Raw genomic sequence first — 142,175 nt, forward strand, 5'->3', positions numbered from 1 at the left:
GAAATTCTGGCTTAAAATTGGAAGGCATGACCTGAAGACCTGGCTCTTTGAGCTTTCCGGCCAGGACTGAGAACTTTTAATTTTTAACCTATTGTAATTGGGGTTTTTAATTAGAGTTAAGGGTTTTAGATTCAATCAAGGATAATTTAATTTATTTTAATTTGTTATTAACTTTTGTATTGTTATATTGTCTTAATTGCCTTGTGAACCGCCCTGGGTCCTACGGGAGAAGGGCGGTATATAAGTTTAAATAATAAATAAATAAATAAATAAATAAATAAATAAATAAATAAATAAATAAAGATAGTCACCTGTTCTCCCTCTTCATGGAACCTTGGAGTCTCTAGATCGATAACAAAACATGAAGTTCCAGACTGTGTAATACCTTCATTAGACTGCAGTTCCCAAGATACTTTGGGAAAGTCACAACCACAAAAATGCTGTGAAAGAGATGATGAATCATAAAGTTGGTTGACCCTTAAAAGGTCCATAAGGTCCACCCCATCCTGACCCAGGAATCTCCCTTTTTACATATTCCCACAACATACATGAATATCTAATGCTCAAGAGTCTCCACATTTATGGAATCAGTGATCACGTTCTGAAATTATACACACACTAAAAATAAGTAGCTGCAAGGTGAGTCTGGCCAAGTTGCCTTTCAAGGGAGCCTCCATGGAAAAGAAACACAACTAGAAATGAAGATGATACACATGGCTAGCTTTTTTGCTTTGCAAGGTGTGAACTCCCCCCATTTTTAATTAAGAGAATCTAAAATTAATAAAACTAAATCAATTGGAGCATATCTGCCGAATGGCATCACAAGTATTACTTTGGGATGTGAGGGGTCAACATGTACAAGATAAATGAATGACTAAATGGCTGCTTTGAAGGAATTTGGGTTGGAATTTAAAGTTTCTCAGCATCTGTATTTGTTCCCATTCCATAGGCTCAGCCCCAGGGAGCATGTGAAAGATGACTGACCATCCTCAGATGCCTTCAGATCCTTCTGCAGCAAATATTCCTTCCCATTCCTGGGAAGAAACATGCCATCCTTCCCAAAAATTAAGCCACTGCTCAGCTGCTGAGTCTGGAAAAGACATTGTGTGGGAAGATGCATATGGAAACGAGCCGATTTTTGCCTTAGAAGACGAGGAAGCTCCAGCTCCAAACTTAGCCAGCAGGTTTTTCTTTGAGGAAGATGTGCACAAAGAGCCTGCCTTCTGTGGGTCATCCTCTCCTTTGTTTCCTCTTGAATCAGATTTCTCATCCGCGCTCCCCATTTCCCACTCCCCATCTCCAACTCACTCAGCATCTCAGAGAGCAACTAGCCTGGAAAACTCACACAGTCCCAAACCCTTAATCAACTTGGTGAAATCCCTCTCAACTGAAATGGAGTCCCAGGAAGGCTCATCTCTCAAATCCCAACCTTTGTTGAGCTTGGTCAAATCCATTTCCACTGAAATTTCCCGCTTGGAGACCGAGGTGTCGCTGTCCAAATCAGACTCTAAGCTCAACATTCAACTCTGGCGACAAATCACCCAGCCCAAAAACAAAAGTGGCGATTCCAGGACTGCTCCATCATCTCCCAACCGTTCTCCTTCAGAGAGCAAGGGCAGCTTCTTCAAGACTCAGGAAGCCAAGTTTGAGGACACCAAAAGGAGGTTTTCAGAAGCCATGCAGGAGCCACTCAGCAGGCTCAGCAAAATGATTGGGGATGAGAATAATGTGTCCCCCAAGCTCCGATTACCCCTCTCCGGGCACCAGCAGGGTCCTGAGTTCCTTTCTCATCACTTCAGGGAGTCTCCCATCTTGGAGAGCAATTTGGAACAACCCCTCCAAGAGACAGACTGGACTGAGACCATTTCGTCAGGGAGAGGGGAAATGGAAGAGCGGAAGTGGGACTCTTCTCCAAATTGCCAGCGTGAAGAGGGCCCCTGTGGGGATGTTTTCCAGGTGGCTGAGAAAAAAAGCAAGGCCCCAGGCAAAATGCAGACTCTCTCACCTCTTGGGCCAGTCCAGCCCCCCAAGTGTTGCAGTCCAGTGCCATGTAAAGTTCTCGCCTGGATTGCCATCTTGGCCTACAATTACCTGGTCCTCCCTTTGCCTCCTTATATTTCTGGCCTCTGCCTTGGCTTAGCCTGTGGGTTCCTTCTTGGTCTCCTGGTTATTTTGCTGCTGGTGCCAAAGCGTGCCCTGTCCCCACAGAAAAGCCCCCCTCCTCAGGGCAGGCCGCCCTTGCGAGGGATACCTCAGCAGCCGTGGGAGCCCCACGTGCTCAAGGTAGGGTGGGGTCATTGGTGTTTCTTTGCAATCAATGGGAGGAGGCCCAGAGGGTTTGGCTGGCTTCTGAACTTGCTTCTCAGTTCCTTTAGAAAACTGGCTCTTTTGGGTTATGCAGGAAAAGGGATACGATGACAGAAGTCTGAGTTTCTTCAAGAAAGCAAATTCAGGCAGACCATGTTTAACAACTGCTCTGTTTAGTAAACTGCCGAAGTTACAGTGGTGCTGCAAATGCAGTCAGTCCTTGCATTTATGACCATTTATGCAGTGTCACACAGTCACATGATCAGTCACCATTTCTGTGCTTCACAGCTGGGTTACAACAAGTAGACTCAATGGAGAAGTCAGCAATAAAATTGTGAATTGGAGTCACATGATGTCTCCTTAGTGATTGTGTCATTTAGTGACAGTTGCCAATCCCAATTGTGGTCACAAAGTGAAGACTACTTGTATAGCCTGACACACAATAGTTTCCTTCTCCCATAGTCCCCTGAAGTCCAGCATGCCAATACTTGAGCCACAGCCTTCCTCTACACTTGAAATGTTTCATGGAGATAAATTATTGCTAATTATTCAGCTTTAAGGTGGAAAAGAGAAAAGAAAAATGAAAGATGTTGCTATTTTTAAAATTTAGAACATTTAGTTCTAATAGTGCTAGAGATTGAAGCAAGATGGGATGAGCGTTCCCTTGAAAAATTCTGAGAAAATTCTGCATAAATTTTGAATAATAATAACAAGAAGAAGAAGAAGAAGAAGAAGAAGAAGAAGAAGAAGAAGAAGAAGAAGAAGAAGAAGAAGAAGAAGAAGAAGAAGAAGAAGAAGAAGAAGAAGTAGTTGTTGTTGGAAGGGACCTTGGAGGTCATCTAGTCCAACCCCCTGCTCAGGCAGGAAACCCTATACCATTTCAGTCAAGTGGCTGGCCAGTCTCTTCTTAAAAACTTCCGGTGTTGGAGCATTCACCACCTCTGGAGGCAGGTTGTTCCACTGGTTAATTGTTCTAACTGTCAGGAAGTTTCTCCTTAGTTCCAGGTTGCTTCTCTCCTTGACTAGTTTCCATCTGTTGCTTCTTGTCCTGCTTTCAGGTGCTTTGGAGAATAGCTTGACTCCCTCTTCTTTGTGGCAATCCCTGAGATATTGGAACATTGCTATCATGTCACCCCTCACTCTTCTCTTCGTTAAACTACACATACCCAATTCCAGCAACCGTTCCCTATATGTTTTAGCCTCCAGTCCCCCAATCATCTTTGTTGCTCTTCTCTGTACTCTTTCTAGAGTCTCGACATCTTTTTTACATCGTGGTGACCAAAACTGGATGCAGTATTCCAGGTGTGGCCTTACCAAAGCATTGTAAAGTGATATTAGTACTTCACGTGATTTATGCATAGGATTCCATTGGATTTATGCATAGGATTCCATTGAATAGCTTTATTTGTTTATATCAAATAAACACTTTGTTGTTATTTGATAGCCCTCTGTAGGATTTTTTCCTCCATGGCCGGCAGAGATCCTTCAATGGGAAAACTGAAATCCATCAGCCAAAAGAGCAAATTATCTGTTTGATATAATTGACACCAACATTGCTCGTGGTCTCCTCCAAGCCAGCATGCAACCACTGCAGCCACAGGCCTCCTGAGCAAGTGGCCCTCTTTGATGTGTACTTGTAGGTATTTAGGGCGATTGTTGCCAGGACACAGAACCAGGTCTGGCTTGGAGTAATGGGAATTGTCGTCCAGCCTAGCCCAGTGCCCTTGGACTGGTGGTCTCTGCCCCAGGTTATGCCAGGGCTGTAGGGAGGCAGAAGAAACGGGGGAGAGGAAATAACCATAACTTTATTGCAGCTTTAGTGTGTGGTACCTAACTTGCAAAAGCAGCTCTGAGCAGATTGGATAGAAGCATAAAAAGGTAACTAAAAACAACCACAAGAAACGGCGAGAACTAAAGCTAGATTGACTGAATAGCAAAACAGAGGGATAACTCAATAACTGGGGCCAAATCCTACTGTAACTGCTGAAAAGCTTTTCCTTCTGGATGGACTCAGCTTGCTTCCCAACCTAGTACCTGATGGGAAGAATCTGCTTTTCGCAGCTGTACAGAAGGCTCTCAGGATTGGGACCATCCATTTTTTGGGGGGGGTGCATCATTTTTTTTAATAAATGGGAAGGAGGTGGAGGGCCTGTTTTGAAACAGGGAAGAAATTGTTTCATAGAATCATGGGACCGTAGGGGGTGGAAGGGATCTCTGAGGTCTTCCAGTCCATCCCCCTGCCCAAGGCAAGAGATCTTATTGCATCCCATGCAAATGGCCGTCCAGTTTTTTTTTCTTGAAGACCCGTTTTAATTATTTGAACCTGTTTCTACTTTTATACTTTTCCTTCTTGCCAGAGAGCTCTTTGTGCAACCGTGTTGGTTTTGTCTGGTGTCTTTTGTTTTTCTTTCTCTGTGGTATTGTTTTGTTTTCGCCTTTAGTATTTCGTTTTTCAGAGTTTCCCATTCATGCTGAGCCATTTCAGCGACCCAGAGTCGTTTGTGACAAGATGAGTGGAAAATAAATTCAAATAAATAAATCCTGAACTGTTTTTCTTCCTAAGATTTCCATCCACGGAATCCTTCCTATTTTTTCTTTTAGTTTGTTGAAGTCAGTTCTCTTAAACTCTCAAGTGACTTAGTTCAGTCACCTGTGCCTGCATCATGGCAAATTCTAGTATGACATTGTCACTCCTGCAAAGTTCCTACAACTTCCACTCCTTCAGTCATTTCATCCCTATTAGCAGTGCTTTTTTTGTAAAAGAAAAAGGTGCCGGAACTCACACATGTCATACAACCCGCCTTGCCTACCCTACAAGGTTCCATCCAAAAAAGGTGCCGGAACTCCGCTCTGGGCGTTCTACGACGAAAAAAAGCCCTGCCTATTAGTAAGGTTTAAGTCCAGTATAGCTGATTCTCTAGTTCTCACCTCCTTTTGAGTGACAAAGTTGTCAGCCAGGAATACAAGAAACCTGTTCTATTTCCCGCTCACTGCAGAATTTGTTTCCCAGTTGATGTTGGGGTAGTTAAAGTCCCCCATTATTGCAATGGTGTGTTTCCTGCACACATTAGTTAACTATCAAAGAGTTCATCTTTCCTCTTCTTGGCTAAGTGGCCTGTGATAAACACCTGCAGCAATGTCATTTCTTTCTCCTCTAATATTCATCCAAATACTTTCAAGAAGGCTTCCCTTGTATTGTGAGACACCAGCATGGTTGCACAAAGATCTCTCTGATAAACTGAAAGACAAAAAGGATAAGTGCAAAAAATGGAAAGAGGGACACATAACTAAGGCAGAATATCAGCAGATAGCCTGAATCTGCAAAGATGAAGTCAGGGAAGCAAAAGCTCCAAATGAACAAAGACTTGCAACAAAAATCAAAGATAATAGAAACATATTAATAACAAGAAAAAAGTCAAGGAAGTAGTTGGTCCACTAAAGAGAGAAGACGGCAAGGAAGTAACAGGTAACAGAGAGAAAGCAGAGCTGCTTAACTCATTCTTTGCATCAGTCTTCATACAAAAAGAAACTATAGCCCAACCTACCAAAAACGTAACTGTAAAAGACAGAGTAGAAATAAAAATTAAAATAAGCAAGAAAATGGTAAGAGAACACCTGTCTGATCTTGATGAATATGAATCACCAGGACCTGATGGATTACATCCCAGAGTTCTGAAGGAGCTGGCAGATGTTATCTCAGAACCACTGTATCATATCTTTAAAAAAGTTTGGAGCATTGGGAAACTACCAGAGGATTAGAAAAGAGCTGATGTGGTTCCCATTTTCATTAAAGGGGGGGGGGGGGAAACAGACCCAGGAAACTACAGACCAATGAGCCTAACATCAATACTTGGGAAAATAATGGGGGGAAAAGCAGATCTGTGAACATCTAGAAACAAATAAAGTCATAACTAGAAGCCAGCACAGGTTTCTTAGAAACAGATCATGCCAAACCAATTTTATTTCATTCTTTGACAAAATGACTAAATTAGTAGACCAGTGAAATACTATGGACATAGTATATTTAGACTTCAGAAAGGCATTTGACAAAGTAGACCAAAACCTACTTCTTGGTAAGTTAGATAGGTTTGTGGCTGACAAACCACACTCATCAAGTCGTCCTTAATGGTACTACATCTACACGGAGGGAAGTAAGCAGTGGGGTACTACAAGGTTCCATTTCAGGCCCAGTACTCTTCAATATCTTCATAAATGACTTAGATGAGGGAATAGAAGGGGAACTCATCAATGTGCCCTATCCAACAAAATGAAATTTAATCTAGAGAAAAGCAAGATTTTACACCTAGGCAGGAAAAACCAAAGGTTTAAATACAGGCTAGGTGAAACCTGGCTCAAAAACAGTAACTGTGAGAGGGACCTTGGAGTTCTAGTGGACAACTATTCAAACATTAGTCAGCAGCCAAAAAGGCTAAATACAATCCTTGTTGTATAAACAAAGGCACAAAAATCAAAATCATCTGAAGTATTCATACTACTTTATAAATCCTTAGTAAGACCACACCTGGAATACTCCATCCAGTTTTGCTTACCACGTTACAAACAAGATGTTGAGACTTTGGAAAAAGTGCAAAGAGCAACTAAGATGATCCAAGGCCTGGAGACTAAAACATATGAAGAACATTTGCAGGATTTGGGTTTGGCAAGTCTAGAGAAAAGAAGGGTTAGGGGGGGACATGATAGCAGCATTCCAGTATCTGAGGGATTGCCACAAAGAAGAGGGAGTCAAACTATTCTCCAAAGCACCAGAGGGCAGGACAAGAAACAATGGTTGGAAATTGATGAAAGAGAGAAGCAACCTGGAATTTAGGAGAAAGTTCCTAACAGTGAGGACAATTAACAAGTGGAACAGCTTGCCTCCAGAAATCCTGGGTGCTCCATCACTGGAGATTTTTAAGAAGAGACTGGACAGTCACTTGTCTGAAATGGTATAGGTTCTCCTGCTTGAGCAGGGGGTTGGACTAGAAGACCTCCAAAGTCCCTTCCAGCTCTATTCTGATTCTGATTCTGGCCTATGATGAATACCAACAGCAATGTCATTTCTTTTGCCTCTAATATTCACAAGGCTTTTTCCCCTAGTATTGTGTATTTCTGTAGAACTATAGTAATTCTTCACATACAATGCAATTCCTACCCCCCCCCCTTTTTGGTGCATTGGTTCTGTTTCATTTGAACAGGATATAGCCTTCCAGCACTTCCAATCTCTGAGACTGGCCATGAAAAATTACCCAAGCAGTTGCAATAATTTGAGGGTACCTTCATTAAATCCCAAAGAAGACATCAGGTTGGGAAATGTGGATAGCTAAAGTAGATGCAAAGAGAAGGAGAAACAGTGATGAAATGTGAGTCAAGAAAAGTCAGGTCGAAATGTAGGAAGCAGATTCTCTTTCGTTATATTGTTAGGAAAAATATGCAGGCAAATTTCTCTGGGACTTTTCTTTTCATGGAAAACTGATTTTAACGTGGAGGTGGGTAACCATGTGGTGGCTCTGTACATACATACACACACTATAATGTGTTCTTTTACCAATATGGCAGGACCTTGCTCCTGCAGTTGCCAGAAAGAGGAGAGGGAATGGAGAAAAGAACTTTGAGATGTTTTTCAGGAACTGGAATTTCAGGTTGCCCACATCTGTACTTTTGAAGAAATACATTAAAGTGAATGTGAAAGTTGCTTCTTTTATTCCAGCAAATGCAGGTCAATAAATAATATCAAGCAGAATAGTGACAGATAGGTTTTTACTCTTGTTTTAGACATTCCCTGACTAAAATTAATTGTTCTTTTCCAGGGTTGGATGAACAAAATGCATTGTTATGACCCTGAGATTTATCATCCTTCTCTTACCCATTCCATATTTGTGACCTTAGAAAACTCGAACCTGACATTTTCATATCCCCAAACCAGCATCCCTCGGCGGGCCACCTTTGGGGAAGAAAACTTTGAGGTGGCTTTTGTGACCCACCAACTTTATGATATGAGTGGAGCCAAGGTAAGATTCATCAACAACGTAGCTGACAGGGCGGTGGATATGTGTAGTAAGTACAGATTGGGAATTTGGTGGAAAGGCCAGGAGAGCTTTCATCCTTTCATCCCCGCACTGCAGATATGGTTCAGTCTTAGATCAGTTGGGGGCATTTGAGATCCCACGGGAAGATCTCCCATTCCTTCTTCTAGTGCAGACATGTCAAACACAAGGCCCAGGGGCCGGATCCGGCCCACCAAGTGGTTTCATGCGGCCCGCGAAGCCATCCTGGAAACAGTGAGGGAACGGCCCCCACTGCCTTGGCCCTGGCCCAGAGACCCTCCTTCTGCTAGAGACCCTCAGATCTGTCCCACTCCTGCCCAGGCCCCCATAGGCACCCTTGATGCCAACGATGTAGAGCTGGCCACGCCCACCCAGCAGGCCATATGCATTCTAGCCACGCCTACCCAGCAGGCCACGCCCACCCTGGCCACACCCACCCGGCCCCCTGAGGGCAACCGCAATGCTGATGCGGCCCTCAATGAAATTGAGTTTGACACCCCTGTTCTAGTGCAATCCAGAAGGGATTAAAGTCCTTCCCTACCTACTGCACTGATTCAAGCTGGATCCTGGGTTTTTAAAAAGACATTCAGTCAAAAGGAAGATCATTTAATTTAAATGTTTAAGTGTTCCACATTATCAGCATTTATTTTGCCTTTGGCTTTAGTTTCTTAGCTGTCATACCAACTTCTCAAACATATTTTATAAAATACTTATAAAATAGGATGATTGGGCAGCAAGTACCCCCAAAACTGTCTCAAAAGGAAGTTAAAATTGGAATGGCTCAGAACTCATAGAGTGATCCGTTCCTGTGAGATTTGGGAAACTTTAGGGGAGATGTCTTAGGATAAACATTATTATTATGAGATCACAGAATTTGGGCCTTCTAAGGCAAGGTTTCATGGGCTTCAAATGCCAAAGTTCATAAGATAGGACACCCAGGACTCCTCAAGGCGATTGTCAGGTCACGCAATGGCATTTGGGTTGTGAAAAGGTTGCTCTGTAATTCAAGCTGCTTTTCCATGGGGAAGGTGACTTGATTCTCTTGTGACTTCAGATTGTCTGTTACTTTTCAGGTCTTCCTCTTCCCACCTGGGCTGGCTCGCAAAAGGATGTGGAACAAAAAATATCCCATATGCATTCTTTTCCCAGAACAAGTGGATCTGAAAACCAAAGCACTAGCAACAAAAGACCAAGATGTGGATTCTCCAAGAGAGGAGAAGCCAAAGAAGAAAGAAGTAACAGGGCAGTGCCCAGCTGAGGCCCAAGAAAGGACACTTTATCTCTTTGGCAGAACGGGTAGGGATAAGGAGGAGTGGTACCAATATCTCGTAAGAGCCTGCCAAGTTGAACACCATGAGCTACACCACACCAGCCAAGGTGAACTCCTCTCAGGTAAAGCAGGCTGGGAACCATGGGTCCAACCCCCAGGGTTCCTTGATTTGATTGCCTCTTATATTTAGAAACAGAATGAGGAAATCCTGGGATGGCATCATGTTTTGTTTAAATTGAATGGCATTTTGATAAGACAAGGTGAGCTGAGGTGAGGTAAGATAAAATGAAATGAGAGATAAGGTAAGGTAAGGTAAGATACGGTAAGACGAGACGAGACGAGACGAGACGAGACGAGACAAGACAAGACAAGACAAGACAAGATAAGATAAGATAAGATAAGATAAGGGGAAGTTGCCCAAAATGGAGTGGAGGGGTGAGCAGCCAGCCAAAGCTGTGGTATGGGCAACAGAGGGAAGCCAGATTGGAGCCCAGGGGATTCCCGGTGGCCAAGCAGCCTCCATCTGGCCAAAGGTGAAAGCAGAGAAGATGAAGCAGCTGGCATCACTGGAATGGTCAGAGATGGCAGGAGCCTACAGCCAGCTGAGCCTGGAGTATTGGCAAGAAGGGGCACGAAAGGCCTCCAAAGCTAGGTTCCCACTGGATTGCGTAATGTGACGGCTGCAACTGGTGGGGTGGCTAGGGCTCAACTGGCTAACTCCCCTCAGCCTGGTCCCAACCCAGGACGTGGAGCTGCCGGCCAGCAGCCAGCAGCTGCCCCACCACCCTGGAGGCAGTGCAGGTCTGGATGGGAAGGAACAGGCTCAGGCTGAACCCCTCCAAGACCAAGTGGCTGTGGATACCAGCATCTCGTATTGTCCAACATGTTCCACCTCTTTTGATGGGGGGGAGGTATTGCCCCCCTCTGAAAGGGCTCGCAACTTGGGTGTCCTCCTGGATTCATGGCTTAACTTGGAGGATCATCTGGCTGCTGTGATCAGGGGGGCCTTCGCACGGGTTTGCCTGGTGCACCAGTTGTGCCCCTTTTTGGACCGAGTTGCCCTATGCACGGTTACCCATGCCCTCGTCACTTCTCGCCTGGATTACTGCAATGCTCTCTACATGGGGCTGCCCTTGAAGTGCACCCAGAGGCTTCAGCTGGTGCAAAATGCGGCCGCGCGGGTGCTTATGGGAGTTTCTCGATACTCCCATGTTACACCACTCCTGCGCGAGCTGCACTGGCTTCTGGTTGTCCTCTGGGTGTGATTCAAGGTGCTGGTAATCACTTTTAAAGCCCTACATGGCTTAGGCCCGGGGTACTTGCGAGACCACCTGCTGCCATTATCAACCTCCCATCGTCCGGTTTGCTCCTACAGAGTCGGCCTCCTCAGGGTGCCGTCAGCTAAGCAATGCCGGCTGGTGACCCCCAGTGGGAGAGCCTTCTCTGTGGGCGCTCCGACCCTCTGGAATGAACTGCCCCTGGAGCTGAGGATGGCCCCTGACCTTCGGTCCTTCCGCTGTGACCTGAAGACATGGATGTTCCTGTTAGAATATGTTGTTGAAAAAATGGTTTGTTTAACAGAGTATTAGTAATACACAGTGGAAGTTGTACTGGGACTCTTAGGCAAACAGTAATGCACTAACATGAGTTTTATAACTTATTTTTACTCAGACAACAAAAAGAAACACAGTAAGAAATAGTCCAAATATCAATCCAGTATCATGCACATAAAAGTCAGTCCATAAAAACATAGTATCAAAATACAAAAGCTGCTTACCAATATCAAAAACAATATACACTGTAGCAAGCAGTTGATTCTTGAGAGAATAAATATCAGGTTAGCAAACAAGAGAACAAGAGGTATCCAAACACTAACATCAAACACATATACAAGAGCAACTATGTGTAACATCTAACTCTCTTTTATGTGGAATAATTACAGCCACACCCTTAGGCTGTTTAACTCCTTAAAGGTGCTTTTACTCCATTATATAATATTGTCACCCAAATCAAGTTTAATCTCTAACAATCTCCCCTTTTGGGTGGCATATTATACATATATTTTTACAATCTCAAATTACACATATCACAAACAGATTTATGCTTTATAGCACCCTGAGCTTTAGTAAACTGGTCAGCAATATTATCTTCAGTTGCACAATATTCCAGTTTAATCAAATTATCTTTAACACATTGTCTGACATTTAGATACCGTAGATCCGTATGTTTTGATCTAGTTTTCACTGCAGCATTAGTTGCTAATTTTATAGCTGCTTGATTGTCTTCATACACTTTTATTGGTTCATTACAATGTAAACCCATATCAAACAATAATTGTTTCCATACCAATAGCTCAGTACATAATAAAGATAAACAAGAAAATTCAGATTCAGTTGTTGATAAGCTTATATGCTTCTGTCTGTTAGACCTCCATCCTACTAAAGCGTTTCCCAATAATACAACCAATCCTGAAGTGGATTTCCTGGTTACAGTATCAGATGCAAAACTAGCATCTGCAAATGCTTTTAGTTCCAATTCCTTTGTTGGCTCTAGATATAGAGAATAATGTATGGTGTGCTTCAAATATCTTAAAACTCTTTTCGCACCTTGCCAACATCTGGTTGTAGGATTCTCACAATATCTAGCTAAATGATTAACTGTAAATGCTATGTCAGGTCTTGACCAATTACATAAATACATCAAGCTACCTATTAATGATTGATATATCTTTTTATCAAAGACATTGCTGTTATCTGCTGAACTCTCAAAACCTTGAACCATAGGTGTTTTTACTGGTTTACAGTTTTCCATATTATAACGTTTCAGCAAACCATTAATTTTCTTAGCTTGAGACAGTTTAAATCCTTTACTAGTCCTGACAATATCCAGCCCTAGATAATGACTAATAGCTCCTAGATCTTTTACTCTAAATTTTCTTTTTAACCCTGAAATTATTCTTTCAGTTTCTGTTTCATCTTTTGCTATAATAGCAATATCATCAGTGAATAATAATAACAATGATAATTCACTATTTTGCTGTTTTATAAATAAACAAGGATCTGCAATACTAGCTTTAAATCCCAAACTATTTAACTCTTTTACTAAACATCTATTCCACTCATAACCTGACTGTTTTAAACCATACAAACTCTTATTCAGTTTCCAACAGTACCCTACCTTACTTTCTATTCCTGATGGAACTTTCATATATATATCATGGTTTAATGTTGCATGCAAATAAGCAGTTTCAATATCTACATGTTTTATACTATAATTCTTATTTGCTGCCCAAACTAAAGCAGCCCTAAGAGTGGAAGCTCTTAACGTGGGGGAAAATACTACATCATAATCACTATTATTCTGTGCAAATCCTTGAGCAACTAATCTTGCTTTATGTATTACCTCTCCTGTAACACTTTCTTTCAGTTTAAAAACCCATTTACATCCAATTAACTTTTCTGTTTTAGGTATTTTAACCTCTTGATAAACATTAAGATCCTGCAAAGATTTTATTTCTTTATCCATAGCTACTTTCCAATTCTTTCTTTCATTCTCAGGATACATTTTTATTTCTTCAACATTAGAAGGTTCAATGTCTATTTGACAAATTAAACCTGCCTCAAAACGATCAGGCTGTCGTCTTTCCCTGTTAGACCTTCTGAGAATTATTGGACTTATAGGTACATTTACATTATTATCTTCTTCCTCTCCTGTCTCCCCTATCAGTGGTTCTTGTTTGATCTCTCTAGCAAGTTCCTCCTCTTCTTTATCACTTTCATTTGAAGAGTTAGTTAAATCTTGTTGAGGAATATATACAATATCTTCTACCCTTTCCCAGCCTGACTGTTCTTGAAAAACAGCGCTAGAACTACAATAAATGTTTTTAGTACCTTTCTCCCAGAACCGATAAGACTTATGGTTTAACTTATAGCCAACAAAAAATAATTGTTTAGCTCTATGTTCTCCTTTATTTCTTATTGAACTTGGAATATATACCCAAGCAGGTGTCCCAAATGTGTGAATATAACTAAGATTTGGTTTTCTCTTATACCATAAGGTATAAGGAATTTTACCTGTAGCTGAACTAACCACATTGTTTAAAATATGATTAGCACATTTTGCTGCTTCTCCCCATAAGCTATCAGGTAAACCAGAATCTTCAATCATAGATCTAATCATAGCTTGCAATGTTTGGCCCCTCCGTTCAACAAATGCGTTATGCTGAGGTCTATAAGGAGCTGTACGTCTATGCTCTATTCCCTCTGAAACTAACAGCTCATTGAACTGTTTATTAACAAACTCAGTTCCATTGTCTGTTATTATGGTTTTTACATTTAACTGAGTTTTCCTTTGTACAAACTTGAGCCAATTAGATATTGTTTGTATAGTTTCAGTTTTTGACGTAAGGAGATAACAGAACCCATATCTGCTATAATGGTCTAGAATATTTAATATGTAGCAAGCACCCCCTAAACTGGGTTTCATAGGACCTATCAAATCCATAAATACCAGTTCTAATGGAGTTGTGGTTTTAAATCCATCTAACCTATTAGCTGGTGCTGCCCTGCTCTTTTCTCTACCACATACATTACACTGCAGATATTTCTTACAAGCCTTTAACTTCAACCCATTAGACAAAGCTACAGTTCTTTTTAGTGTATTAAAATTCACATGACCCAATCTTCTATGTAATAAATGAATACATTCATCATGTGGTTTTTGATTTGTACAAGTAGTAGCCATTATTATAGGATCATTGTCAATTACAAACAAACCATCTTTCATCTTAGCTATTAAATTCACTTCATTCTTTTGAATAAGACATTCCTCCCCTTGGAAAGTAACTTTAAAACCTGCTTCCAATAATGCCTTAACTGATAATAGATTATAATCACATCTGGGAACATATAGCATTTCCAAATTTTGTTTTAAAAATGAACAGTAAACCTTACCCTCTCCAGAGGCCTTGACTCTCCAGCCATTAGCCATAGAAATATATTTTTTACTAGACCTTATATTCTCAAAATCCCTTTTTATTTTTGAAATACAGTGTGTAGCTCCACTATCTACCACCCACCAATTGTGGTTATTAGTAGTTCTATTAGCTACAGCTACATTAATCAGCTTTTTATTCTTTCTATGGCTTTCCTTTCTCTGACAATTACTATTCTGACAAAACTTAGCAATATGTCCCTTTAACCCACAATTAAAGCATTTCCTTAAAATATAAGCAGATTCAGTCTTCTTTATTTCTTGTTGCAATGGCTCTCTCAACTGTTTTCTCTCCATACGACATCTTGATTCTTCCAACAACCTTCCAGTTATTGAAGAAACAGTTAGGTCTTCTTTGGACAAAACCTCCAAGGACGATACAAAGGCATCGTAGCTCTCATCCAATGATGATAAAATGATGTAAACCTGGTGAAGCTCTGAGAAAATAAGTTCTTTTTCTTGCAGTTCCAACAAAGTTGCTTTTATAAAGTTAAGGTGAGCTAACATATCGCCATTCTTTTCCAGTCTCGCTTTAAATAGCTTTCTGGTAAGATTTATATGAGCACCAACACTGTCCCGAACAAAAATCTTTTTCAACTTAGCCCAACATTTAGCAGCAGATTCTTCTCCACGCACATGGACTAGCTGTTGGTCTCCTAATGTTAGTCCAATGATAGATAAAGCCTTATCATTGTCTTTATTGAAGTCTACAATCTTCTTGTTATCTTCTTCATTAGTTGGATCCCAGGCAGTTACATCAGGAGGATTATGGACTATTTTCCAAAGACCTTGATTTTGTAATAGCAAACTACATTGTGTAGACCAGGATACGTAGTTTGACCCATTAAGCCGGGTAATGCAGAATGGATTGAATAGTCCTTGTGCCATTGTCTGAATTTGAAAACTCAGTTAGGAAATATAAATACAATACTGTGCCTGTCCTCAGCACCACACTGGATCTGGGCCCATAACCATTGTTAGAATATGTTGTTGAAAAAATGGTTTGTTTAACAGAGTATTAGTAATACACAGTGGAAGTTGTACTGGGACTCTTAGGCAAACAGTAATGCACTAACATGAGTTTTATAACTTATTTTTACTCAGACAACAAAAAGAAACACAGTAAGAAATAGTCCAAATATCAATCCAGTATCATGCACATAAAAGTCAGTCCATAAAAACATAGTATCAAAATACAAAAGCTGCTTACCAATATCAAAAACAATATACACTGTAGCAAGCAGTTGATTCTTGAGAGAATAAATATCAGGTTAGCAAACAAGAGAACAAGAGGTATCCAAACACTAACATCAAACACATATACAAGAGCAACTATGTGTAACATCTAACTCTCTTTTATGTGGAATAATTACAGCCACACCCTTAGGCCGTTTAACTCCTTAAAGGTGCTTTTACTCCATTATATAATATTGTCACCCAAATCAAGTTTAATCTCTAACAGTTCCAACAATCGGGCCTGGACTGACTGTAGTTTTAAATTTGGTTTTACTGGGTCTATTGTTATGTATTTACTTCATTGTTTAATTCTTTTTTAAATTTTGTATTTTATGTTTTTAACTTTTTATTGTTGTGAGCCGCCCTGAGTCCTTAGGGAGAAGGGCGGCATATAAATTTAATAAATTCAAATTCAATTCAAATTCACCCAGAGCAGCTGATCAGCAGCAGTCACAGGGGCCGATGTATGGCGCCCAGTGGTGGATGTTCCCTAATGGGATGGGATGGCCACCGGAATATTGGGGTGCCCCAAGGCCTCCACAGCCTCCCCCCGTTGAAGGCCACTTTTTACAGAAACCCAGAGAAACTGGCTAAAAAGCCAAAAAGCCACCAAGCAAAGGGAAGGAGAAGATGCAAGCAGAGTGCCAGGTTGTTGAGGTCTCCCCTCCAAAGAGTGAAGGGGAGGGAACTCCGGCCACAGCGGACCTGCAGCTGAACCTCTATGAGAGCGAGAGTGAGGGAGAGGATGGCCTGATGGTAAGTGGACCCGTCCACTCCCTCACAGCCCAAGTGGATATTGTAGTGATCCACTCGGGTTAAACGGGGTAGTAAAAGCACCAATAGGGTGCATCCAATGCCTGGTCAGCCTACCAACAGCATGGAAGCTGGGGTTGCGAGTGAGGAAACTGCACCAGCCCATGAAATTGGAGCAGGTGATGCCTTTTGGACTAGAAGGGCCCCTGGTCATATTCGTGCAGCTCATAAACAAGGTGCTGCATGAACATTTATACAGTTGGGTTTTGGCGTACCTGGATGACATCCTCATTTACTCTGAGATGATGGACAAACATGTTAAACTCATACAATTGCTGAAAAAACATTTGGACGTTAAGCTATATGCCAAGCTGTCAAAATGCAAGTTCCACAAAAGTAGTCTAGAGTACCTGGGCTACAGAGTGTCATGTAAGGGAGTGGAAATTGAAATCCATCTTGGAATGGCAAGCTCCTCGGACCCACAAGCAGCTACAGAGTTTCTTGGGGTTTGCAAACTTTTATAGGCAATTCACTCCCTCCTTCACAAAGATTGCCTTGCCAATCACAGGACTATTGAAAACTGGGGGAGGTGGAGAAAAGCCTCGGCCAAGCCAGCCCTTGAACTCGACGATGGAATGCCAAGTGGCATTTGGAAAATTAAAGGGGCTGTTTGCAGCTGAGCCAATTTTAAAGCACCTGAACCTGGAGGAGCCATTCATACTGTAATTCAAGCAGATGCCAGCAATGTGGCCGTGGGGACAGTCCTGCTCCAGTGAAACAAAGAGGGGAAGCTGCATCCCTGCACATACATGTCCTGAAAATGAAATGAAATGAAACCGGGCCATGGGGGAAAAAGTAGCCTTGGTGGTGCTGTGGGCGCTTTTGATTTGGAGTCAGCCAGAACCTTGGCAGGATGTAAATGCAGCCAGAGGCCAGTCACTGAGCCCTGTAATTGTAGACATTTTTGGCCCTGGCAATATAATGGCCATCTTGAAAAAATGGGGGGACCACTGCTGGCTGCAGTGAAAGATTGAAAGTATCTGTAAGACCGCAAGCCAACTCATCTGCACATTCCCTAAGAACACACCCAGTGATGTTATCTGGACCTGCTGTTTTCTGTATGTCAACTTTCCACAATGTTCTCTGGACAGAGGTGACATCAAAGCTAAGCACTTGCTCATCAGGGTGGGGCGTAGCCTTCCTGACAGGATGCTATTTGATTCCTCAAACTACCAAAAATGTGTTCAGCTTGTTTAAAAACTCTGTGTCACCTTTACCACACGATGGAGCCACCTTGTAACGGCCTGGATGACTTACTACATGCACCGAGTGTTCGTTGGCTCTGTTTTTGTCTTGACTCAATCCAATTCCAATCCAACCCAATTCTTTGTTGCCACACTTATCCTAGGCACAGGGGACGTCATTCTAAGGCCGAGGGTAATGCAAGGGCATCCACCTGGGTTGGGGTGGAATAAAAAGAGTAATCCATTTAAAAAAGGGTGGGCTTTTGACTTTTTTGACTGCTTCTGCAGACGCTGTCGTCTTTTGCACCCTGTAGATAAAGAAATGGCAAGTTTCATATAGTTTCACTTGAACCAAGCAGCTGTTTCTTCAGTTAACAAGTGTAAGATTGATTTTAGTAAAGTAAAGTAAATAACATTGAGGACCAAGTTGGATTAGAACCCACTGAGGGGTTAACTTTTATTTCCCACTTTGGTCTTAAACCCAATCTGAGTGGTTTTCATCAGAAGCTCCTGTTAAAGGACAGCAAATTCTGGGCATCAGCAACTACCTCTGTTATTTCCACAAACTAACAGCCCCAAATTTCATGACGTTGATATTATTGCACTCCCAGGCCTGGCCATTCTTGTCATTCTCTGTTATAGCCACCTTTCCTTCTCTTGCTCAGGTGTAACCCAGCTCCTTCCTGCAGGAAAGGAGATCCACAATCACGGCACGGAAGACCTGCCCCCTGCAGCTGGGCCCAAGGAGCTGAGCCTCAGCAGTCAAGAAAAACTCTTAGTGGACTACAATGTGTACATGTCCCAAATCATTCCGGCAGCCACTGACTCCGACCCAAAGCCCTGCTCCAATGTAGCAGACAGCCCCGGTTCCAAAAAGGTGAGGAAATCTTGCTGAAATCCCAGGAAAAGTGAAAGTGAAACTGCAACTGTGTGCTTGATCTTACAAAGGATTGGTTGTAAAGTTACTTTTTCATCCCTGTTGCAACTGCGAACAGTCACTGAACAAGGCACTTGTTAAACAAGGACTACCTGTATGTGTATATAAAATTGAATAAGTTAAGCACTGTATTTTTTAAAAAATGTGTCAAATACAATTTTAAGATTAGGAATTGTTTTTCAAAGCTTCTTTTTAAAAAAAATTAAACAAAAAATTATCTGTTGTGATCAATGAGCTCTGATTATTCAGAACTTTTATTGGACATTTTTCAAGACACCTATTATTCTTCGCTATTTAGAAGTTGTTTATACTCTGCTTCAGCCAAAATTGCTCCCTCAAAACTCAGGTCTTCAGTCTTTTAAAATAAAAAAGATCTCTATATTTTGATAAGACAAGAAAAACATGCTGCACTGAGTTTAGGGATGCTGGTAAGATATGTGACATTCCATTCGCTGAAAGATTAAAGCTGATGGTACCATCCCCAAGTATTCAGATATTGCAAAATATTTTGAATTTTCAGACGCATAAGGTAAACATACCATACCAACAAAATAAAACATCACATAATTAAAAGAGCCTTGGTGGAGCAGTGGGCTAATGCCTCCTTAAGTAACACCAGCTGCCTGCAATTAGTGCAGGTTCGCATCCCACCAGGCTCAAGGTTGACTCAGCCTTCCATCCTTCCGAGGTAGGTAAAATGAGGACCCAGATTGTTGGGGGCAATTAAGCTGACTTTGTAATAATGCCGCTTGGTGTGTGTGTGAAAGCCCTAATAAGCAGGCATATACATAGAATGAAGGCTACTGCTAAGCTTGTAAGTCGCCCTGAGTCTTCGGAGAAGGGCGGGATATAAATGGAATTAAAATAAAAAATTAAAAAAATAATCTCAAGGCAATCCGAGACATTTGCAAAAGTGGGGGGGGTGTGTCTGTCATAAAGGTTAAGGTGACGGTGATGGCCACACAATGGAAACTCCACTCTGTTTTTATGTATGTTGTGCTTCCCAGCACTTAAGCACCCCCACTTATTTTTGCCAATTCTCCTGATTTAGCATTGTGACAACTTTAAAGGGCAGTTAGTTCTCCCCAGTGCATGTGGCCATTGCAGTCCAATACGACCACGAGTGATTGCTTTCTCTTTTGTTCTTTTCAGTTCCCTGGGGGTGAGACTCGTATCCCCAACCCCCCTACAGCTTGGGTCAATGCGATGCTTGGCCGAATGTTTTGGGACTTCCTAAGGGAAAAATATTGGGCAGATCAAGTTTCAGACAAAATTCAGAAGAAACTGGGCAGAATCAAGGTGAGAAAAGCTGCTTTCCCCTTGAGCAAACAAACCTCCAGGGGGCAAAGAAGGCCTGCTCAGCTGTCCAGGAAGAAGGCTGAGATACCCAGAAGGCATTGCTTTCTGGCTCCAAAGGCAGATTTGCTCATCCCCCTCTTGTGTGCACGTACCTCACCCTACATTCCCACAGCACACGGAGTCACAAATTCACCAACCACGTTTCAGCCTAGAATGCATCTCAGCACACGTGGTTAGATTGTGGTTTTGTAAATAATAAATCAGTTGAGTGCAAACCCAATACTTTCTTCTAGACATTTATTTTTTGGGTGCTGCAGACTGCCTCACCATATTTAGACCAAGCAATTCACACTGCTTGCCAACCAGAGAGGCTGATGTTGCTGGATGCAGATGGACTGGCTCATATCATTCTCAACTAAAGGAGAGTTGGTATGGTTCCTAGTGGACCACAACAAAGGCACTAGAGACACAGCGCAATTCTCTGATGCTGGTTACATCAGAGAATTAGCTGGCTCTGGGAATGGGACTGGACATTTGTGAAATACTGCAGAAGAATAGGTGGACATTCCTTTTTTAATCTTCTAAATAGTAACTTTCCCACCTCAAGTCAAGAGGCAGTTAGAAACAGAATCAAAGGCATGATGGAGACCTTAATGTTCTCTCCGATAAATGAAGGCAAAGTACACAAATCTGATATCCAAGATTGTGTTACCCAGTCCCTTTTTCTTTGCAAGAAATCCAACACAGGGACACTGTGAATCTTGCTTTCTTGTTTATGTGTGGCTGTTAGGAGCCTGACATTGACTGCTAAAGAATGCCAGCTTGACATCAATTTCCTTCCTCTCTTTGGCTTCCCTGATGTTTGGTTTGTTTCTTCTTCCTTTGCTCTCATGCAGCTGCCATATTTTATGAATGAGCTCATCCTAACTGATCTGGAGATGGGGACCTCCATCCCACACATACTTGGCATTTCTAGCCCCACTGTGGATAACCGAGGTAGGTTTTGGTGACCAGCCAGCCTATGATTCGTATCGCTGTCTTCTTATGGTCCACATGTATTACGTTGGGGTTCCGGAATCAGAGATGACACAGGTTCAGGAGCTAGGTTGCTTTATTGAGGAACATGGCCGAACTGGGGAACAAAGGATTTCAGCTCTCATTTATACCTGGCCAGGTAACTGCCTGGCCAATGGGTTAAAATCCAAGTGTCCTGCCGGCTGGTCAGCCAATCCCTTTAAATCCGGCTCTCCCGCCGAATGCTGTCTCCTTGTTCTGGCTTCCCGCCGAACGCTGTTCCTGCTTGCTGTTCCTGCGCGGAGCTGTCCAGCTCCACGCCTCCTTAATTCACTGACCCTCACGTGTATGCAAAACCTGCATACACTACAACGTGAACCTGGAATGTCTGGAAGCAGAGAAGCCTGGACTAGCAGGTTTCCTCCAGACACCTCCGGAAGGGAGCTTTGCTTTTTCAAGTTGTCTGTTCCATATTTGCATAGCTGGAAATAGTGGGGCCTGGTGTGCATAGGAAAGATGGATGACTGAAAGAAGAAATCCAATTGACAAAACAAAAATTATTCAGACACTAGAAAAGACCAGCCTGGATATATTCCTTTAGCAAGAGCAGCCACTTCTGGATTTGGAACTATTCCTGTGGGAGGATGATTTGCCTCCAAGCAAATGATTCTTGCCTCTCTGGACACAAAGTCAGAGTCGTACCATCTGTATTTCACGATGTCAGTCTGCATAATTTCTCCAAGTATCTCATGTTCCACAAGTTGTCACATGCTCCCTATGAATGCCTCTGTCCATACATTAAGGACCATACCAAAACAAAAACAAAATGCTTGAGTTTACATGAAACATGAGTTAGGGCAATGTTTCACTTAGCCTACCATTAAGTGGGTTTACACACTATTGTTAGCCATGGTTTATTTAGCCATCATTTAAGGGATAAAGGTATAATATACCGAGTCATGATTACAAATCGCAACAGCGGAGTTAAAGTAAAGCAAACATATGGCATAAAGTGCTCTGTGAAGGCAGCCATCTGCTTTGGTGGACAGATGTACCAGCCCTTGGTGACTTTAGATGGTCAACCAGAGAAGGGAGGACAGAACTAAGTAGGGATTTTCTGTGTTCAGAGAGGAGCCATAATCCCTGATGTAATTCATTGGCCTGGAATGGGCATCCTTCTCCTTCCACCCGCCATTGTTCTAGAGCTGTGTTTCTTAAAGTGTGGACCTAGAACTTCTGGGGCTCCCCAAGACCCTCTCAGGTGCCCACAAAATAAAAATTGCCAGCCTGTGTTGAAAAATAAAACAATATTAAAATTCCATTAAACAATTATGAAAAGTGTTTGCAACAAAGAATGTGCCAATTTTAATTTTTAATACAGTAAATATTGATAAATATAACAGACACAAACAAATGTCTTTTGGGGTTCTCCATAATTTTTAAATGTGGGAAGGGGTCCTGAAAAAGAAAAAGTTGAAGGAACGCTGTTCTACAATAAACCATATGCGTTTCAGCTATAACTCAGCCCAGCTGGCACCAGATCAAATCCCAGAAGCCCAGCCGTGACCTCTAACTCTCCTTTGGCCTCCTTTTCTGCTCTGCAGGGCTTTGGGTGGATCTGGAAGTGGCCTATCAAGGATTCCTGAAGATGACCCTGGAGACCAAGATGAACTTGTACAAACTAGGCAAAGAAGAGCTGGAGAAGGGAAACGGGGGAGCAGATAAGGACAGAAAAGGGTGAGACTTCTTGGAAACTTTCTTAGCTGCCAGCTGAGCTCCCAGGACAGATGCTGGCCCGCTTTAAGAAACTCCCCAGGCCTAGACGACAGCAACGGGTGTGCCGTCACCTGCCCTGCGACCGCGGCTTCCTTTATGCTACTACCTGGCTTTGCAGTTTGTCCTGGAACAACCAGCTATAAGAGAAAGTTTGTTTTGCTATTTTTTATTTTTAAATATAAACGTTATTGAAGAATTTGTAACAAAATAAAAGCATTGCAAATGTTAGAAGAAAATAAATAAAATAAAGAATAATAGTGAATAATAAGAAAAAAGAAAAAAAGGAAAATATTATATTACATTAAAAAGGTAAAGGTTCCCCCACACATGCGTGCTAGTCATTTCCAACTCTAAGGGCCGGTGCTCATCTCCGTTTCAAAGCCGAAGAGCCAGCGCTTTGTCCGAGGACGTCTCCGTGGTCATGTGGCCATGACTAGATGCCAAAGGCACATGGAACGCTGTTACCTGTTACCTGTTACCTTAATAGGGACCGTAGTGGTCCCTATTTTTCTACTTGCATTTTTATGTGCTTTCGAACTGCTAGGTTGGCAGAAGCTGGGACGAGTAACAGGCGCTTACTCTGTTACGCGGCACTCGGGATTCGACCCGCCAAACTGCCAACCTTCTGATCGACAAGCTCAGCGTCCTAACCCACTGAGCCACTGCGTCATTAGATCAACTTATAAAAAGACAGCTTTGATTTTTTTGACAGTGGTTGTAAATGCATTATATACCTTCTCTATCTGATGTTACATCATCATTTCCTTCTTTCCATAAGCTCCCTTTTCTAATTTTCAAACCTGTCAATCACAAGTCCATTTTTCTCTTTTTTCAGCAAAAAGTCCACAAGGACTGATAAAGTAGTTGTTGATCTTTCGCCTATCAAAGAACTTAATTTTTCTATCTCTACTAATTCTGTTACCTTCACCAACCTCTGTTGTGGGTATTTAGGAATCTTTCCATTTTGTATATACAGTATAATTGTCTCACAGTACAAATCATATATTAGGATGCTCCTCCGTTACTCTTTTGTCCATTAATCCCAACAAGAGCAGTTCTGATTCAGTTGAATGTTGATCTTCAAAATTCTTTGTAACATTGTCTGTATTTGAACCCAAAATTTCTGGCTTTTTAATTACACCTTGCATGATAAAATGACCCTTCATGTTGTCCACATTTCTAACATAAATTGAAGTATTTTTATATATTCTAGACAATTTTTCTGGAGTTATATGCCAACAGTATATCATTTTACAGAAATTCTCTTTTAAGTTATAATATGTAATTTTCAAATTTTTAAATCACATATTTCCCCTTTGTTCCATCAATATTCCATGTCCAAAGTACTTAGACAATTTTACCACATAGTCTTCTACTTGTTCTTCCATTTCAAATTTCAAAAGTGTCTTGTTGTTGTTGTTGTTGTTAGTTGCGAAGTCGTGTCCAACCCATCGCGACCCTATGGACAATGTTCCTCCAGGCCTTCCTGTCCTCTACCATCTTCTGGAGTCCATCTAAGCTCACGCCTACTGCTTCAGTGACTCCATACAGCCACCTCATTCTCTGTCGTCCCCTTCTTCTATTGCCCTCAATCTTTCCCAGCATTAGGCTCTTCTCCATTGAGTCCTTCCTTCTCATTAGGTGGCCAAAGTATTTGAGTTTTAGCTTCAGGATCTGGCCTTCTAAAGAGCAGTCGGGATTGATCTCCTCTAGGACTGACCGGTTTGATCGCCTTGCAGTCCAAGGGACTCGCAGGAGTCTTCTCCAGCACCATAGTTCAAAGGCTTCAATTCTTTGGCGCTCAGCCTTTCTTATGGTCCAGCTTTCACTACCATACATTGCAACTGGGAAGACCATAGCCTTGACTATACGCACTTTTGTTGACAGGGTGATGTCTCTGCTTTTTAGTGTGCTGTCTAGATTTGCCATGGCTTTCCTCCCGAGGATCAAGCGTCTTTTAATTTCTTGGCTACAGTCTCCATCTGCAGTGATCTTGGAGCCCAGGAAAATAAAATCTGTCACTACCTCCATTTCTTCCCCATCTATTTGCCAGGAATTGAGAGGGCCAGATGCCATGATCTTGGTTTTCTTAATGTTAAGTTTCAACCCAACTTTTGCACCCTCCTTCTTCACCCGCAACAAGAGGCTCTTCAGTTCCTCTTCACTTTCTGCCATTAGAGTGGTATCATCTGCATATCTTAGGTTGTTGATATTTCTTCCGGCAATCTTAATTCCAACTTTTGACTCCTCTAGCCCTGCCTTTCTCATGATGTGCTCTGCATATAAGTTAAATAGGCAAGGCGACAGTATACAGCCTTGCCGGACTCCTTTCCCAATTTTGAACCAACCAGTGGTTCCGTGTCCAGTTCTCACTGTTGCTTCTTGGCACACATATAGGTTTCTCAAGAGACAAATAAGATGGTCTGGTATGCCCATCTCTTTAAGGACTTGCCACAGTTTGTTGTGATCCACACAATCAAAGGCTTTAGCATAGTCAATGAAGCAGAAGTAGATGTTTTTCTGGAACTCCCTAGCTTTCTCCATGATCCAGCGTATGTTGGCAATTTGATCTCTAGTTCCTCTGCCTCTTCGAAATCCTGCCTGTACTTCTGGTAGTTCTCGATCCACATACTGCTGGAGTCTAGCTTGTAGGATTTTAAGCATAACGTGTCTATGTTTTAGCAATTACATGTTCATTATTTAGTTCAACTTCTGTCTTTTGCTGCTCAGTTCCAAATGTCCTATTATCTACTTTAAATCTTTCTCTGGTTAAGACCAGTTTTTAGCACAGCAAGGCCTTTGTACGTACAGTACAATTCTCAAGCTTCAGCTAGGCTGATGAGATTAAAATATATACAGTGTATTTTCTTCACAGGCTAGTGTGTCTTCTTACAGTTCTGTCAAAACAGTAAGCTCTTTTCCCCACAAATCCCCCCTTTTGCTTTTCACAACCAGTATTGATTTTTACATTCATATTTCTCAAATTGTTGCAACATTCTTCCAACCTCTTCACTCTCATATTTCATTTTCTATCCAACCATACAGTCTTTACAACAAATCATCATCATTGGTCCAAGTTGCATACAACAACAAATCATCATTCCAATTATCAATATTAAAATTCCCAACATTACTACCGTAATTGTTTTAGCCATCCGGCCAAGTTAGGGATCCAGTCACTGAGTCTTTTCAAGGGATTTCAACCATCCCTCCCTATCACCCCAGCCTTTTCTTGTAATTTATTTACTTGTTCATGATGTTTTTTAATTAGTTCAGAATAATCAGGTACTTCTTCACTAGTATTATGTATCCAAGTACAACTATAATCAATTTGCTCTGCACATAGTCCATTCACAGCAGCTGCTAAAGTCTCTATTTCTAATTGTTGTCTTATCTAGGTAGTCCTTACTATTTTTAATTCTTCACTTAGCAACATTGTATCATTTTGAGTTATGTTTATTATTTCATCCATAATATTGGTGTAATTATTTATTCTATTCACCATTTCCCATCCCCATCCTGTAAACGAAGGGGCTAAAGTCCACCATCTATCCTCAGCTTCAAACAAGTCTTTTTTCCTCCTATTTAACAAATACCTGGGATGTTCTGGTGTGAATATATGTGTCTCATCCTGCATCTCCATTACCGGCACCAACTTAGCAAGGTAACACCATCCAATTCTTCTCATGTTCATATATTGGAAACATTTGTTTTCACAACGATAATAAATGTTATTTCCAGCACTAGGCATTAGCAACACTGTTGTGCCTTTCTGATCCTGCATCCTGGCATTATTCACAATTTCCAAAGCATTGACATGGTGGATCATCACTAGTCTAATTCACATAAGCACACAAAGGTTTATTTGTGGACAAAACTTCTGGTGACACTTTGAACATTAATCTTATGAAAGGTGTCTGGAGTCATGGGGACATTGACTACAGTATTTCCACACCAGCCATCTCCAGTGGCTAAATTTCCTCTGATGCACCAATCAGGGATGTATAAACTTCCCACTATCTCTTGCATCTGTATTTACGCCAACTGTTTCTCTCTCACAACAAAGTTTACATAATGGATACTTGAAGTATTCATTAAAATCTGTGAAATACTAATAGGAACTGCTACCATGGGAATCTTCGTTGCTTTCTAATTCAAATGAAAACATATCCAATAACTGGAATATCCTGGCTTCCTAACATAAAGATATTTCAAAATAACCAAGCATTGGTTGGTTTGGTATCCATAATTTCCATGTCTACATCATAAAAGTATTCATTATTCTTTATAACATCAGTAGCAGATACAATAGAAGGAGCAATTAGATTAAGCAGCAGCCTCCCCAAAGTTGTCTCATCAGATCCTTGTTTACCAAGATCTGGCTGGCAATTTGTTCAGTCTAAGAAAGACTCCAGAATGTAATCAAATGGAAGGTCAGATTTTGCAGACTGGAGCATTAGTGATAAGCATTAGGAATTCAAGAGCTGGTTTGTGTGACACCCTTTTGTCCAAATGTCTCTGTCTGATATGGAAATGTGAAAAAGATAACTAGGAATGATGGTCCAGATTCAGCTGCTTCAGATGGGGAATGTCATAGAATACCAGAGTTGGAAGGGACCTTGGAGGTCTTCTAGTCCAACCCCCTACTCAAGGAGGAGACCCTAGACCAGAAGTCCCCAACCTTTTGAGCACCATGGACTGGTTCCATGGAGAGAGGTTTTTCTGCAGACCGGAGGGTGTGTGGTTTTGTGTGCTGCCTGCATCTCGCAGATGGGGCTTTGGTTGTTTGTGCGGACTGGTTGCTGGTGTGCCGTGGCCCAATACTGGTCCACGGACTGGGGGTTGGGGACCCCTGCTCTAGACAATTGTAGAGAAATGGTGGTCCATTCTCCTCTTGAAAGCCTCCAGTGACCTCCTGCTGAGCTATTTAAGATGCCGTTCTATTCTCCAGCCATTTCCTGCCACTGCTAACAAATCCTTTCTATTCTCATCCTCTGTGTCGGTCACTGTCCTTAGGATTCACTTCTTAATCTCAGGAAAGGGAATTAAAGCAGCAGAGCAGACTGTAAGCCTGACCCACATGGCTCCGCCAAGGACAGACCTTGGAAAGGCCACCAGCTTCTCACCCTGATCTCCTTCTCCTTGCAGCACGAAACCCCACATAGAACTGTTGGCCGAGAGTGATGCAGAGTCCTCCAGCGCCGGTTCTTCTGAGGAGGAAGACATGCCTGTTGTGGAGCTCTCGGGGATCCCTGGAGAAAGGAAAATCCCTCCTGGTGTTGAAGGGTAACACCCCCCCCAGGCAACCAGGGCTCTGCCCCCACTTTCCCATTTAGCACTCCCCGGTCATGACCTGGTCCCAGCAGGTGGACATTCTTTCCAGCTGAACAGGGGAAGAACTGCACAGAGTTTAGAGTAGCGTTTTCCTCCTCCAGCCAGTCCTTTCCCACCAGAGCGTGTGTGTGGGGGGGGAATTGCCTGGCACACAACACACACACACACACCATTGTCTTGCAGGCAAAATGCTTTGGGTGTGAGCAGAGGGTCATTTTGGAAATGTTGGGAGGCACTGAGTAAGTGAGTGTTCTACTGTGGCTACAGCTCATGGAGCACGTTTGCTGTAGTGTCTAATACACCCAACTAGAAACCAGGAAACTGTGAGTTCTAGTCCCATTTTAGGCATGAAATCCTGCTGGGTGACCTTGGGCCAGTCAATCTCCCAGCCCAACCTACCTCACAGGGTGGTTGTGGGGAAAGTAGGAAGAGGAAGGATTATTAGAAATGTTTGCCACCTTGAGTTATTTATAAAAATAATAAAGGTGGGATTAATAAATAAACATATAGCATCATTCCATAAAATACAATTAAATAACAGTAAAATGATAAACAAAGTGATAAAAAGAGAATTAGACGTAAAGAGTTGCAGCAAAAGAAAGCCATGGCTACAATTAAGAATTTAAGTATTTTTTTCTAAATTTCAATGACAGCAGAGCAAAAGTAGCAACTTGATTGCTGACAGTTGGGAATGCATCTGCAAGAAGAGAATTCAGTTTGTTGAGGCCCTTGAGTTCACTTAACCACTAATAATTTTGTCCTGAGCTCACTGTAAATGGAGTAATGGTGGACATGATGGACAATGTCCCCCACTTGACCAACTACAGAGAAATTGTTAGACAAACTGCTTTCAAAGTCTCCCTTTGAGATATGTGGCAGACATGCAGGTGAAGGGATGCTAAAGCTCTTCTCAGTGAAACACTGGCTATGATCATGAGGTATAGATATATGTTGTATAGTGATGGTACCAAGATGAAAATGTGGATGAAACCTAATATTTTCTGTTCCAAGAGTTAAGTTGAGTTTAGGACTCATCTGAGATGGTATCTAACCTTGGTGATGCCATCAAGATTATGGTATTTCACAGAGGAGGGTCTTGTAAGCCAAAAGGATCAGAGCAAAGGGTAACTGATCGCTCTCTGTTCTGCTGTGGACATTAAAAGAGTCCATAGAAAGGAATACAGGAGAAATCAGTCGATGACACTGGCCCTGAATGAGCTTTGGACTAAATTGCGTCTTCCTAATATAGACGATGATAACTTTGCCACTTCTGATGTTATAGTCACCAGCCCAGAGGAGATTGGTATTTGGTAACAGTTGCTCCACAAGGGTTTGCAGGGAAGACCACAGCTTAAACCACAGATTGGGATTCCATCCTGTTGGAAAATAAATGTTAATACAAATAATTAATCCAAAATATTTGCTCTCTGTCTGGACTACCGGGATATAATCACCACCTGCCCTTTGTTGTATAGTTCCTTTCAGATCAGCTGAGATCAAAATTGAAAGCCCACTTTCTCTTCCATGTAGACACACTTTAGTGACAGGGAAGGTATATGAGAAGAATCCAGGCAAGGAAGAAGAAATATCCAGGCACCAAGTTTCCTGTAATGAAACGATATTAAATTTTTATAGCTGCTGTTCAAAACAGGCATCCGCTAATTTTTTGTGTCACTCAGAAATCCCAAGAGATGCCTTTATGTAACCTGGAGCCCTAGAAGTGGCACTGGCAGCATTTGAAACATTATGTTCTTGTCTAGGTGCAAGAAGACGTATGTATTAAACTGCTGTCATATTGAAGTCGTCAGAACGGAACAGGCAGAAACTTTGGACTAATAGCAATTAATTTGCTATTTCTAGGCCTGACTGGACTTGCAAGCTAGTGGTTTTGATTAGGATATACTCTTCGAATAGCAACTTTTTTGGTCCTCATTTCTGATCAAGGCCCTCAGATAGAACAGAAGGAAGCAGATTGTCATTATATGAAACAGAACTAGATGGAATAGCAATAGCACTTAGACTTATATACGTTTTATAATGCCTTACAGCACTAAGTGGTTTGCGTAGTGTCAGCATATGGCCCCCAGCAGTTTGGCTCCTCGTTTTACTGACCTCAGAAGGATGGAAGCCTGAGTCAACTTTGAGCAGGTCAGGATTGAATTCCTGACGGTGGGCAGAGTCAGCCTGCAATGCTGCATTCTAACCCCTGCGCCCCCCAAGGAATCAGTTTGGGCTGCTTCAGAGTATAAGGGCAGGTGGACTTGCTGGGATGTGGGTTGTTTTCCTTCTTCGATGGAGTTGTTTGATTTCAGGATTCAAGTATTTCTTCTTCTTTGCAATTTGGTAAGGTTTCAAAATAGTTAAATTAATCTTGCTTCTGGAACTTCATCTATGCCAATATTTTCTTGCATAATTTCAGTATGATTATTTGAGCATTGTCTTAGCCAAGGACACTAAAGATGCTGAGTTGCTGTGGTTCTTATCATTTGGCACACTGCCCAAGGCATGAGACAGGGAAGTCTCTGCTTGAGATGTTAGACCACAGAGTGCAGTCCTTTTTCCATCTCAGAAAACATGTAGTGGATATATCTGAAAAGCAAAAAGAAGAGATTTCATCCTGAGGAACACTCAGGGAATGGTGGAAAGACAGGAGTCTATCTGGGTCAGTCACCAGGACCAGAGTTTTGTCTGCTGGAGCCCATCTTCAGGGAAGTCCACCCTGATCCACCATTCATAATCATTTGTTCTCTACGGGGAACAGTGGTCCTGCCTGCAATGGCAATAGCACTTGGACTTATACACCGCTTCACAGTGCTTTACTTTCTAAGTGGTTTGCAGAGTCAGCATGTGGCATATTGCCCCAGTTTGCAACAAATTAAAGATCTTGTAAGTGGGAATTCTCAGGAATTCATTCTTGGCAGAATTCTTACAGGGAAACCATGAAATGGGTGTGAATACAGCAGGCAGATCAATGATCTGTCTCACTTGTCAGATCCTCAATGTGGTTGACTCAGGATTCCACAGTGTTTTTGCCAAGATGCGAATTTGTGGGTGCCAAAGCCAGTGCACATGTTTCTGCATATCCTCCAGCCATTTTGGCCAATCTGAGTTGGTACTACTATAGCTACCACTGAACAGTCAAAGTTGTTTCTGCCTCTCCTGATCAGGTCTCCCATTTAGGAGTGGAAGTCTTTGGATAGCAACTATTGTCACACTAGTCAACTTATCTGGTTAACCTGGGATGATATATAGGGAACGGTTGCTGGAATTGGGTATGTGTAGTTTAACAAAGAGAAGGGTGAGGGGGGACATGATAGCAGTGTTCCAATATCTCAGGGGCTGCCACAAAGAAGAGGGAGTCAAGCTATTCTCCAAACCACCTGAAAACAAGACAAGAAGCAACGGATGGAAACTAGTCAAGGAGAGAAGCAACCTAGAACTAAGGAGAAACTTCCTGACAGTTAGAACAACTAACCAGTGGAACAACCTGCCTCCAGAAGTGGTGAATGCTCCAACACTGGAAGTTTTTAAGAAGAGACTGGCCAGCCATTTGTCTGAAATGGTATAAGGTTTCCTGCCTGAGCAGGGGGTTGGACTAGATGACCTCCAAGGTCCCTTCCAACTTCTTCTTCTTCTTCTTCTTCTTCTTCTTCTTCTTCTTATTATTATTATTATTATTATTATTATTATTATTATTATTATTATTATATTCTCAGATGTCTCATCCTCTTCCATAGGGTTCTTAAGAAGGATCTATGAGAGGGAGTGAAGTTCTTCCTTGAGACTTGCATTTGGGAACTTCCTGATTTGTCTTCACCATCAATCCAGCTGACTTAAATTCAGGGAATATACTTGCAGCACATTCTTAAACTCAGCATAGTTTATGCAATTTTATGTCCCCAAACTAGACTGTGACTCAATTCACCCTTATCATGTCTCACATTTGGCCAATGTCACATAGTGAATTCTGGAGAGTAGCTGATCATAGAAATTGAACAAAGCAATATATCTCCATTTGAATTTATTAATTTCCTAATCCCTGCTATCTGCTTCCACTTTTTTCTTAGCTATATCAGTGGTGGCAGCACCAGTCAGAAGATTTTGCATTTTGTGGACAAGATTGCTAAATCCAAATACTTCCAGAAGGCCACTGAAAATGAATTCATTAAGAAGAAGATGGAAGAGGTTTCCAACACTCCACTGCTTTTGACTGTGGAGGTCCAAGATCTGACAGGCACATTGGCTGTGAACATCCCTCCACCTCCAACGGATCGAATCTGGTAGGTGCAAAGGGAGCAGAAGTGGGGGAAGTGACCTTCTGGTCGGGCCGAGCAAAGATGAGGCTGCATGAGATTTGGGCCTCACGGACTTGGAAAAAGAAATGGAGACTTTTTAGTAAACTGTCCCATCACCGTATCCCTGGCAGCATCCAGGGCAGCAGCAGGCAGAAGGAAAGTTTATAAATGGTTGAGATCATCCTGGTAGCTCTTCTTGTAAATTCTCCTGAATTCTAGGGCATGAATATGGTATCTACGTCAGGATTACGCAAAGTTGAAGCAACAGTTGCTGTCAAAGAACAGAACATTCAATTATATTTTTTCCACATCTACCTTTAATATTCTTTCACAAAATAGAATTTGATTCCAGGAGTCAAGTGTGCTTCAGAGGGAAACGAAGTAAAATCACTTTTGCTTTCCTGCCCCAGGTACAGCTTCCGAATCCCACCACAGCTGGATCTGAAGGTACGGCCACAGCTAGGAGAATGGGAGGTCACCTTCCCCCACATCGCTGAGTGGATTGAGAAGAAGCTCCATCATGAATTCCAGGTGCTTGATTGATGTAGCCAATGATGAAGCATTAGAAGGGATCTTAAGCTGAGCTCAGTTCAGCTCCCTTCAGCGATAAATCTGGGCAGTTCTTGCAGCTGTAAGAGGTGTTGAGAGGCACCTGCTTAAGCGCATTCAAAAGGAATCAAGCTGGGAGCATCTTAATATGTGGTGGTCAAACCTTTTCCCCAGGAGGCTTTTAAAGTGCAAGACCTACTCCTCCCTGTTCAGTTTGGGAAGAGGTTGAGATGGTATGGAAAGGCCCGTGGCTGGTCTTTACCTCCATCTTTTTTAATTGCTGCAGGAAAGAAAAAGCAAATGAGCAGCGGTTTTAAATAGTGCGTGACTGAATCCCAGTGACTGTTCATACAACATACATAATTGGGGTTCTGAATTAACCCATTTTCTGAGTCCACCCAATTTGTTAAACTGCACAATGAGTTGGTTTGCAACATATTAAACCATGCCCAAAGAAACAGGCAAATATAATTCTAATCAAGCTTATGCACTGTGCATATGCAGCATCTATATCTTTAATGGGGGTGGTTAAAAAGTTGCTCGATGTGACCAGTTATTCCCGGTTATTCCTGGGGAAACCAGGCAGTAGCTTCCCTGCTTTTCCTTAGTGCCTGATGTGATGCTTCAGTTCCAAGTCAGTTCACGTTCTGCTCCTTTCTTCTCCCTGATCTTCCTGCTCGTAACTTTACTTGCTTCCCCAGTATGAAGCTATCTCACCACGCACACTTCCCTTAGCCAATTAGTATTAATTATTAATTAACATTGCAATGCATCCATTGAAGGCATTAATTAACACTGAAAGTTGCCATGTTTACTTCTGAATCAAGCTAGGGATGCATTGTGCCTGCCGAGCGTGCAGTTCTCTTCCTCTGCTTAATCTGGATCCTTTCAATTATTTCTCGCAGTAGCTAAACTGAGCTCTCTTGTGCACGCTCAGGAATAGAAAGGTGAGAAAGGAATAATTTAAACCAATAAACCAAGCACAGTTTATTCTACAGTTGAGAGGCCTGGAACTATGTGTCACAATAGCTGTCCTGGTTAACTGTAGTTGTGCATTCTCTGAAATGTCCAGTGGGCTCACCTTCTGCAGCCTCATCCTTGGTCTCACTGTAAGAGGCTACAGGGCTTCACCAAAGCTTCCACTTGCAAACCTCCAGGCAGATTTAATTTTAATTTTACACTCTTGCTTCCCGTCAGAAAATTTTAGTGATGCCCAATATGGATGACATCATCTTGCCTCTGATGCACTCTGGTTTGGAGTCCCATCCTCCCCCAGAAGGACCCCAGGAAGAGCTTCCAGCTGAGGAGGTCAGAAACAGGTGAGGTGATGTCCTCTGCTGGCCTGAGAACAAAGCTTCTCCTCCTCCAAGTCTCCCTGCTGGCTCTCTTCTCTCTGGAAGTGTTTTCAGACGAAGGAGATTTGTCTGGACATCTCTTGCTGCAGAAGGAAATACTCCAGGTGGGAAAGAAAAGGCAGGAGATATGCCAAGACCCCTGGCTGCTTGGAATTTTCTCCATGTGGCATCTCTGCAAATAACTTCAGTTTTAAGCATCAGTGAAATGGCAGAACTATCAATAACACTGAACAGGGTCTGTGTGAAGGAGGAAATAAGAGCGAAAGACCCCTTCAGCTACTACAAAAGGGCTAACGTGGGGGGGGGGAGGGGGAGAAGCCAATTGGAGCCAAGACTCAAAACCAATTTGATCCAAGACTCAAAACTGCTCAGCAATTCCCATTTTAGCCTTGAGGAAAGAAAGATGCCTGACTGACAGTTTTTTGGGGGGAAAAGAAATGATTTGTGTTTCCTACCACACCATCTGGGAACTGAAGCTTTGGTTTTGAACTCACTCTGACCCCAGGAGCAGCTGAAGGCTAAGAATACGGGGCAGGGGAGCCACCAACACTCCACAGTCCCGATCCAAAGGTCTCAAAGGAAACACGACTTAGTCTGCGTTTTGAAATGTGCTTCAGTTCAGAAACTCCTGGGGCCAGGAAGGTGGGGAGTGGACCCCTTCTCTAAGCATTAAGTGAAAGAACCAACTGCTGGCGCCAGTGAGTCAGGGGAGCAGGGTGCTTTTCTACCTGAGTGCATGGATTCTCTAATCGGCTTTATCCCCACCCTCCAGGGGGCCCTCCCGGATGGTCTTCCCATGCACGCCCACAGCCAACTGCCAGAGTCTTGGAGCTGACCAGGGGAGGCACAACAGGACCACGTAGCAGCTCAACCGGGCCAGCTGCCGTGGGACCCTCGTGTCCTCTTTGCAATGCAATGTTTCGAGAAAGCAAACAGCAATGCACACACTGACATTAGTGAGCTGGATACTTCTATAAGGGCTTTGCCAACCTGGGATAATGTGTGTATCTGACGGCTGCAAGAACAAGAGAGAATGTGAAAGAAAATAAAGGCTTGTATCAGTCCTTGAAGTGTTCATTTTTCCTTTCCTGCTGGGCCCAGAATCACTGGGAATTTGACAGTATAAACATTTAATAAATTATTATTACTCATATGGCAGAAATTAAATTAAATATTAAAGCATTCTGGCACCACTTATGTAGTATGGATTTGAATTTAGTCAACAAATCATGATTAAATAAGCCATAGCTAATTCACCCTAATGGTCATGCTGTTTCCAAAATTTTAAAAAATCCTCATGTTTTATGGGCAAAGACTATTTCCTTGAGATCTAAAGCTTTGGCATAAAAATATAATTTCAAAAAATCTTTTGTTGTTCAAAGGCTTTCAACTAGTTGACCTTAGCAGTGACGTAAAACATTTGCAGTAGAAAGAGCGATCCTGTTTTTGAGTTTCACGCAAGTATCTTTCCTGTAACAACTGATCCATTTCGGATGGAAATTTCGGGTTTCTTTTTTAAGCTTTAAGCTTTAAACTCAAGCTAACTTTGAGACAGTATTTTTAACATGGTTATTTTTTGCAAATGTTAATTGATTTTTAGCTGACAGTTTGCACATCTTAAATATTGTTCATAGACATTGGCCACGAGTTGCTGGAATTGGGTATGTGTAGTTTAATGAAGAGAAGGGTGAGGGGTGACATGATAGCAGTGTTCCAATATCTCAGGGGCTGCCACAAAGAAGAGGGAGTCAAGCTATTCTCCAAAGCACCTGAAAGCAGGACAAGAAGCAACGGATGGAAACTAGTCAAGGAGAGAAGCAACCTAGAACTAAGGAGAAACTTCCTGACAGTTAGAACAATTAACCAGTGGAACAACCTGCCTCCAGAGGCGGTGAAGGCTCCAACACTGGAAGTTTTTAAGAAGAGACTGGCCAGCCATTTGTCTGAAATGGTATAGGATTTCCTGCCTGAGCAGGGGGTTGGACTAGATGACCTCCAAGGTCCCTTCCAACTTTATTATTATTATTATTATTATTATTATTATTATTATTATTATTATTATTATTATTATCTTTCTATTTAGGAGTTCATCCATTTTTACTATCCTTCAAAGGCTTCCAAGGTTTGCTGAGTATACACTTTAATACCCAAGACTCGAAAATGAAATTTTCATATCATCTGGTTGGAAGCTACACCAGCAGCATTATCTGCAGGTGTCAGGTACAAGGCAGATCACCTGTGAAATGACCCTTATGATGTCACTTCCCCCTCGGTCCCCCCACAGATGCTCATGAACTTTTCATCTAGTAACCTGAAAAAATAATCTTCACCATCAAAGTGCTTGTTCATTTTTTCAAAAGGTTTAAATAGATGAAGAACCAATGAACCAATTCAATCAAGTATTTGAAATGTGGCAAAAGAAAAATCAAACTTACATAATATGACAATACCTTTATTAGCACCAGCCAAAAGCACTAATATATATGCTAATATCTGGGTTGTCCAGAAATGCCCCCCTGCCAGGGACGTCCACGAGTGAGGTGATCAAAAAAGTCAATATGGCAACTACTTTAATCATGCCATCTCAAGTGCCATTTTGATTTTTTTTATCCTCCCTGTAATTCCTTATCATAAATATTGGGTTTTCTCTTTCAACACAATGATCATTTTTCTTAATATTGGCAAAAACTATTCCATTTCAAAAACAGAGACTATGTTTGCACTCATATCTGATAAAGCCCCAGACACAAACAATTTAGAAGTATTTCCTTCAGAGAAACACCTTTATAATTCCTCTGGAGTTTCTGGCTTCCCTTTCAGCAGGTGTTTCTTCTGAGGGCCCTGAAACCAAAGCAGAAAAAAAGCAGGTGTCAAATTCTCAGACTGCTACAATAAAATGGATAAAACTGTATGTCAAGGGTTCGTGATGGATTTCTGTGGAACAGTCTGCCTTCTGTATATTCCTTCACGTGTTCTCCCCCAACTGGCAGCAAATATTTCATATTTTCCAGATCTCTGCTGCCCTCTGGGGGTGGTCTAACTTTTTGCAGTCCAGGTGTTGCAATTCTATTTCTTGGCCATCTTCAGAGTCAACTTGCAGCAAGGCCCAACCTAAACACTGCTAAACCGCCTTTGAAATTCTAACTGCCAGGAGACGTTCTAACTGGAGAAATTTCCTGACAAAACAATGAATCGATGGAGTGAGAAGAGATTGGACAACCATCTGAAATGGTATAGTTTCCTGTTTGAGCAGGGGGTTGGACTAGAAGACCTCCAAGGTCCCTTCCAACTCTGTCATTCTGAATGCCAGTTAATGTGATGGCTCTGACTGAGCAGTGGGGGCTTTTTAGTCTTCCAGATAGATATGAGAAGAAAGGTTCAACAATATAGTAATGCCTGATTCATTTTTCTATTGTTTCATTCCACATTTCCAGGAAGAAAGAGTAGTTGGGAGATTTTTCTCCATTTCAAAAAAGGAGATTAAATTTCAGTGGTACTTGTGCTCTTCCAAGAACTTCTGCAGTAGCCTGAATGTTCTCCTGCTCAGTTTTTCTTGGTGAACCTGAGCATTAGCCACAGGGAAAACAGTTCTCCTTCTTCATTTGTTTCATATCACACCAGTTTATAAGGATTGTCTTATCACCACTTAGGGCTAAACTGCAGGAACCGTAAATGAGAATTGTGCAGAAGCCCTAGCCGTGGCTTTTGTTTCCCTTTTTAAGAAAAGTGCTGCATGGTGGCCTGTACTGGATTCTGACCAAAATGTCCAAGATGGCTGAAGATCGTGAAAAAACAGCCACCCCCAGAGGGGAGGGCAGGAAGCAAAGACCAGGTCTGAAGCCCACGGGGGGGGGGGATTGGTTGCCTCTCTATGTTCCCCCACACCTGCAGTGTCCAACTGCCGAGTGGGAAGAATCCTAGCCTTTTCAAAATTTAATGTATTTTTACATGCAATTCTCTTCTGTTTTGGATTCCATGTGGCAAAAAAAAATCCCCGGCAGAGGTAAACAAAAAGGTGAAGACGCCATCTGCGACTTGTGTGGTCAAAGCCCCACTGCTTTTTATTTGTCTCACAACTTGAGTGTTTTGACCTGATGCCCCCGCCCGCCCAGCTTCCATAGCCTCTCTCCTGTCCGGCACGACTCCAGGCCTGCTGAAAGGGGAAAAGCAATGGAGGTCCTCCTGGCGACGGATGAGCTGCCGGAGCCCACAAAGACAAAGGCAAACTTGGGCTGGCAGAAGGTTTTCCCCCCCAACGCTGATCTCCCCCAGCGGCTAGGAGGGACCCGTCTGGCAGAGGCCAGTTGCAGTTCAGGCTCCTGCGCCCTGTAAACTGGCACGGGGTTTATATTGCACTTCCTGTCCGAAAACCTTTCTTGGTGGGTTACTCTGATCCAGTTCTGCTGGGGTCAAGAGGGAGGCTCACTTTTGACCGCAAAGGGTTCGCCTCAGAGAAGGAGGGTGGAGATGAGGCCTAAGAGAGATCTTCCGTGTTATTGTTTAGCAACAAAAAAAAGAATCTGATGAGAACATTTCTTAAACCTTCAGAATTTTGATTGAAAACATAATTGTTAGGACTGAACCTCATTGGGAACAGAAAGCAGCACTAGGGCAATCTGTGAATGGAAACAGGTTTCCCTGCTGTCTTTAGAGCAAAAACTGCAAATAGAGGGATATCTATTTCACTCGATAATTCAAGCTTTACTATATAATGAAAATAAAAAAATTGCATTGGTTCCAGAATAATCTCACTCCGAACCTCACCGCTTCCTTTCTTAATTAAAAGGCTGGTTTCCAGCTACCAAAGGAAATAACCCATTTGGATCAAATCCTGAAGCCAATTTGGGAATGCACCAGCAGAACACTTCCCACTGAACTCTTGGATGACCGAAACAAATCATGGTTTCATATACAGAACTCCCCTCCCACAGTTTGTCTGTCCAGCTTGGGAGGGGTATTTCCGAGCACAAACTCACCATGAAGGCCCGCTTCTCCTGGGCAGTCTGGAAGCGACCGTGCCCAAACTTGGAGGTGGTGTCGATGAATTTCAGCTCCACTGCCTCCAGAGCTTTTCGGCTTGTGTGGACCAGAAGAGACTGGGGAGGCAGGAGGAAACGGTCACAACAGAAATCCAGAGGGGGGAGGGGGGGCCAAAGGCTGGCTGGATTGTTTCAAGGGCACAGGTCAAAATGCTGAGCTTGGACTGGGGAGACCCAGACACAGACCCCTCCTTGGCCCTGGAAGCTCAGTCTGGATCTCTGGGCCAGACCCATTTTCTCAGCTCGGGGTGGCAATGAAGTGAAGGGGGATCCCCATTTCTGCTGCCTTGATGTCTCTGAGAAAAGTCAGGATATAAGTGCACATGACCTGGGAGTTCATCGGCAGAGGGCAGATACAAATCTGTGGGAGAAATTTCCATGCCTCTCACTGAAATTTAGTGCTCAGAATGTATTTTAACTAATGCACAACCATTGCACATTGTGGCCAGGTGGGTGGTGAATAAATTAAATAAATAAATAAAGATTGCAAAAGCCTTTCCTAGGCGAAACGTGAGCCCAAAACTAGGTACAGTCTTGTTCTGTTCCAGCCTATGACCGGCCCTGTTTGAACATCAGGGACAACCCCTTTTTATACTCAACAGGGTGGGAAAAACCCAACCAAATTTATTTACAAAGAGTTCAAACAAAAGTTAAATGAAAAGTTCAAACAAAACTTAAACCAAAAAGGTTAAACAAGAGTTAAACAAGAATAACAGACCAGGACTCTAGCAGAAGATCTTCAAATGGTTGCCTTCAGCAACCAGCACCTCCCACACATTCCCCTTTTATCAGCAGTCCCAAGGCGTGGCTTCTCATTGCCTTCTCCTGAGTTGCCTCATTGCTTTCCTCTGTTCTGTTCTGCTAGATTGCCTCCTGCTCCTAGCGTCCCTGAACAGAGCCAGCTGTGGATCGTCTTCTTCCAATCCCTCATGCTCACACAGCTGAGTCTGAGGAGGAACAAGACGGGAGGGACCAGGCTGAGAGTTCTGCAGTACATTCCTCTGACACCAAAGGCTCTCCAAACCCCTCCTCCTCCTCCTCCTCAGAATCATCCGACTCAGCTGCCGAAACCACAGGCTGACGCTGAATCACAAGTGTAGAGGGCCTAGGCACTTGACTTAGATAACAATGAATAAAACTTTTTTTTTAATCCCATTTATATCCCACCCTTCTCCGAAGACTCAGGGCGGCTTACAATCTAAGAAGCACAAATCAATGTGCTTAGCAATAGCCTTCATTCTATGTATGTGCCTGCTTATTAGGGCTTTCGCCCCCCCAGCGGCATTATTACAAAGTCAGCTTATTGCCCCCAACAATCTTGGTCCTCATTTCTACCTACCTCGGAAGGATGGAAGGCTGAGTCAACCTTGAGCCTGGTGGGACTCGAACCTGCACTAATTGCAGGCAGCTGGTGTTACTTAAGGAGGCATTAGCCCACTGCTCCACCAAGGCTCATGATTTCTTAACCTCTTGTGTTTCTCCTGAGAAATTCAGGCAGGGACATTTCTGTAGGGATTTCACTGCATTTCTCATCCCATTTTGTGGTGATACCTGCACAAGACTTCGGCATGCCAGCAACGGTGCTGCTAGCCTCTTGTTGATTGCTTCCAGGCTTTCTGCCCTCCTCCCAAAGCAGCTGAAATGCTCCTTTGCTCAGGCTGACTCCTCCCACCCTCCCCCTCTGGAGAGCAGCAGAAACCCTTGGCACACCACCTTGCATCGGTCAACCCCACAGACCAACCCTCGCCCCAGAGAGCCACACTTGTCTTTCATCCTTGGACTCATCCACTGTCCTTCATGATGCCTCAGTGAGGCCCTCACCTTCCTCAGGGTCAGCACCCGCTTCCTGGTACCCATCACACAGCCCTTCACCATCACAAAGTCATTGTTGACTTCTCCGTACTGAGGAAATCCACCCTGGAAGACAGAAAGGCAGAGAAGACATCAGGTGTGAGGGTGTTATTGATGCATTGATGAATAGCAGTCCACACCAGAAGGCACGTGTGACACTTGGGAAGTATGTCGTGGCATTCAAAAGAAATGGCTGCCACAAAGAAATTCCAGCATGCATAAAATGGCTGTCTTTGCAAGGACGGCCAATTGCAAACATGCCCAATGCCATGAAGGGAATACTCTCCTGTGATGTATATCATGTATCATATATATCATGTCCCCTATTTCACTTTTCACCTATTTCACTTTTTCTAGCTGCAGTCATTTTTCTAAACACACCAATGGAAGCAAATGGTATCCTAAAGCATCATGGTACTTAATTGCAGAAAATTAGAAAGGCAGCAGGCTACTTCATAGCAATAGCACTTAGACTTATACTGTATACTGCTTCACAGTGCTTTACAGCCCTCTCTAAGTGGTTTACAGAGTCAGCCTGTTGCCCCCAACAATCTTGGTCCTCATTTTACCAACCTTGGAAGAATGAAAGACTGAGTCAACTTTGAGCCAGTCAGGATCAAACTCCTGGCTGTGGACAGAGTCAGCCTGCAACGCTGCTTTCTAACCTCTGCACCAGCAGGACTTCTACAATTACAGCATTCCATGTGGATTTTTAAATTTAAAATAAACTTGAAACTTTTTAAAAAGTAGAAGATGGCATGGAATGTCTACAGGCCTGGTGCCCATGGATGCCTGCAGGGTAGTGTCAAGATTTGAAGCCCAGTCTTGCTGGTGCAACAGAAATTGCTTCTCATGTGGAACTGCCTGAGAGTTCCAGGAATACCGTAATCTAGACTGTGATTGACCTGTTTTCGAAGCAAGCACATTTTTGTGGCATGCCCGAAAATCCCATCAGCTCAGACCTTAGCCAAGTTGTTTGCACAGCATATATATAGGCTACGTGGAGTCCCAAGGCATATCATCTCTGACTGGGGGGTGCAGTTTACCACAAAGTTCTGGCAGGAGTTTATCAGATTGATAGGGTCCTCACAGGGGCTTAGTTCTAGGTTCCATCCGAGTACCAACAGGGGGGCAGAAAGAGCTAACACAATGATAGAGCAATACTTGTGCTTCATGAGAAATACCCGCAACGTCCAAGGTGATGATGCTTGAATATGTGTACTTATTGTTTCCTTATGTCTAATTTTTTTCAAGGGGGTTGGCATGTCAAGGCTGAATTGCTAAGATGTCTGCTAACCTCGGTAGCTGCTCAACTTGCCATAGAAACAGGGAGGAGTGGGAGTCTGAGAAAGAAATGGGAGTTTCAAGAAGCCACCCAAGGATCGTGAAACCCAAAGTTATCAAAAGCAGGTGTCTGACAGAGAAGAGGACCATTCACATAACAAATAGAAAGAATGTGATTGGGCAATGTGAACATATGGTGGGTGGGATTATGAAAAGCTATTGTTAATCAGATTTTCACTAGAGTTGATTTTACTTCTTCAGTGCCAGGATGTGTATTCAATAAAGATTATCTCTTGAGGCACCTCAAGGCCATAGAGTTTCTTCAGTGTTGAATTCTCCAGCTGGATGGTTGACACATGCACTTTCACTTCCCGAAAGCTAAACGAAACTCAGAGGCGATGGACAGCGGCGAAGAAAGAAGCCTTCACTGTGCGGTGGGCCCTACTGACATGGAAACAATTCTTAGAGGGGAGTAAGGTCACCTTCGAAGTTTGGACTGATCACAAAAATTTACAGGCACTCATGACTCCCTGCAAACTTCCCCCAAGCAGGTTCAGTCGGCTCAATACTTCAATCAATTTGACTTTACTTTGAAATACATCCTGGAGAGGGGAGAACTTTCTAGCTGATGCACTGTCTCGCTTGCCCCAATCCAAAAGTTCCTGAGAGGAAGTGGTGAACCTTATTATCCCCATGAGGCAGTTGGCAGTACCGGTGACCACTTGACAGCAAGGGAAAAGGAAGACACCCCCCCTTTCTGGTGATGCGTTCACGCAACAGATGAAACAGTGGTTGCGAACTAATGCGTGGTTTGGAGCACACTGGGGAGAACCAACGCTGAGAGAGGACTTGGCCTGGAAGGGGAACGAACTGTAAGTTCCGGACAGCCTAAGGCTACAAGTTCTACAGAGGAGTTACGATGCTAAGCAAGCTGGCCACTTTGAGTTCTCAAAGACTTTGCATTTAACTAAATTGACCATTCTGGTAGCCAGGGATGAAGAAGGACATAGAAAGCTATGTGAAAAGCTGTGCTGTATGTACTGCCATGAAGCGGAGGCCAGGGAAGAAATGGTATACTCAATAAAGCTTTGCATTAAGAGCCTGGAAAGTCTTGAAGGTGTTTGCTTGGTTGGGTTCGTCAATCAGAACCTTGACAGGTAGATTTAAAAGGTCAAGGCAACAGCCTCAATCTTACAGTTGAAGCCTTACCCCTCTTTACCATGTGATGCATGCATGGCATAAGTGAAAACTGGGGTTGGTCTTCGACTGTGTGATCATGACCACTATTTTGACTGTTTTGACCCCTTCCTGGTAGACAATCCTGAATTTCCTTTACACAAAACTGCCTAGAGCTGGGCTGAGTCCTCTGATCCATCTAACCCATCAAATTTGGATAGCTTTTCCCATTTTTTAGCCTTGTCTCCAGCACAGAAGGGACTTTTCCATCTCTGCCCTCTTCAAGTGACCCAAGAAAGGGAAGCCCTGCATCTATACAGGGATCTCACCTGTGCATCTCCTGAGCTGAAATAATGGTCACGATGTGGTCATAGAAAATACCCCGGTGCTTCCAAAAGTTTTCCCACTGTTTTTAGAACAGCACTGGAATTCATTGCAGTGGGGATGGATTTTGAAGACAAGATATTCCTTTAAAACATGGGTTTTTGTCTTGATAAAAAGATGGTACGTGCAGAGAAGGGCTCATGATGAGACACCCAAAGGTTCATTCTCCAGTCAGAAGAACTAACCTTCCTTCTGGCCTCCTTACCAGTGGTGTGATGGTTTTCTCTGTTGGGTCATAACTGGTGGATGCATTGTTTCTGATCACTTTGCCATCTGCTACATGGATTCCACGGCCGATGCGATAAACCTAAAGGAAAGATTTGGCCAAAGTGACTTTCAAGTTATCTAACTGGAGAATGAAGGCTGGCCAAGTCTACCTTGGTCACTGGTGCCTAAGCCCAGCCTGCTTTTGCACACCCAATTCCAGCCTCAATCCTGCTCTTATAGGCCACATCAGCACAAAGGAGGCACCAGATGCTGCATCATCCCTGTCCCCGCCCCCGCCCTGCAAAAATCAGATTTGCTCTGAGCTGCTGAAAGCTGTGGCTTATGGACTCTCAAAGCAAAAGGCTCCTCTGAGTTGACTCCTGGAGACTTCAGGAGATGACCCTGCAGCTTTGTAGGCAACAGAACACAAAAGTGATTTCCAAAGCCACCTATAGCCTTTCCAAGCGCACTTTCAAAATATGGCATAACACAAAGGCTACCACTAATGTTGTTTGTAGAGAGGAAAGCAAGAAAGAAAAAAAGGTAGATTACATGGGACAGATATCTTTGGATTGCAAATATATTTTAGGTTTTATGTAATAATTTATGTAATGGATAATATTAAAAAGGGAGGCTTTAGTTATTACCCGTTTAATCGTTACATATCAGTTTTGTAGTGTTCACCTACGGAAGGCAAAGCAAAAATGACATAAAGAAGCTCTCCTAAAATGTTGGACCTCATTTGTTTTTGCTACTAGTTTCTTGGTAAAAACAGCCCCCCCCCCACTCTCCCATCTTGCAGAAGATGCAGAATTAGAGGCGGGGTTTGCACTGGCTGTCCCAGAATCCTAAAGTGACTTCAGCAAGGAATGGGAAATTGCACTCCTGCCATATCTGTAAAACGGTGAATTCTCTGCTCCCAGACGACCCTTGCCATGCACTTGCTAAGCCTGATAGCTTCACACCTACCAGCCATATCTATCAAACAGCTGGTGGGCGAGGAGGAAAGATGGATCAGTGGGTTGCAGCTGTTGTTCCTAAAACACTCTGATCCCACCAGAGGTGGGTGCAATTGGGGGCTGTTCGTCTGTTTGGGCTTCAAATGAGTTGACAGGGGGAGGAGTCATACCTTCTTGTTGAGTTCTGTGCGGTGGTGGTAGCCCTTCTGGCCAGCTCGGGCAATCGAGTAGCTCACCCGGGCAGGGTGCCAGGCTCCGATGCAGGCGACCTTCCGTAGGCCTTTGTGAGTCTTCCTTGGGAGTTTCTTGGTACGCCACCGACTCGTCACCCCTGCAGAAAGGCAGCCTCGAGGTTACAGGCAGGACCTCTAAATGTCTGAGGCAGGGGTGCATTACTGCATTACTCCAGATGCAGCTGAACTGCCCTCCTTCACCATTAACCATACAACTGGGGCTGCTGGAGTTTAATTATAGCTACCATACAGGTAGTCCTTGACTTACAACTGGGATGGGAACTTCCATCACTGAATGAGTTGTCCCCAATTTGATGACTCTTTTTGCTGCTGGCCTTTAAGCAAATCACCACAGTCATTAAGTGAATTACATGGTTATTAACTGATTCTGGATTCCCCCTATGGGCTTCCTCCATAGATTCTGCTTGATGGAAGCTATCGGGGAAAGTGGCAAATGAGGATCACGTGACCCCAGGACATGCAACTGTCATAATGCCAGTTGCCAAGATCTGAATTTTGATCATGTGGCAGCGGGGATACGCAACTCGTTGTTAAGTCACTTTCTGCAATGCCGTTACTACTTTACACAGTCACTAAACGAACGGTTGTAAGCCAAGGACCACCTGGACTATCTAGAAGGACAAAACGATCTAGTCTTCGGATGGAGAGGGAATGAATGAAGAATTAAAAGGAGAGTTTTAGAAAAGACAACTGAGAAAGTGAAAATCAGGCGAAATTCAAAAGGCTTACAAGATTCCATTACTATGTTCTACCCTGCAATAGTGTCTGACACTCTGTAGTGTCAGACGTTCCTTTCCTGACCCGGCCTTCTTTGACTGACCATCACAGGATCAGCATCCCTTTATTAAAGAAGAAAAGGGGCTGAAAAAGAACAGGAGCAGTTTCACCAGACCCGGAATTAGGCACTCTCACAAAATGGCTGCCCTGATTTTTATTTCCTTTATATCCCTATGCCAACAGTCCTGCCAGCTGCCACAAACATGTTTGTTCCCCGCTTTCCCCAGAGTGCTCTCTACCAACTGCCTTTTAATGGCAAGATGACCACAACATGGGGTGCAACCACTCACTAAAGGGGTCATTGCCTCCTTTGGGGCTTAGAAGTCTCCTGACCCTCTTCTAAAATATTATTCCAGCAGAAAACATGGGATGCTCCAAGCCTAGCTTTAAACCAATGTTTCTCAACTTTGGCAGGTTGAAGACGTGTGGATGTCAACTCTCAGAATTCTCCAGCCAGTCATTTTAAATTCTTAAAAGAATTTGAAGTGAGGTTGAGGAGGGAACCTATCAGGCCACAGGGAAGGTGTGGACATCTCTGGTCAGAAATACAGAAAAATCTACTTTTCCACATATCTTGCATGGCTTCTGGAGTCATTCATCTGGAATGCAGTCTATAGTCAGACCGCTTCCAATCAGCCTCTGATCCAAGATGCCTCAGGGTTCCAGCTCTGCTGCCTCCTACCTTTCATGCCATGCCCTTTGGTGACTCCAATGACATCGATCATCTCATTCTGGCTGAAGACACTCTGCACCGCCACCTGCTTCTCCAGCTTCTCACGAGCCCAGTCAACTTTCTCTGCCACAGAGCCCCCATTGAGCTGGATCTCCATAATATGTGCTTTCTTCTGCCTCATTGGCAGGAGCTTCATCTGCAACCAAAAAAGCTCAAAAATTGTACCATGCAGCAGAGGTGACAAAGGCTCATGGTCAACACTTAACTGGCCACAAAGGGAATGAGCAGGAGATCCAGTCTCTCAGAACCTTCCACCTGTTAGGAAGGAAGGAAGGAAGGAAGGAAGGAAGGAAGGAAGGAAGGAAGGAAGGAAGGAAGGAAGGAGATTGGAAGGAGAGGGAAGGAGGGTCTGAGGGAAGTCCTGCCTTAGTCCTGCCCTGCTGCCCTTTTGCCATCCCCTTGCCCCCCCTCCTGGCCTATCCTGGTGATCTCCCACCCTATCGCTAAGGATGCTTTGGTTATAATCATCATTTTTTCCCAAACTATAGTCCGCCCCCCCCAAACAGTCTGAGAGACAATCAACTGCCCCCATTTAAAAAGTTTGAGGACCCCTGCCCTACATGGTGGAGAGAGAAGGACTCTCAACTCTGCTTTTCTCCGGGGTCTCCCAACCTGGGGCTCTCCTGGATAACCAGTAGGGGCTCTGAGGGGCTTCCTCATGTTCCCCCCGCACCTCCCTCTCCTTTGATGAAGTATGGCAGAGATGAGGGCTCTCTAAGCTGGAACAAGAGAGATCAGGAGGCACAAAAGTGGTCTATGAAATCACACATAGCTCAGAGACGTGGGGAGAGATGCTCTTCTCTGTCTCCTGAAATGCTATAATCACTGTCATCTCATGAACGTCAGGGCAGCAAGATTTAGGACTACAAGAAAATGAGTCCTATTTCTCCATTTCTTCAGGAATCATCCCATTATTGTTGTGCCAGATTAATAGTAATGGGGACAGGCTTGTATCACTTCAGTTATGGGGATAATCAAGCAGTGGGTTTGTGAGGGTATAGAAAAGAGCAAAACTATTGCTAGAAGCCAACATGGGTTTGCTAAAAACAGATCGTGTCAGACAAACCTTTTTTGTTGTTCGTTGCCTTGTTTGATAAAGTAACTAAATTGGTGGACCTGGGAAATACTGTGGACATAGTTTACTTTAGACTTCAGTAAGGCATTATACAAGGTAGACCACAGCCTACCCTTTAGTAAGATTGAACAATGTAGGATAGAGAGCTTCACCACCAGATGGATTCATAACTGGCTGACCAACTGCACTCAGCATGTAGTCCTCAATGGAACCACATCTAAATGGAGAGAAGAATGCAGTGGGGAACCACAAGTTCTGTCTTCGGCCTAGTACTCTTCAGTATCTTCATAAACGATTTGGGTGAGGGAATAGAAGGGGAACTCATCAACACCAAGCTGGTGGGAATAGCCAACAGTTTAGAAGAAAGGCTCAAGATCCAGAAGGATCTTGACAACCTTGAACACTGGAAAAAAAGTAAGGTTTCACACTTAGACAAGAACAACCAAATGCACAGGTATAGAATAGGTGGTATGTGACTCAACAGCATCTAAGTGTCCAAGTGGAAAACCACTTAAGTATGAGCCAGAAGTATTCTGCAGCCGCCAAAAAAGCCAACACAGTCCTAGGCTGCATCAACAGAGGGATAGTATCAAGAGCACACAAAGTGTTAGTATTGCTTTATATTGCGCTGGTAAGGCCACAGTTGTAGTATTGCATCCAGTTCCGGTCACCATGATGTAAAAAAGATCTTGAGACTCTAGAAAGAATGCAGAAAATAGCAACAAAGAAAAACAAACAAACAAAAAGTCTGGAGGCTAAACCATACAATGAATGGTTGCTGAAACTAGATATGTCTAGTCTAGTGAAGAGAAGGACTAGGGATGACAGGATAGCAGTCTTCCAATACTTGAGGGGCTGCCACAGAGACGTGGAAGTCAGCCTATTCTCCAAAACACCTAGAGCTGGACAAGGAGTAATGGATACAAGATTGGGGTTGTAATGGAGTAATGGATACAAGCAACTTCTTCTTCTTCTTCTTCTTCTTATTATTATTATTATTATTATTATTATTATTATTATTATTGTTGTTGTTGTTGTTGTTGTTGTTGTTGTTGTTGTTGTTGTTGTTATAGAGAGATCAAATCTAGAATTAAGGAGAAATTTCCTGTAAGAGAGAACAATTAATCAGTGGAACAGCTTGCCTCCAGAAGTTGTGGGTGCTTCTTCAAGATCTTCAAGAAGAAATTGGACAATCATTTGTCTGGAATGGTATTGGATCTCCTGCTTGAGCAGCAGGTTGGACTGAAAGACCTCCAAGGTCCCTTCCAACCCCATTATCCTATGTTCTGTGTACTATGCGAGGCTGCTATGAAGATGCTGTACTGAGGAAATTGCTTAAATTAGAATGGTGTGATTTCTTGCCATCATTTGCTACCAGGTGGTTTGAAAAGAGGTCTGGGTGAATACCTGGAGGACCAGGCTCCCAAGGCCACTAAAACCGAGGCACTTGTCCCTCCCTCCACCTTGGCATCAGGCCTTCAAGGATGCTGTTGCATAGGGACAGCAAAGAGCGCTCCCACCTCCACTGTTCGCTTGGGGGCTTCCTCAATGCCTTTAGTGGGCCATTGTGTGACCCGGAAGTGGACTAGTGAGGCTGCCATCATTTGAAGGACTCCTGAAAGAAGCAGCAGCTTTTTTCAAACTGAGTCAGAAACCCCTACCCCCAACCCCCAACCCCAAAGATTCATGGGAGGTGTTCATGGGAGGTCTGGAGCTCTTCTTCAGCCAGGACCTTGACTTTGGTGCTAACCACAAATTACTGGATTCTCTCTTTTGGCTTCACTTACACATGCTGTGTTTGTGCTTCTTAATCAAGTGAGAGGGAGGGACTAGCAACCTTATCTGTCCTTCAGGATAAAGAATTCAGTTCCGAAGATGCAACCCAGGTTGCACAACAGACAACATCTGGCAGTGAAGACTTTGTCCAATCAAGCAGAAACAACCAGCAACAAATCACGAGTGAGTTTGACCAGCCAGTGAGCAAGACAACCCTCCTAAGACATGTGGAAAATGTTCACCTGGGTGTGCACAATGACACGGATGACCTTGCAGTACTTCTTCATGGACACAAAGTCCTTCTCCAGCTGCTTCTTCCCAGCCTCATCTTGCCATTTCTTGCAGTACTTGGTGAATGCCTTCTTTTTGCTCTTGTGCCTGAAAAGAAAAGGCATGGAAAATCAGCCAGCAGATACAACATCAACTGGAATTATTTCGAACCAGGCTTTGCCAAGAAAATGGTGGGGGGGAAGGGGGGGGGCTCAACTTCAGGTTCTTCAGGGAAGGGCTGGATCACCTCCGAGAAGGCCACGTCCTATCAAAGCCTCCAGATGTTAATGTCAGGTAATAGCCATAATTCTAAGACTGGTTTATGAAAACATTGAACTGATTTTCTGATTTAACATGGAGGCTTATGATACAGGGGCTGTGTTCAACCAGTTAAACAACAAACCATTTTAGTGAAGTCTCACATGTGAGAATTCAGCTTTATTTTAATCATGCTGAATATACTTAAGAAAGTTACTGTTCCTCCTCCATCACAGTAAAAATTGCAACTTGGAAGCCAATCTTGGCTACCAAAGTCATACCAAAGGCTGAAGGAAAATACCTACAATCCCGCAGAACCCCTGGGTGTGTATTCATAATTGCAGGCTTCGCCCAGAAAGCACTTCCAAAACACATCTGTGAGCCCCTGTTTAAGCAGGGCTTTCCCCTGGCTCACTCACGCTGACCCCCTCCTCACCAGTTTCTGTAGAAGCGTCTTCGGCATTCATCACTTATGTGTTCTGCAAAGATGGTCTTGAAATTTCTCAGCCCCCTCGGTGTCTCGATGTAGCCCACTAGCCCAACGACCACCAATGGCGGAGTCTCAATGATAGTGACAGCTTCCACTTCCTCTCGCTTAGAGATTTCTGGAGATTAAAGGGTGGTGGGGGGAAGACTGAGGATGTGATCCAGGAAGGCTCACATAAGCCATAAGGTGGTTTCTTTTCCAACCATTATTTATAGTTTTTTGGAAGGGGACATATAAAGCCTACCACTGTAAAATATAAATCATGGGTTATGGCTAAATTGTTGCAAAAACCCAGCCAGTTGAGGTTTGTTCAATTAAAAAAAGGAATCACAGACGAGCACAATATTTATGCAGCTCACTGTATTTCCTATTTGATATCCATTGGCGAGGGCCTCTTTCCACACCAGCATTCTCAAACCATGTACCCTCTGGACACGGGTGGCAGTCCCAACACTTTGGGAGAGGCTGGCTTGGATGCAGTTTTCTGACAAAGAAAAGAATTCCACACACTAAGTCACCTGGAAATGTCTACCATGAGTGTTTCCATTTCTCACAAATATCAGAGACTTCCATTCTGTTCTCTATTGGTCAGACCTTACCTCAAATACTCTACCCTAGTCTGAGCACAATATTCTAGGAAGGATTGAAAGTGGAAGAGGTTAAAGGAAGGAATGAGGAAGATTACAGGCCTTAGGAAGAGCTAGATCAAAAGATATGGGTATGTTTGGCCTTGAGAAGAGACCTGTGGTGGAATGCAGTCTGGATTCCCAGTAGGGAAGGGCTGCATTCCAAAGAGGCAGTGGAGCATGGAAAGTTTGGTCGGGGGGGGGAAAGAGGGTTAAAATGGCTCCCCCCTCAACAACTTCCAAAGTATATCCATAGTGATGCAAATAGTTGCTTTATTCTGGCAAGACTTTGTAAATGAAAAGCAATACAGGAAACGTCTCAGAAGTTAACTTCAGATGTCGTTCCTGGTTCTTGGGGGCCTCACAAGAAGGCTGAAACTAAGGATGGAACATGATAGCATTTTTCAAGTCCCCGGAGATTTCAAATAAGCCGAGATCCTGCCAGCACGAGGGCACGGAATAACCTAGGTGCTAGGGCAAAAACAGAGCTCTGAGTCCTGTATGTGGCTAGGGGAGCATCAGGAAACCTGGGTGGTAACTAGACAAAAAGACAAAAGAGAACAACAGCAAATCACTTCCCTAAGTACATGGATGTAACCAGGAGTTGAACTTACCTTGTGGAGGAGGAGGAACAACTTGATATTAAATTTGAAAATGAACTCCTACAAGAAAGAGTAGCTAATACCTAAGGAAATACCTAACAGAGAAACTAATACCTAGGGAAAGAGTGGTCTGCCCTTCTCTGGATGAGTTCAAGTAGAAGCCTGATTGTGGGCCACTTGTCAGGCCTGCTCCTGATTTGCATGGGCTTAGTGGCCACTATAGCCCCTTCCAGTTGCCCAGGTCTATGAAGCTTTCTAAGTGAGGAATAGAATTAAGCAAACCTGGCACATACTTAGTCCTGATCTATGATGTTCCCGCAGGATGTGAGTCATGCCAGCTTTATAGCCCAGGAAGGCGGTCAGGTGGACTGGTTTGCTGGGATCATCCTTGGGCCAACCCTTCACTTTTCCTCGATGTCGGCGGCTCCTCTTATGAGGAAGGAAACCCAAGTGGCCGTGCCTGGGAGCTGAAAACTTCCGATGAGACTGGAAAGGTGGGGGGAGTTGGTGGGAAGAGTGACTAGTTACTTCTGTGATCTTGCAAAGATCATGAAAAGCTTGTCAGACAAGGCAGGAAGTAAAAGTCCCAACACATCTGGAGCAGAATGGCATAAAAAAACTAGAGCGACTTGGATTCTTCCTAACTCAACTCAGCAGACTCAGGCACAAAATGTGCAATGCTAGGCTTGAGGCAACGGATTAAGGGTGATGATATTCAACTAGACAAGGCATCTCTTTCTAAGGATATACATTACCTTTGCCCTCTTTAGACCCACCAAATATGTAAACTAAATTATAATCTCCAAATACAAGAAGGCATTCTGGCTGGATCTATAGAGGTTTGAGAAGAGAGATAAAAGGGTCAAGGTTTTGCCCAGATGACAGATGGGCTACTGAAATCCTAAGCTGCATTTTATTATTTGTTTTTTGTTGCTACACATTTAGTGTTGGTAACCCCGCACTTGAACAAACTCCCGAGTTGTCCCAACTAGTTCTGTTTACAATTTTTACTTTTGGATACATGTGATTCTGTTATTTTCAATATAGTAAAATTTTATATGTAAAATGCATAGCAATATGCCTAATTTATTTTATGATATTTTTTCATATATGTAATCAATTTATACTATCAAATTTTGTTGTGTATTTGTTATTGAATGCAATAGGGATACTATTGCATTCCAGATTGAGGAAAGTCTGCTCCAGATGGGAAATCCTCTATTTTTAACTTTAGTAGTTCTCACAACAAAGAAAGGGGTTTCTCCACCCTGTTCATACTAAGCAAGCAAGCAAGTTCAGCAAAACCTACTGACTCAAAACAGCAAAAAACCCCTCCCCCAGCTCAAGTTACAAATGTCTAAACTCTGCCATCAAATATTACTTTGTTAGTTGCTACTCTAAGAACTGGAACAGCCCAGATCTTAACAGGTTATGCAGCCAATTCTGCCTGTGACTTGCATTCACACCGGAGGCCCTTTTCCTCTCTCCCGATGAGATTGCCACTTGGAGGGGTTTATGAACTACTTTAAGCAAAGATGACCTGATGGCTCCAGAACATTTCAATAATTTTGTATATTATTTCCAAGACGCTGTGTTCCTGCCCCACCTCCCCCTCCTTAAGCCGTGATCAACAGAGCCTTGCAGCACAATAACAGAGTTGGACGGGGCCTTGGAGATCATCTCATACAACCCGCTGCTCAAGCATGAAATTTATGCCATTCTGGATAAATGTTTGTCCAATCTCTTCTTAAAAACCTCCAGTAAATAAAGCACCTATAACTTCTGGAGGGAAGCCATTCCACTGATTGATTGTTCTCACTGCCAGAAAATTTCTTCTTAGTTCTAGGAGTTCTTAGTTTTCCTTTTGGTAACCAATCACATAAGGAGGAAGGTAGAGAAAAAAGAAATAAAAAAGAAAAACATAATGAAATAGAAAGTGATGGAAAGGATAGAAATCCCAGTTACAAAGTAGGAGATACAAGAAACATACTCAAGACCAGTAAAGGACTCAAATGCCTATACACTAATGCTCAAAGTTTAGGGAACAAGCAGGGCGAACTTGAAGTACAAGAAGGCAGATATGATATAGTTGCCATTACTGAAATATGGTGGGATGAAACTCATGACTGGAATGTACTGATGGAAGGATATAAACTATTCAAAAGAAACAGACCCAACAAAAGAGTAGGTGGAGTTGCATTATACATAAAAGATCACTACATCTCTACAGAAATAAACAAAACCAAGGATGAAAACCACCTAGAATCCATATGGGTCAATATAAAAGGGAAAAAGAATGACATTGCTGTAGAGTATACTGCAGGCCACCCAACCAAGCAGAAGAAATAGATGAACTCTGCTAATCAATTAACAAATGTATGTAGGAAACATACCACAGTAGTAATGGGAGACTTTAACTACCCTGATATCAACTGGGAGACAAACTCTGCAGTAAGTGGGAGATCAAACAGATTCCTAACCAACTTAGTTGACAACTTTGTCACCCAAAAGGTAGAAAAGGGAAGTAGAGAAAAAGCTATATTGGACCTAATAGAGAAGAAGCGATAGAGGGAGTTGAAATTGCCGGAACCTTGGGCAAGAATGATCATGTCATACTAGAATTCTATATAATCCAAACACAAGCAATAGAATATAATCCAACCAGTATCCTATACTTTAAAAGAGCTGAGTTTAACAAACTCAGGGAGAGTCTAAGCAAAATTTCATGGATAAAAATCCCAAAGGGGAAAACAACTCAAGAAGCATGGGAAACACTGAAAAATACAATCATAAAAGCCCAGTCCAACATAATACCACTAAAAAGAAAAGCAAGAAATCCAAGAACAAAACCAACATGGTTGCACAAAGATCTCTCTGATAAACTGAAAGACAAAAAGGATAAGTACAAAAAATGGAAAGAGGGACACATAACTAAGGCAGAAATAGCCCAAATCTGCAAAGATGAAGTCAGGAAAGAAAGGCTCAGAATGAACAAAGACTTGCAACAAAAGTCAAAGATAATTTTAAAAAATTCTTTCAACATATTAATAACAAAAAAGTCAAGGAAACAGTTGATCCACTGAAGAGAGAAGACGGCAAGGAAGTAACAGACAACAGAGAGAAAGCAGAGCTGCTCAACTCATTCTATGCATCAGTCTTCACACAAAAAGAAACTATAGCCCAACCTACCAAAAACATAACTGTAAAAGACAGACTAGAAATAAAAATTAAAATAAGCAAGAAGAGAATACCTGTCTGACCTTGATGAATATAAATCACCAGGACCTGATGGATTCCCATCTTCAAAAAAGGGGGGGGAACCATACCCAGGAAACTACAGACCAATTAGCCTAACATCAATATATGGGAAGATACTAGTAAAAATGTTTTTAAAAAACAGATCTGTAAACATCTAGAAACAAATAAAAGTTAGAACTAGTAGCCAGCACGGGTTTCTTAAAAACAGATCATGCCAAACCAATCTTGTCTCATTCTTTGACAAAGTGACTAAATTAATAGAGCAGCGAAATGCTGTGGACATAGTATATTTAAACTTCAGCAAGGCATTTGATAAACTAGACTACAACCTACTTCTTGGTAAGCTAGAAAAATGTGGGATAGACAGCATCACCACCAGATAGATTTGTAGCTGGCTGACAAACCGTACTCAATGAGTAGTCCTTAATGGTACTACATCTAAATGGAGGGAAGTAATCAGTGGGGTGCCACAAGGTTCTGTCTTAGGCCCAGTACTCTTCAACATCTTCGTAAATGACTTAGACGAGGGAACAGAAGGGGAACTCCTGCAAGCCATTGCTTTCAGACACTGACTCCCCCCTACCTCACCCCCCAGCCCCACCGAAGGCCAAGCCCATCGCTTGCCAGTACCATGATCTGACGTCTTCAGCCGAGACTGCCGAGAAAGAAAGAGGCTACCAGCAAGTGCCTGGCTTGCCTAATGCGAAAGATGTTTCTCCCTCCCCAAGACATAAATTTAGCAGCTGGCTTCATTCTGGTGTACTATCCATTTCACCCTCGGGAGGGCTGACGGGGGTCAAGCACGCCTGGAGGGAGGGAGGCAGAGGAAAGGTCACTGTCGACAAATTTATCATTCACCACCAGCCACTGCCTGGCACCAAACGCAATTCTACTTCTTGGTGAAGCCCAGCCCAGAGCCAAGCACGAAGCCCACGGAAAGGGGAGCCACTTCTGCCCCTTTGCTGTTCAGCCCAGAGCCTGGACGAAATGGGCTCCTCTGGGATGGGCATGCAGCCCCCCCCAAATGGCTTTGTCTAAAAAAGTGTCCTGCACAAAGGCTTCTCTTTTACCTACTGAAGAAATACTTCGAGTGTAGCATGCAGCAATTTCTCCCTGTGACAAGTCTTCCTTCCAGTCTAAAAAACCACCCCCTCTGCCCAAAAGGAAGTGTGGTGCTGCTGCCAGGCTGTCAAGATAGAAGAGTTCTGGGGGTTCCCCTCCGTACATTCAGATTTTTCAGATTAAAGGGATTTATAGTCAACTATGCAAGCATCAACAAGGGTTTTTTCTAAAAGTCAAAATGTTTAAATCTTTAATTTCAAAATATTAAGCTCAGCATCAAGGGATAGGATGAGAAACTCATAAAGTAGAGCCAGGAATCTTTAGGGAGACATTTTCTATGGTTTATTAGCTCCAGAATAAATAAAAAATTCAACAAGGTTGCATTCCAATTCTCCCAATTCTTCATCCAAAAACATGTTCGGATACATACTCCATGCGAATAAATCAAAGTACCAGAATTTTGCCTGGAGTGCTATATAAATACATATTAATTGGGTTAGAATGCAGTATTGCAGCTGATTCTGCTGACTGCCAGCAGTTTGAGTCTCACCAAGTCAAGGTTGACTCAGCCTTCCATCCTTCCGAGGTGGGTAAAATGAGGACCCAGATTGTTGGGGGCAACAGGCTGACTCTGTAAACTGCTTAGTTGTTGTTAGCTGTGAAGTCATGTCCGATGCATCGCAACCCCATAGATAACCTTCCTCCAGGCCTTCCTGTCCTCTACCATCTGCTGGAGTCCATTTAAGCTCACGCCTACTGCTTCAGTGACTCCATCCAGCCACCTCATTCTCTGTCGTCCCTTTCTTCTCTTGCCCTCAACCTTTCCCAGTATTAGGCTCTTCTCTAGTGAGTCCTTTCTTCTCATTAGGTGGCCAAAGTATTTGAGTTTCAAAAACCGCTTACAGAGGGCTGTAAAAGGACTGTGAAGCGGTATATAGGTTTTAGTGCAATTGCTATTGCCATTAAAAATTGTTCTCAATGACAGTTCACATTTTTATAAACTAAAAAATATTTCTTAATTTGAAGTATTTAGAATGTGTACAATTTCCAAGCAAGATAGTATTAGTTCTAATGATTTAGAATTTAAGATCTGCAGGGAGTAACAGTTGTCCCTCACCTGAGAGAACAATCAATTAATCAATCCAACAGTGAAGGCATGAGGGCCTTTACGGTAGTCGACTTACAGCCACAACTGAGCCCAAAATTTCTGTTTCTAAGGCAGTTAAGTGAGTTTTGCTCCATTTTATGACCTTTTATGCCACAGTTGTTAAGCGAATCACTGCAGTCGTTTAGTGAATCGTGTGGTCATTAAGAAAATCTGGCTTCCCCCCTCGATCTTTCACGTCGGAAGCTAGCTTGGAAGGTTACAGGCAGTGATCACAGGATCCCAAGACGGGGCAGCTGCCCTCAGTCCGTGCCGGTTGCCAAGTTCCTGGATTTTGATCCCATGACTGTGAGGATGCTGCAGTGGCCGCAAGCAGGGTTTCAAATATGTGAACAACCAGTTCTCTATATTTTTTATTATTTTTATTTTTTTTCAATCCCCCCCTCCCCCCCTACCTATCCCTCCCTACCCCTCCCCCCCTTTCCCCCTCCCCCCCCTACTTCCCAGAGCTAAGTACAGGGTATAAAAACAAAGAACAATCATAAACATCCATATGCTACCAACAATAAATTCTTAAATCTATCACTCTCTAGCTCATATATGATAACTGCAAGCAATACTAATATTTCATATAGAAAAAAAAAGGAAAATAAAAAGGAAGACTTATTCAAATGCTAAATGAAACTTTTTAGTCCCATATTTGTTCTGGATATATTCAATATATTCAATTATCAGCCAAAATGCTGGAGGTGTGGTGGCGAAGATGCAACATATTTTCACATATGGTGGACCTGTAAAAAGGTCAAGGCTTTTTGGATAAAAATTTGGTGGAATATGCAGAAGATCTTCAAGCAAAGGATAAAGTTTTGTCCGCAATTCTTTTTGCTGGGTATAATTACAGATGCTACTGTTGTGGACACTAAGTTGATGTTGAATTTAATTACGGCAGCAAGACTTTTAATAGGTCAATATTGGAAGAAGGAGGAACTGCCGACTATAGAAGAATGGACTTTAAAGGTTTCTGACCTGGCAGAAATGGCAAAGATCTCGGCTTATTTGAAAGATCATTCGCAAGAACGTTATATTATGGAGTGGAAAAAATGGAGTGAACAACCAGTTCTCTGTGTAGATGCCACTTCCGGAATTCTGTTCTGGGCCTGGGCAACAAAAAATTAGCTTCCAGTTCTGCCAAAGTGGTGCAAACTGTCTGAATCCCACTACCAGTCGCAAGTGTGGAAAATGGGTCAGAGGTCACTTTTTTCACTTCTGTTATAACTTTAGACGGTCACTACAGAAATGGTTGTAATTCGAGGACCTTTTGCACTTATTCAATCAGACCTGTAAAAGGGAGGTGGGGAAAGCTGTAACACTGGGGAAATAATGGCCACCTGTATTAAAAGATTAGCGTTGATCAAAAGGAGGAACAGGAGAGGTTTATTGGCAGGCGAAGCCAAGTACTGCATCTTCGATACAGATGGGGGGGGGGGAGAGAGAGAGAAACGCCTCCCTGACCGATTGGCCGGCGGAAAGAGAAAGCAGTTTCGCTAGCGTGCGCATGCGTACTCGTCGCCCGCCGCCATTTTGTCCGGTCAGGCGTTCCGGAGGCTGCGACGATGTCGAAGGACTCGGAGCGGGCCGCGTATAATTTGCCCCCGATCGACGTTCCAAAGCCTGAGCCCCCCGTGCCCCCTTCCGGCCCGACCCTCTTCTTCGAGAAGCTCTTTTACTACACGGTAGACAGACCGGTCAGCCTGTACAGAGGTGAGGAGGAGGGGCAGGAGCTCCAGGGAGGGCGGGGCGGTGCTTTCGCGACTACAACTCCCGTCATCCTCAGCCATAGCGGTCGGAAGGCGGGGCGGGGCTTCTTTCAGCTCCCGCAATTCCGCAGCCTGCGTGGCTATCGGTGAGGATTCCGGGAGCCGAAGTCCACGTACCCTGCAGTTGCCAAGGTCGGAGGGCGGGGCGCCCCTGGCAACGGGGACGCGGCTTTGGAGGAGGAGGCGGAGACCTCGCGGGCCTGGCGCGGGCGGGCGCTTGGCGCTTCCTAGAAACACAGCCCGCTGAGGGCATTTAGGATTGAGTTGCCTTCTTGCTTGCGCGGGAGGTGAGGAATATCGGAAGCCACTTCCTTCGTTTCTATCAGTCTTCAACTTTCTTTTCTTGCACCTTTTTATTTATTTCTTCCTTACTACCGTATATATTATTTTCTTTTACCTTCTTGTTAATAAAGTGCTAATACAAATCGTACACAAAAAAGGCAAGCTGTCTTAAGGGCCTAGAGGTCACCTTAGAAGACAGACAAACAGACAGACAGAGACATAGACAGACATTGTCATTTTTTTCCTGTGGGCACAATGGCACACATTCTGAGAGTTGAAGTGCACAAGTCATAAAAGGGCCAAGTTTGAGGACCCCTGGTATAGATCTACACCCTTACATATAAGTAACATATATTCACTGTCCATAATGGAAGGAGGAGATCTCTCTAGCTCAGGGGTGTTAAACTGCCGGCCCGCAGGCCAGAGCATCACGGAGAAACCGCGCCCATCCCATTTTCGGCAATGGGAAAAAGTTCCGATACGTTGCGCGACGTCGCGAGTTTGACATGCCTGCTCTAGCTCCTGTCTTAAGGTTATTTTTTCTTTCAACAGAATGGATTGAACGCCAGCGTGCAAATAGTAAGATTTATTATTATCATCGGGAGTTCCGTCGTGTGCCAGACATTACAGAATGCTTGGAGGATGACTACCTGTGCATCTACGAAGCTGAGATGCAGTGGAAAAGAGATTTGTATGTCTGTATCTTTTCACAGTTCCAGTCTCTTGCCAAATGATCTGTTACGCAGGCCACCGTTAACTACAGCCTTAGGTGCTTAGCCTGCTAAGGCAGCAGTTAAAATATGGCAAGCTTGGAAATATAGGTAGGGCTACAGATACTCCAAGAGAAGAGTCCAAAATGTCCTAGGATCAGCCTTTTTCCTGGGCTTATAAATTACAGTGGTGGAACAAATAAGAAAGGAGAGGAGCAGAAAGCTCATCTTCCAAAGGGGGTCCTCTTCAGTCACAAAGGTGTGTACAGGACAATGAGAACTAGTTCATTTTCTACCAGGTTGGTCCAATCTTCAGTATTTTATCTAATGAAAACATATAATAGGCTGGACCTGCTTTGATAAAGATTTGTTAGTGGTTCAAACCTGACATGAGCAATCTTTTCAGTGGGCATAAGCCTAAAAAGAGGCTGCTTTAAGTTGCAGTAAAGGGGCAGTGAGTTTGCAGGGCTAACTGGAGGAGTAAATATGTTTGTTACAGCATTCTCCAAATCTGTTTCATAGGCAAGTTGACCAGGAAATTGTGAAAATCATACGGGAAAGACTAGGGGCTTGCAGAGTCCGGGAAGGCGTGAATGCCCCTGAAAATTGTGCAAAGGACCTACAGCTATTTAAAGATGTGGCCAAAGCTTATAGGGATCGATGTAAGTCAACCACTGTGACATTTTTTACATTAAACTATGTAAAACCAAATCCCATGTTGTAGGCCAGTGGTTCTCGCAACTTTTTGGTGTAAGGATCCTATTTATATATGTCAAAGTGAGTGAGAATGTTAAAGACCCTTGGTTTGTGTGTGTTATTTTACCTCACACTTGGTTAAAAGCTACTGTTCTAACTACACTGACTTCTTTATAGAGAAGACTTGGAACTTAGGCTGCTTTATTTTCCCATGGATGGATGTTTTTAAATTTTAATTTTTACTTGGGTTCAACTTGCTCTGAAATTCATTTAAATGTACTTCATGAAATATTTTTAATGAAGAAAAATAATTTCTTCATACTATCCTCTTTGGCTATCAACTTGTTTTCTTTTCAAGTTGCTTTACATTGTAAGGATTAAAAAGCAGCTTTTCTAATCAGTGTTCAATCTCAGGGATTGAACTGGCCTTCAAGAAATAGTACCTTGCTTGGCAGTCTCACTGCGCAATAACTTTTTTGGCAGATAACTTTTTCTTTTGTTTTTATTACCTCAGATGATGAGCTAGGTGCTTATGGATCTGCTCGCAGGTGTTTAATGAAGCAGAAGCATCGGATGATTGCAGAAAGGAAAGCCCAAACAGAGGCAAAGGCATAGCAGAAAAGGAATGAGCTTGGTGGGAAATCAGGGGGCCGTCCTGGTACAATTCCTCGGCGGATGAGGCTGAAGTGCAATTCAGCTAGAAAATGAATAAATATGTAACCTTACCAATTCCTTAATGTTCTTTGTATAAAATAAAGATGTTTCAGCATAGCAGAATTTTGTCTTGCTCATTAATGGCTCACGGAGCCAAATGCAAAGAAAACGCAGCTGTGGAACTGGGCTAGAAAATTGCCTGGAACTTGAGCCATTCCCATTTTCAGCCAAGAGAGAATCTGGGAGGGGGTCCCGGGTTGAGTTATGGATGGTGCGTCTGGCCCTCTTCCTTGCTGCTGCCGCCCTTGAATTCCAGCAGGATGGAATTGTAGGGCTCAAAGAGACCTTGGACCTTCTGCCCCCTGCCCAGGACAGGAGTCCCTAGTCTATCCTGGACACCCAGAGAAAATACGCGGACTACCCGCAAACATCTCAGCGTTCTCAAAATGTTTGGGTAGTTCCGTTTGGTTGGAAACAGACCGGTCACCGGGGGGGGGGGGGGGGGGGGGGAAAGATGGGTTACAGGTGAACCTTTCCAGATCTTACGAGCACGGGAAAATTCAGAGCAACCCGAATTTACTGCAGCCAACCCCTTTAGTAAAAGGAGCCTTTGCTTTAACCAAATGGGAGTCGAGGGTCTTTCTTTCCTAAGGGATCAGATTGGGGCAGGTCTGCCACTTTTGTATAATAGTTTCCATTTCCTCCTTTTACAGCCCATCCCCAAGCCTGCCTTCCCCTGCTATTGCCTCTGTAATGCAGTCTGCCCCTGGCTGAATCTTCTGAAGAAAAACGGGATTTCTTCAAAGAGCAAGACGGCCCAACTCCTACCTGCCGTGAGAGAAGATATATTTCAAATTTGTAGCTAGGTGAGCATCCAGTAAAAAGTGGCCAGTAAAGTTCAATTCCTGTCCCCTATGGTAACCTAGAACATTCTGAGACAAGGGCAGAGAATATTCAGAGAAGGATCTGATGATGGAAAGCGGTGACAGTGCAGAAGGCAAAGAGCACATCAGTGATGGCTATCAAGAACTAAGCTTGGGAGGAATGAACATCCTAGTCCCGTGGTGGCAAACCTATGGCACGGGTGCCTTAGGTGGCACGCAGAGCCCTCTCTATGGGCACGCGCACCATTGCCCCAGTCCTAGGCCTTCAGCTGGGTTTTATAAAACCTTTTCGCTTTAGGCCTCTGCTGTGTACAAAAAAAAGATTCAATCAATTTCAGCTTCTCACGGAAAAAAAAATCTTGCAAAGTTGGGATTGACTGATTGAACTTTTTAGTCCCACCTAGTCTGTTGTTACCACCCAATTGGACACACCCACCCGGCACCCGATGATACGTAAGTGGGTTTTGGGTTGCAGTTTGGGCACTCGGTCTCTAAAAGGTTCGCCATCTTTCTCTTGGCCTCTCACATTGCTGATACCCAATCTTCAATTTCAGATAACCAGGAAAAGGATTTCCTTGGGCAGTAGATCACTTCTTTATTCCTTCACCTTTCCTGGGTGGTCAAAGGTCCTCGCTCTGCTCCAGTTGTGCAGGAACAAGGAATTGTAACCACTTAATTGTCAACATCTGCCCGGGAACCTTTTACAAAGGGGCAGATTTGGATTTATTTTGAAATGCGAAGCTCTGCCCAGGCCTGGAGCATCTGACAAAGTGGTTGCTTTACCCATCTATTTATCAATATAAGAGAATATTTGTAGCTCAAGGCTGAATGAGGGCTTGGTGCTCTCTGAGCTTGGCTGTTGCTCTTACAGAAGTTTCATTGGCCAACTAGATAACATTTGTTTGTAAAAATTGTTAAAAGGAATGCACCTCATCTGTAATCCACTGAAATCAAGGAAGCCAAGTGTTCACTTAAATTTGTCATCTGTATCACAGTGAATATGAAAAATCCAGGTTTAAGAAACATCCAACATGGGCCACGAATTCCAAATATTAAATTTGGCAAGAAGCAAGAGCGACTACCAAACAGACCAACATTAGAAGGGGAAGTTTCCTTTCAGTCACATTTTTTAGGCAACTGACTGGAGTCGACCTTACAATTTTCTTGCAAGTTTTCAGAAATGATCTGCCATTTGTTCATCCCAGGGCTAAGAGGAAGTAACTGAACTAAGGTCACCCGGCTGGCTTCATGCTAAGGTAGGATTAGAACTGTTGCCTTAACCATGACACAAAACTAGCTATCATTAGACTTTTTAGTGCCTTTTAAAAAGAAACATATCATCCGCAAGAGCTTATTGAATTTGGCCTTTTCAGGTTTTCCTTGTATTATATAAACCTTACGAAAGTGTTGTATTCCAATTTTGGTCGCAAATAGCAGTACCTCAAATTAGCTGTCAGAACCCCTCAATCTTTTCATTTCTCCCTTTCCTGCTTTTGCCTATGTATTTATGAGGCCTTCCATACTGTTGGGAGGGGGCTTGTATGGGGGATATTATTTGCTTTGCTCTGCTCGAGGTGGCCTCCCTCTGGGCGAGAGGAATGTGACCTAAAAACATCTGCCTTATCTCCAGACAGTGGAGCCTGGGACCGTTGGGAAACAAAGCGAGAGACTTTGAGATGGGCGCTAAATCTCCAGGCTCTTATAACACTCTGGCACCTGTGGATTGGCTGGATTTCAACCAGATGGTGGGACATTGGGGGGGAGGAGTTTTGAATTGCCTTTTGATGTACACTTTTGCACGCAAAATCTTCAGACCTCGCTTTGCTCTCTTGCCATCACTCTCAATAAAAGTTCCTTTTCAAATGATGCCTGTTTCAAGAGTTCTGCTTTCTTGGGAGATCTGGTTGAGGCAGGTCCTTAACACTAGCTGTCAGGCCTGCCATCTTCAGCTTCTACGCTTCGCTGGCATCCTGCCATAAAACACAAGGGAGGAGAGAAAGGTAAAGTTTGGGCACTGTGGGAGAGAGAACCAAGAACCACAGGTGTCGAACTGGAATAAACCAGCTGCCAAGGACACATGGCCTGGGAACAGAATGCAAAGCTACGTTGAGGGGCGCCAAACCTCAAAAATAGTTCCCAAAACATCAAAAAGGAATACTATTGGACACTGATGACCTGGTCGGGGGGCGGGGCGGGGGAGAATGGGGACAAATGAAAAAAAGTGTAACCTTTGCGTGGGAATACTCGGATCTAGCTTTACTTTTGCTGCAACCGCTTAATTTTAGTAAAAGCTATCACTTCAGATAAATGGAGTTGAGGGCCTTTCTTTCCTAAATGCTAAGCCAGGGCAGGTCTGGCACTAGTTGTCATTGTGCATTAGAATACAATTATGTATTCTAATGTGGCTTTAGATTAAGCCACACTGGAAAATGGGAACACCAAGAGTCCCTGCAACTAACTAACCCTAACGCAACCAAAAAGACACACTGGACCAAACATGTAAACTCAGAATCTGTTGGAAGCCCACTGGATAATACTGCCTTATGTGGCAGCCTGCTGTTAACTTTTTGAGAGGAACTCTGATTTTCAACCAGAGCCCATCTTGCTTTAGCTTTCTTCTTTCCTACCAGAAAACAGCTGACCAGTTAATAGGTTATGCGGGTTAAGGTTAAGGTTTATTAAATTTATATGCCGCCCTTCTCCCTGAGGACTCAGGGCGGCTCACAACAATAAAAAGTTAAAAGATATAAATACAAAAATTAAAAGAGGATTAAACAATATAAGAAATAAGAGCAATTTAAACCAATAAAAAAACAAATTTAAAAACCATGATCGGTCCAGGCCCGCTTATTGGAATAACCAGGTCTTTAGGTCACAGCGGAAGGACCGAAGGTCAGGGGCCATCCGCAGCTCCGGGGGCAGTTCGTTCCAGAGGGTTGGTGCACCCACAGAGAAGGCTCTCCCCCTGGGGGTCGCCAGCCGGCATTGCCTGGCCGACAGCACCCTGAGGAGGCTGACTCTGTGGGAGCGAACTGGCCAATGGGAGGTTGACATTGGCAGCAGGTGGTCTCGCAAGTACCCCGGGCCTAAGCCATGTAGGGCTTTAAAGGTGATTATCAGCACCTTGAATCACACCAGGAGGGCAACCGGAAGCCAACGCAGCTCGTGCAGGAGTGGTGTAATATGCGAGTATTGAGATACTCCCATAAGCACCCGCGCGGCTGCATTTTGCACCAGTTGAAGCCTCCAGGCGCACTTCAAGGGCAGCCCCATGTAGAGAGCATTGCAGTAATCCAGGCGAGAGGTGACAAGGGCATGGGTGACCATGCATAGGGCATCTCGGTCCAAAAAGGGGCACAACTGGCGTACCAGGCGAACCTGTGCAAAAGCCCCCCTGGTCACGGCAGTTAGATGATCTTCCAAATTAAGCTCCTTAACTACAGGGAATAACACCTGAAACATAATACCTTACAAACTTCCTGGGAACAGATTGCTGCCAACCACTGAAATAATACAAGCAAAAGAGTTAAGATCCTCAAAACTTCCTTACTCTATAACCTTTGATTTCAAGGATATTCAAAATGCATTTTTGGACCATTAGCATTTCTTCCAATGAAGGAACCTGCACAAGGAATAAATACAGCGGGTGCTAAGATTTGTTTAAAATTTAAGGGTTACTTTATTGATGATGTACAGGATCTTTTAGGTGGTTGCCACAGCAGCTGCCTGAGTTCTTTGCACAGACACTCTGGTGGCGTGGGTCTTTGCCAGATGATCAGTGAACTCCTGTAGGAAAGGGGGAAAGATGCATCAGATATTTTTTTTTCTTTTTGGCATAAAATACAGCCTAGAAGGTGTGTGTGGGAATTCTGTTCAGTCACTTCACTATCTCACAGGGTTAGTAGGATAAAATGAGAGGAGCCTCTGAGTCTGTCCTCATTGAGCTCCACCAAGGAAAGGCACAATCTGTGAGAGGCAGGGGTGGGGGAGGAGTACTCCCTAATCCCCACGCCAAGTTCTTCTTACCTGATAAGGAGATTTAGTGAAAACAGTTTCTTTCCAGAGATCAGGGGTCAGATAACTGTAGGTCTTGGAGATAGCATCAAAGGTGGCTTTAGCTGAAATAAAAACAGAAGTCTCCTCAGCACCCACCGTGTTTTTTATAAGGCACACTCATATATTCAAGCCTGTCGAGTTTGATAAGGAACAGAGAGACCACTGCAGCCGGACTCACTGCCGTGCAAATTTGAACTCATTTGCTTTCCCTCTCGAAAACTCAGCTGCACCACTGGAATCAGGCGCAACTGAGCAGAGCTGAGGGTGTTCTGAAATTGAGCATTCCCAAAGAACAAAAACACCAGCGCATAATGATGCTGGGTTGGGATTTTGCAAATTTATTTAACAAGTCCATAGAGCAGCCACTTAATACTCAGTAGTTCAAATAACAGATGCCAGCACTAAATGTCACCTTAGTCAGCTATACGTTAGATCCTGGCCACCCCCAGTATCTCAAGGCAGCACGAGAGATGCCCAAAGGGTGAATCCATGCAGTGGTGTAGTCTCCCTTTGCGTGACGGGGAGGTCCCCATCGCTGAACTCCTCCATTTTCTAATCTTCCCATTATGGAAAAAAGGTTGGATGGAAGCTACAGATCATCTTGGAGGAAGCAAATTATCTGGATCAGCTTTAGATCAGGGTATATTGTGGAGACAGAATTGGTTGAACTTGACCTTTGGTGGAACCAAGATTAGAGGAGGTACATCTATCCTTGAGCTCTCAGCAGCTCTTGGGATCAACCCTGATCTCTCTGGACTGACTGCAGGGGTTGGGAGAGCAGCAATGATTTGCCTCCTTCCTCAACTATCATTCCCAATCAGTGTTAACGAGAGGGACAGTGCCCACAGCCCCTTTTGTATGGCATGAGCATCTAGTCATGTTTTTCAATTCTTATGGCTGATTTTAGTTCAGGCTGTTACATTGTGTCATGTTACATCATCAAATATACTGATTTATCTTAACCTCCTCCTGATCTTTAGAAAATAATAAGTTTTAAAAGAAATCATCTGAAAGCAATGCAAGCTCCTCAATTCCAAATCTTTGCCCTTCCCCTCTAAGCCACTGTTTCCCACCTAGATTTATAGTTGGTGGGTTTTAAGATTCTTGCTCAATAAAAAACTAACCTGTAACATTCAAAATCTACCTACTCTCCCTGCTTTAGAGAGGCCGGGGCCATTAAGCCTGCAAACATGCAAGAGATTATCTTTATTTCTGCTCAGTCGGCATTCAGTGATATGCCAGGGCTGGTTTATCAAAAGCCAGAATAAAAATGAGATTTCACTTGTTCATGTACACTTAATACAATTCCTGAATTTAAGACTTTCTCCACACATAATACGAATAATTACTATTTGGAAGCCAACTTCAAGATGTTTGGGGGCATTCTAGAGCAGGGTTTCAAACCATCTTCCAAGGACTCTATTGTAAGTTGAATACAGCCAATTTTTCCCAGTCCTGTTTATCAGAGAATTTTAAAGCAAGTTTCACGGTCTGAAAAGAATCTTGTTCTAGAGCAGGGGTGTCAAACTGCCAGCCCACGGGCCGGTTTCAACAACTTTGCATGTCCTATGACAAACCTGCAAAATTGTTAATTGCACTTTAAAATTGTTTTCAATGGCTGTCATATTTGCTTTGCTTGATTGTACCTAACCCAGAGCCACACTTACTGAGATCAGCAGCTCTATAAATTAAATAAGCTACTGGTAAGCTAAGAATTCTGTGGCACAAAGTTGCCACTTCCCAAATTACAACCATTTACTTCAGATACCCAAAGACATACCAAAATTGCCCAAGGTAGCAGTGCAGCCCCTGGCCGAGGTGTAGCAGTCATCAATTCCCGCCATCATCAGCAGCTTCTTTGGAACGGGCGCAGACACAATTCCCGTGCCACGTGGGGCAGGAATGAGGCGAACCAGGACAGACCCGCACCGGCCTGTCACCTACAAATGCAAGCCAAACAGAGGTTCAGATAGTAAAGTAGTTCATGAGGACCCGGGTTGTTGAGGGCAGGATGCCGACTCTGTCAACCGCTTAGAGAGGGCTGTGAAGCACTGTGAAGCGGTATACAAGTCTAAGCGCTATCGCTGTTCAAAACCAAAAGTGTTACCTTGCACGGCACAGTATGAGGTTTGCCAATCTTGTTCCCCCAATAGCCTCGCCTTACTGGCACGATGGAGAGTTTCGCCAGGATGATGGCCCCACGAATGGCAGTGGCAACTTCTTTAGAGCACTTGACCCCAAGACCAACATGACCATTGTAATCCCCAATGGCAACAAAGGCCTAAGGAGAAAAGAGATAACCTGCAATTCCACAGCGGAAATGCAACCATCCTGACAGCCAGCCCAACTTTAACTCTGCAAACACGTGGCCTCTGATACTGAGCACAGCTTACTATAGGTAGTCCTCAAGTTATGACCATTCAGCAACCATCTGAAATTACAGCAGCATGAAAGAATAATGCTTACACCTGGCCCCAAATTATGGCCACTGGAGTGCCCTTGTGGTCAGGGGGTCAAAGTTCAGGTACTTGACAGCCCACCCACGTTTGCAGCCAACTCCCCCCCTCTGTCTATCTCCTTCCTCCTCGCTGCCTTTTTGGTCACCTTGCACAATGGCCTGGGCTTTTAGCAATATCAGCTGGCCACTGTTGCCCCTGCGCCTCTACGCCAGCCCAGTGGCACCCCAAGCTGTGGCCAGCCACCTCAACTCCACAGCAGAAAACATCCTGCAGGTCCTGCCGTTCCCCTGACTAGTCTCACTGAAAGGAAATTCTGCCTTAATTCTAGGTTGGATCTCCATTAAGTTTCCATCCATTACTTCTTGTTCTACCCTCGCGTGCTTTGGAGAATAGGTTAACCCTCTCTTCTGTGACAGCCCCTCAAGTACTAGAAGACTTACCACGTTATCCCTAGTCCTTCTCTTTGTTGGCAGGGTAGATAATAATGTTTTTTAAAAAAATAAAAAAAAATTAAATTGGATTTTTTTAAATTTATCAAATTTATTTTAATAAAATGCTTTTGGAGTAAAAATCCATCTAAAGATAGTTTTCTATTTAAGATACATTAATAATGTAGTTTATTCAGCATGAAATGGAGCTTAGTTATGTAGTATGAGGCTGTACATTCTGCAATATTTACATTTTTGGTAAACTCATTCAATGAATCCAAGCTCTGTAAGCTGAGATAACACGCAGCGTTATCACACAATTTCACAGTAACCATGAGATAAATCATAAAACAATTATTTTGCAAATCTATGTACACTGCAAACTGTATAATTTTTTGAAGAGAAATGCATCTGTACCAGGCTCTAAGAGTTTTAGTTTGAGTTGTTCTCCAACTATGTGTCATTAACCTATTAACCTAAAATCGGTTCTGATGTCGCTGTTTTACTAACCTGACAGCTTATTATTCTAAATAGGAAACCTTCCATTTTGTTTGCAAGTAATATTAAAGATTCTAACTACCAGCAAGAGTGAGTCCTTACATTTAAAGAGCACCTGTCATTTCAGATCCATCGTGGCAGCGCCCGCATCACCAGCCACCCCGTTAAAGGGAATGGGACTGTCGGTGAGTCAACGGTGGGTCAGAGGAGCTGCCGCTGCAGGGCAGCAATGACAGCTGCTCTTTAAAAATTATGATTAGCCTTTTTACCAGTGATTTAAATTGACTTGGTTTAAATCAAATCTACTATATCCACAGCAAGAATGCAATAAGGATCATCAGGCATGATGTTTCTGAAATCCTGGAGGACTTTTCTGTTGTTGTCATCCAGTCGTTCCCCAGCGCTTTCGGGATTTTTAAAAGACACAGTTCAGTGGTTCTAAGATCACGTCCACTCCTTAGAATATCCTTCAGATATTCAGCTTCATCAGGAAAAGTTCATTCTTTATTATCGAACAAGCTCACTTTCCCAACTCGATGCTCACTAAATGAAGCAAATGAATCCCAGATTGGGAAGTCTGCTTTAGTAACAAAGTAAACATACCAAGAAAAAAGGAGGAATTTCTGCTGCCTACACATCCTACACAGCTACACATCCCAAGCACAGGATACACAAAATGCAGTTGGTTACCTTGAACCTGGTGCGCTGGCCTGCCCGTGTCTGCTTCTGCACTGGCATGATTTTCAAAACCTCATCCTTCAGTGAGGAACCCAGGAAGAAGTCAATGATTTCAGACTCCTGAAAAGTCAATATAGGATAAGCCACCTCTCTCCACTGCAGGAAATTTCACAATAGCATCCATCATTGGCTTGGGTCAACGAGCCATGCCTGGTTTCTGCAGACTCCCAGAACAAGTCAGTACCATTTCCTTTGCAACGTTTTTGGAAGTGGCCTGCCAGCACCTTCTCCCCAGGGCTGAAAGTAACTGGCCAAGTCATCCAGCTTTCTTTCATCTGCAGCTTTTAATTGAGTGCCTTTGTGCCAAATGAGTTCTCAATGGATTTTCTCTGACTCCTTTGAAAACCCAAAAGTATTAACACACCGTATAACAATAACTTAAAAGAGAACAAATTCTTTCCAATTTTGTCTGGATCGCCTCACCAATTTTATTGGGTGACTAATACACGGGTGCACAAATGTGCTTACCCTGTCCCCATCCCTGCAACTATATATGTTATTCTCTGAGAAAGTAATGAGTTCTCCATGTTTTTAAGAGTAATACCTTGATTGGAAGAGAGAAAAGGTAGATCTCTTCCAGAGATTTGATCTTCATGTCCTTTACCAGTCGGCCAAGTTTGGTCACAGGCATCCACTGCAAAAATAGAAATGAACCTATTAATTCAGCAATAACATACGTTTCGCATATAAAAAAGCAATCAGTTGGACCACAGTTATAACTTTAACAAGATAGTACATGGAGGACAGTATGCATTTTAACAATCCATCCCCTTCTTTATTATTTTGCAAGTTTTATTTGTTATGCAGGTGACATCCAATTATACGTTCAACCTGACCCCAGAGAGCCAAGTCCAGTCTGCTCTACAGGAACCAACCAGAACGTTTAATTTCTGTCACATCAAAAATGGAGTAAAAATGTATTAACATAACCAAAAGTTCTCTAACTATAGTGGCTTCTGCTGAATTCTGTCTGGCTTGAAACAGACCAGTGATACATCCAGAGGGCTGGCTTGTTGGTTGCCAATTTCAGTTAAGTATTCTGACTTTGATTTATTCAATCCTAATACAATGAAAACATAATCAGCATTCCTAAAGTCCTTTATTTATTACCAGAGGATGACAAGCCTAAAACGTCATCTAGAAAAGCCATTTCCATTTGCTGCAATAAAATTACAGGACACTTTCTCAAGACTTCAAAAGAATAGACTATCACAAGATCAAGTGCTGTCCACAGTGCACACTACACACAAGTAAAAACCACAAATAAGTCCTTTATATATACACATCCTTTGCATTCTCTTCACCACTGCACGGCCCCCAATATTGCACTTCAATGTTGCACTACTATACGGTAGTATTTAATATGGTTACAGCTCTGGGATAAAAACTATTTTTCAGCCTATTTGTCTTGGTTTTTATTATTCTGTACTGTCTGCCCAATGTTAATAGTTCAAAAAAAGAATGTCCTGGATGAGAATGTTTTGAGCTTCCCTAAGACAGCGGGAACTGTACAGTTCATCCAGGGGGGGAGGGGAGGGCAGCCAATAATCCTCAGGGCGATGGTAACAACCCTCTGGAGCACTTTCCTATCTGCTACTGTGCAGTAAGCAAACCACACACGAATGCAGCAAGTTAGAATGCTCTCTATGGAGCAACAGTAGAAGGTTACCAGCAGTTTTTCATGCAGTCGTTGTTTGCTGAGAAGTCTCAAGAAATATAATCTCTGCTGGACCTTCTTAACCAACGCTGTAAAATGAGCACTCCAAGTCAGGTTCTCCTTGGAGATAAGCCCCAACCACTGTTGTATCATCTACAAATTTAACAATAATATTGCTGGGATAAGCGGGATAAGTGGGGGTGCAGTCATAGGTCTAGAGCAGGGGTCTTCAAACTTGGCCCTTTTATGACTTGTGGACTTCAACTCCCAGAATTCCTCAGCCAGCGTGCCTGGCTGAGAAATTCCGGGAGTTGAAGTCCACAAGTCATGAAAGGGCCAAGTTTGAAGACCCCTGGTATAGAGGCTGTAAAGTAGGGAACTCAACACACAGCCCTGGGGGGGGGGGGGAGCCTGTATTAAGAAATATAGTTGCCTAATCTAACCCTCTGAGAGTGGCCAGACAGGAAGTTCACAATCCAAAGGCAGATTGAATGTGAAAGACCAAGGTTGACAAGTTTAGGCACCAGTGTGTATGGAAGAATTGTGTTGAATGCAGAGCTAAAATCCACAAAAAGCATCCTTACATAGGTCCCCTGCTGCTCCAGATGAGCCATAGCAGTATGGAGAGGATGGCCTCCCGTGGATCTTTTTGCTCTGTATGCAAACTGGTGACTGTCAAATGTGTATGGGAGGGAAGACACGATGTACCTGCGGGCCAGTTTTTCAAAACACTTCCTGATAATATGGCTGCTGGTCTATAATCACTGAAACTGCTAATAAAGGACTCCTTTGGTAATGGAACAATGACGGAGGCCTTCAGACAGCAGGGAATAGTGGACTGGGATAGAGACCGATTAAAAGCCTTGGTAAAGAACCCAGCCAGCTGGTCTGCGCAGTCTTTAAGCACCTGGCCAGAAATGCTGTCGGGTCCAGCAGCCTTCCTTGAGTTCACACCTCTCAAGGTACTCCTCCATGGTGAGGAGAGGGCTGCAGTGGACTAGTGGCTGTGGTACAGCTGCCTCTGAAGGCTTCACTTTGAAGTGGGCAAAGAAATGATTCAGCTCCTCTGCCAATGAAGCCCGTCAGCAGGAGTGGTTTTATTTAGTCTATGGTTGATAGTTTGTTGGATCACCTGCCACACATCACTGTTATGAAAATGGTCTTTAATCTTTCTCTTACAATCTGCCTTGGCCTGCCAAATGCCTCTGTTCAGACTAGCTCTGGCAGCGCTCCATTTTGCCCCATCACCAGACCTGTTTCTTTCATGCAGGAGACCAGGCTGGACTTCCTTACTCGTCCAAGACTTCTGGTTGGAATAAAAAAAGACTAAAACAGGGTAATTCTACTCACTTCTTTGTCCTCAGCTTTGCCTCGAGCTCCGCGACCACGGCCGCGACCACGGCCACGGCCTCTTCCACGGCCCCGGCCTCCACTGCCAAAGCCTCCTCGGAAGCCTCCCCTGGCAGCTGGTCCTCCTGCTCCTGCCCCTCCCGCGGCACCGGCGTCATCCGCCATTTGCTGGGGAAAAAGTTACATTTGGAACTGTAAAGTGTTGAATTATTTCAGGACACCTGCTGCACAACACAAAAATGACCAAGCAAAAACACAGGACTGAAACATAATCAATTTTCAGTCTGTACAGAGCTGTGTTCAAAATCATACTTCCATCTGGAACTGACCCTAAAAGAAGCTCAGAATAAAGTAATTCCTCTACCGCAAGCCAGCCAGCCTCCTAGAAACAGGCTCCAAGACCAGCAAAAAGAGGGAATTGGAACCAGTCGGTCCCTCCTCTTTTGCAAGAGGCCAACGTGCCTAGTCCTTCCATTCTCTGCATGTCAGATTAGATGTCTGAACTAGTTTACGTGACTCAGATGGTTTCTGCATTTGAACTGAGAGACACATTTCACGTGCTCGGGGCTGCGGGACCGATGAAACGAGCCCACTTTATTCTGTGCAGAAACGGCGGGAGAAGGCAGACGGGGAGGGCGAGGGAGCTTTGAGGGAGGCGGCCAGGCAGGAGGCAACATTCGCCAGCCTTGCTCCGCTCACCTCTTCCAACTTTCAGTTCCGCAAACCGGGCCCCAAGCGGACGGGAGGCCCACCGGACGCCGAGCGAGGCCAGCTCCAATCCAGCCGATTAGCTGCGGGGTTCCACTCGAAGCAACGGGGCCGACGGCATCGCCACCGCGGGCTCCCCGGCTCTTGCGAGCAAAAGGCCTCCTCGGCTCCGGACCCGCTTGGCGTACCTACCGCCCGAGAAGCCTCTGCCTCCTTACGAAGCCCGTCCGAACCCCCCCCCCCCCGCCTCCGCCGGCTGCTTCGGCCACGAGCGCTCCCATCTCCCTGCCGGGTTCATCGTCCCCGAGGGCGGCACCCCTCCCAGACCTCCCCTCCGGAGGGCGCGGAGCCGGCCTGGCTGCTCGCCCCACGACCGGGCCCAGCGCCGGGCCTCCCCGAAAGCGATGGCGGCGGATGGCGCCGCCGAGAGAGCCGACCGCTACTTACGTGCGATAGAATAGAAGGCCGGCCACGCGCAGGGAGGGGTATTTAAGGTCAGCTCCTCTCGCGAGTTCCGTTACCTCTCGAGGCGCGTGCGCGAGGTTCTATTTCCCTACCTCCTAAGCCAATTGCGCAGGCGCATTGGCCGGATCGAGCATGAATTAAAACGCCCGGGATCGAGCATGGATTACAAGGACGAGGCTATAAAAGGCAGCGCCGGCGCGCGGGCTTCGCGTGCGCTTTCCGGGAAGGTGAGGGGCGCGGCTGTCGCGGCCGGGCTCGTCGGTGGTCTCAGCCTGGGCCTGTAGCGGGTGGCGTTGCCGTTTCTCTCACTGTTCGTGGAAGTCTGGGGTTTCGACTGCCGTCGCCCGAAGCCCCGAGGAAGCCCAGATAACGTACAGTGAGACTTTATTCGAGCGGGGCGCTTTGGTCCCGTTGTGAATGAATTGCTTAAAGCCTGTGTTTGCTGCCGCTTTAGACCCAGGAGTGTTAGAACTCAGGTCAGCGTTCAGACGTAGCTTCTCTTTTGGTGCCGCTGGGTTTGTCTGTTCCACGTGGCGACTAATTGTGGCGCTGATGTTTCTCCCGGATGCCTTATTCTGCACATCGCTTTTGCTTTTTTTAAAAAAAAAGCATCTCTGAAATGCTGTCCGTTTAAAAATAAGTTGTGTGATGTTAACTTTTTTGCAAATGATATAGGTGGGGAATGCAGTTGAAACTACCTTTAGCATTATGGAGTATGTTGTCCTTCAACTATAAAAAAAGCTGCATTTTTTGGTACTTTGAAAAAGAACCCTTCATTTCAATTTTATCTAACAGGTTCCTGAAATGGATAGCAAGCCTACTATATAATCGAGAAGTCTGGTTGCTGTCGCTAAGGCTGATGGCTGTTATTGTGTTGGGTACCACGAGGGTGGAATGAACAGAATCACCAACTGCTGCCAGTCCTGGATTAGAAGCCCTGATATGTTCTTTAGCATCTCCTCTTTCACCTCTGCTGGTGGCAAGTTGTTGTGAGAAAAGGTTGTGTTGCTGTTGTTTGTGAAATGGAAGCCTTTGCTGAATATTCATCGGTACGCTTTAAACAACGTGCCGTGATAGAATTTTTGACCGCTGAAGGAGTTCCTCCAATTGAAATTCATCGCCAAATGCTTGCCGTTTATGGTGAGGATTGTGTGGATGTGAGTACTGTGCGTCGCTGGGCCAAAAAATGTAAAGGTGGTAAACCAGGAAGAACTGATTTATGTGATCAAGAACGCAGCGGAAGACCAGTGACGGCCACAGATCAGTTCCATGTGGGGAAAGTGGATGAACTGATTAAGGACAATCGGCAGATCACTCAAAGGGAAATTGCCGCCAAGCTTGGCATTTCACAGGAACGTGTGGGACACATTATTGATATTCTTCAGTATCGGAAGGTTTGTGCAAGATGGGTTCCTCGCCTGCTGATGCCAGAGATGTATGCAACCTATACAGATGGCAAGTGCAATTAAAGTTGCCTTTTGAATTTATGGACTATATTATCCTTCATCCCTATAAAGGAATTGTAACTTGAAAGGGAACACTTTTAAAATTATGTGACAAACAGATCTGTGGAATACAGGGTAGGTGACAGGCCTACATCCTGTTCAATGGGTGTGGTTGCGTTACCATGATTTCCATGCCTTGATTCCACCACTTTGCTAGCTGTTGGCTAGCAGGTGCTGGACATCATAGGGTATTTTCCACTTATATACAAGTTTCTAATGTATGGTTTTCTCTATATGTTGGTTTGTTCAAGAGATAACCTTTGACTTGATTTTGGTAGTATGTTAGAAACTTTTCAGCTGCTGATAGAAATTGCTTTCCATTGTTATACTATGACATGGGGTTTTAGGGCACTGTCTGAAAATAATCCTTGGCTTCCTTTGTGGCCTTGGATGAGGTAACTGTGCCCATAGCAAAAAGGAGCATTAAGCTTATTGCCTTAAGCGCAATCTTTGAGCAATAAAACCCAGGCTCCTATATCTCGTAAAAATACACCATGGTTGTAATAAATGCTAATAGCTATTTTTCCCAACAGATGCTGCAGAGGAAGATAAAGCTTTGAAGACTAATATGCTGCAGGATCTTAACTTTCCACATACCGGAGAGGAATTCCCCACAGCTATTAGAAGAGACAACATTTAGATGTCACAAGCTGTTGTGTATATTGATTGGTTGGCAGAGGAATATATATATATATATATATATATGCTTTTTATATTAACTATAACCTCCTTTCATCCAAAGGAATGAAAATGTTAGTTGTGGGGAGACTAACATTTGCAAAGTTTTTTGAATTATAAAATAAATACTTTTGTGATGTACACATGTCTTTTTTGTGAATTATTTTCCTAGTTCCTGAGCTTATGTGATACCCCAATTTATGTAATAATAAAGTTGGAAGGGACCCTGGAGATCATCTAGTCCAGCTGCCGTATCCCAATTTACCATAAAGGTTAAGAACAATAAGCCCTAACACTGATGCAAAGCTCCCATTTCCATTAATTTTCAATTACAAAAATGGGTGGGCCAAAACATTTCTGCCTCGAGGTTGGGTGGGGATTGATGTGACCTCATGGAAGACATCAGCAAAAGATATACACAGTTCTCCCCCAATTAACGTGTGTACTCACTATTGATTTGAAGGACATCTTGGTGATTACCTAGATGTATGGGAGGCATATTCAGCTGTATTTGTGAAGTTTACAAAGTTTAGCCTTTGGGTGGGAGACCAGTCTGACAAGCCATTGAGAATATTGTAGTTCAAGGTTGAATTGGTTGTTTCCTTGCAGAGATTTTATTACCCAGCGAAGCAACATCAGTGCTAGAAGGGATCAAGCAGTAAACAACACCCCAATCCAAGAACTACCAACTCAAAGAACAGTCCAGTCAAAGAACCACCAGCATTCTCACCGACACTGGCAAAGCAAGCCAATGGTGTATATATAAAATGAGAACAAACTACTACTTTCTGGCACTGATGGTGTTACCTACGTGGGTAATGATGCACAAGTCAAACCCCGGAAGAAGCCATTTGTTGTTAGCTGCAAAGTCGTGTCCGACCCATCACAACCCTATAGACAACGTTCTTCCAGGCCTTCCTGTCCTCTACCATCTTCTGGAATCCATTTAAGCTCACGCCTACTGCTTCAGTGACTTCATCCAGCCACCTCATTCTCTGTCGTCCCCTTCTTCTATTGCCCTCAATCTTTCCCAGCATTAGGCTCTTCTCCAGTGAGTCCTTCCTTCTCACTAGGTGGGCAAAGTTTTAGTTTAATTTAGTTTAGTTTAATTTATTAGATTTATATACCGCCCTTCTCCCATAGAGCTGCAGGATCTGGCCTTCTAAAGAGCAGTCAGGGTTGATCTCCTCTAGGACTGACCAGTTTGATCGCCTTGCAGTCCAAGGGACTCGCAGGAGTCTTCTCCAGCACCATAGTTCAAAGGCCTCAATTCTTTGGCGCTCAGCCTTTCTTATGGTCCAACTTTCACTGCCATACATTGCAACTGGGAAGACCATGGCCTTGACTATATGCACTTTTGTTGACAGGGTGATGTCTCTGCTTTTTAGTGTGCTGTCTAGATTTGCCATGGCTTTCCTCCCCAGGAGCAAGTGTCTTTTAATTTCTTGGCTACAGTCCCCATCTGCAGTGATCTTGGAGCCCAGGAAAATAAAATTGTCACTACCTCCATTTCTTCCCCATCTATTTGCCAGGAATTGAGAGGGCCAGATGCCATGATCTTGGTTTTCTTAATGTTAAGTTTCAACCCAACTTTTGCACTCTCCTTCTTCACCCACAAGAGGCTCTTTAGTTCTTCTTCACTTTCTGCCATTAGAGTGGTATCATCTGCATATCTTAGGTTGTTGATATTTCTTCCGGCAATCTTAATTCCAACTTTTGATTCATCTAGCTCTGCCTTTCTCATGATGTGCTCTGCATATAAGTTAAATAGGCAGGGCGACAGTATACAGCCTTGCAGGACTCCTTTCCCAATTTTGAACCAATCAGTGGTTCCGTGTCCAGTTCTCACTGTTGCTTCTTGGCCCACATATAGGTTTCTCAAGAGACAAATAAGATGGTCTGGTATGCCAATCTCTTTAAGGACTTGCCACAGTTTGTTATGATCCACACAATCAAAGGCTTTGGCATAGTCAATGAAGCAGTAGATGTTTTTTCTGGAACTCCCTAGCTTTCTCCATGATCCAGCGTATGTTGGCAATTTGATCTCTAGTTCCTCTGCCTCTTCGAAATCCTGCCTGTACTTCTGGTAGTTCTCGATCCACATACTGCTGGAGTCTAGCTTGTAGGATTTTAAGCATAACTTTACTAGCATGAGAAATGAGTGCAATGGTGCGATAGTTTGAACATTCTTTGGCAGTGCCTTTCCTTGGAATTGGAATGTAAACTGATCTTTTCCAATCCTGTGGCCACTGTTGAGTTTTCCAAATTTGCTGGCAAATTGAGTGTAGCACTTTTACTGCATCGTCTTTTAAGATTTTGAATAGCTCAGCTGGAATACTGTCACCTCCACTAGCTTTGTTGCTGCTCAGCTTTTCTAAGGCCCACTTCACTTCACATTCTAGGATGTCTGGCTCGAGGTCAGTGACCACCTCATTGTGATTATCAGGGATGTTAAGCTCATTCTTGTATAGTTCTTCTGTGTAATTTTGCCACCTCTTCTTAATCTCTTCTGCCTCTGTTAGGTCCCTGCCGTTTTGGTCCTTTATCATGCCCATTTTTGCATTAAACGTTCCCTTCATCTCTCCAATTTTCTTGAAAAGATCTCTGGTCCTCCCTATTCTATTGTTTTCTTCTATTTCTTTGCATTGTTCATTTAAGAAGGCATTCTTATCTCTTCTAGCTATTCTTTGGAATTCTGCATTTAATTGGGCATATCTTTCTTTTTCTCCCTTGCCTTTCGCTTCCCTCCTTTCCTCAGCTATTTGCAAAGCTTCCTCAGACAGCCATTTTGCTTTCTTGCATTTCTTTTTCTTTCAGATGGTTTTGGTTGCTACCTGTTGTACAATGTTGCGAACCTCCGTCCATAGTTCTTCAGGCACTCCATCAGATCTAATTCCTTAAATCTATTTGTCACCTCTACTGTATATTGAACAGGGATATGATTTAATTCATAGCTGAGTGGCCTAGTGCTTTTCCCTACTTTCTTCAATTTAAGCCTAAACTTTGCAATGAGAAGCTCATGGTCTGAGCCACAGTCAGCTCCTGGTCTTGTTTTTACTGACTGTATAGAGCTTCTCCATCTTTGCCTGCAGAGCACATAGTCAATCTGATTTCTGATGTCCATGTGTACAGCCGTCTCTTGGGTTGTTGGAAAAGAGTGTTTGCTATGACCATCGTATTCTGTTGAAAAAATTCTATCAGCCTGTGCCCTGCTTCATTTTGTACTCCAAGGCCAAATATGCCTGTTATTCCGGTTATCTTTTGGCTTCCTACTTTAGCATTCCAATCCCCCATGATGATAAGGACATCATTTCTGGGTGTTTGTTTGTTTGTTTGTTTGTTTATTTATTTATTTGATTTATATACCGCCCTTCTCCCGAAGGACTCAGGGCGGTGTACAGGGCAATAAAAATAAGAATACAGGATACAAGATTTAAAGTTAAATGATTGTGCCCAATGTGGTAAGTTAGTTAAAATAATGTTAAAACCCCAAACCCATCAGGCCAGGCTGGCTTGTTCGAATAGATAATTTTTTAGATCACGCCGGAAGGAGCGAAGGTCGGGGGCCATCCGTAGTTCAGCCGGTAAGCGGTTCCAAAGGATTGGTGTGCCCACCGAGAATGCTCTCCCCCTGGGGGTCACCAGCCGACATTCTCTGACCAGTGGTACTCTGAGGAGGCCCTCTCTGTGGGAGCGTACAGGACGGAGGGAAGTTGACGCCGGCAGCAGGTGCTCCCGTAGATAATCCGGATCCATGCCATGTAGTTCTATAAGGTGCTGTAGGGCTTCATAGAACCAGTCAATTTCATCCTCTTCAGCACCGGTGGTTGGGGCATAAACTTGGACTACTGTGATATTGAATGGTTTGCCTTGGATTCAAACTGAGATCATTCTGTCATTTTGGGGATTGTTTCCCAGTATTGCTTTTCCTACTCTTTTATTGACTATGAAGGCTACTCCATTTCTTCTGAGGGATTCTTGCCTGATGGTCATCTGAATTAAGTTCACCCATTCCTGTCCATTTTAGTTCGCTGATACCTAAGATGTCGATGTTCAGTCTTGTCATCTCTTGTTTGACCACGTCCAGCTTGCCTTGATTCACGGATCTTACATTCCAGGTTCCTATGGAGAAAAATCTTTACAGCATCGGACTTTCCTTTCACCACCAGACACATCCGCAGCTGAGCGTCCTTTCGACTTTGGCCCAGTCGCTTCATTCTTTCTGGCACTACTAGTACTAGCCCTCTGCTCTTCCCCGGTAGCATATTGGACGCCTTCCGACCTGAGGGGCTCATCTTCCAGCGTCATATCTTTTTGCCTTTTGGTACTGTCCATAGGGTTTTCATGGCAAAGATACTGGAGTGGGTTGCCATTTCCTTCTCCAGTGGATCACGTTTTGTCAGAACTCTCTGCTATGACCTGTCCGTCTTGGGTGGCCCTGCACGGCATAGCTCATAGCTTCATTGAATTACGCAAGCCCCTTCGCCACGACAAGGCAGTAATCCATGAAGCGGGGAAGAAGCCATAGCAAATCACAAACTATCTATCTGCATGAGAAGATGGACGGAGGATTATCAGCCTGCCGGGCACCGCTCCTCTGAAGGAAAGGGTAGCTGGTCTCCCGGGGCCGCTGGAAAGTTGCGCTCCTCGACGCTGCTTGCGTCGGCTCTACCAAGGGCGACACGCGCGCGGGACCAGGAAGCTGCCCCTTCGAACGCCCGTTCGCTCCTCTTGACGTTTTCATCCATCTATACTTGCTTGCGCCACGGCGACGCGCCGGAAGTAAACGCATTTTCCCGGAAGCACGTGTAGGTTGTCCGGGTGTCCCAGGCGAGGGGACCGGAGCCCAGCCGGGGTTGGAGGATGGCGGTCACGAGCTCTTCGGCGAGCCTGAAAAGCAAGTGAGGAAAGGGAGGCGCCGCGGGGGGAGGGGGAGGGGAGGGGAGGGGGCCACGGGAGCCGCGACTGCTGTGGATGGAGTGGGGAGGAGAGTGTGCGCCGTCGCCATAGAGACCGCATTGGCTGGCTTCGCGCGCTCGGCGTGGGCGCACGCTGTACTTAGTTGAACCGTGTTTCTGAGCATACGCAGAGGGTTTCTCTCGCCAGAGCTGCCTTGCGAGAAGGGAGCGGGGTTCCCTGTTCCGGCAGAGCCCTTACCTTTGCGCTCGGGCTTCAGAACTTTTGTAGGGAGCCCAAGTCGAGTGGTGGCGCCCCGGGCCCAGCTCAGAAAGCGAGCCAGAACCCGGGTTGCTTAGTGCTTGGATGGGAGACCTCTGGGCGATCCCAGGACTGTAGAGCGTAGCAAGAGAAAGCGAAGCCTGAAGAAGTGTGAGGCCGATAATAAATAATAAACCTTTATTGTCAAAGTACAACACGTGTACATTGAGATTAGCTGAGCCTCCCCCTGTGCTCTCTCCCCCCAACACACAGTGACAACAAACCCTCCATCCCACCACACTATGTGAACCAACTACACCACACACCGGCCTCCCAAGTCAATTCTGCATAGGATTATGTCCCATTTAAAAGCCTAACAGCCCACGGATAAAAGATATTTTTCAGCCTGTTGGTACGGCTGGCTATGTTCCTATATCTCCTACCGGATGGTAGGAGAGTAAAGAGATACCGTCCAGGGTGGGAGTCATCCCTGAGAATCTTCCTCACTCTTCCAAGGCAACAAGCCCTGGCGATCACTCTAACGTGGCCACGAAGGGCCCCCCAGGAATCGCCCTGAGTTGGGGGCCTTCATTTGTAGCTCGGACCAGTTGGCCAAACAATATTGGAAACCTTCCCGGGCTGCTAAAGGAGCAACGGGTTGAAACTGAACCCTGGCAAGACCAAGTGGCTCTGGGTTTGGAGTTCTTTGGTCCATACACCTGAGCCACTAGAGGGGGGAGGCAAGAAATGTTGCGGGTCCCGTCCCCTAAGAAGATACGTCTGGCGGGACCCAGAAGAAAGGCTTTCTCCATGGTGGCCCCCTACCTCCCTCTGGAACATCATCCCTCCGGAAACTAGACCGGCCCCCACTCTGACACTCTTTCGGAAGTCCCTGAAGACCTGGTCCTGCCAGCGGGCCAGGAGAGCCCATAGTGGGATGGAGCCCATTAAATGGCTGGTATGAGTGTGTGTTGACCCCTGGGGGGGTTATTTTATTTTTTATTTCTTTTATATTGTGTTTTTATTATTTCCTGTAAGCTACCGAGTCGCCGTGAGCGAGTAGACAGCAATATAAAATTTCCAAATAAATATATTTAAGGTTATTTCTGACAAAGAAGGCTATGGAGGACCTGCAAGTCAATCTCTGTGTCACTTGTAGTGAATCACTAAAAGTTCCTGAATCCTAATGGTTTGCCTACTTATTGTTTTTTTTAATTAAAGTATTTGTTAAAAGGGGAGGGGAAATATATGGGTTCTGCTGTTGAGAATTGCCACTTTTCTTTCTCTCTTTCTCTCTCACACACTAGCATATATCACTAAATACCACCATCCCATTGCAGCAATATACACATTTCAGGCATTTTGCTGGTAAGAAAAAGAGAAGCCATAAATTCTCCCTCTTGGCTTTATCACTTCACCATAAAGCAGCTGAATGCTGCTACAATCTCATGGTTTTTAGCCATTTTTCAGAAACAGATGGCAAAGGCAGAGGCAATCTGACATATCCAACTGATGAGGTAAGGTCACACATGGGGAAGGAAAGTGCAGGACCCAGGGTGGGTTGTGTTGATACTACATGTGGGTAGTACGATTGTTTGTGTTTTAGCTTTATAAATCATTTACAGCTCAAATTAAAAGAACAGACCTTTCACTGCTACTTGATTCTGCTTCTGTGTAACTGTGCTGTAATAGTTAACACGACACAGTAAAATCTGAATTGTCTCTGGTAATCTTTCAGTTATGCCGTGTTCAGGAAAATTGAGTCTTTTTACACAGGAGGACCCATTCAGGTAATAATCAATCCAAATTTACCTTTACTACTACTTGCATTTATTACGTATGACCATCGTTTGCTGAAAAACCTACTGTGCTCTCTTTTTCTGGCCTAGGTTACTCAAGCTGGGGATTACATGTTTTGTGCTTGCGGGAGCAAGGTCAATGTAGTGGATATTGAAACAGGAGACATCATACACAGTATTGAACAGGTACTAAGACAGGCCTTCCCCTAACAAGCTTCTGTCCAGCCAAGATGTATATTGCAGGAATGCTGAAAATGCACTCAAGCCTCCAATTCCAGCCTTTCTTTTGTCCTGAATTCAGAAGGCCCCTTCGCGGGAGTATCTTTTCTTTTCAGCTTCACCACTCCGTTTACATTATGGAAGTGATAGTCCAGTTTTGGAAGCTGTAATTACTGAGAAAATGCTACTACTATTATGCAGTTAGACAGTTGAACAATCCAGTTAAAGAAATGTGACACTGGAACGGAATCATCAAACGGGGGGAAGGAAGGTGGTGGTGGTGAGGTATGATGGCTTAAGTAGATTATAGAATAACTAGAACAATTTATGCTACATAATGATCAAAAGCAATTACTTTTATACATTCTGCTTGAAGAGATATTCGCCGTAGGTAGCACAAGTATACAAAACAAGCCAATTAAAAAGATAAATTATCAATTACTTTAATAGGCGTAATACTTGAAAATACAGTTACTGTTTAATTAGAACAATGATGCAGATAAGTCATCTGACGGTTCTTCCTCTCTCTGCTTCAGGATGATGAAACGGAGATTACAGTATTTGCCCTCAGCAACGACGATGAGGTAGGTGGTCGCAGGACTGCAGGGGACACTTCTAGCAGCCGGGCAAGAAGCTGCTCCCACCATACGAACGGGAGCCTGCAAAGCCAGCCGGCTTCCCAAGAGAGATCCCTCAGCAGCACTGGAACTTATTTTACGTTCTGTCTACCCCGAGGGACGACAGCCCGGGCTCTCCCTTCCTGATTTACGCGTCCTTCTCCACATATACTGAGGGGGGAAAATCAAGAGAAATTAAGCGTCTCATCAGTTGATAGTTCTGTACTGCATTATACATACACCTTTCATTACTTGAATTGCTGTTACCAAGAATGCATTTTTCGTAGCATACAGGCGTTTTGGTTTTGGTTTTTTTATTAACAAAGCTGAAACTCATTTCAAATTTCATTTGAGAAATGAAAATGTATTTTTCTATTTTCCTTCTGTTGGATTAGATCTTGGTAACAGGAAGCCAAGCGCTACTGCTGAAGCAATGGGACTGGCTAGGAAATAAGTGCATCCGCACATGGAAGGCTGTGCATACAGCTCCTGTGGCCAGCATGACCTTTGACCTCTCGTCCACTTTGTTAGCCACAGGTATGGTCTGAGCCTGAGCAGACAGCTGGAATCGGAGCAAGCCTTTCTGGGAAGTTTAGCCCCTGAGCGCTTACTTTCCTTGCAGGCTGCTCAGTGCTTGCCTGACTTTTTTTGCCACATCTCTTCCTCTCTCCCTCCAGGTGGCTGTGATAGCACCATCAAGGTCTGGGACATTCCCCGGCAGTACTGCACACACAACCTGAAAGGCTCCTCTGGGGTTGTTCAGTAAGGAAGCCTCCTTTCCATTCCCTCTTTGCAGTGGGGAAGTTTAGTCTGGGGAATTTGGGAATTCTTAATAAATGGGTGGGAAATGATTTTTTTTCTCAGCGTCATCTGGCTACTTGCAGTAAATGTAATGCCACTTCTGTACTGCTGTTGTAATTATTTTACAAACACATTTCCTGTCACTCACAAACACAGATATCCGTGATGCCCGCTGCTCTCTGTCTCTCCTCCTGGGTGAGAATGTAAACCCACTCTGCGATGCAGGGTGATGCTGTCGTTGCTCTGGGTGCTTTGTAAGGTTGTTCATGCAGGGCATCAGGTTTCTTCTGGGAACTTGGTGTGTTGTGAGGAAAAGGAAGCTGAGAGGAAAGCAGAGAGCAGTGAGGGGAGACAATTCGTCTTGGCTTCGTGTCTTTCTTACTTCTAAGTGAAGACCTAGCTCCATCCACAGAGTAGCCCTCCTCCTCCCAGCCATCCCATGAGGGCAGCTTAAATACAAGATAGAATGTCCCGAATGTGATGCATAGCAGAATCTCCGTTTTTCCATTTATTTATTTGCTGGATATTCTGCCTTTCATTTTAAAGCACAAGGTGATGTACTAGATTCTTCTTTCTCTCTCCCTCCGATTTCCCCCACAACAACAACCCTGTGCGATGGGTTGGGTTGAGAAAGAGGGACTGACGCAAAGTCACCCCTTCCGTTCCCAGCCCAAGGGAGGAGTAGAGCTCACAGTAACCCAGTTTCTGGTCTGGCACCCTAACCACTGAGCAAACTGGCTCTTTTCCACACGAGAAGCCATTTTAGACCTTGTGCAGGTGGCTAGGAGGAAGAGTTGTGTTGCTGACCTTGAAGAGAAAGAACTTTCCTGGTTTGTCTCTCTGCCAGCCTCGTCAAGTTCCACCCGGACAGCTCTCAGCCTCAGCTCTTCTCCTCCTCCATGGACAACAGCATCCGGCTTTGGGACCTGAAGTCCAGCCGGTGTGTCAGCCAGCTGGACAACCACTACAGCTTAGTCACCTCTCTCTCCTTCTGCCCAGAGAGCGAGACCCTCATCAGGTGAGAATCCTTCCTTGAAAGGGACCGGTTGGGTTGTCTTTCGGCCTTTGAGCAGCCTAGCTGATGGCCTTGTAACGTGGCCTGGGGCCTGGTGGTTCCCATTTCACAGTCAGGGTCTGAGTAATATGCTGTGATACAAAATCAGTTAAATGGTTTCGCACAGGAAATGCCGTCGTTGAAGGCCAGAGGAGGTGAAATGCAACTGCTAAAATCAAGCGAAAGCAAATGTAGAGCAAATGGAATTAAAAGAGAACAAAAGTGAAGAATGAAAGTGTTTGCCACTGCATGCTGTTATGGGAACAGAACACACAGAGGATTTCAGTTCTGATTTATGCTCAGGCAACAATATAAGATGTCTGATTGATGCCTCCGAGTCTCTTGTCCTATAGTACAGTACGGGCATTGTGACAGTTCTATACTCTCAGACTTTCAAAGCGCAACATAGACACTATTTTGTTATATTTATAACTGCACTTGCACATGTTTGGTAGTGATCTTGTGGCTGGTTTTGTACAGCTCACAGACTAGATTGATTACTTATGGCTCAGCACTTGTGGAAAGCCAGCTCTTATCTCAGAATTGTGTGTACCACCTTATCGTGCAAACCAGAATATGATTTCTTGCTTGCTTGGACAGAAGGTGTTAGGTTCATTCAGCAGTGTTGACTTTACAATCTGTTTGATTGCAGTTCTGGCCGTGATAAGATCTGCACCGTGTGGGATCTAAAAGCCAAAAAGGTCAAAAGCACCATCCCGGTTTACGAGGTGAAGCACCTTCTAGTTTTTGCCTGATTCAGTTATATTGAGCTTCCATAGAAACAGTTTGTCCATCAGTCCCCCCCCCCCAAAAAAAACCCCTGGTCTCAATTCTATATTAACCTTTAAAATGCTCTGAATCCAAAATTTTCTAGCTTTTTCGCAAACCTGCCAAGCAAGCCCTTTTTTGTTTCTATTTCCAACATTCACGAGGAGCAGCTTTCTGGAGTACCAGTGGGCATCTCACGGTCTCTCATTTATCTAGAAAGACAGCACAGGCCAGAATTTGCCCCTCTGGCTGCTGGCTGCTGCTGCAGTGCCACCTCAGCTCCTTCAGGGACATCCTCGCCCGATCTGTAAATCAATAGACTTGGGTTTCCTGGCTTCACCCTTTCCAGGAGTCCTCTGTCCCACTTTTTGCCCAGAAAGGTTGAGCGGAGGAGAGTTTTGGCATCCAGTGGGAGTTCTTCTTTGTGGGACCATAGATCAGTGGGTGAGCTCTGATGGATAGACTTCTTTCTTCTCTTGGTCCCACCCAAAGGGCCTTGCTCTGAATCTGAGTGGATTATTTGTTCCCAGTTTATGTAGGGTTTCAGATTCCCAAGCAAACTTTCACACTAGTAACCAAGAGTCAACATTTGCACACTCTGTTAGCAGTTTATATTCTCTTGCAACTTTGCTGATCACTATTCCTCAGGCTGACTTCTTCTTCCATCTTAGACTATTGAATCTGTGGTCTTATTACCACAAGAAATGGATTTATCAAACTTGGGTGTGACTAAATCAAGCACTCACTTTCTCACTGCCGGTAGCAAAGGTGAGTCGAGCTTTTATGATGGACTCCTCATGCAAGTAGTGGAGAAGGAGCCGCTGCCTTCTGTCTCTGCTGGCTTTTGCACTGGGACGGTGTTCAGTGCCCCATCCAAGTGTGGCTCAGTGGGGGTGGGCAGCCAGTGGTCTGAAGCAGGCCCCCAATATCCCATTTTCAGGATAGAGGGACATGTACTTCCTGGGATTTTGTTACTCGGGGGGGGGGGGGTATAAGAAGTGAAGTGCTTTGGGGGAGACTTTAAGAGGTTCGAGGCAGCCATTGCACCCCTCACAAATTCTGAAACCCTAGAAAAAGAAGTGATTTTTATAGGACAAAATGGGAGTCTGAAACTCAGAATTATAAGACCCTTAACGTCTCCAAATCCAACCCCCTGCAGTCTCCTTAACAGTCATTTGGGGTTTGTTTAAATGCACACCGTTTCCGGGGGCCTGGGTTTCCAATTTTGCCAACTCTAGGATTTATTCAGTGACATGTGATTTGTGTGCTGCCCTTTAGGGATCCTCCGGGTGTGGGACGCATCCACAGCTACCTGCGTGCATAGCCAGTCTCTGCCTCACCTGCCAGTAGAGTCCAAAGTGGACGTGATTGGACAGCACAGCCTCCTGCATTGCAGTCTAGTGCCAACCAAAAGTGAATTGGTGTCTGTGAACGTTGACCGCAATATCTGCTTGTACGATGCACAGACGCTTGAGCTCAAGAAACAGGTATCCAATTTTATCACTTTCCAAGGAAAAAAAGACACAGACAACATTGGGGAAGGGAAAGGCATGCAGCTACATATTGGCCGTAGAAGTATTATTTTTATGTGGGCCACTACGTTATCACCAAAAGCTTTTGTGAACGTAACAGATATTATGACGTTCAAGACCTTCATCTCCCAGATTGTCCCAGAGGAGCTTTTTCATGAGTACTTGTTTTGTTTCCCCCAATGTACAGATTTGAACGTGGCTCACTGCATTGTACTGTATATACCACAGTTTGCTCAGTTTGCATTTGGGTGTTTTACCCTTGGGGTGGACGGTCTTCTGCCTTAGTATTTTGTTGGGCTTGAAGTGTGCACGTATGTTGTGTTGGCTGAAGCTCCCGCTGAGCTTTTCCGATATTCTTGCAACATATGGAACGACTACATTGCTTCGTTTATTGTTTTCTTCTTTGTCTGTCATGGAGGAGTTCCTGCTGGGTCATTTTTGGAATTTGATGAAGGCCCACTTGGGATAGCCACAGGTTCTGAGGGCTTCCTTGATGTGTTTAGTTCTTTTCCTTTTCCATCTTTGCTGGAAAACACCCAGACACAAACAGAGCAACATGGTATATGCAGTACAATGCAGTGAGCCATGGGCAGATCTGTACATTGGGGAGACAAAACAACCATTTCATAAACACATGGCACAACATAGGAGAACAAGCCCATCAGGACAAGATTTAGCAGTCCATCTGGATTTAAAAGACAAAGGCCACTCTTTCGAAGACAGCAAAGTTCACATTTTGGACAGAGAGGACCGCTGGTTTGAAAGAGGCCATCTGTGTCAAAATTGAACAGCCCTCTCTCAACAGAGGGGGAAGGATACGACATCTATCTTCAGTCTACAACACAGTCCCTTCCGCAGTTCCAAGAAGTCTCCACACCCATTTGCCCTACTCAGGTGATAAGTCTCCAGGTGGCATCAGTACAGGTGTCAAACTCGCCATGCCACGTGACGTGTCGCAATGTATCGCAACTTTTTTTGCATTGCCGGAGCTGGGGGGGCGTGGCCTCTGCATGATGCAACCAGCCCACGGGCCAGCAGTTGACAACCCTACTCTAAAAGAATGCAAATGACCAGCTGTCTGCAAGGACTATAAACCCTTCCATTCCCCACAATCCAGTCAGAACTGAAGAGGTTTCTTGGATGAAAAGCAAAATGTCTTCAAAGAGAGGGGGGGAAAGTCCAGTTGCCTTGTGAAAAAGCACCTTTGGGGCAACCATGACTTGGGTGACTGAGCATCTCCATAGACATCTCCCAGATTGCACTCAAAGGACCCCGAAGTTAAATAGAAAGTTTTTTTAAAAATAAAATAAAATAAAAAGGTAAACATTTCCAGCAATCATCCGTTCTTGCAAGGAATTGTATTTGATTTTGAGCAATGATGAGATGTCAAGATTTCAAAACGAATTAAAAAAATTATTATGCCCATGTCTTACAAGTTTGGCGGAGTTCACGGAATTTCATCCAGGTCATCCATCCATACCTGCCTGAGATCCTTGCTTTACTCTGGCAGACCACCGGTGCTGCAGACGGCAGACACGGAGTGTGGTACCAAGCTGATGAACAGGATTCCCACTGATTTCAGCAGTCCGGCCTAGGCCAGCCCAGGGCTCTCTTATCCACGCGTGTCCTCGGGTTTCTTTTCTTTCTTCTTGCATCCGGGTGTTCTGAACCAGCCCTCTTCTGGCCTTGTAGTAAGGCAAACCCCTATTCAGAAAGAAGAGACTGGAGAGCGTCCAAGGCTAAAAGGCATCTGCCAAGATTTAATTACGCAGTTAACAAAAACACTAGAGCTTGTCTTCTCAAGCGGAAAAGTTGCTTTCAGCAACCAGCCCCTCCCCAAACACTCCTTTTATAGAGAGCTCAGGGCGTGGTCTCCCTGTGCCTCCTCCCGAGGAGTCCCACAGCCTTTCTTTGTTTGTTCCTGCTCGACTGCCTCCTGCGTCGGGCGTCCTTGAACAGGGCCAGCTGTGGGTCATCTTCCTCCGCACTCTCGGGCTCACGCAGCTGAGAAGAGGTCCCCGGCTGAGGGCTCTGCAAAGTCTCCAAACCATCATCAGCCGGTTCGTTTCCCTCCTCCCCCTCATCTGAGTCATCCGATACATCGGACCCGGCTGTCGGACCCACAGGCTGGCCCTGAGTCACAACACCGGGCTTCTCGCGCTTGGCAGATTCTTTCGTTTCTGTTTCTTATTTATTTACTTGTTTATTAAATTTATATGCTGCTCATGTCCCCAATAAGGTGACACTCTGGTTCTTACATTTCTCCCTTAGTTTTCAGGTTATAACGGAGAAGTTCTGGATGTCCGGTTTCTGGGTCCAAAGGACTCGCACATAGTTGTGGCGACCAATAGCCCCCAACTGAAAGTATTTGAGTTGTCCTCTTCAAACTGCCAGATTCTGCCAGGTCATTCAGGTGAGCGATGGGAAACAGCGGCCGTTTCCACCTTTGACCTTTACAGTGTGATTAGTGTGCAAGTCCACTCTTGGGCTGATGGAGAAAGAAATCAGCTTGACTCTCCTGCGTCCCACAAGATGTCTACCTCCTTAGGAGATGGGGCCTGCAGTGTTCCCCGCCTCCTTTAGATAACCTGGTCTCAAGCCACGTAGGGCTTTAAAGGTGACCACCGGCCCCTTGGCAGCCAATGCAGCTCCCGCGTTGGGAGCGACACACAATGCGTCCAAATGCAATGCGGAGAGATTCTCGAGTGGGAACTCTGGTTTGCTCTAAGGTTCATTTCTTTGTTTCCTTGGCTGTCTGTGGTGTTCTCAGGAGGCTTCTCCAACATCAGAATTCACCTGGGCTGAGCAGTTCTTCAAGGTAAGCAAGTGAAACCTCAGAGGAACAGTCATCATTTATTTTACAAAAAAGGCCAAAATGGAGAAGCCATGTGTAAAGAACTACGTACACCTCATACTGCATTTCATAGCTTGTAGAACCACCTTTAGCAGCAATAACTTAATCACTTTCTGTATGAGTTTATCAACCTCTCACATCATTGTGGAGGAATGTTGGCCCCCTCTGCTTCAGTCCATGGAGGTTTCTGGGCTTTGGTTTCTGCACAGCTCTCTTGAGCTCCCACCACAGCATTTCAGTCGGGCTGATGTCTGGACTTTCACTGGGCCACTGCAGTTCCTTGGTTCTTTTCTTTCTCAGCCATTCTGTTGCAGATTTGCCGGTGGGCTGGGGATCATGGTCCTGTCTCGTGACCCGGTGTGTCTCAGGCTTTAGCTGCCAAATAGATGGCCTCACCTTTGACTCTGGAATACTTCGGTATACAGAGAAGTTCATGGTTGCCTCAATGACTACAAGGTGCCCCAGGTCCTGTGGCTGCAAAACAAGCCCAAATCATGACTCCTCAGCCACCGTGCTTGGTGGTTGGTATGAGATGTTTGTGCTGCTAGGCTGTGTTTGGTTTTTGGCAAACCGTGATACTGTGCATTATGGTCAGAAGTCTTGCCTGTCTGAAGGACAGGGTTCCAGAGGCCCTGTGATTTGTTCAGATGCAGCCCTGCAAACTGAAGCCCTGCTCTCAGGCTCTTTGGAAAGAGAAGTAGCTTCTTCCCAGCAACCCTTCCAAACAAACCCTATTTGTAATTGTACAGTCATGGACTTTAGCGTTTAACATGCTAACAGAGGCCTGTAGAGTCCAAGATGTAACTCTTGGGTTTTTTGCAATTTCTTGGCTTGGTTTCGTGTCTTTCTTACTTCTAATTGAAGACCTAGCTCCATCCACAGAGTAGCCCTCCTCCTGCTCCTCCCCAGCAATTGCAATTTTTGCAATTTCTCTGAGCATTGCACAGTCTGACCTCGAGGTTTGCTGGGACATCCACTCCTGGAAGACTGGCACTGTCGTGAATGCTTTCCATTTGTGAATAATCTTCCTCACTGTAGAAAGATGAACTTTAAATTGCTTGGAAATGGCCTTATAACCAGATGGATGGGTGGCAACAATTGCTGATCATGTTTGATGTCTCTCTTTGGCATTGTGCTAACACACACCTCAATGCTGGAGACCAGCAAACTCCTAAAGCTTTGGCTTTTATAGAGGTAGCCACACTTGCTGATGATGCCTTGGTCAAGGGCACTCGATTAGCAGCACCTGGCTGCTACTTAGCCTCGTCATACCTATGGAAGCAGCAAGGGTGTGCTTTGGTTTTTCACACATGGCTTCTCCATTTTTGGACGACTTTTTGTAAAATAAAAGATGGCATGGTACAATATGCCATGTGTTCATCTGAGGTTGTGTTTCCCTACTATAAAGAACTGCTGAGGACCAGATGATTTTTACTATGTCCTGATAGGTGAAACCATATAACCATATACGTACGTACATACATACATACATACATACATACATACATACATACATACATACACCAATGCTTTATTTAAGCTTATATTTCTGTTTGTATGTATTACGTTTCTTATTAGTGTTGTATATCAGTGGCCTCTGTAGATGCCATACGATAAATAAAAAACCCTATCCTTTCAGATTTGTTTCCATTTCATAAATTACAGTATTTGCTGCCAAATACTTCCAAACTAGTGGAGAAATATTTGCAAGCATTCCATGACTTCTTAAAAACTTGACAAATAACTAGAACTCAGGAAGTTGTTAGTTCAATTACAACAATTCTTTGAATGTTTGCTGGGTACCAGATATTGATATGAAATGATTGCTCAAAAACTATGTCTTTTCCTGTGTTTATTCATGCGATTTAATCATCCTCTGCAACTTTCACGCAGATATTGTTCTTGCCTTGGACGTCTTCCGAAAGGGGAGGTTATTTGCTAGCTGTTCAAAGGTATCGAGCATTTTAATTTTTAATTCATTTCAGAAGTAACAGGAATGTTAGAGTTTGAATGAGGAACTTCATGCATGGTAGCAGTTGGGATGTAAGCAAATTTAGCACCTGGAAGACATTTCACATCTCTTGTTGAGCTGGAAGTCGTCAAACTGTTCTTTATGACCTCTTGGGAAACCATGAACAAATTTCAGAGAGTTGCAGAGTTGCCAATTCAAAACCCGTTGGAAAACCCATCCTGTGTGTCATTCCCCTTTCGGAAGGAGAGCAGACACAGCAACAGGAGGGTTCCTGAGCACAGCACTTTTTTTTCAGGGGTGGGGAGGAGGCTGGCCCTTGTTGCTCTGTAGTTGCCGTGTAAGTCAGTTTTCCCCTTCTTGGCATCCTCCAGGACAAGCAGTGGACCTCGATAGCTGGCAATGGATGATGGCAGTTGTAATAAAATACTATTGGAGGTACCAGGTCAGAAAAGCTTAAATTTAGAATGCAGATAGTCCTCGACTTATGACCGATTTTTAGTGACCGTTCAAAGTTATAGAGGACCTCCACATAGCTACTTATGACCTGGTTTCAAGATTCAAATGCCCTCACCCACCCACCCACCCACCCAATGCAGTCTTAGGATCGCAGTTTGGGCACTTGGCAACCAACCTGCATTTCTGGCTGTTTATGGCATCCTGTGGTCACACGACTGATTTTCAGTGATTTTCTTGCTGGAAATCATCGTTTATGTCTGGTTTCCAGCAAAAAAAATGCCTCTTGGATACCATAGGTTTGTTTAATAATCGAGGGTGCGGTCAAGAAGCTTAAGCATTGTGCCAGTCATTTAGCCAGGTTGTAGAAAAGCCCAAAGCAAGTATTCCAGTAGAGAAATTCCCCAAGGATGGGCTCCAGCATGACTCCAAAAGCTCGGAAGAGTACATCTGTGGTCCTGGTGACCGACCCAAATATGATTTTGAAACTATTTCCTGTGTATTGTCGATTGAGACTAAGGGCAACATGCATACAGAGAACTATGGCAACAAAGTCATTTGGAAAGTTGCACCGCAAAACTTTGCCACCCTCCGGCCAAGGATTTGAACATCCTGGCGCCCGGGCAGAGCTCTGCCTTCCACTGCCGAAACTGGCCCTTACAAGGAATAAATCCCTTCGTTTTTTCCAAGGGGCTCCTGTGCGTTTGTTAGTTCACTTAGGACTTACTGATTTATGGGTGGTTATAAGTAACAAAAGATTCCCTTGGCATTGAACAGTAATATAAACAGATCAGAGAGCAAAGAAAAATGTCGATATGATGAAACAAATGAACATTAAAGGCTGATGTTAATGGTCTGTGTAAAGGGAAGGTAACCCCTGAGCCACGTGTAAAAGCCCAACTCTGGTAGAGGCAGGCTGGAGGAAGGGGTGTGTTTTCAGACTCCCCCCCCCTCATTTCAGCAGGGCCCGGCTGAACAGGGGAGCAATTTCTACAGGTGCCCCAAAGGAAAAGGGGCTGGGAATTAAGGGAGCAGAGCAGCGCCACTGATTTTGAGGGTGCAGTGGGAAAAGGCTGGCAGCGATAAGCTTCTTTGCAGGTTGCAGAGCCAAAGCAGCGTATCGGGTAGAGAGGCCAGCTAAAAAGAGCTGGGGAATTGGGGCCTAAAGCTTGAGGTCACTGAGGAGGAGGAGGAGATGTGGTGGCATTTATCGTAATAAACTGTGATAACGTCAGAGTAACAAGAATGCCAACATCCCACAAAGGACTCAGTTTAGGACTTCCATTGTAATGGCTGCTGAAGGTACATAAGCTATGTTTTTTGCATTGTGCTGTTATGAGACCCATGCTGCCATTCACCCCTCCCTCGCAAACACTCCTGAGGTGTTGGTGTGGGCTGTGGAGACTTGTTTGCATGCTGCCAAGCTGCAAGCAACTTCTTCCATAACCTGTTAGGATCTTTTCAAGCCTTCTTTGACATTCAGAACAAAACAAAAGACCTCTTCTGCTTTCAGGATAAGACCTTCCGGATTTGGCTAATGACGGAAGACGGCCAGGTCTCTTGTGTGGCTGAAGGGCTGGGCCACACCCACCAAGTGGGCGCCCTTGCCTGCTCCAAGTAAGAGAAGCCTTCCCTCCCTCTCGTCTGCTTTGGAGAACAGTCCCTTGAGGCTGGGATCCCTTCTAGCCTTGCCTGTCCTCAGGATGGGGGAGGCCATGCTTTATTAACTCAGGGAAGTTGCTTCGCACTGTAAGGAGGGTTGGGACACAACCATTCAGCCACACTTAGGATCCCAAACTGTCAAGGGTTCAGTAGCCTGGAAAGGCCAGTAAAGTGGCAGTAGCTTCTCCTTTGGCACTTCTGTCTTTGCTCCCGCTGAGTCTTCCACCAGAACAGGACCTTGCAGACTTGGCTTTTTCATCCAGGCCTTTTGGAGAAGACAGTTGATGCTACGTTCTTCCTTTCTGCTCCCCTTCTTTGCTATCTATGTTTCTTTCGTGCTGTGTTGATTTTTTTTTATATTCTATTTTTTAAACATTTTATCAATTGTAAACTGTCTAGGCTAGTTGGGAGTTGGGCAGCAGCTGCAGCACATAAATTTAATAAATTACAATTGGTTCCATAGTCAGCCAGATGTTTAAACTGCATTTGGCATTTTTATCCACCTGTCAATCCTTCCGAAAGACCTGGGAATTGGCAGATAATGTTTGATGGTTTTAAAGGTATTGTTTCAGGATGATGATGATTATGGTTGGTGGTACTCTCAGAGAGTTGTTTATATTTTAAAAAATGTTTTAAAAAACAACCCAAAATTTGTTTAAAATTTTCCCCCACTTCTAATTTCTATTATAGTCATAGAATACAATCAGTATAACACACAAACACCTATTTGCAGTCTTTAATTATTTTCAAGAGTATAAAGGGAGACCTGAGACCACAATGTTTGAGAACTGATGCACTAGAAGTTTAACATAAGGAGTCTCTGTGAATAGAAAAAGGAATAGTTATTAATGTAAAAAAAACTCAGTTAAACTATGGAATTGTTGCCATAAGGTAATACTGATACCTACTGGCTTAAATAATATTAAATTCAGGAAGGAATGTATTATCTCCAGGAGTGACATTGCATGCCTTAGAATAGAATAGAGCTGGAAGGGACCTTGGAGGTCTTCTAGTCCAGCCCCCCCCCAACCCTAACCCCAACCCCGCTCAAGCAGGAGAACCTATACCATCTCAGACAAGTGACTGAGCACCCACGATTTCTGGGGGCAAGCTGTTCCGCTGGTTGATTGTCCTCACTGTCAGAAAGTTTCTCCTTAATTCCAGGTTGCTTCTCTCTTTGGTCGGTTTCCAACCATTGTTTCTTGTCCTGCCCTCTGGTGCTTTGGAGAATACTTTGACCACCTCTTCCTTGTGGCAGCCCCTTAAACACTGGAACGCTGCTATCGTGTCGCCCCTGTGTCTTCTTTCCTTTAGACTAGCCAAACCCTTTTAGTACCAATTGCTGGGCAAGTGTTGGCACTGATGATCAACCTCCCACTTTTGGGGAGCCCAGAAGAGCCTCTCTGGCCCCATCGGGAGCAAACACTTGAAGCCCGCTCGGCTTCAAATTACGGAAGCCCTTCTCCTCGTGACTCCTTTTCAACTGCCGCACTGCAAGTGATCCAGCAGCTTCTCTGAGCTGGCTTCAGGCCCAGGAAAGCAGCCTTGAAAGCTGTGAGATTATTGGCAGAAAACAGCCACACGGTGGAGGCTGCTGCAAGTTAATCCTAAAGGTGTGTGCTATGCACCTGAAACCGTCTTGTGGGCATATATCACAATCTAGGGATTTTTCAAGACAGGAATAGATCAAGTTTCTTCATTTTGAGCTGATGCCAGGACAAAGAGAATGCATGAGGCTGGAACATTTTTGAAATTCTTTGTGTGGCTTCCTTTTAAAGTCTGAAATGTGTCTGTTTATAAAAGCTTTGACAAGTCAGGTGGAGGAAATTTCAATTATCAATACTTAGGAATGCTTTCAAAGGTATTTTTAAAAAATCTGGAGGGACAAAATTTCTTGTTAGTGACAATACGTTGCACCATGGGATGCACTTATTCGGCCAGGGTTCCAGGCAGGCAGGCATGTTAATTCACATTAGCCTTTCATGCCGAGGTCAGAAAAACTACCTGAACTCTGTTGTAGTCCAGTGGCTGTGTGTGTGCTTGTTATTTGGAAAGCCCCATCTCCGAGTGACTCCGGGCAGTGTGCATTTAAAACACAAAACCATATCAGTGATATCTCCCCTCAAGACGGGATATAAAGTCAGACTGGAATGAAGTTGGGAGTGGGGGGGGGGCTGCCAGGTGCCTCCGGTCGCTCCTCCGGGAGTGCCAAGCGGGTGGGCAGAGTCAGGTCTTCTGGCCCTTCTGAAAGGCCGGGGGGGGGGCAGAATATTGGCAGGAGAGCCTTCCTTCCTAGACCCTGCCAGTCGGAGTGTGGCAACCTTCAACGTGCGATATAGTTTCCCTCTGCCCCTTATACCACAAGAGGGTCAGGCTGTTGTGAGGGGGTTTTTTTTTGTCTCCTGCTCTTCTTCAGGTCCGGGTGAGTGTTTAGTTCATCGGTTTTGCATTTTCTCTTCACAGCCGATGGGGGGAGTTTAGCTTGTGGCATTTTCTTCTGAGGTTTTTCACCCACAGGGCAGGTGGTCCTCGACTTACAGCCACAATTCAGCCCAAAATTTTTTCACTTCCATTATAACTTTAGATGGTCACTACGCAAATGGTTGTGATTCGAGGACTACCTGTAAAAACGTGTTTCTACTGAAAGTCTCTCTTTCTCTTGCTGGAACGACCCTGTGGATGAGGGGTTGGTTTGGGGCCATATTTAGAATTTAAAAAGCACATGTGTGTGAAATAGGGCACACTCTCAAAATTGCTGCCACAAGAGCCTGTTCACAAAACAGCCACTGTATGGCACCCGGCGTCCATTGACTAAAAGACAAATTAACGCACAGGCATGTCAATAAAAGTCTCCACTGCTCCAGGGAAGAGCAGAAGGAGGCAGTAACGAGCAACCTTCCAGATATGACCCTTCTTTCATTATTGGAATAAACAAAGGCAGGGTATAAATTGGACTGTAAAATAAAATAGCTGTTATTTTCTGAGACAGCTTGCAGTGTGCTCCCTAAATTCCACTGTGGCCCTAAACAACTTCCCTGCTCTGGCTTCTCACTTCAGTGTAGGGCGCTGATCCTGTGACCCTCTAGAGCAGTGTTTGTCAACCTTGGCAATTGGAAGATGCGTGGACTTCAACTCCCAGAAGTCTCCACCCAGCAAATTGTCCAGAAAGCTGGCAGCAGAATTCTCAGAGTTGGAGTCCACACATCTTCAAGTTGGCAAGGTTGAGAAACACCACTCTGGAGATTATTCCCAGCAGCTTCAACCAAATGGTTAAATGGAACCATTTTTTATTTGGAACTGTAGTTCAGGAACATTAGATAGTTAGGTAGCTCACCTAGATGATGAGATGGGTGGTGCCTACATTTCAAGAACCATCCCATCCCATCCCGGTTTCGGAGGCTCAAGAATTACGGAGAGGGATTATCTCTCTCTCCATAATCCCAAGGCTTGCTTTCTGTAGGTGCAGGGAGTGTGAAGAGGCATCGCCTTCCCTGGTTTTAGAGGAAGTTGGAACAATTAAAGGGCTTTTTGTGTTTTTATACTTGTTTTAGGCAGAGGAGTATGCAGCCGTGGGGCTGCTTAATGCCCTGAAATCCCACCCCTATTTTTTAATTTTTAATGTTAAAGTTTAACTATCTTTGCTCTGTTTTAAATTTCCATATTCAATTTTCATGTTTTTATGATTTGATATGTACGTGAGGCAAATGGGTAGTTTGCGATAAACAAACTTCACACCAATTCTTTGGATCTTTGCCCATTATGGCTCTTTTCATTATTAAAGGGATTTATTGAAATTTATTTATTTATTTATTTAATAATATTTCTATACCGCCCTTCTCCCGAAGGACTCAGGGCGGTGAACAGGGCAAGAATAAAAATACAAACTACAAAAGTTAAAAATAGATTAAATAAATGCCCACATACTAAAATACATCCATAAAACCAAGTAAAATAAAAATAACAACCCCCCCCCCCAATCCCCTCATCAGGCCAGGCCAGCTTGTTCAAAAAAGTATGTTTTTAGCTCGCGGCGAAAGGAGCGAAGATCGGGCGCCATCCAGAGCTCAACCGGTAACTGATTCCATAGCTCCGGAGTGCCCACAGAGAAGGATCTCCCCCTGGGGGCCACCAGTCGACATTCTCTGACCGGTGGCACCCTGAGGAGGCCCTCTCTGTGGGAACGCACAGGGCGGAGGGAAGTCGATGCCGGCAGCAGGTGTTCCCTCAGGTACTCCGGACCCCTGCCATGTAGGGCTTTGAATACCATTACTAGTACCTTGAATCTCACCCGGAAGGCAACTGGTAACCAATGCAGCTCACGGAGCAGAGGTGTAACGTGGGAGTATCGGGAGACTCCCAACACAACTCTCGCAGCTGCATTCTGTACCAGTTGGAGCTTCCGGGTGGTCCTCAAGGGCAGCCCCATGTAGAGAGCGTTGCAGTAGTCTAGTCGAGAGGTCACGAGCGCATGAGTGACCGTGCATAGATCATCCCGGCTTAGATAGGGCCGCAACTGGCGCACCAGGCGAACCTGGGCGAAAGCCCCCCTAGTCACAGCTCCTATATGGTCTTCCAGGGTGAGCCGTGAATCTAGGAGGACTCCCAAGTTGCGAGCCCTATCTACGGGGGGTAATAATTCACCCCCCATAGTGAGAGGTGGAATGTCCGAATAAACCCGGGATGAAGGTATGCAAAGCCACTCGGTCTTGTCGGGGTTGAGTTGAAGTCTGTTCCTCCCCATCCAGACCCGAACCGCCTCCAGGCAACGGGACATCACGTTGAGGGCATCACTGGGGTGGTTTGGAGTCGAAAGGAAAAGCTGGGTATCATCAGCATACTGATGATACCCAACTCCAAAGCCACGAATGATCTCACCCAGCGGTTTCATATAGATGGCTTCCTGAAAGAGGGCAAGATTCCCCTTTTTAAAAAGAGGTAAAGGTTAGTCTTCTTATGAAATCTAGCTGCACCCTTTTGCTGAGGGAGAATGACAACCAGCTTCGGTTGAATAAGATGATAAGGTCTGGGACCTTGGAGGAATTTTGACAACCTTCAGAGTGGCAAATTTTAGAAAGTGGACTTATTGCTGAGAATTCTGGCAGTTGGTCATCATGGGAAGCTCTAAACCTGGGTTTCGCCTTACAGCGTGGGCAGTGCTGCCACTAAATGTTTTCTTTAGAGGGCTTCAGGAGAGCCATATACCCACCATTCAATTTGGCACTTAATCATTGTAGCAATATTCAGTCCTAATCATATGATTGTCGGGTGCTTTAATGTATTTACCCTGCCTTCTTTGTAACATAAACTTCCCAGAGAGTTTTAAGGAAAAGCAGTATGAAAACAACAAAAATAATGATGACTACCATCTATATCGCTCTTTTTCTACTTGGTTTGTCTTTTTTCCAGAACAAAAGAGAACTTTCTGGTCACAGCCAGCCAAGATCGCACAATCAAAGTGTGGCTTCTTCCTAAATTTCCTACCATTAATGAAAAAGAGAACCAGATCGTGCCATTACAAGCCACCAGAACAGAAGTGGCACATGATAAGGTAATACATTCAGAGGATGAGGATTGGATGGGGATGCTGACTGGTCCAAGGTCCCTTAGCTGGCTTTGTGCCTAAGGCAGGATTAGAACTCACAGACTCCTGGTTTCTAGTCTGGTGCCTTAACAATTACACCAAACTGTCTCTCAAATGCAGATGCTGATTACAAAACCAAATAGAGTGGGATCTGCAGAATCCAATCAGAGAGCCTCACCAACTTGTTGATTCCCTGGGTGTTTCTGGATCTGGAGAATGTCAATAAACAAATCTCTGTATAGATTACTCTGTGTTTAATTTCCTGACCATAATTGGCAGATCAAGAGCATGCCAAAATTGTCACCTCTACCCTTTTCCACTCATCCCTTTTCCATCTCTAACTTTAATCTGGTATTATGCATGCATGCATCTTAACTCTGACCGTGCTTGTTTTCAGATCAGAATTTCTGTATTTTGGCAATAGATCTGTATTTTTTAATAAAAGTAAATCTGTTGATGAAGTGAAGACACCACCCTTACGGTTTAAGTGTAGGAGATGGAATTTCAAATCTTTTTTAAAACTGGTGGGAATAAATATCGATATCGTGCTTACCACAGTTACATCTCTAAAATGAACAGCAGGAGCAAAAGGCAGCTGATTTTGTAATGGCTGTTTAAAAGTTTAGATTGTTCCTTTCAGAGAGAGAGAGAGAGAGAGAGAGGGAGGGAGGGAGGGAGGGAGGGAGAGGGGTCAGCTTTCACGTCTAGGAACTTGTAGTTTCCCAGTTCTAGCCTGGTGCCTTAACCACTAGGAGCTTCAGTTATCGAGGTTCAGCGGATCTTCCATGTTGCAGGGCAGAATGTAGCAGTGTGTGCTATAGTAAAGGTTCCTATAACTTGTAGGTACACACTGTTCTCTCTTCATTTTTAGGACATTAATAGTGTGGCAGTGTCTCCAAATGACAAGCTAATCGCCACAGGTTCCCAGGACAAGACAGCTAAGCTGTGGAACTGTGAAAATTGTGTGCTACTCGGAGTCTTCTCCGGACACAAACGCGGCATCTGGTGCGTGCAGTTCTCTCCAGCAGACCAGGTCTTGGCCACCTCTTCAGCAGACGGGACTGTGAAAATCTGGGATCTGCAGGACTTTAGTTGTCTGAAGGTATTGTGGTGGACAAAAAACTTAGCAGCCTACATTAATGCATTTTCCATCTAGTACAGAAATAAAAATTGCACTTGACCAGGGTGGGTGGAATAATCTACAAGAAGCTGTTTCTCTGAGAGAAGCTGGAAATTTATCTATTACAGGAGCAAGCAAGAAAAAAATACTCTGCAGAAAAAATAATATTCAAAATTATGGAAGGCTAAATAGTTCCCTTCATTATTGAATAAAACTAAATGTTTAAAAATGAACAAGGCACCACTTTTATTAAATGGCTGTGTCTAAATAACAGCTGAGGTAGATATTTTAAAAGAAAAAAATAGCACTAGAAAACTCCTAACTTGGCATTACAGGTCATTAAAAATGACATCATATGACTGTGGTTTGCAATTTTACTGCTAAGACAGCATTGATTCTGCTTATCAGAAGCCAGTGGTAAAGTGCGTAAATGATCATATGATAATGCAACAGTTTTAAGTGCAAGGACTGGTAATCAAGTTACTTTTTCAGTGTTAGCATAATTTTGAAAGGTTGCTAAACAGGGCAGGTGTTAAGCGAAGTCTACCTGTACACATATTTTGGTTATGAAAGCTAACAGCCTTGTTTGGAAAGAGTAACCCTTATGGTTCTGAGCTTCCTTTGATTGGAATAACAGAATTTGTTTTGGGTATGGAAGCAAATAAGTATTTTTAAGATATCTTTCCTTACAATTTCTCTGACCTGGGCAGCCATTTATGTGCCTGAAGTAATTAGACTGTCCTGAATATTCATGCTCATCTCTCACCTTTCCTTCCCTCACCAGACGTTTGAAGGTCACGATGCCTCTGTCTTGAAGGTCATCTTTGTGAGCGAAGGAGGACAGGTGCTTAGCAGGTGCGGCCACCATACAAAGAGACTGTTTGCTGAGGCCAATGGCAAAATAGCTCCGTGGCAGAACTTGCAACATCTCCAAGGAGAGCTAGTAAAACTGGCTTGGAGAGCTGGTGCTGGCCAGAGTGCTTAATCTGTGTTGTCAAAGGACCTGGTCTTATTTATTTATTTTTTTGCCTCCAAAAGAGGCACTAGGTCTTATTTTCAGGGGATGTCTTACCTTAGGACTGCCACAGCTAAAACTCCCACACCTCGACACCTGTCACACCACTGCTCGACTTCTTCAGCAGCCGCTTGCCACCACTTGCAGCTGGACGCCACATGGCACATTGCACCGTTTCTGTTGCTCACAGCAGGAACAACTTCAGGCCATTTCCACTACTTGCGACAGGAGGCCGCATGGCGCTTCAGGCCGTTGCTGCAGCTTACGACAAGGGGCCGTGTGGTACTTCAGGCTGGTGGCAACAGCCTCAAGTACCAGCGACGGCAATGGCGTGAAGCACCATGCGGCCTCCTGCCGCAAGCAGCAGAAACAGCCCGAAGCGCTGGATGGCCTGCAAGCAGTGGCAACGTTGTGACAAGCCACGTGGAGCGAGACTTGTCGGGGCGTGGGAGGCCTGGCTTACCGGTAAGGTAAGCGGGTGTGGGGCAGCTCCACACCCCCCACACCCCCCACACCCCCTAGCTTGATTGTTAGGCATGTGTCTTGCCCCAAAACTAAGGCTTATTTGGCGGTAGGGCTTATATAAGACCCACCCCCCAAAATCAAGCTAGGTCTTACTTTCAGGGAAACACGGTATTTCCTTTCTTGTGATAAGAAAAATAAAATAATGTTATCTGTAGGTGAAGGTAGGCAAAAGATTTTTTTCATCTCTTGGCAAGTAAAAAAAATATTAAATTCCTTATTCCATCAGGCATACGAATCTTATTCCCTGTTTCTGCCCCTGTGTAAACATAGCTATTGAAGAGAAGCAGCACTTCTAAACTATTATTTGCAGAACAAGTCAAAGTCAGATAAACAGAAGAAGGGCAATCTTCCAAATCCATGTTATTTGGGAACAAGGTTCTTCATGGTTTCTTACGCGTCCTGACCGTGCAGGCAGTTTCACTTCCCGTATTCCTGTGACAGGACTTCCTGAAAACTGCTTTCTAGGAGTGAGCCCCCAGGGAGGAGAGGGCAAAGATGCAGGTCTGGTCCACATCCCCAAATAAGATGAAGTTGGATCAGTGATCAGCACAAGGTTTCCTCACCTCCGATGCCTCCATTCAGACATCCCAGTTAGCACCCTGGATACATTGGAAGGACCGCAGGCCGGGTGGCTCCGGGTCGGGCTCTTCTCTGGCTGTTTGTTGCATGATGAGGTTTTGCTGCGTTTTCTGAGGAAAAGGAAAGGAAATTTGCAAACACTTTCTGCTGGTCACAAGATCTGTGGATTTTTCCCCCCCTCTTTGGTTGATTCTCTTCCAATTCGTCTTTACCACACTGCGTTTGGATTCCATTTTAGGATTCCTCCTTTTCCTTGACTTACTTTTTGGGTGAAGTGGGGGGAAACCACCCCTCATCCAAACTCATTGTCTGGCCTCAAATTCCCACACTGCCTGTGACCCTCTCCTCTACAAGGAAGAACATTCCTGACAAATACAGAATTGCTGCTTTTATATGCAGAATTCTGTTTGTTCACAAGGAGGTTTTTTCCCCTCTCCCCCTCCCTCACAGCCCTGGGAGATCCTCAGATTTCAGACTGTGCCTGGCCTCCTCCTCCTCCTCCTGTCAGAAGAACTCTTATCTCAACATACCATAGATTTGTAGGCAAATTTACTTCTGTTTGGTTTTTTCCTCTTCTGATCTTGCTGGGGATGGGGGAAGGGCATCATTCTTTTAATTCTGACTTTTCCATAAGACAGTAAACTACCTTGAGTGAATTTTTTCCCCAAAATGCCTTGAGCTTAACCTCAGGCCGTTCTTAATTCTTGCTTCTCTTTCCACAAGTGGTGCTGATGGTCTCCTGAAACTCTGGACAATCAAAAACAATGAGTGTGTGAAGACCTTAGATGCTCACGACAACAAAGTCTGGGCCTTGCACGCTAACAAGAAGGACGATATCCTGGTCACCGGCTCCGCAGATTCACGGGTCTTATTGTGGAAGGTAGAACCTGCAAACTTGGCTGATCTTAAGTTGCCAATTCTAGCCTGGCTTATTTGCTTCACCTTCTTTTTTTTCTTATTTTTGATTTTTATCATTCTCCTTATTAGGCTTCCCTAGGACAAAAAGCAAAAGGATCCTCTCACAGTACTGATTCAATCTATAATAAAGGGCTGCCATTTCTCAACAACGTTGGTCAATGCTACTTGTTCATTTCTTCATGGAGCCAAGCCCGTCAGTTTGTCAATCTGTGCCACCGATTTTAAATTTGAAAACTGAAGTCATTCGGGAGTTCCTTATTTCCCCACAAACATAGAGCTACAACTGAACAGATCTTATTATGGTACCTGTTAACTTGGAAGGCCAGAGAAAAAGAATGGTTGATCTTAGGAAGGGAAATTTCACATGAATATAGGGGGAACCTCAAATAATCTGGTCCCATACAAAATGGAGCCAGAATCTTAATTTGAAACAAACGAGTACTAGAGCAACTGATACAAACTTGGTGTGATATATTCAGTATTTTTATTTCCAAAAGCATTCCGCACAGCTGAACTTTTGAAACCTCTTTGAAAGAAATACACAAGAGATTTTTAGCGTTATTGTATGAATACAACCAAATGCAAGCCATATCTGCTTCTTGCAGATATAGCAATAATTCCTAGATTTATATACTACCCTATAGTGATTCACACCACTCTCTGGGCCATTGACAATGTTAGCATGTTGCCCTCAACAATCTGGGTCCTCATTTTACCGACCTCAGAAGGAGGAAAGGCTGAGTCAGCCTTGATCAAACTCCTGTAACCACTGCTCCACCAGGACTCTCTTCACGACCACATTTTACAAACCAGCATTGGCTGCTAAGTGTTACTATTGGTTACTTAGCTTGCTGCTTTCTTTTGTGCAAAGTGCTGGGGTCTAGAAGTCGCCTCGCTTGCTTTGCTGATTCTTCAGGGGAGGAGTCCATGTAGAGACCCCATCCCATCTAGATGAGCAGTAGAGGAGAAAAGCACACCTGCGTTTTTTTAGGATGGCTCCTGAATTTCAGTATCTTAAATTGACTTTTCCCCCCAAATGTACTTTGTCCAATTTTTTTTTTTTTGCTTTTCTATAGTTCATTAATACAGGTAAAGGATGGAATGAAATAACATTGGGTAAGAAAATATATATACATTGCTTTCTTGGTTGAGTCGTTCTTAATGTTAATTAAAAAAATGACTATAAATTAATTTTGCAAGCTGTCACATATTTGATAAGTTTCCCCTATTCTTAGATCTGCCCTTCTTCACTTGGATTGCTGATTACCAGAGAGCTGCAGAGAATGAGTGGCATCATTCCAGCTTCTCAACTTCGTATAAATGTAGTTCTTACCGAGAAGGAGCTTGGCAGTTGAGAGAGCAGCCAGCATTTTTATTTCGGTGTTGCCTCCCTTCAGACTGGCAGAAGGCGTTCAGTACTTGGAATAGGCCGGTACCATTCCGAGGGGTTATGGGCGAATTGTTGTTTTATAGCAATTCCATTTAAAAACAAGACCGTCTGCTAAGCTTCTTAATGAAGCTGCTTTATCAGCAGTAGTCTACTATTTTTGCTTTATAAGAGAAATTTTGTAGCATAAATTCATCAGGAAGATTGCTCTGTATTTGTGGTACATCTCCCATCTTTTAGCATACTTGTAAGGATTGATCTTCTCATTTCAGGAGTGACTAATAGATTGATTTGCACTTTTTGTGCAATAGCTTCTCCGAAAGGCTCATTTTCAGGTAGCTGCCAAAGTAGCAACTGTAACAGCAACTAAAATTCAGCTGTTAATCCTCCAAGACTCTCCCAGGGTGGGATCCCATCCAAGCAAATCCTGAAGTCGAGTGGGCTGGTCTGAACTCCCCCCTATTTAGTTCCACCATTTCCTCTCGTCTGGCTTTCATAATTAGGATTCCTCAACTTTAGAAAGAGTCAAGAGCCACTGAGAGGATTTGGTACCATATTTTCGTCCTGATCAGAGTCTTCTCTCCAACTTCAGAGGAGAAAGTAGAACAGCCTCGAGACTTTAGTCTGAGTCAGAACTTTTAACATTGCAAAGGAAGTGTTGAACCTGATCTGCAGGTGTGCATTATTTTCAAATTTGGCCTCCTATTCTGCCAGTAACTTTTATTAGTATCATTCTGTGGGTATAGTTGTACTTCTAGAAGGATGGAAAATTGGCCCTCCAATCTAGTAGCACAAGAATAAGCTCTCAGAAACACGGTGAGACTTATTGTAGTAGTATTTTACGGAAAGACTCAGTTCAATTACCTATATAGCTTGGAGACAATGATGGGGTATCAAGTAGACGAAGCTGCCTCAAAACCAATCACTGTAGGAAAAATACTAAGAGACTTTTAAGGTAGCCTTCGAACCCAATACCGGAAGGTGACATGATAACATAATTAGATAAATTCTTAATAGATAAGTAATGAATTGGATTATAACCTACCATGAGATCTCCTGAACGGTAGGTAGGCTGTAATTTTTAACAAATAAATTCATTACAAATTGCACGTTTTCATGCAGAACATATCCATGTCATTGAGCATGTTTCAGTCAATCATTACGGTATATTCTTGGATTACTTAGTTAATCCAAAGAGGGATTTTCATATTTCAACCCCAAATCTGAAGCTAGATAATGGAGCCGAATTGGTTGATAGAAGCAGCCACCTGGGGCAGCTCCAAATTTTATCTTCTGGGTCACAAGAGAAAGTGAGGATTGACAAACATTTTCCCCTACTCTGGTTTATAGGTGCCGGCCTGGATCCAGTTCCAAATTAGTTATAGGTAAAAGAGTCAATCCAAACTAATTATATCTCATTTCGGAGCATTCCAGAGATGAATGTAGGGGGGATTCAAGGTCAGAGAGGGAGGAAGAATCAGTGCTTCCACCAAGGAAATAAGTACAAGAAATTATGAAACAAATTTAGCTGTAGCCAGATTCTGTTTCAGGCCTCCCTCGTGGGATAACTTGGGCAATAACCAAACGACTTAATCACCATGTTAAATTTGCCCAGTAAAAATGGTGCTTCCGTTACTCTCCACAAGCAGCGAGAAGAACAGGCTACACTGATTGAGGGAAGATGGTGCCTTTCCGGCTCTTCACCTTCCGCAGAGTAGAATCCCGAAGGGGAAAACTCTTCAGGCACCAGCACCGCCTGGCGCTCTGGGGCTGCAGGTTCCCGGAGAGGGGTGCTTCCTCCGTGCCGGTTGCAGTTGATGGAGGGAAGTGTGTGTGTGTGTGGGGGGTGGCCTGGGGGGTCTATTGCTTTCCTTCCAAAGTCATCCAGAGATTTTGAAACACGTATTCTGAAATCTGAAAAGTTCCTAAAATAATTTTACTCTGGACTCAGAATAATTGGTAATTATTGACAAATTAATATGGTTGCACCAATATTGTGTTCTACGCATGGCTGTTGCTTTGGTTCCAAAAAACAACAGGATCTGGTTGAAAGGTTTTATTATTTTCTGAAGCACCAACCACTCCATTTGGCGATTTTTCTATTTGTGTTTCATGTCTCTGTCTGTTAAAAGGATGTCACTCAAACAGAACTCGAAGAAGATCAAGCAAAGCAAGAGGAGCAGATCTTGAAGTGAGTATCTCCGAGCAGCATTTTGCTCTGTTTTCATATCTGTGCTTTGCTTTTAGGTATTTTGAAAAAGGTTTAATTGTGCAGAGAGAAGTGTCTAAAAATCGTTTTGGGAATCTGCCCTGTGTTGGGTATATTTACAGGGAGTCCTCGACTTACAACAATTCGTTTAGTGACCGTTCAGTTACAACGGCACTGAAAAAAGGGACCTATGACCGTTTTTCACAGTTGTGACCTTTGCAGCAGCCCCAGGGCCAGGTGATAAAAATTCAGATGCTTGGCAACCGGCTCATACTTATGACGGCCGCGGTGTAAATCCCCTTTTGCGATCTTCTGACAAGCAAAGTTCATGCGGAAACCAAATTCGCTGAACAACTCTGTTACTAACTTATCAACTGCAGGGGTTCACTTAACAACTGTGGTGAGAAATGGGGCAAAACTCATTTAACAAATGTCTCATTTAACAACAGAGATTTGGGGCTCAATTGTGCTTGTAAGTCGAGGACTACCTGTATTTTGAGTGCAGTTATTTAGATAAAAATCAAGTCTCCAAATCGTGTGTAATTGGTGGCATCTATTTGCTTTTCAATGTATTGCTTAATTAACTGCAATGAACATAGTATACAAGTTGCAGGCTTAGAAATAAGATTATAAAATGTGTGAATTTGCATAAAGTGTCTAATGCATTGGCCGGCCATATTGGGACTAGGGAGCTTGAACCATTTCCATGAGCGTGGCAGCTTCTCAGCAGTTCTTCTTCCACCCGAGCCAAGTGGCTACCTGAAAGGGTGATGTAATTGATGCTGGCTGGCATCCCGGTCCCCTTTGCCCGGTCTGGCGACCTCCACAATTCCCAGCTAACTGGGTTGTGAACTAGATGGACTAGAGACTTCAGAGCAGGACGAAAAGCTGGTTAGCTATGCCGGGGGGGGGGGGGGAAGACTTGCTACCAGCCCAAAGAAAGTAGAAAGCACGTGCTTGGGGATTGCAGGTTAAGGATTTGCTTTCAGAAGGGACTCCATTCAGACAAGCGTTAAGGTTGGGGTAAAAGCTCAACGGCCAACCCAACAGAGGAATGGGGGTAAAACCGAGAGGTAGGAAAAACTCCCCCCTGTGAATCCAAGAAAGGTGGCGGCTCCCTTCTGGATGGGCTGCTTTCAGGCTGCCCCCCCCCCCCCCGGCGCTTGCGGATTCCAGCTGCCATGGGCCCCTCCCTGTCTGGCTTCCTGTCTTCCAGAGAGCAACAGCTGTCTAACCTGCTGCACCAGCGGCAGTTCCTGCGGGCCCTGGGCTTGGCCATCTCCCTGGACCGGCCTCATACGGTGCTGACCGTCATCAAGGGTGAGTCCTGGCTTCTCTCTTCCATCTGGCTTCAGCCTTCCAGCAGGAACCCGACCCCCCCCCCACCGAGTCCCACTCAGGGGCCTCCAGTTCCCAAGAGAGCCCAAACGTGACTTTTTCAGGGCCAAGCAAAGGGTTTTTTTTATTTTCCCCAAATTTCAGAATACGGTTGCTTTGCGCATGAACCGCCCAGTGATATTATCAAATGACCCCCTGTCGTCATCACCAGTTTGCTGAATGGTGAGGTATTCCCTCGAACAACGTAGTTGTTGCCAGACTTCCCTCTGCAAAAGGAAACGTATTTAAGAGGGCCTGCAACCAGCAGCCTGGGCTAGATGTGAAACTTCAGCTCAAGAGCCCATCTAAAACGTTGCAAAAAAAAAAAATCATGATTTTTAAAGCTATGGTCGACAATTCAGTACCGAGGAACAGTAATATTTGTTCACTTTGGTTGTGACCTTATTTTCTTATGAAGTATATCCCCCCTGGTGCAACATTTAAAGGGACAATCAGGATTCTCAGTCCCAAAAGATCTTGACATACAAGGGCATTAAGGGTTACAATGATATTATAGTTCTATAAATAAATGTATAATTATGTATAACTATATTGTCCTTGTAATGTCCATCGAGGACATTAATATTAAGAGATATTTGCATTTATTCCTGATGAGCGTGGTAAAAACTGGCAGCCTGGGTGTGCAGTCACACTACTGGTGGTCGTTTGGCGACTGTTCGAACTCACAACAGGCCTCCCCAGAGCTACCTGCTCTCTGTTTTTGGAATCCGGATGGCCGTCCCACTCCTGAAGTCACACGACGGCATTTTGGGTGCTTGGTAGCTGCCGTTTGCAGAGCCGTTTGCAGAGTCCTGCAGCAGGACTGCAGTTTTTGAGGTTTTTTGGCTGCTTTCAAGAAAAGACCCCCGTTGTATGTAATGGATTCATTTAATGGCCATTGCAGAAACGGTCATAAATTTGGGTGTGGCCATATGAGAGTGCGATGCAGGGCGGGCGTGGGTCGCTGGCCTTCCGGCACTTCTCATTTTTGTCCCCTTGTCCTCTGCCCGCTGGGAATTCAATCACGGAGGGTTATTTTGTCCCCCTCAGCCGTCCTGAAGGAGCCCAGCGGAAAAGAAAACCTGGCAAAGAACCTGATGAAGCTACGGAAAGACCAGAAGGGTCAGTATGCAGCCCCAGTCGGGGCAGCTTCTGCATGCCCATAGATCCTCCTGTGTCCACAGGTGCACGCAGGCCTCTCTCTCTCTCTCTGCGTGTATTTACAAAAGACAGACAAGGCCCTTCGCGGGAGGTGGTTCTAGTTCCAGACTTCCTGCTTTTTACTGATAATTAGCTCTTTGGAGAGACACACAACGTGGTATAGTGCTTAAGACATCAGGCCAGAGACCAGGAGACTGTGAGTTCTAACCCACCTTAGACCAACTCCAGCTGGGTGACTTTGGCCTAGAGTCTCTCCGCTCTAAGAAAGACTCGATGGCAAACCATTTCTCGGGGGGGGGGGGGGGACCTTGCAAAGATAACTATAGGACTTGTCCAGGCAGCCTCCGAGAATCAGACTCTCATTGAAAAGAGGGGGGTGGATCCCTTTAGAACAAAAGACCATTGAGCAGTTTGACCTTTGCCCCCTTCTTTTTTCTGGTTAAATACTCCCACTCCCACCACAGGTGGTTTTGGGCTGGAAACAGTCCAGCTGGAAGAACTCCAGTCGTCTTCCTTTTTGTTTTATAGTGACTTTATTAAAAAGTACAGGTGCAATGATAAAAGAACTAATATAAACTAAAAATAGGAATAAAAAATAGAAAAATTAAAGAGTATAGCAAAGAAAATGAAAAGAAATATATAAATGACTTCCTCCTTCACAAGTATAAATGATTTTAGTAACTTATCACCTTTTCTAACAATGAAACGAATCTTTTTTCCCATTTCCCATCTCTTATCTATAAATCCTTAAAAGCTCATCATTTTAGTCCTGATCAGCAGAAATCCATTAAGGGCCCAGAGATAAACACATATGTATTTTAAATTGGATCAAATAAACCATTTTTATGTATCTTCTTTTTAACAGTCTTGATCTTTAGTTCCTTCAAATTAATATTCTAGAATCTGATTTTTAAAAAAAATTTCTTCGTTGCTTTTCACAAAATTCTTCAATGCTTTAACAAGCCTTTTATATAGGAAAATTATTCAGGTCACTTCTTGGTTTGTTATGTGCACATCCCTTTTAATTATTAAGACAGCAGAATTCTTTTGTATGTCCAGAGTAGCATCTTTTTACATATTGTTTGTAAATCCATTTTCAGATCAGTCTCAGCCTTGTCTGTTTCTCTTCTATAACGTATTTTAAATACTGTCTTTAGAGACAGACACTCTTAATATTAACTTGTGGGTCCATTGTTCAAAAATAACTGTCAGTGCGCTGAATGTTAAAATATTTTGCTCCCTACCGTATTTGTAAGTCAAATGTGTTCTTTTTAACTTTAATCTTTAGTTCCTTCTAATTTCCTGTGTCCAACTTTCAAAGTCTCATTGTATTATGTTTCAAAACTACAAGTTGGTTCAAAATGCAACAGCCCGCATACTTCTGCAAGTCAAGATTTTGCATGTATCACCTCTTTTACGGGAACTGCATTGGTTACCGATTAACAGTCTAAGGCGGGGCGGGGGGGCTAGTTACCCCCTTTAAAGCCCTACTCCAGCTCACCGGAGCAGGAAGGCAGGGTATGTTGTGGGTCCCCTCTGTCACAGAAGTGTGTCTAGTGGGACTAAGAAAAGAGGCCTTTCCTGTGGTGGCTCCCTCCCTTTGGAAGACCATTTTCCTCGCTGTTTTTCTGGAAGGCCCTGAAGATGTGTTCTGTCCGCAGGCACGGAGACCCCTGGTTGATAGGGAGCCAATAAGGTGGCTGGTGTGATTGCATGGTTGCTGTCATGGGGGCTGGAAGTTTAGGGGTTCTTCTTACATGGTGAAATTTTAATATTGTAAGCCGCCAGGAGTTACCTTGTGTGAGTTAACTGGCCATGTTTGTTTGTTTGTTTAATAAAGTAGGCAGGTAAGAGCCACGTTCCAATCTCACAACCTTTAACTGGGCAGGTATGAACTCAGCAGGCACTCATTCCTAATGTGTCTTTCTTGTGCTTTTGACCCCAGAGGCAGTTCTGAAGTTCTCCATCACCTGGAACACCAACACACGGAACTGCCACGAGGCCCAGGCAGTGGTGGAAATCCTCCTCAAGCACGAAAATCCAGAGGATCTCTTGAAGTACGAAGGGATCAAAACTGCGGTGGAGTCTCTCCTGCCCTACACAGGCAAGTGGCTCTTCTTCCAACTTCATTGGTAAATGATTCCTTGTTTCTCCAAGAAATCCGCACTTAAATAGGATGAAATGGCTTTGACCTTAACAGTTGAAATGTGTGTTTTTTTCGAAGTTCTTCTTGTGTGCTTGGGCTGTTTTTAGTGATAGCTTTATCACAACCTACAACTCTGATTGGTTTGCAAGTTTGGGCTTTTCATCACAGCTGTTCACGTTTCTACTTTTCAACCCATCATGGCTCAACTTCATAGTGGGGCCTGACACCTGGGAACCTTGCACCGTCTGAAGCAAACAATCTGGGCGGGACAATTGATCCTTCCAGGAAGGCCCCACCAAGGTAGAAAAATCCCTCTATGTAGACTTCTCTGGACCCAAGTGCCAGGAAGCATTCCCTCTACCCACCCACCCACCCACCCAACTTCCTGCAGCTCCAGGCAAAGAGGAATTTTCAAACCGTTAGACTGCAGCTTTGGGACTGAGCTCTGTCCAAGAACACAAAGATTTTCCATTATTATGTGGTCAGAGTAATTATGCAACTTCCAATTTTCCTGAAGAGCCTGTGGCATCTTATTATGTAGCTTTGAATGTGAAGCTAAATATTTCTCTGCTGACTTTGTTTTTCTCAGCCTTGGAGAAGATTCCTGAATATAGCTGCATTTGTCTTAATACCCAGCTGGCTTAGCAAAGGCTGGAAGATCTTATGTGTCCAACACATCTGAAGGATGTCAGTTAAGAAAGATGCAGGGATATCCGTGTGTGTGCGTGTGCGTGTGTGTGTGTGTGTGTGTGTGTGTGTGTGTGTGTGAGAGAGAGAGAGAGAGAGAGAGAGAGAGAGAGAGAGAAAGAGAAAGAAGTCAAAATGGTGACTTTGACCATGCAACTAAAGCCATGCATATTTTATCAGTTCAAACTATTGGCTCATAATATCCAAATTAACAAAATTATAATCATGTGATTAAATAAATTGCCTAGAAATATGTGATCATGGAACAATTCATAGAAATTTGATCAAGTTGGTTGACAATTCTTTACTTTGCTCTTTGTTGAAAAAATTGAGTTCATATATTGACAAGAGACAGACATGTATTCTACAATCCACCAGTATATTTATTTTTGCCTTCTGCTTAAAGTGCCCATATCTCTTGGTTATAGTAAATTTCCTACAGGAAAAATATCATGGTTGAAGTTATATTGAAGGTCCTTATTTCAGACCAAAGATTTAGCAATAGCAGTAGATTATACCATTTGAGTATTACACTCTATCTTCTGAGATTATAGCAATAGCACTTAAACTTATATACTGCTTCACATGCTTTACAGCTCTCTGAGTTTACAAGTCAGCCTGTGGCCCCCAACGATCTGGGTCCTCATTTTACCAACCTCGGAAGGATGGAAGGCTGAATCAACATTGAGCCAGTGAGATTTGAACTGCTGAACTGCTGGCAGTCGGCAGAATCAGCCTGCCATACTGCATTCTAATCACTGCGCCACCACGGCTCTTATTATGAATACGTCTTGTCTACAGGACACCCTTTTAAGAAGTTTCTGTGTCTTCTAGAAGCTCCTAGAAAGAATTCTGAAGTAACGTGGCAGCCACTTTTCCTACCTCTTGTCACTCGTGGAGGTAGCCAGGCCTCCTTAATGTCACCCTCACTGAGAGCACTAGCCTAACTGCACCTGACATGGCCTCTCAGGCCACGTTGTCAAGGGAGATGGAAACCATCTTCCCATGGAAGAACGTGCTACGTTTGGCTGAGTGGGTAACCCCTCATTGCCAAGGACAGCTGCTCTTGGCTGCCTCCTTGGTTTTCATTCCCTTTTTCCTCTTTGCAGAACGCCACCACCAGAGGCTGGGCCGGCTACTCCAGGCCTCCATGTTCCTTGATTTCATGTGGCAAAACATGAGGCTGGCTGAGGCTCCCGGGCGGGACGAAGAGATGGAGACATGACTGCTGACACTCACCTGCCAGTACTTGTGCACATCCCCAAAGAGTTTGACATCCCTTCACCAACGATGTTCTAAAGAATGCTTTATATAATAAAGACATGTTTATTTGTATAAATAAACTTATCTCTCATTTGCTGGGCCATACAAGTTCTCCACCCCAGTGTCTTTTTTAAAATAACACTTAATCCCTTAACAATGCTGCTCTTTCACAGATGAACTACTCTACATAGTTTCACAGTCACCTTTTGGGAGTGTGATGGAAGGCTTAGTTCACCTTGCCTGCTGAGCCCTGGTTGGTCTTAACCATAGATGATTGAACAAGCCTCAGTTGATATGGTCAGAACAACACGTTACGGGTAAACCGAACAAACCAAACGATAATCCAGCAGAGCACGAATCCGGCCTCACTTCTGCAGCAAGATGCCACGGCCGTAAAGGCAGGAAGCAGAATTGGGAGATCCAGTAGAACAGCTAAGCCTCTGCTGGTCTGACTGGGTGTCCTCAGGAGTGGTTGTAGGGTTTGGGCGAGATGAAGCCAATGGGAATAAAGGCGAAGGGTTTTGTCGTGCTGTGCCTGCTCCCATCTCGTGCAGCTGGGCCTCAAATGCAGCGACCTTTAGGTTAACACCAGCTTAGTCCAAAAACAGGATGAAGTGAGGCAGAAACTCAAGATTCCTCACTTTGATTCTCTTTGCTATAAGGAAGGAGCGGGGAGAGAGCATCTCACTCAGGCTGTCAAAGTTCTGTTATCACACCTTTTAATCTAAAGGAGAGTTCCAGCACTCCGCCTGGAGTCTGTTTGCTGATCTGGACTACCCCAAAGGGCTATTTGATTTATCGATTTATTAGATTTATGTGCCTCCCGTCTTGTTCAGAGGTGACTCTGGGCAGCTTGCAAACATTATAACTGGTGGACATCAAGAAGACCAAGAGCAGGGTGAGGAAGAGAACCACCCACCACACAGGGCCACCAGGCTAGCCCCATCAAATTCAGCCACGCTGGTGCCCATTATTATTACCTAGAGAGTTGCAGATTAATTTCAAATTTAATACACACCCTGTTAGTGTTCGTGAGTAGATAAAGTTATTTGCAATAACAGGAGCTTTATTCTGGGAGTGAGAAAGGCGAGGAAAGGCTCTGTGTGAAATGCAGCACGTTGAACTTTTTAAAACTAATGGGAAGAGAGAGGGTGACTTCAAAGAAATTGCATTCTAAGTAATTTTATTTTTCACAGGCAGATTGCTTGGAATCTGGAAATACAGCATATTAATTATATATGATTTTATTAGTTCATATTTCTAACATGCCTAGTAACCCTCAAACCACTAGACAGAAATCAGTTACTAAAGTATTAAAATACATTAATAGGTAAGGAATACCTAAAAGTATTCAAATTCCTCCATTCCAGTAATTAGGTAATTTTAAATAATTATCTTCTGTAGATCCCAACTTGGATACAGCAGTCAACAGCTCACAGTAGAAAGTGGGACTGCTAGAGCTTCAAAGGGCCATGCGGTCCTCGCTTCTACCTGCCCTTTTCTTTAGTTCGGGTGGAATTGGGTTACGTCCTTCACAAAATTTTCTCAGTGCTCCATACAGGTTTGTGTCTGCTCCATCCAGCATGGCCAAATAGCACCCAATTGTGAAAGATGTCCTTTCCCTTCCAAGGGATTGGCTTCTGGATGAGAGCTCTTAAACGTGGATGGTGCTTTCAGCTTGGCCTCTCTTTAGGAAGATGGAGGCGTGTCCCTCGGAAAGACCATGGAAGGGCATCCAAATTCTAACCCTGCATAAGGAACTGAGTGATTCCTTCCACACACAACAGGTATTTTGTACATTAATAACCCTCAGAGCTCAATGATGTTGGATGGCACCTTTGCTTTCTACAGGTGGGAACCGGCAGGGCTGCTCCAGAGATCTCTGCAGAGCGCTTCTGGTTATGCTGCTGCATTTCTGGAGGATTTCATGAGGGGATGGGCGTGGGGGCACAACAGGGCCACTAGGCAAGGGGCCCATCCCAGAGGAGGGAAGCAAACGGACAGGGTCTCTAGAAGACTCCTCTTCAAAGCCAGAACTGTTCTGCTGCTGGCTTAAGGGGGGGCTTCCTGGCTTGCCAGATGTCTGGAGAAGGGTCTCTGGGAGGACAATGTGGCTCTCGGGGTCACAGGGACCGCAGAATCCTTGGTCACTCACGTTCCCAGAGCTGCTGGACCAACTCTCTTTCCCAGAGGCTGGACTGGAATTTCCCGAGATGGAACTTCGACTTGGGGAACGAATGCCTTTGCCCTCGAGTGAACCAGCGTCTTCGCTTTGCGTCTTCTGGCTGAGATAAACCTGGTTCCCATTTTGCTGGGCTGCGCAATTCTTGCTGCTGAGACTGGAGGCTTCGGTGAGGTTTGGCAAAGAGCTGCGCAGGGAGGGAGAAGCAAGAGCCAGGAATTTGCTATGGGGGTTCCTGTACGGCTGGAGAAACAGGGAGGGAACAATGCCTGTGGCTCCATTGTACCTGGAAAGCCAAAAGGAGGAGAGGGCGTCACTTCAGCTCCTGCTTGTTGGGTCAGCAATAACATCTAAGTCTGTTGCTCCTCAACAGAAATCGATCTATGGCATTGGGGGGAGAGGGATTTCCCCAATCTTCCAAAGCTGATTCTTCCTTTAGTGCCAATCTCCTAATATTAGATTTCTACTTTTGGGAAAGAATTTCTGCATAAGGATTTTGGAAGAAATTTTGAACTCTCTTTTAGCCCCACAGAGATTTGGATGCTGTTCCCCAAAGAGGAGAAAGCAAGAAAGAGGACAACCGCCACTGTCAGAGAGTCCAATTCCAGTGGATCACAATTCCCATCTTTCCTCAACCCAAATCATGCTAAGGCTAAGTGTTGATCAACCTGGGGAGGATCTTATGTAGCCTCTCCCTGCTCCTCAGAGGCCTTTGCTAGCCTGCCTCCCTGACTGCAAGCACTTCATTCTTCCAGTGTCTCACACTTCACTGACTGCTCTCAAAATCCAACACAACTCAACAAGCAACACAACATTCACAGGATCTCCACAATGTCTAATCATTCCACGGCTTCTGATGAAGTGAAGTGCAACTCAGGAAAGGTAATCTCTTAATAACCTTTGTTAATCTGAAAAGGTGCTACCAGATCCTTCTGATGTTTGCTTAAGAGATCCCAAGACTTTGTCTATTAATCTTTCAAAGTAGCCAGTATAATGCAGCATTCAGTATTTTTTATCAGGCTTTCAGCAACCAGTAGACACCATGTCACGGTCTGTCTGCGGAAACTGATCAGTGTCCCATTTGTCTGCCCAAACCTGAGTTCCTCCCCCACAGCCCAGCCCACCTCCCGGCTTACCAAACCAGCCACCAGCCACTCTCTGATTTCTCCAGCACCTCCACCACAATCCCAGCCTCGAGGGAGAGTTCGTCTGGCTCCTGGGCTCTGTAAGCCCGGCTGACATAATACAGCGTCCCTGGAACGAGGAGGAAAGGAGGAGGGTGAGTGCAAGGAAGCCACTATCTGCCCGGTTGCAAAGCAGCTGCGTCAGTTACCATCCAGCTTCAAAACGAGAGAAATTAACTCGGGAACTGAGGACAGGGCCTTGTCTGAGGCAATGGACGCCTTTGGAGAATTCTGCCATCACAAAGTGGCTGCTGTGAGATGGTGTTCTTTTCACAAAATAGTGCTAGAAGTGTTCAGCCAGTTCTTGAATCTATTTGGAGTGCAATATAAATAATCCTTGCCTTACAACCACAACTGGGATTGGAATTTCCACCATAAGTCGTTGCAGTTGTAAGTTGAGATAAGCCTGATTTTACAACAATTTTTACAGCAGTCATTGTGCATCCAGCTTCGCCCATGGCAATTTTTTGCCAAAAATTTGCAAAAAAAAAGGTTGCTGTCAGAACCATTTATATCATATTCATAAATGTATGTTTAAAATGTTGTTCCTGGATTCTGCCATCTCCCGAGGAGGAGGGAACGAATGTGTATTGAGCCTGTATTAGGCATTTCAAAGGAAAAGAGAAGCCTTTTCAACTGGGGGAACAAAAGGGAGGGCTAGGGCAGGTAGCATCTGGCTTGTGTCAAGGAAGAGAGCAATAAACATAAAAGGTCCTAAGTTCCTTTTTCCCACAAGAGGGATGATAGGAGGTAAATGATGGGGGGCTGACCAAATGGGGTTAAGGGGGGGGGGGTTGAACCGGGAACTCTTTATAAGGTTTTAGTTTGTAGAACAATATTAAGTCCTGTCTTGTATTCCTACAACCAAGCATGTCATAGTAAAGATTCCTTTTGGACTAGATTTGGCTCCAAGAGTTTTGTCTTCCTAAGATGTGGTTTGGGGTGGGTGACCACAAGATATTGCAACCAGTCACAAATATGAGCTGGTTGTCAAGTGGCTGAATTGTGATCACGTAATTGCAGGAGTGGTGCAGTATTTGTAAGTGATAGTACAGGTTGTAAGTCACTTTTTCCAAGGCCTTGTAACTGAACTGTCATAAACAGTCGTCAGTCAAGGACTACCTGTATTGTAAAAATGCCAGTGGGCCCACGTGAGCTTTTTTGCCAATATAACATTTCTTTTTTAAAAAATGCAATAATCTAAAACAGACAGAAAGGACTGCAGGGATACTGGGACCACCAGAACACAATACCAATTCGTGTTTTGAAGAGTTGGCTGTGAAGGGGATTGACTTCCCAGCCTTTAGAATTTGAAAAAAAAATCTGCAATATTTAATGCCATTATCTCTGTATCTACAATAGTGTTTTCCAGTCCTAGCAACTTAAGATATGTGGACTTCAATTCCCAGAATTCCCCAGGCAGCATGGGAGTTGAAGTCCACATATCTTAAAGCTGTCATGTTTGGAAAACCCTGGTTTACAAGAAAGCGTTAGGGGGCCAGTTAGGATTCACCTTCCTCGTCGTTTTTTTCCGTGATGGGCATTTCTTTGCTGTCATCCAGATATGGAGCTGGGAACCAGGCGATTTGTTTTTGCTTGTTCTCCACTAGCCACCATCCTGAGGCAAAAGAACACGGAGGGGTCAAGAAATAAGCTGGGTGCCCACAGCGTTCCTTGGCGGAAGACATGGAGGGATGGAGGGAGTGCAAATTTGCACCAATCTTCTGTTCTCACCCAAAGGCACTCAGCTTCCTTCAAGAGCCATACTTTGGACCTTCAAAGCAAGCTGAGGAAGAAGCCATATTGACATAGTGAATGGCCAGCTAGGCTTGGATCGGCTCCTCCCCTGGCCCTCAGCAAACGATTCCCCTCCATTTGCACTGAGGTGCTTCCAAAGTCTTCCTTCAGTTGGGTTGCTGGCGGCTTCGTCAATGGAACCCCAAGGTTCTGTCTTAGGCCCAGGACTCTTCAACTTAGAAGGGGAAGCCATCAGATTGCTCTGGCTCATACTCCTCTGCCTATCCGTACTGCTTGAGCAGCAAACTCTCCTAGAAAAGTAACTTCCTGCAGGAAATTGGAATGGTTTTGCAATCCTCCCAACTTTTTGCAAGGTAGAGAAACCCAGGATGAAAATAAATCTGGCTAATCTAAGGAGAATACTGCAGAAGCAGGCTTGGATCAAGAATATAGTGCTTATTATCTTTGATTGGGTTCATACATCTGCATGATATGGTTGGTTTGATTTTGATTCAGCCTGTTGTGCGAACCTTTCATGATTTATGGTTTAGAAATGGTTTATAAACTACGCCTGTGCGGGATTATAGGGCATACTGTTGTGCAAACATAGCCAATTTTGTTAAAGTACGAGATGGTGAGTTCTAGTCCAGGCTTAGGCACAAAAGCCAATTGAACGTTCTTGTGCCAATCACTAGGAAAGTGTAAGTTCTAGTTCCACCTTAGGCACCCTCAACTGGACGACTGTAGGCCAAACACCAGGAGAGTGTGAGTTCTAGTCCCACTTTAGGCTGGCTGGGTGACTTTGGGCCAGTCAATCTTTCTTAGCCCAGCCCACCTCACAGGGTGGTTGTTGTGGGGAAAATAGGAGAAAGAGGTACTACAGATGTTTACCGCCTTGAGTTATTTCTACAAGGGCACATATAAATAAATTCATTAAATTATATAAATAAATAGTGGTTTAGGAATGCCCGCAGACAACATGCAGCCCGACCGTGGCACCCGGTTTCTGCCGGAAGGCACATTTTGGGGCTCCATACCTGTTTTGTCCTTCATCAGCACTTCCAGCTTTTCTGCCTTGGTGGCTTCGAAGGGCTGGTTCTGGGTGTCTTTAGTTTGAAAGGGAGCAACACATTGGTACACCTGAGAGAGGACTGGCTGGGTGATGGTCAGCTTGGGTGACCTGGGAACCTCTGTCTTCCTCTCTCCCATTTCAGAAGGCAAAACAACGATGCTGCAAGATGAAAGTTGTGGCAATCAAATGGATGTTGCAACCAGTTTTTCCAGGGATTCCTAAAGCAGCAGCTTGTTGCAGCACTGCAGGCGGTGCTCAGCACTCAAAGTACAGCAGTGCTGAATGAAGGGACTTGTGAGCAGCAGCCCACCGTCCCTGCAGCCACCTGAGGGCCATCTGGGTGCTTGGCCAGTCAGCGGGGGGGGGGGAAAGCTGGGAGAGAAGGTCACAGACCACTGGCACAACGGCTCCCTCTCGTCTAGCTGAAAAAGCTCAGGATTTTGGCCCGGGGCACTTTCAAACAGCCCCCAGAGTCCAGGGGACTCTCCTTCAGGACGGGGCCTTCTCAGGCAGCCCCAGAGATGAGGGGGCCCCCTTGGCAGGCAGCGCCAGGCTGGATTTCTGCACAGAGGTTTCATTTTCTGCACACATTCTAGCTTGGATTTGGGCATGGAGCTTTTTCAGCCCCCAGAGATAAGAAAGAGTCCTTTTCTACTCTGGGGGTGGCTAAAAAAGGCTCCCTGCCAAAACCCAAGCAGGATTTTCAGCCGGGGAGCTTCTTGACTCTGGGGCTGAAAATCCAAGCGACTCTGAGGCCTTTTGCTGTGGTTTTGCAGAAGACCATTTGATTTCCTCTTCCTGTCAAGAAAATTCCATAAGTTTAGAGCTCACTCTGAGCTAATCTGCTTGTTTTTCACTCTTACTTGCTGAATCAAGGAAAACAGCTTGGGAAGTTCTGACTTTTCGTTCCCATCCCAGAGTTACCAAGTCAAGATCAGATCTTGCAGTCTCACGGCCGAGTTATAACAGCTCATTTAGTGACCATTCAAAGCTATAATGGCACTGAACAAAGTGACTTATGACTGTTTTTCCCACTTACAACTGTTGCAGCATCCCCACATGATCAAAATTCAGATGCTTGGCAACAGGTTCGTATTTTGCCATGTCCCGGGGTCACGTGATCTGCCTGTGCAACTTTCTGATAAGCAAAGTCAACGGGAAAAACCACATTCGCTTTACAACCGGATTACTGACTTAACAATTGCAATCATTCACTTGGCAAGAAAAGTTGTAAAATGGAGCAAAACTCACCAAGCAAACGTTTCACTGATCAACATAAATTCTGGGCTCAATTGTGGTTGTAAGTCAAGGACCACCTATATTTATAAATTTGGAAGCAGGGACATGAAATCTTGGTGCCAAATTTTAATAAATTTCCCTTTTAGCCCTGATCTTGAGGACCCAGATTGTTGGGGGCAATAAGCTGACTTTGTAATAATGCCGCTTGGCGGGGGCCGAAAGCCCTAATAAGCAGGCATATACATAGAATGAAGGCTATTGCTAAGCACATTGGTTTGTGCTTAAATTGTAAGCCGCCCTGAGTCTTCGGAGAAGGGCGGGATATAAATGGGATTAAAATAAATAAAAAATAAAAATAAATCTTCCGCAGAGGTTGAGCACTCAGCGCTGTGCTGCCGGGACTTTGGAGTCTCTCCACTGTTGTCAAAATGGCTCCCAAAGCTGGAGGGAGAGCACGCAGTTTGACGTGTTTCTGTTTAATTTGCCTGCTACATTAAACCATCAAGCTTAAAGTCTCCTTCCCTTCTGTCTTCACCCTCTCTGGATCCTCAAAGGTCGAAGGGCCCCTGCCGGGCTCTTGGCAGAGCGCCCAACCTGGCCCTCCCCACCCGGCAGCGCCTGGGCTTGCAACGTCCCACTGACTTGATGGTGGGAAGCTAGCAGGAAGCTGCTTGGCCTAATGACCTGGACATTCACTTAACGATGCAACTGGCACTGCCTGGATTTCTGTCGTTAAGCAAATCGGTTGCACTTTACAACTGCATTACTCAGCAACAGCAGCCCTGGTCCCAATTGTGGTTGCAGGCCAAGGACTCCCCGCAGGTCTCCCGGGGGCATCCGGGTGGGGAGTTTGCACTCTGGGCGACATTCAGCCAGGCCCCAAAGGCCCCAGTTTCACCTCGATGGGCGGATGACTTGCTAAACTACATTTTATCCTCACAGGTGGTGCAAATCCAACCCGGGTGTTTAGTTAGAGTTTATGTGTCATGTGAACCTCATAAATCGGTTGAGTAAACTGTGAATTGGTTTACAATTTAACTAAATTGGATTACTGCCGTCGCAGCAAAAGGGATTGCGTAACTCAATGAAGCTATGAGCTATGCCGTGCAGGGCCACCCAAGACGGACAGGTCATAGCAGAGAGTTCTGACAAAACGTGAACCACTGGAGAAGGAAATGGCAACCCACTCCAGTATCTTTGCCATGAAAACCCCATGGACAGTACCAAAAGGCAAAACGATTTGACGCTGGAAGATGAGCCCCTCAGGTCTGAAGGCGTCCAATATGCTACTGGGGAAGAGCAGAGGGCTAGTACTAGTAGCGCCAGAAAGAATGAAGCGACTGGGCCAAAGCCAAAAGGACGCTCAGCTGTGGATGTGTCTGGTGGTGAAAGGAAAGTCCGATGATGTAAAGATTTTTTCTCCATAGGAACCTGGAATGTAAGATCCATGAATCAAGGAAAGCTGGACATGGTCAAAAAAGAGATGACAAGACTGAACATCGACATCTTAGGTAACAGCGAACTAAAATGGACAGGAATAGGTGAATTTAATTCAGATGACCATCCGGTATACTACTGTGGGCAAGAATCCCTCAGAAGAAATGGAGTAGCCTTCATAGTCAATAAAAGAGTAGGAAAAGCAATACTGGGATACAATCCCCAAAATGACAGAATGATCTCAGTTCGAATCCAAGGCAAACCATTCAATATCACAGTAGTCCAAGTCTATGCCCCAACCACCGGTGCTGAAGAGGATGAAACTGACCGGTTCTATGAAGTTCTACAGCACCTTATAGAACTAACACCCAAAAAAGGATGTCTTTATCATTGTGGGGGATTGGAATGCTAAAGTAGGAAGCCAAAAGATAACCAGAATAACAGGCATGTTTGGCCTTGGAGTACAAAATGAAGCAGGGCACAGGCTGATAGAATTTTGTCAAGAGAATACAATGGTCATAGCAAACACTCTTTTCCAACAACCCAAGAGATGGCTCTACACATGGACATCACCCGACAGCCAACACAGAAATCAGATTGACTATGTGCTCTGAAGCCAAAAATGGAGAACCTCTATACAGTCAGTAAAAACAAGACCAGGAGCTGACTGTGGCCCAGATCATGAGCTTCTCATTGCAAAATTTAGGCTTAAATTGAATGTAGGGAAAAGCACTAGGCCACTGAGATATGAACTAAATCATATCCCTGATGAATACACAGTAGAGGTGACAAATAGATTTAAGGAATTAGATCTGATAGACAGAGTGCCTGAAGAATTATGGTCGGAGGTTTGCAACATTGTACAAGAGGTAGCAACTAAAACCATCCCAAAGAAAAAGAAATGCAAGAAAGCAAAATGGCTGTCTGAGGAAGCTTTGCAAATAGCTGAGGAAAGGAGGGAAGCGAAAGGCAAGGGAGAAAAAGAAAGATACGCAATTGAACGCAGAATTCCAGAGAATAGCTAGAAGAGATAAGAATGCCTTCTTAAATGAACAGTGCAAAGAAATAGAAGAAAACAATAGAATAGGGAGGACCAGAGATCTTTTCAAGAAAATTGGACAGATGAAGGGAACGTTTAATGCAAAAATGGGCATGATAAAGACCAAAATGGCAGGGACCTAACAAAGGCAGAAGAGATTAAGAAGAGGTGGCAAAATTACACAGAAGAACTATACAAGAATGAGCTTAACGTCCCTGATAATCACAATGAGGTGGTCACTGACCTCGAGCCAGACATCCTAGAATGTGAAGTGAAATGGGCCTTAGGAAAGCTAATGGAGGTGACAGTATTCCAGCTGAACTATTCAAAATCTTAAAAGATGATGCAGTAAAAGTGCTACACTCAATTTCCCAGCAAATTTGGAAAACTCAACAGTGGCCACAGGATTGGAAAAGGTCAGGTTTTTTTTTAATTCCATTTATATCCCGCCCTTCTCCGAAGACTCAGGGCAGCTTACAAGCTTAGCAGTAGCCTTCATTCTATGTATATGCCTGCTTATTAGGGCTTTCACACACACCCCAGCGGCATTATTACAAAGTCAGCTTATTGCCCCCAACAATCTGGGTCCTCATTTTACCTACCTCGGAAGGATGGAAGGCTGAGTCAACCTTGAGCCTGGTGGGATGCGAACCTGCACTAACTGCAGGCAGCTGGTGTTATTAAGGAGGCAGTTTACATTCCAATTCCAAAGAAAGGCACTGCCAAAGAATGTTCAAACTATTGCACCATTGCACTCATTTCACATGCTAGTAAAGTTATGCTTAAAATCCTACAAGCTAGACTCCAGCAGTATGTGGATCGAGAACTACCAGAAGTACAGGCAGGATTTCGAAGAGGCAAAGGAACCAGAGATCAAATTGCCAACATACGCTGGATCATGGAGAAAGCTAGGGAACTCCAGAAAAACATCTACTTCTGCTTCATTGATTATGCTAAAGCCTTTGATTGTGTGGATCACAACAAATTGTGGCAAATTCTTAAAGAGATGGGAGTACCAGAACATCTTATTTGTCTCTTTAGAAACCTATATGTGGGCCAAGAAGCAACAGTGAGAACTGGACACGGAACCACTGATTGGTTCAAAATTGGGAAAGGAATCCGGCAAGGCTGTATACTGTCGCCCTGCCTATTTAACTTATATGAAGAGCACATCATGAGAAAGGCAGGGCTAGATGAATCAAAAGTTAGAATTAAGATTGCCGGAAGAAATATCAACAACCTAAGATATGCAGATGATACCACTCTAATGGCAGAAAGTGAAGAAGAACTAAAGAGCCTCTTGTTGCGGGTGAAGAAGGAGAGTGCAAAAGTTGGGTTGAAACTTAACATTAAGAAAACCAAGATCATGGCATCCGGCCCTCTCAACTCCTGGCAAATAGATGGGGAAGAAATGGAGGTAGTGACAGATTTTATTTTCCTGGGCTCCAAGATCACTGCAGATGGGGACTGTAGTCAAGAAATTAAAAGATGCTTGCTCCTGGGGAGGAAAGCCATGGCAAATCTAGACAGCACACTAAAAAGCAGAGACATCACCCTGTCAACAAAAGTGCGTATAGTCAAGGCCATGGTCTTCCCAGTTGCAATGTATGGCTGTGAAAGTTGGACCATAAGAAAGGTTGAGCGCCAAAGAATTGAGGCCTTTGAACTGTGGTGCTGGAGAAGACTCCTGCGAGTCCCTTGGACTGCAAGGCAACCAAACCGGTCAGTCCTCGAGGAGATCACCCCTGACTGCTCTTTAGAAGGCCAGATCCTGAAGTGGAAACTCAAATACTTTGGCCACCTAATGAGAAGGAAGGACTCACTGGAGAAGAGCCTAATGCTGGGAAAGATTGAGGGTGAGAGAACAAGGGGACAACAGAGAATGAGGTGACTGGATGGAGTCACTGAAGCAGTAGGAGTGAGCTTAAATGGACTCCAGAAAATGGTAGAGGACAGGAAGGCCTGGAGGAACATTGTCCATCAGGTTGCGATGGGTCAGACATGACTTCGCAACTAACAACAACAAAGTGCTTCGGCAGCACATATACTAAATTGGAACTAAATTGTGTCATTTAAATGTGTAACATGGGCAGCTATATAGTTTCTTAAAAAATAAATCTGAATAAATAACTTACATTCACACCCAGATGATTCATTAACATTTCATCTGATGAAAGCTTTTACCGTACCGCATTGTGCACAGTTAAAATGAAGAAATCTGAATGCTGTACTATCAGCAACAAAGTGGTTAGAGTTGACATCTGACGCAGCCCGTGCCCTTCAGATGACTGTCAGACTACTATCATCCCCAGACACTATGCTGGTTGGGGATAATGAGTCAAAGTGCAAGATCTTCTGAAAGCACCAGATTGGAACCCACAGATGCTTTTTCACGAGGCAACTGGACTTTCTTGCGTTTCTTTGAAGACGTTTTGCTTCTCGTCCAAGAAGCGAAACGTCTTCAAAGAAACGCAAGAAAGCCCAGTTGCCTCGTGAAAAAGCATCTTTGGGACAACGATGACCTGGATGACTGAGAATCTCCATAGAATACCAGATGGGGAAAGACTGCTCTGATCTATTTTGTTTCTGCTAAACTATTTTTTTAAAAAAATGGTATATTGGAATCATGCTAAAATCCGTTGTTTCAGGGATCTTTATGGAGTTCACAGCAGCTCTCACTGACAAGAGCAAGCTCAGCTGGAGAGGCAGCCTATCAGAGTGGAGTGGGTGCAGGATGTTAAGGGCCTGAATGACAGCTGGGCTTCAGTCTGACCTGAGAGGGGCCAGCAATCTTTGGCTTCACCACCCAAGACACAGAAGAGAGCAATGGAAGAAATCTACAGCGATAAAGCCACCCTTTCAGCCTTAATGAGGCCAATTAATGAATTTGCAAGCTGTGGCCTAAATCAATTTTCTCGTCTCTTTTCTGAATATAAGAAAACAATGCCTGCATTTATATCTTGATGAATTTTCTCCCCTGCAGGCTGGAATTGAAGCCTTTTGAAGCGGACTGGCAGAAATCCAGGAACCTCTGCCAAGATGATAGGGAAGAAAATCTAAGAAGCCAACCTGAAAGAATTCCAAGGACTGCTGTCTATGGGAAGCGAGTCCTCTGCAGAATGAAATCAAAGTCCATACGGTACTTCTGAGTCTCACCGCACAAAGAGCCAGCCCGTCTGCCTCTTATTCTTATAATTGCAGGTCTGAAATCAAATGGTTTTCCTCGGCTGATGTGGACACTCGCTCTCTCTCACGGAGCCTTTCCTTTCAGGTGGCTTGCATGTGAGTTTCCCCTCATGTACAACCACAACCTGATAGGATTGGAAGTAGCTGTCAGGTACTTATTTTCTGTAGTTGGAGGGGGATGACTTGGCGCTGGGTCTCCCTGGTCCTTCTCCAGCACTCTCCAAGATCCCAGAGTTGGTGATTTTGCCTGCCTTTTTATGAACCACTTCCTTTTCATCCCCCACCCTTAAGCAAAACATATTGAACATGGAGAACAGCCCACTGCTTGGCTAGGATTGTGATTCCAGGAGAATCAGAAACAATTTGCATCTCTCTAAAATAGCTATATCACATTATGCTAAATTTTGGGCATGGATTACAACTATTACATCCCACTTAATTTTTGTACAAACCCAAATGCTAAGCACAGTGCTCTGACCTTTTCTTTTCCCCACATCAGCACCCCTGTAAGGTGGGCTCGGCTGAAAGAAGGCCTGGCCCAAAGTCCCCCAGCCGTCTTCTGGGCCTAAGGGAGGCCTGGAGCAGCCCAGGGATGAGTCTGGCACCGCCCCACTGCACCATGAAGCCTGAAGTCAGAAGACGGGGAAATCCTCATCTGAGGCAGCTTCTTTCCTCTCCAAGGCCACATATACTGTATGTCAAGTGACAGGGCAGATTTTTTTCTTTGTCTGAAGATGAAAGCAGGCACATATAGTTTGAACTACGGCTGCCTGTAATTCTGCCTTCAAGCCACAAGATGATTTGATGTTTGAACTGAGCCTCCTGGAATGCATGTTTCTTCCCTGCTTTTCAGCAAAAACCTCTTTTCTTAGAGGTACCTGTTTTCTGGAAAGGAGGGCTCCAGATCCTGGCTGTGGGCTTCAAGAAACTTAATCACATCTTCTCCTTGGGAGATTTTGGCTTGAGTCTTCATCAGCTCCTGGCAATAGACCTCCAGCAGCCTCAGAGTCTCCATGCAGCAGCTCAGCTTCTGATTCTTCCTCAGCTTCGCATTGGCATCTGCAAAGGGGCAGAGGAGAATAAAACCTGAAGGAGTTCCGCTTCTGGGCCCACTTCCATGCAATCTATGGGTTTCTTTTCAGCACTACAATTTGTGTGGGGTGTAATGTCTAGCTCCAGAAGAACCCAGGAGTGTGGAATTCTGCAGGGGTCCAAGCAGGGGTGGAAAAGCACAAATAGGCCTTTTCACTATGACCTTAAAGGGCCATCAAAGCTAAAATCAATCCTTTGGAGGAAGGAATGAAACTAAATTATATATTGCATTTGACAAATCTTTCTTGAACAAAAAACAAAGATCTAGGATGATCAGAAGCTATTTTTAACTTGTAATTCCCCTGAGCCTAAAAGTGCCCCTCTGTGGTGATCTTTATGGCTCTCTTGGGCCAGACAAAGCCTGCACTTGTAGTCCTGGACAGCTGAAGAGTTTTTAGCCTTATGAAATTAATTTATCCCTTAACTCCTCTCGAAAACTAAAATGATATTTTTTCTAAGACAATCATAGGCAAAACTTCCACAAAACTTGAAAACATCCATTTTCTCCCTCTGTCCTCTAAGTCTCCCCTAAAGCCCACACCATAAGGTATCCAACACATTCTGTGGCCCTCAGAGGCCAAATAACCGTGCGCACGCACGCACACGCACACACACACAAACACACACGAGTTACTTCCCTGTGCATGAAGCCATCAGGCATTTCAGTTGACATGAATGCACTACTGTGTGCATGATTTGTAACGAGGGGCTGATGATATAGCACTTCCATCATCGGGAATGGAAATGCAATTTTAGGAGGTCACAGGTGTCCAGCATTAAATTACATATCTCTGTAAATCCTTCTGAGTGTTGATGAGAGCAGCAAGGATGGGAAAGGGAATGTTTCACCAATCTAATTCAAGCCAAAATCCAACAACAATAGCCCGTTCTTCCCTTTTACCTCGAAATCTTGGGAGGGTCCGGTCGGACTTCTTCAGTAAACCACTCTCAATGGGGAATTTTCTCTTCAGTCCTTTCTGGAAAGAAGAGAGCCGGAAATGAGCTTCTGCTGTGTGGCCAGCACTGCTGGGAAAGCATCGAAGGCGAGTTCAACTAAAACTTACGTGGAGGGTCCTAAATTCTTCAAATGTCCTGTAAATGAGAACCTGGGTTTGGTCAGACCAGGAGACAGAAAGCATGCAGGTCTGGGAGGGGAAAAACACAAAATCCACTTTAATCTAAAGTTTCTAGCAGAAATGGAACTCAAGGCAATTACCAAGAAATAACAAAACAGTTTAAAAAATAAAAAGAATACAACGTTAGGCATAAAGGCGAGCAACTCGGAGAACAGATTAAGCCTTTTTTGGGAGGCGGGTGATGGTGAGACAGAGGCATCTCCCAGGGAGCGAGAGTGGAAGTCCAAGGCGTCCAGAGTGACCACTGGCCCAGTCACTCCCTCGGCCCCAGAAAGGCAGCCAAGGCCAGCCACTCCCGAAAGGGGCCGAGAAAGCTGCCAGGACTGTCCAGGCGGGTGCCGGCAGTCAACAACGGCTCCAAAAATGGCACGGATCACCCCAACTCGCGGCGACTGACGTGAATCCAAACCATCATACAAAGACTTCATTACGAGGCCATCCAAATTTCAAAATATTCAACGATGTGGTTAGGTGCAAAAAGGGAAGCGAGTAGCAAAAGCGGCACAAAAGCCCAGGCTTCCCACATACCTTCTGCCGGCCGTGCTTCAGCAAGCCCACGGCCGTCACCCCGACGGGAAACCTGCCGCTGCTGCTGCCCATCCTCCCGGCTTGCTCCCGCCAGGCGCTCTGGAGCCCCGGCCGGGCAGGCGGCCGGCTTAGCAGGCTCGGCAGCGGCTGAGAGGAGGGGCCGCCGGCCGGGCCGCCTTGCCCGCTCCCCGCCCGCGGGGCCGCTCGTGCCAAGCAGCGCAGGAGGCAGAGCGGAGGGCGAGGCCGCCCCGAGAGCCGCCCGAGGCCCGCGGCGCCCGGCTCCTGTCGGTGGGCGACCCCGCAGCCTCCTCGCCTGCCGTCTGGAAGCAGCAGCTGCTCGGCCTGCCACCCCGGCCCTGATTACCCCCCAAGTCCCGCCTGTGGCGTGTGTGCCGCAGCCCCGCCACGTCGCCTGTTGTGCTTGCCTAGTTTTTAATGGGGAAGGTGGGAGACAAAGGCCGCCCGACTCGGATCGACTCAGCCTGGGTTCTTGGGGGGGGGGAATAGCAGGAAGAAGGAGCGTTAGGTGTGTTCGCCGCCTTGAGTTATTTATAAAAATAATGAAGGTGGGATAAAAAATAAACGATTAAGACCGAATTGAGCAACCGGCCCATAAAATCTGTAAGCGTGTTCCAGGTAGCACAAGCATGTTGCTCAGGGACCCCCTGGGTTCCCCATTTCCGATGCGTCCCCCTCCTGACTCAGATCCGTTTAGTGGAAGGGAACTGCTTGATGCCCATAAAAGCAGGAAGTTTTGAAACGTTCTAGCATTTGATTTATTTTTGTCAACACATAAAAAGCGTAGAGAGATTGTGAGGCTCATGAACTTAGAAGCACTGATCAAATACTAATCAAGGTAACCAAACTCCAGGTGATCTGGGAGAAAGGCCAAGGCCATCTTTAAAAGCAAAGGTGGAAAAAGAATTGCGTCTCCAACAAACCCGGGAGGAAGGCATGGGAGTCCACAGGAGTGAGGGAGCAAAAGGGTGAGGGAGCAAAAGCATCAATATGGTGGTCACATTATTTTATTTATTTATCACATTTCTATACCTCCCATCTTGCCTTCAATCACCATGCGATCATAGAGTTGTAGAAACATAGAATAACAGAGTTGGAAGGAACTTCGGAGGACTTCTAGTCCAAGCCCTGGACACCTGGCCGTCCAATCTTTTCCTAAAGACCTCCAGCAAGGCAAGGAGGCAAGCCATTCTATTGCTTAATTAAAATGTGGGATAGACCGTATCAGCATCAGATGGATTCATAACTGGCTAACCAGCGCACTCGGTGTGTAGTCCTCAATGGAACTACATCTCTCTGGAGGGAAGCCTGCAGTGGGGTACCCCAAGGCTCTGTCTTGGGCCCAGTACTCTTCTGCATAAGTGATTTAGCTGAAGGAATAGAAGGAGAACTCATCGAATTTGCAAATATCCAAACTGGAGGGAATTGCCAACATTTTAGAAGATAGACTCAGGATCTTGACAGACTTGAACACTGGGCACTATCCAATAAAATGTTGTGAAAAGTAAGGTATTTTATACCCCTAAGGTATAAAAGAGTCAGACATGGTTAGCACTTGGATAGGCAATTGCCAGGAAATATCAGTCCTGTGGGCTGAATTCAGATGGTGGAAATACGTTCTGGAGGAAAGCAATGGCAATTCCTTTGTGTGCTGCCACCCAGAAAGCGAAATGGCTATCTATGTCCATGTAATGGCCAGGAACTGAGGTCGAGCTTTTTATTCCTCTGCCCACAAATTCATTGGAGAATTTTCATGTGTGTCTAGTTTCAGCTGTCAGTGTGGAATTTATGGGCATCCCACAATTCATGTAAGGTAGCAGAAATCTTCCTTTATCATATAACCATCTCACTGTAGAGCTGCTTCAGAACTTGGCTTCTGATGGTACCAGTAACTGGCAAGGCTGATGGAGAACTGTCTTTGATGTAGTTGAATAAAGAAAGTAATGTCAAAAATCTATTCCAATATCAGTAAAAGATTATAAAATAATTGACAATGTATTGCAGGAGTTTTATTTGTGCCATCTGGTTTCCTCATGATTCACCGCAAATATTTCCCTGATTTCTTCACACATCATACTTCAGTTACGATAATCTCTTATCCTGCTTCCTTGGGAAAACACCTTTCTGGCTAATATGAGCTAAACCAACTATCTACAATTTGGTGTCCCAACATGTCCTGGGATTACTCTATGTGTACAATCAACCATTTTTAAGTTCAAATGTTTGTGTCCATTTGCACAGAAGCAAAATATTCTCTACTGTGATAGGAAGCACTTTCTGATAAAATGCAGCATGCCTTGATTGCCCCAGCTTCACAACCAACCTTATTCTGGGATTGACTGACCAGTAGACCGAAACTCTGGCGTTTAGTAATAAGGAAATAATGTTGGCTTGAGGGTCACCCTCGCCTACCCAGGGTCTTTGGGAAATTTACAGGGAGTGCTGGGAGGTGTAATCCCAGCCCATCTGGAAGAATCGGATTTGGGAAAGGCTAAGCCAGGTACTAGGCAGATGAATAGGAGAGAAACAGGGAACAGATAGGCCCTCATCCAGCGGCCTCATTTATGACACTTTTCTGTTCTACTCTGATGGACATTAGAAGCTAACTATAAACTATGTTTATTTAAGGCGCAACTACCTCTTGCTTCGAGAATCTATAAACTGCTTCTCAACCTTACCAACTTTAAGATGTGTGGACTTCAACTCCCAGAATTCCCCAACCAGCCATGAGATAAAATCCACTCATCTTAAGGCAAACAAGGTAGAGAACCACTGCTCAAGAAGAAACCCAAAGTCATTTTGCTGAAGGTGTGTTTGTTACAAAGAATAGAATATTTATTTATGTAAGAAAATTTATACTGCTGCCCAATTCACTCTCAGTGACTCTGGGTGATAAAAACCCAATATAAAAACAATAAAAAGAAACGACTCCTCTCCCTCCCACACTGACAACAATCACATGTGCCATTTGATGGGCACCATCCCTCTCTGGGGTCCCCAAGCCTGTTGGAAAGCCACATCTTTAGCAGTTTCGAAAGAGTGTCAGTGTGGGGCTAATCTTATCTCTGTGGGGATGATGTTCCACAAAGAGGGAGCCACCGTGGAGAAGGACCTTCTTCTTGGTCCCATTAGATAGGCCTACTTAGGAGAAGGGACACGCAACATTCCCTGCCTCCCCGCTTTGGTGGGTTGGGTAGATGTGACTGGGAAAAGACGGTCCTTCACATAGCCTGGTCTCAAGCCACGTAGCAGCACCATTGATAAAAGTCATGAATAGTGCCCTCAATTGGGTTCGATTTACCTTCCAGTTGATGCATGAAGCCTCAGATTTATGTTCAGAGGCAAATTATTCCTGAAAGATCTTTAAATCTCTGGCTCTGTTAGCACCAGCACATGGAGCCCCAATCAGCAACTTCCCAGCAAACGAGTTGGTGGTAATACTTCCCTAAATTAAGTAACCCTAGACGTAACAGCGCTACCAAATGTTACATCTTTCCTAGCATTTGAGTATCATTTGATTTGATTCACCATTGAATCCTGATGAAATAAATATTATAAAAGGGACAGAGATATAGGGCAACCCAAATGCAGTCTTACAAACAAGTGGGCACTCGGAAGTTCTGGAAGGACATGGACAGTTCAAACAGGAACATTGCTTTATTGAATAACAGGAACTGAACTAGTAACCAAGGCTTCTACGCAGCTATTTATACAGCTGGCCACTAGGCGGTGGCCAATAGGTTTGAAGGAACTTATTCCTGCCCCAGAGCCAACCAATGGTCGTCCTGGAGACTGCATGTCTGGGCAGCCTGCGAGTTACACAGACTCCCTGATTAAGCAATCTCAAACAACATTCAAAGACACATGGAAACAGTTCAAGTAAAAGGCCCAATACATTACACCCCTCCCTTCTAGAATGTACAAACATTATCAAAATAGTGAAAATAAAGTACAGCACTATTACAATTATTTAAGAACAAAATCTTGGAAATATGTTGGTGGTCTGCACGACCTTGCAGATTGCCTGGGGTATCCAGGCAACTCCTGGTCTACCAGCTTGCCCGCTGGGCTGAGTAGACCAGGACTCATGAGTTCACGAGAGTCGGATTGACTTGAGTCCCTCTGGCTGGCCATGCCAGGTCGGCCCAGACCAAAGTCCAATGAAGAAGCAGAGTTAGCACAGCAGCTGTCTTGATCGGGTTGACTTTCCCTGTCAGGGGACTTTGCCCATCTATGACCACCTCCCTGTTGTACTGACTGGTGGAGTCCTCAGAGCATGTGAAGTGCCCTGCTTGGCTGCCGGTTTCTGGCTCTAGGAGCGGACCCATCATGAAGTCCTCGCTTTGTGGCTGTTTGGCGAACCACTTCTGCAGCTGATCAATATGGCAGCGAATGACTTGCCCGCCATCCAGAGCCACCTTGTACAAGAGGGGGCCTGAGACTTTCACAATTTTACCCGGCACCCACAAGTTCCCATGCCCATAGTTCCAGGCCCACACCCCATCACCCACTTGCAACCCGCTCGGAGGCTTTGGGTAAGAGGTGTCTGCTGCCACCCGGTCTGGATGCAACCTGTCCAGTTTTGTGATGAGCCTTCTTCCACAGCAAAGCTCTGCTGGCTCTTGCTTGTTGCTGTGCAAGGCGTAGTGTGCTGGCAAAGCAAGAAGTCAGCCAGCCTATGGTGCCAATCTCCAGTCACTATGCGCTTGAGTGACTCCTTTGTAGTGCGCACCATACGTTCGGCCTGCCCATTAGTCGAGGGGTGAAAGGGAACCAATGTAGCATGCCTTATGAGGTTAGTCCTCAAGAAGGCTTGAAACTCTGCCGCTGTGAACTGGGCCCCATTGTCAGATACTACGACATCCGGTAGCCCGTGTGTGGCAAAAAGCTTTCTAAGCACCTGGATGGTCCTAGCAGTAATCATATTTGCGATAGGAATAACTTCCAGCCATTTAGAGTGGCTGTCGACCACTATCAAAAATTGCTGTCCCTGAAAGGGCCCAGTGAAGTCGATGTGAATCCTTGACCACAGAGTATGAGTTTCCTCCCATCTGTGGACAGGAGCATGTGGCATTTCTGGTCTGGACTGCTGACACGAGTAACACCCGTGTACTTGAGCCTCGATAGCCTTATCTAACCCTGGCCACCATAGGTAGCTTTGTGCCAATGCCTTCATCCGGACTATGCCCGGATGTCCCTCATGCAAAGATTGAACTATCCTATCTCTTAATGAACTGGGGACAATGACCCTGCTCCCCCATAAAATGCAGCCTTTGTGAGCTGAAAGCTCGTGTCTATGTGTGAAGTAGCTCTGAAACTCAGGTCCAGGACTATTTTCAAGCCACCCTGTGTGAATCCAGGACAGCACTCTACTTAAAACCTTATCTGCAGCAGTTTCTGCAGCCACATCCCCAGCATGGAGGGGAAACTCAGGCAAATCCTGAAATGACAAAATGTGAGCTGGTGGAGCTGGATCTGGCTCTATCTGTGGCAATGGCAACCTGCTAAGGCAGTCTGCGTGGCCCATGTCTTTGCCGGGTTTTTGAACCAGCCTGAAGCTGTAGGCTGACAAGAAGATGGACCATCTTAACATCCTAGGGGACAGTATTTGGGGCATCTGCCTATCTGTAGTAAATATCCCCAAAAGTGGCTTATGGTCAGTGAAGACCGTGAATTCCCTGCCATACAAGTAATCATGGAATTTCTTCATCCCGGCCACAGTGGCCAAGGCCTCTTTGTCAATTTGCTCGTAATTGTGCTCAGCAGAGGACCATGTCCTCGAGTAATAAGCAAATGGGACTTGGGTCCCATCACTTTCCAAATGACTTAAAACAGCCCCTACCCTATAAGGGGATGCATCACACACAAGGCATACAGGCAATGATTCTTTAAAGTGAGTGAGCACTGAATTGGAAGACAGTAGTGATTTTACTGCCTTAAAGCTGTTTTCTTGAACCTTGGTCCACTTCCATGGGGTGTTTTTGTGTAAGAGCTGGTGTAACGGCTCTGCCACTGTGGCCTTGTTAGGAAGGAATGCATTGTAAAAATTAAGGAGATGCAGGAATGCCTGAAGCTCTCCCTTTGACCTGGGGCTAGGTGCCAGCTGAATGGCCTTCAGCTTGGACTCGGAAGGGTGGATGCCTTCAGCATCAATACAGAAACCCAGGAACTCAGTAGAAGGGACCCCAATGTTACACTTATTTCTTTTAAGTTTAAGGCCCGCTTCGCGGAACCGTTGAAGGATGGCTTTGAGCCTCCTTGCAAGCACCTCAGTGGACTCACCGGCAATAAGCACATCGTTGAAATAGGGGCAAACCCCCGAAATGCCCGTGAGCGTATGCTCCATAACACCTTGGAAAATTCCAGGGGCTACACTAACCCCGAATTGGAGGCGATTGACTTTAAAAGCCCCTCTGTGTGTCATAATGGTTTGTGCAGCTGCTGTAGCCTCATCCACAGGTAACTGCTGATAGGCCTATGCCAAATCTAATTTAGCGAATACAGTCCCCTTTTGCAGCGATGCCAAGATGTGGCTAACGACTGGCACCAGGTACCCATGCTGCTTAAGTGCCCTATTTATGGTGCACTTGTAATCAGTGCAAATTCTGACCTCCCCATTGGCCTTACGTTGTGTGACAATTGGGGTTTCCCATTCACCCCCATCTACGGGCTGTAGTACCCCCTGACTAACTAGCTTGTCAAGCTCTGCATCAATTTTATGTTTAAGCGCAAATGGCACTCTGCGGGGTTTGATCCTGATAGGCATTATGGCAGGATCAAGTTTAAAGGCTATCGGAGGGCCCTTGTACGTTCCCAGGCTAGTGTAAAAAACATCCGCGAACTCCTCGCATACTGATGCCAAGTTCGCCACTTGTGTCCGGTGGATTCCGGTGACTTGGATGCCCAGAGCATCAAACCAATCAAACCCTATTAAGCTCGTTCGCTGGCCCTCTACCACAATCACATCCAGGGGCCCTGAAAATCCCTTGAACTTGACGGCCAATGTGGCCTCGCCTTTGACAGCAACTCGGGAGTTTTGGAAGTCAGTCAGGATGATGTCGGATGGCCTAAGCTTGGCCCTCTTCTTGCTGCAGTTGCAGGCAAAACGGAATGTTTCGAGGGAAATGATGGACACCACTGAACCAGTGTCCAGTTCCATCCTGCAAGGAACGCCTTGCAGCTCAACTTGAAGTCGCAGTTTGAACTTAAGGGGGCGGCGAGCTCCCGTGCGGCAAACGCTCCGATGGCTGGAGCAAAACCCTACACTAAGCTGCCCCAGTGCCCCGGTACCTCTCCTGATTGGAATGTCCAATTGGCGGTCCTTCTGTTGACTTCTACAGACCGGTCTTCCTGCAGGCCCGACACGTGGCTGTCCAGAACCTGCAATCTGCGTGCTGGTGGCGGACACCACACCCCGGACACTGAGGAAGGGAAACTGCCTAGTAAGTAGTCCTTGGCTCCTTGTCATTGTGCCGTTGTATCTTGTCAACTTCGTGGTTGCAGTCAACGTCTTCTGGAAGTTCGGCGTCCTCCTGGTGGACAGCCTCTTTGTGCTGAGTGCTTTTGGTGGGCCGCATGGCTTTCACGGCCCTGGCGGCAGCTTCATCCGCCATGATTTCTTTCAAGGCTTCCTGGAGTGACAGAGTCTGTTTCACAAAGAGTTTCTGCTGTAGCTCTCTGCTCCAAAATCCACAGATGAGTCGGTCTCTAAGCCTTTCTTCTAAGTCTGAAAATTGGCACAGGCGAAAAGCTTGTCTCAATGCTGCAATGAATTCCACTGCCATTTCTCCAGGCTGTTGAACTCTTTGTTCGAAGGCGTGCCTCCAAGCTATCACCAATAACCTGGACTGGAAATGGTCGCCGAGCTGTTTCTTCAGGTCTGCGTACATAATGGACTCCAGCTGTGCCAGTGCAACCAAGTTCTCTGCAATATCGAAGGTTGCAGGCCTGCAGACACAAAGGAGCATTGTGGCCTTCAGGCCATCTTCAGCGACTTGGTTGGCACAGAGGTAGTTTTCGACCCTCGAGATGTACGACCCCCATCTTTCCAGGTGAGTAACCTCAAACTCCTCAAGCTTTCCAACTTTCACCATCTTTGGGAAGTCTTCACGACTTGGGCCTCTTGTTGCCTCATCCTGCTTCTTCATAGGCCCTGGGACTGGTCCGCAGGGCTGGTGGTCGCTAGCATTGCGTGATAGGCTGACCAAGGGGGGGGAACGCGTTCCCTGCCAGGCACCTGGCCGGCCTCACCCCCTAGTGACTTTCAGGTCTTCCAAAGAAGCAGGATCCCACCTTTGTCACCAGTGTTGTGTACAGGGTTTCTTGCAAGCAGGAGGCGAGACAAGAGAGTTCAAACAGGAACATTGCTTTATTGAATAACAGGAACTGAACTAGTAACCAAGGCTTCTACGCAGCTATTTATACAGGTGGCCACTAGGTGGCAGCCAATAGGTTTGAAGGAACTTATTCCTGCCCCAGAGCCAACCAACGGCAGTCCTGGAGACTGCAGCTCTGGGCAGCCTGCGACCGTTACACAGACTCCCTGATTAAGCAGTTTCAAACAGCATTCAAAGACACGTGGAAACAGTTCAAGTAAAAGGCCCAATCCATTACAGTGATATTTTTCCTCCCTTAGTTCCTTGGAAGGAAGCCAGGAGATTGCAGCGAGAAGGAACACAGGCAATCAAGCAGGAGAGGGATCCGGAGGGGAGCAGAATAAGTATGGGAGATAATGGCAGACCAGCTTTGCAATCAAAGCCCCACACCTTTTCCACCTGTGTGCAATATTGCTGCATGTACAAAAGATTTGGAACTTTAGTTGCAACACTGCATCCACCATATGATTGACACTTGCACCTTAGAGACAACATTGAGATTCACCAATAGGGACCTCAGTTTTCAAACTGGTATAATTTTCTGCCAACCCATGGATGGAGGAGTGAATAAGGTTGGCAGATGCTCACTCTTTTTTCTCCTCGTGTTCGCCATCTGGCAGGCATAAGCCTTAGAATGTATTTCCAGCTTTTTGAGTATCTTAGGTTTTTTTTTAAATAAATGTATTGTTTTCACAACAGTATTCATTCAAACCTTTGCATTGTGATCTCATAAATTGTCTGCATTTTTTCTTTGTTTGTCAACAAACTCGACAGGTTGCAGCCCCTTCAAATCTATGGTCATTGAGGTCTGTGGATCTCTTGACTCATGTTGCTATGATGAAGTTTGGAAAGCACGTCATTGTCAGTTCTCAGTAGCATTTGTTTTTATAAATAAAGATTTGTTGGAAAAATACTGTGATAGAAGAACCATTCTTTCTGATGCTGGAAAAAGTAATTTCATAGGCATGTAACAGAGCCTTGGTGGAGCAGTGGGCTAATGCCTCCTTAAGTAACACCAGCTGCCTGCAATCAGTGCAGGTTCGAGTCCCACCAGGCTCAAGGTTGACTCAGCCTTCCATCCTTCCGAGGTAGGTAAAATGAGGACCCAGATTGTTGGGGGCAATAAGCTGACTTTGTAATAATGCCGCTTGGGGTGTGTGTGTGAAAGCCCTAATAAGCAGGCATATACATAGAATGAAGGCTACTGCTAAGCTTGTAAGCCACCCTGAGTCTTCGGAGAAGGGCGGGATATAAATGGAATTAAAATAAATAAAAAATAAAAATAAATGTAAGGCCTAAATACTTTTAAAAAAAGTTTTCCACTACTTTTAGCTCATGTTTTTTTCTTCCTTTTCAATGTCTATCTCCTCCTTTGCCTCTTCAGATATCTGGTCACCCCACGATCACGGGGATCACTATGACAAGTCCTTCACCATCGTCCAGTGAATGGTGATGCACCCACCCTCCCTGCCTCTTCCACAGGGGCTTCTGGGAATGATGGCTCAGCCCCAGGAGGAGCTCTCTGCTCTTCAGTTTCTCCCTCTCCAAAGGGGGAGCCTGATCCTCTGACTAGTCAGTGTGGTCTAGTTCCCGGGTTTAAATCTTCCCACTGTGGAGTCCTCAGTTGGTCTTCAAGCCTGGTTTGGTGGTTTGCTGGCAGACATTTCATTACCCAACTAGGTCAGATCATCAGCACCAACAACTTCACAATTCCACCCTGAGTAAGAGGTATTCTCTTTTTTTAGATTTTTTTCCACTTTGGGTGTTTATGGAAAATGTCTGCTGATAATTTATAATTGAAGTTGTACCCAGCACATTTCCAGTCAACCCTTACATTCAGTTCGGAGCATGTTTACTTAATACAGTAGCAAAAAATAGCTTGATGTTTATTTCATTAAAATGAACAAGCTGCAAAATGGTT

The 142,175-nt window shown here is 44.5% G+C and overlaps 5 protein-coding genes and 1 long non-coding RNA gene across 10 annotated transcripts; 4 read left to right on the forward strand and 2 right to left on the reverse strand.

Moving 5' to 3' along the window:
* Positions 1 to 975: 975 nt before the first annotated feature.
* On the forward strand, positions 976 to 35,415 carry LOC310646249 (testis-expressed protein 2-like; the record flags this gene model as incomplete). The annotated part of the gene is made up of 12 exons (XM_083372522.1): positions 976 to 2,283; positions 8,115 to 8,315; positions 9,425 to 9,743; positions 18,512 to 18,723; positions 19,936 to 20,082; positions 20,979 to 21,078; positions 22,701 to 22,833; positions 28,021 to 28,158; positions 32,274 to 32,486; positions 32,912 to 33,032; positions 34,248 to 34,369; positions 35,178 to 35,415. 12 exons carry the CDS (start codon positions 976 to 978, stop codon positions 35,266 to 35,268), a joined length of 3,105 nt encoding a protein of 1,034 aa, XP_083228648.1. The 3' UTR covers positions 35,269 to 35,415.
* Positions 35,416 to 36,851: 1,436 nt separating this feature from the next.
* RPL3L (ribosomal protein L3 like) lies at positions 36,852 to 56,126 on the reverse strand. Its single transcript, XM_083373190.1, has 10 exons — positions 56,052 to 56,126; positions 52,457 to 52,649; positions 50,885 to 51,053; positions 50,163 to 50,298; positions 47,019 to 47,205; positions 45,476 to 45,636; positions 44,345 to 44,446; positions 41,266 to 41,361; positions 39,382 to 39,501; positions 36,852 to 37,246 (listed from the first exon to the last, which is right to left on the reverse strand). Exons 1-10 carry the CDS (start codon positions 56,052 to 56,054, stop codon positions 37,190 to 37,192), a joined length of 1,224 nt encoding a protein of 407 aa, XP_083229316.1. The 5' UTR covers positions 56,055 to 56,126; the 3' UTR covers positions 36,852 to 37,189.
* Positions 56,127 to 59,138: 3,012 nt separating this feature from the next.
* NDUFB10 (NADH:ubiquinone oxidoreductase subunit B10) lies at positions 59,139 to 61,864 on the forward strand. Its single transcript, XM_083372673.1, has 4 exons — positions 59,139 to 59,349; positions 60,240 to 60,378; positions 60,920 to 61,059; positions 61,608 to 61,864. Exons 1-4 carry the CDS (start codon positions 59,202 to 59,204, stop codon positions 61,706 to 61,708), a joined length of 528 nt encoding a protein of 175 aa, XP_083228799.1. The 5' UTR covers positions 59,139 to 59,201; the 3' UTR covers positions 61,709 to 61,864.
* A 1,717-nt stretch (positions 61,865 to 63,581) lies between these two features.
* On the reverse strand, positions 63,582 to 73,985 carry RPS2 (ribosomal protein S2). Of its 2 annotated transcripts, XR_014493667.1 has the most exons (8): positions 73,818 to 73,985; positions 71,355 to 71,444; positions 70,763 to 70,870; positions 68,795 to 68,968; positions 68,468 to 68,627; positions 66,658 to 66,749; positions 66,182 to 66,417; positions 63,582 to 64,601 (listed from the first exon to the last, which is right to left on the reverse strand). XR_014493667.1 is itself a non-coding variant. In XM_083372672.1 (7 exons), the coding sequence occupies exons 1-7, from the start codon at positions 73,980 to 73,982 to the stop codon at positions 66,334 to 66,336; spliced, it is 873 nt and encodes a 290-aa protein (XP_083228798.1). In that variant the 5' UTR covers positions 73,983 to 73,985; the 3' UTR covers positions 63,582 to 66,333. The 2 variants fall into 2 exon arrangements, 1 of the variants encoding a protein (XP_083228798.1); XM_083372672.1 differs by having other exon boundaries at positions 63,582 to 66,417.
* Positions 73,986 to 75,204: 1,219 nt separating this feature from the next.
* LOC310646204 lies at positions 75,205 to 77,308 on the forward strand. Its single transcript, XR_014493651.1, has 3 exons — positions 75,205 to 75,466; positions 75,786 to 76,445; positions 77,029 to 77,308. It is a non-coding gene; the product is annotated as an uncharacterized lncRNA (long non-coding RNA).
* Positions 77,309 to 81,974: 4,666 nt separating this feature from the next.
* TBL3 (transducin beta like 3) lies at positions 81,975 to 116,147 on the forward strand. Of its 4 annotated transcripts, none has more exons than XR_014493711.1 (22): positions 81,975 to 82,074; positions 84,069 to 84,120; positions 84,220 to 84,315; positions 84,885 to 84,932; positions 85,361 to 85,502; positions 85,643 to 85,727; positions 86,614 to 86,784; positions 87,473 to 87,548; positions 88,260 to 88,356; positions 88,867 to 89,075; positions 91,392 to 91,533; positions 93,868 to 93,926; positions 95,913 to 96,016; positions 101,468 to 101,609; positions 102,514 to 102,744; positions 103,547 to 103,617; positions 105,605 to 105,761; positions 109,319 to 109,377; positions 110,612 to 110,715; positions 110,878 to 110,955; positions 111,823 to 111,894; positions 113,879 to 113,939. XR_014493711.1 is itself a non-coding variant. In XM_083373092.1 (22 exons), exons 1-22 carry the CDS (start codon positions 82,037 to 82,039, stop codon positions 115,989 to 115,991), a joined length of 2,430 nt encoding a protein of 809 aa, XP_083229218.1. In that variant the 5' UTR covers positions 81,975 to 82,036; the 3' UTR covers positions 115,992 to 116,147. The 4 variants fall into 4 exon arrangements, 3 of the variants coding, with proteins under 3 accessions (XP_083229218.1, XP_083229220.1, XP_083229219.1); XM_083373092.1 differs by lacking the exon at positions 110,878 to 110,955 and adding an exon at positions 115,876 to 116,147 and having other exon boundaries at positions 113,879 to 114,037; XM_083373093.1 differs by lacking the exons at positions 81,975 to 82,074; positions 110,878 to 110,955 and adding exons at positions 83,828 to 83,847; positions 115,876 to 116,147 and having other exon boundaries at positions 113,879 to 114,037.
* The last annotated feature ends 26,028 nt before the right edge of the window (positions 116,148 to 142,175 follow it).

Source organism: Vipera ursinii (assembly GCF_947247035.1).
Source record: "Vipera ursinii genome assembly, chromosome: 13".
Classification (NCBI taxonomy): domain Eukaryota; kingdom Metazoa; phylum Chordata; class Lepidosauria; order Squamata; family Viperidae; genus Vipera; species Vipera ursinii.

Excerpts from the sequence above, each read along its gene's own strand:
- RPL3L (XM_083373190.1), bottom strand. Across the intron at positions 41,362-44,344 it reads AGAAAACCATCACACCACTG|GGTGGATTTCCTCAGTACGG; the intron begins GTAAGGAGGCCA and ends TCTGTCTTCCAG. Across the intron at positions 37,247-39,381 it reads AGGAGAAGCGGGCCTTCATG|GGCCCTCAGAAGAAACACCT; the intron begins GTGAGTTTGTGC and ends CTTTGGTTTCAG.
- NDUFB10 (XM_083372673.1), top strand. The coding sequence starts at position 59,202 with ATGTCGAAGGACTCGGAGCGGGCCGCGTATAATTTGCCCCCGATCGAC. Across the intron at positions 59,350-60,239 it reads ACCGGTCAGCCTGTACAGAG|AATGGATTGAACGCCAGCGT; the intron begins GTGAGGAGGAGG and ends TTCTTTCAACAG. Across the intron at positions 60,379-60,919 it reads ATGCAGTGGAAAAGAGATTT|GCAAGTTGACCAGGAAATTG; the intron begins GTATGTCTGTAT and ends TCTGTTTCATAG.
- RPS2 (XM_083372672.1), bottom strand. The coding sequence starts at position 73,982 with ATGGCGGATGACGCCGGTGCCGCGGGAGGGGCAGGAGCAGGAGGACCA. Across the intron at positions 68,969-70,762 it reads GCCAGCGCACCAGGTTCAAG|GCCTTTGTTGCCATTGGGGA; the intron begins GTAACCAACTGC and ends TTTTCTCCTTAG. Across the intron at positions 68,628-68,794 it reads CTCATACTGTGCCGTGCAAG|GTGACAGGCCGGTGCGGGTC; the intron begins GTAACACTTTTG and ends TTGCATTTGTAG.
- TBL3 (XM_083373092.1), top strand. The coding sequence starts at position 82,037 with ATGGCGGTCACGAGCTCTTCGGCGAGCCTGAAAAGCAA. Across the intron at positions 84,316-84,884 it reads TCATACACAGTATTGAACAG|GATGATGAAACGGAGATTAC; the intron begins GTACTAAGACAG and ends TCTCTGCTTCAG. Across the intron at positions 103,618-105,604 it reads GGAGGACAGGTGCTTAGCAG|TGGTGCTGATGGTCTCCTGA; the intron begins GTGCGGCCACCA and ends TCTTTCCACAAG.